General features: G+C 44.8%; 1 long non-coding RNA gene, 16 other non-coding genes and 3 pseudogenes across 17 annotated transcripts; 5 read left to right on the top strand and 15 right to left on the bottom strand.

The window, feature by feature from the left end:
• Window positions 1–1,169: 1,169 nt before the first annotated feature.
• Window positions 1,170–1,242, bottom strand: trnav-uac (transfer RNA valine (anticodon UAC)). Its single transcript has one exon. It is a non-coding gene; the product is annotated as a tRNA-Val (tRNA).
• A 24,638-nt stretch (window positions 1,243–25,880) lies between these two features.
• trnal-cag (transfer RNA leucine (anticodon CAG)) lies at window positions 25,881–25,962 on the bottom strand. Its single transcript has one exon. It is a non-coding gene; the product is annotated as a tRNA-Leu (tRNA).
• A 7,155-nt stretch (window positions 25,963–33,117) lies between these two features.
• trnal-uag (transfer RNA leucine (anticodon UAG)) lies at window positions 33,118–33,199 on the bottom strand. The gene has a single exon. It is a non-coding gene; the product is annotated as a tRNA-Leu (tRNA).
• Window positions 33,200–46,674: 13,475 nt separating this feature from the next.
• trnal-caa (transfer RNA leucine (anticodon CAA)) lies at window positions 46,675–46,781 on the top strand. The gene is made up of 2 exons: window positions 46,675–46,712; window positions 46,736–46,781. It is a non-coding gene; the product is annotated as a tRNA-Leu (tRNA).
• A 649-nt stretch (window positions 46,782–47,430) lies between these two features.
• On the top strand, window positions 47,431–47,537 carry trnal-caa (transfer RNA leucine (anticodon CAA)). The gene is made up of 2 exons: window positions 47,431–47,468; window positions 47,492–47,537. It is a non-coding gene; the product is annotated as a tRNA-Leu (tRNA).
• A 6,893-nt stretch (window positions 47,538–54,430) lies between these two features.
• Window positions 54,431–58,518, bottom strand: LOC133473816 (uncharacterized). Its single transcript, XR_009787250.1, has 4 exons — window positions 58,432–58,518; window positions 58,230–58,336; window positions 57,341–57,485; window positions 54,431–54,615 (listed from the first exon to the last, which is right to left on the bottom strand). It is a non-coding gene; the product is annotated as an uncharacterized LOC133473816 (long non-coding RNA).
• Window positions 58,519–58,715: 197 nt separating this feature from the next.
• Window positions 58,716–60,085, bottom strand: LOC133473817 (coatomer subunit beta'-like; annotated as a pseudogene).
• An 8,311-nt stretch (window positions 60,086–68,396) lies between these two features.
• Window positions 68,397–68,587, bottom strand: LOC133473824 (U2 spliceosomal RNA). Its single transcript, XR_009787256.1, has one exon. It is a non-coding gene; the product is annotated as a U2 spliceosomal RNA (small nuclear RNA).
• A 1,361-nt stretch (window positions 68,588–69,948) lies between these two features.
• On the top strand, window positions 69,949–70,127 carry LOC133473820 (U2 spliceosomal RNA; annotated as a pseudogene).
• A 6,891-nt stretch (window positions 70,128–77,018) lies between these two features.
• On the bottom strand, window positions 77,019–77,182 carry LOC133473818 (U1 spliceosomal RNA). Its single transcript, XR_009787251.1, has one exon. It is a non-coding gene; the product is annotated as a U1 spliceosomal RNA (small nuclear RNA).
• An 875-nt stretch (window positions 77,183–78,057) lies between these two features.
• Window positions 78,058–78,248, bottom strand: LOC133473823 (U2 spliceosomal RNA). The gene has a single exon (XR_009787255.1). It is a non-coding gene; the product is annotated as a U2 spliceosomal RNA (small nuclear RNA).
• A 1,674-nt stretch (window positions 78,249–79,922) lies between these two features.
• On the bottom strand, window positions 79,923–80,086 carry LOC133473821 (U1 spliceosomal RNA). Its single transcript, XR_009787253.1, has one exon. It is a non-coding gene; the product is annotated as a U1 spliceosomal RNA (small nuclear RNA).
• A 2,531-nt stretch (window positions 80,087–82,617) lies between these two features.
• On the bottom strand, window positions 82,618–82,783 carry LOC133473819 (U2 spliceosomal RNA; annotated as a pseudogene).
• Window positions 82,784–84,264: 1,481 nt separating this feature from the next.
• On the bottom strand, window positions 84,265–84,429 carry LOC133473822 (U1 spliceosomal RNA). The gene has a single exon (XR_009787254.1). It is a non-coding gene; the product is annotated as a U1 spliceosomal RNA (small nuclear RNA).
• Window positions 84,430–88,080: 3,651 nt separating this feature from the next.
• Window positions 88,081–88,162, bottom strand: trnal-cag (transfer RNA leucine (anticodon CAG)). Its single transcript has one exon. It is a non-coding gene; the product is annotated as a tRNA-Leu (tRNA).
• A 131-nt stretch (window positions 88,163–88,293) lies between these two features.
• On the top strand, window positions 88,294–88,364 carry trnag-gcc (transfer RNA glycine (anticodon GCC)). Its single transcript has one exon. It is a non-coding gene; the product is annotated as a tRNA-Gly (tRNA).
• Window positions 88,365–92,491: 4,127 nt separating this feature from the next.
• Window positions 92,492–92,573, bottom strand: trnal-aag (transfer RNA leucine (anticodon AAG)). The gene has a single exon. It is a non-coding gene; the product is annotated as a tRNA-Leu (tRNA).
• Window positions 92,574–101,858: 9,285 nt separating this feature from the next.
• Window positions 101,859–101,930, bottom strand: trnae-uuc (transfer RNA glutamic acid (anticodon UUC)). Its single transcript has one exon. It is a non-coding gene; the product is annotated as a tRNA-Glu (tRNA).
• Window positions 101,931–112,381: 10,451 nt separating this feature from the next.
• Window positions 112,382–112,453, top strand: trnah-gug (transfer RNA histidin (anticodon GUG)). The gene has a single exon. It is a non-coding gene; the product is annotated as a tRNA-His (tRNA).
• Window positions 112,454–117,789: 5,336 nt separating this feature from the next.
• Window positions 117,790–117,862, bottom strand: trnav-aac (transfer RNA valine (anticodon AAC)). Its single transcript has one exon. It is a non-coding gene; the product is annotated as a tRNA-Val (tRNA).
• Between the last annotated feature and the right edge of the window lie 25,924 nt (window positions 117,863–143,786).

Below are 143,786 nucleotides of genomic sequence, written 5' to 3'. Positions count from 1 at the left end.
AGCTTGATTTATAATGCTGAAACATAAAATCACGCTAAACCGGAAGTGACGCAGGAATCGCGTCAGGTTTAAAACCTGGATAATGGTCACTTCCTACAGTTGTTCTCTTAATTCCATCCCACTCACACAAACCAGCCAACTCATATAGAATAGATCAGGAACAGCAATAGACCTGACACGTTTGTCAGGTCTATTGCTGTTCCTGATCCTGTCCTCATGTTCATTTTTGTTCCTCTCCCAACATTCAAACACACCGAGTTTTTATCTCTATTATTTCCTCCACTACCACTCCGTTCTTATCATTATTGCCATCCCATAATGTACTATGCGCATTAAAATCCCCACACCATACCATCCTACCTGTCATATACATAACCAGTTCATCCAATATTTGAAGTGGAAGCTTCATACACGGATTATTATAATTTCTCATTTTTAAACCTTCTTTTGTAATTTTGTAATTCTATATTGTATATTTTGATTGAGAAAAATCGCTCGTCCACCTCCACTACTCTATCTCTTCTAATACTTTCATATCCATTAATTACAAAATCTTATGCTGGTTTAAGCCATGTTTCCTGGACACAGATAACATCAGGTTTCTTTTCTAATTATTTCGTGAATCCTTTAAACTCTTGTCCATTGGCTAATAAACCTCTTGCGTTCCATTATATTATTAGCATGATATTTGATCAATCTGGGTCCTCTGCCCAGATGCTCCTGTTCCACCTCCATTTTTGTGCCACATCCTTGCAGGCCTCATGCATGACAGGTTTTCTTCTCTGCTGCCTTAACACTAATTTCAATCCTTTCTGTTTTCTGTTTTACTGCAATTTCCACACAATTTATGACGTACGCCATACAGAGAATCACATTTTCTGTTGGCATGGCAATATTCTCACTCTGTTTTTTATTTTGGACCCTCTTCACTGAATTTATTGAATTTATTGACCACTTTAACCAGACTGATTACGTCTTTCTTACTTTGCATCCACACCCAAATGTCACCCTGTGTTCTCCTCCACATTTTGGACAACTCTGTCTCCCTTGTGTGCATATCGCTGACATTTGGAACATCTGAGAAGTCGTCCCGGAAAAATCATACTTTTGTGTCTGTTGAGACGTAAAACGGGGCCGGCAAACTACAGACAGCAGCTCGAAAGATAAGCTGTTTCCACCCGGTTTCGAACCGAGGACCTTTCGCGTGTAAGGCGAACGTGATAACCACTACACTATGGAAACTGCTGCTGCAGTTATGAAACAAGACGGACTGCGCCACCACATGCTAAGGGGAGCTGCCAGCCGGCAGCAAGTTTCACGTGACCCGATGGAAAAACCAAAACAAAAGTGCATTTCACTGTTTTGGACCATAAATCATAGTCGTATCAATAATCTAAAAAAAATAATCCTAAAACTAAAAATAGGAAACAAGGACAAAAAAAAAACAGAGTCACGACTACCATCTACACATCCAGGAGAAACAAGTCATCAGGGGCCTCATGTACAAAAACTTGGGTGGCTTTCCTTCTGAAACATGGCGTACGCTCAAATCCAGAAAACGTCTGCACAAAAACGTGGCGTACCTTTTTTCACGGCAAAGTTCAGATGTATCAAGTGAAATGAGCGTGCGGTGCCTCACGCCAACTTCATGGCTGGCATACACACGTTTCTGCAGCTGTTGGTGATGGTGGGAAGGGTTAGACACATGGGCCGGTGCGCTCGGAGGATGTGCCCAAAACCGCATTTTCTTCGCATGCCCTCTGGCCTGACGGGAGCGCCTCAGACTTTTCCAAGGCGAGTGAGGAGAAGCGGGACGGAAGATGAAAGAATGAATCAATGATTAGATTATTCCACGATTTATCGTCCAAAACATCAAATGCAGTTTTTTTTTTTCAGGGTTGCTGGCTGGCAGCTCCCAAAAGTACTGTTGGGGCGGTTAGACAAAGCAAACCAGCAATTTCCATCGTGTAGTGCTTATCATGTTTGCCTCACACGCAAAAGGTCACTTGTTTGAAACTGGGTGGAAACAAGGCTTGTTAGTTAATTCTTTTTCTTTTTATCTGCCATGAAAAACTATGTGTCAAAATCTTTGACACAAATATATCTGCGTGTTTTTCAAATCCGCAAACATATCTGCAATTTACACGTTTATTTTTATGTTGTCTGTGCATTTATCATAACTCATCATTTGTAAATATTCAATTCTGTTTGTGTATTGTTGATGGTGCGTTTGTAGATCAGCGGGCACACGCATTTATTTTTGAGACAAACGGAACGCAGTTGTCAAAATACACACGCACATCAATGGAATTCCCACGGCCATTTGTGCGTTTATTAGTGCCATCCTTGTCTTTTCGGACACTAACCTGTCTTTGTTTTACAACAGGGGTTGGGGTCTTCAAAGAAGTCTGTTTTGTGTTTTACGAGATAAGTGGACCATCTGTTCGGCTGCGTTAACTCCACGCTCAGATAATTCAACCTTAAGAACTGGCGTCCAGGAGTTTTGGGGAGTCTTTTTTGCTTTTGTAAGCAGCTGCTGTGACATTAAGGCTTGTTCAAGAAATCTAATTGGCCCAAAAGCCACGGTGTCTCAAAGTCTTCCTTCATTCCTGCATTCCGGTGTTCTCCCGGGGAACCGGCGGCTCAGAACCACAGGCGGGAAAAAAAAAAAAATCACCTCACATAATAAATGCAAACAACAAAACATATAAAACACGTGTAAATCGCGGATATATTTGTGGATTTGAAAAACATGTGTAAGTCAAGGATATCCATCCATCCATCCATTTTCCGAGCCACTTCTCCTCACTCGGGTCACGGGCGTGCTGGAGCCTATCCCAGCTATCATCGGGCAGGAGGCGGGGTTCACCCTGAACTGGTTGCCAGCCAATCGCAGGGCACAAGCAAACAAACAACAATTCGCACTCCCATTCACACCTGCGGGCAATTTAGAGTCTCCAATGAATGCATGTTTTTGGGATGTGGGAGGAAACCGGAGTGCCCGGAGAAAACCCACGCAGGCACGGGGAGAACATGCAAACTCCACACAGGCCGGGCCGGGGATTGAACGCCGGTACTCAGAACTGTGAGGCAGACGCGCTAACCAGAGCAGGTAAAAGGTTTCTCACCAGTGTGGGTTCTTGTGTGTCTATTTAAAACTCCCCTCTGAGAGAATCTTTGGCCACAATCTGAGCAGGAAAAGGGTTTTTCCCCTGTACGTGTTCTCACGTGTTGTTTAAAAGTGCTCTTCAGAATCAGAATCAGAATCTTCTTTATTTGCCAAGTTTGTCCAAAAACACACAAGGAATTTGTCTCCGGTAGTTGGAGCCGCTCTAGTACGACAACAGGCGGTCGATTGACAGAGAACACTTTTGAGACATAAAGACGTTGACAAAAAAAAACAGTCACTGAGCAGTAAAGGGTTGCAAGTTATCTGGTAATGCCGGTACAATTTTTGGTTTTTTTGTTTTCCCACATTGAGAACATTTCCATCGTTTGTTGTCAGGCTGAAATGTCATATCAGTTTCAGACTGTCCATCATCATCATGAGTCGAGTGCGACGTCATGTCATCACTGTTTGATAGTGGACCTAAGAGGCCGTCTGCTTGTGATCCTCCACAGTGGTCTCCATCAGCTTCTGTTGTCATGTGTTGACTTGAGGCTCCGCCCCTCTGCTCTCCTCACTGACCTTCATCTTCACTCTTCAAAGGGACACCAGTCGATGGCAACTTGCTGATATCCTCCTCCTTTTTCTGTCTGATGTGGGGGTCCAGTTCTTTCTCCATCCATCCATCCATTTTCTACCGCTTATCCGATGTCGCGGGGGCAGTTGCTTTAGCAAGGACGCCCAGACTTCCCTCTCCCCAGCCACTTCATCCAGCTCTCCCGGGGGAATCCCGAGGCGGTCCCAGGCAAGCCGAAGGATGTAGTCTCTCCAGCGTGTCCTGGGTCGTCCCCGGGGTCTCCTCCCATTGGGACGTGCCCAGAACACCTCACCAGGGAGGTGTCCGGCAGTTATCCGAATCAGATGCCCCAGCCAATCATCTGGCTCCTCTCAATCCGGAGGAGCAGCGACTCTACTCTGAGATCCTCCCGGATGACCGAGCTTCTCACCCTATCTATAAGGGAGAGCCCGGACACCCTGCGGAGGAAACTCATTTCGGCAGCTTGTATCCGGGATCTTGTTCTTTCAGTCAATACCCATAGCTCGTGACCATAGTTGAGGGTAGGAACGTAGATCGACCGGTAAATTGAGAGCTTCGCCTTCCGGCTTAGCTCCTTCTTTACCACAACAGATCGATACAAAGTCCGCATCACTGCAGACGCTGCACCGATCCGCCTGTCAATCTCCCGTTCCATTGTTCCCTCACTCGTGAACAAGATACTTGAACTCCTCCACTTGGGGCAGGATCTCATCCCCGACCTGGAGAGAGCCTGCCACGCTTTTCCGACTGAGGACCATGGTCTCAGATTTGGAGGTGCTGATTCTCATCCCAGCCGCTTCACACTCGGCTGCGAACTGCTCCAGTGAGAGTTGGAGGTCACGGCTTGATGAAGCCAACAGAGCCACATCATCTGCAAAAAGCAGTGATGCAATACTGAGGCCACTAAGCTGGACCCCCTCTGCGCCTCGGCTGCGCCTAGAAATTCTGTCCATAAAAGATATGAACAGAATCGGTGACAAAGGGCAGCCTTGGTGGAGTCCAACCCTCACCGGAAATGAGTCTGACTTACTCCCGGATATGCGGACCAAACTCTGACTCCGGTCGTACCGGGACCGAACAGCCCGTATCAGGGGGTTCGGTACCCCATACTCCCGAAGCACCCCTCACAGGACACCCCGAGGGACACAGTTGAACGCCTTCTCCAAGTCCACAAAACACATGCACCCTCGAGGACCCTGCTAAGAGTGTAGAGCTGGTCCACTGTTCCACGGCCAGGACGAAAACCACACTGCTCCTCCTGAATCTGAGATTCAACTTCCCGATGGACTCTCCTCTTCAGCACCCCTGAATAGACCTTACCAGGGAGGCTGAGGAGTATGATCCCCCTGTCTGCCAATACAGAGGCACTGTCCCCGATGTCCACGCGATGTTGCATAGGCGTGTTAACCAGGACAGCCCAACAACATCCAAAGCCTTGAGGAACTCCGGGCGAATCTCATTCAGCCCCGGGGCCCTGCCACCGATAAGGTTTTTAACCACCTCGGTGACATCAACCCGAGAGATAGGAGAGCCCGCCTCAGAGAACCCAGACTCTGCTCCCTCATGGGAAGGCGTGTCGGTGGAATTGAGGAGGTCTTCGAAATATTCTCCCCACCGGCTCACAACGTCCAGAGTCGAGGTCAGCAGCGCCCCATCCCCACTATACACAGTGTTGGTGGTGCACTGCTTCCCCCTCCTGAGATGCCGGATGGTGGACCAGAATTTCCTCGAAGCCGTCCGGAAGTCTTTCTCCATGGCCTCACCAAACTCCTCCCGTGCCCGAGTTTTTGCTTCAGCGACCACCAAAGCTACATTCCGCTTGGCCAGCCGGTACCCATCAGCTGCCTCAGGAGTCCCACAGGCCAAAAAGGCCCGATAGGACTCCTTCTTCAGCTTGATGGCATCCCCCACTGTTGGTGTCCACCAACGGGTTCGGGGATTGCCTCCACAACAGGCACCAACCACCTTACGGCCACAGCTCCGGTCGGCCACCTCAGCAATGGAGGTGCGGAACATGGTCCACTCTGACTCGATGTCCCCTGCCTCCCCCGGAACATGAGCAAAGTTCTGTCGGAGGTGGGAGTTGAAACTCCTTCTGACAGGGGATTCCGTCAGACGTTCCCAGCAGACCCTCAAAATACGTTTGGGCCTGCCATGTCGGACCGGCATCTTCCCCCACCATCGGAGCCAACTCACCACCAGGTGGTGATCAGTTGACAGCTCTGCCCCTCTCTTCACCCGAGTGTCCAAGACATGCGGTCGCAAGTCCGATGATACGACCACAAAGTCGATCATCGAACTGCGACCGAGGGTGTCCTTGTGCCAAGTGCAAGTGTGGACACCCTTATGCTTGAACATGGTGTTCGTTATGGACAAGCCGTGATGAGCACAGAAGTCCAATAACAGAACACTGCTCGGGTTCTGATCGGGGGGCCGTTCCTCCCAATCACGCCCTTCCAGGTCTCACTGTCATTGCCCACATGAGCATTAAAGTCCCCCAGCAGAACGATGGAGTCCCCAGCGGGAGCGCTCTCCAGCACCCCCTCCAAGGACTTCAAAAAGGGTGGGTACTCTGAACTGCTGTTTGGTGCATAGGCACAAACAACAGTCAGGACCCGTCCCCCCACCCAAAGGCGGAGGGAGGCTACCCTCTCGTCCACCGGGGTGAACCCCAACGTACAGGCGCCGAGCCGGGGAGCAATAAGTATACCCACACCTGCTCGGCGCCTCTCACCGTGGGCAACTCCAGAGAGTCCAACCTCTCTCGAGAGGACTGGTACCAGAGCCCAAGCTGTGCGTGGAGGCGAGTCCAACTATATCTAGTCGGAACTTCTCGACCTCACACACCAGCTCGGGCTCCTTCCCTGCCAGAGAGGTGACATTCCACGTCCCGAGAGCCAGCTTCTGTAGCCGGGGATTGGATTGCCAAGGTCCCCGCCTTCGGCCACCGCCCAGCTCGCACTGCACCCGACCCATATGGCCCTTCCCACAGGTGGTGAGCCCATGGGAAGGGGGACCCACATTACCCTTTCGGGCTGTGCCCGGCCGGGCCCCATGGGTGCAGGTGACCCGCGTCCGGGCAAAGGAAACATGAGTCCATATTGTCTTGGTCATAAGTGGTCTTTGAGCCGTGCTTTGTCTGGTCCCTCACCTAGGACCTGTTTGCCATGGGTGACTCTACTAGGGGCGTGAAGCCCCAGACATCTTAGCTCCTAGGATCATTGGGACACACAAACCCCAGGTCTTTCTCCTCTTTTTTAATTGAAATGGGCTCCTCTTCCTCTTTGATGTGGTGGACCTCTTCGTCCTTCACTTCCTCTTTAATAAGAGGGGGCTCTGGCTCCTGCCCCTCAGTACGAAGATCTTCAGCGATGTCTGCAAGATACAAAAAGACAAGCACGCATCGTTTGCGGAATCTTTTCAGATGTTGGGACTAATGTTGTGTATTATGCAGGGATCTCGTTTTATGTGTGTACCGCATCTCAGATGCACAAAAATTAGCAGTGGCGCATAAAGTACGATCAATCTGCGTCTTCGGACAGGCCTAAACACATTTCACATACTGAGAGAGAACAAGAGCAATGAATAACACAAAATATTGGACAAACAGTATAAAAAATAGGGTAAACACCTGTTATATGCAATATTGCGGGGCCATGTAGCAGGAACAATGACATTGCGCAGGATTACTGCATCTGTATTCCGTGATGAGTTCCAGGGACTCATTGTTTCCATGACATGTCCATCCCAGGACTCACATAGTCTCAAGTATAAAATTGTTTATATTCATAATTAGGGTTAATATGAAAGCAAGATGAGTTTGATATGTTGGAAATAATAAAATTGGGCAGGTAAACACAATGAAAAAGGGTAAAATAATAAAGTTCGTAAAAACACAAGTAACAATAAAGGTAATACAATAGACCCCTGCATATTCCCGGTTAGGCACTTTTGTGACAGTGGCCTCTTGTAAACATAATTTCGGCAACCGTGGCCAAGAAGTACCAAGAACCACCCACCCCCAACATTCCCCGGACCCACGGCTGTGGTGTCCTTGAGCAAGACACCAATACTCCGAACTGCTCCCTGGGCACTTAAAGGTCAGAGGAAAAATATTTTTAAATGTTTCTTGATAGGCGGAACGGTGGCCGACTGGTTAGAGCGTCAGCCTCACAGTTGTGAGGACCCGGGTTCAATCCCCGGCCCCGCCTGTGTGGAGTTTGCATGTTCTCCCCGTGCCTGCGTGGGTTTTCTCCGGGCACTCCGGTTTCCTCCCACATCCCAAAAACATGCATTATTTGGAGACTCTAAATTGCCCATAGGTGTGAATGTGAGTGCGGATGGTTGTTTGTTTCTATGTGCCCTGCGATTGGATGGCAACCAGTTCAGGGTGTACCCCGCCTCCTGCCCGATGACAGCTGGGATAGGCTCCAGCACGCCCGCAACCCAAGTGAGGAGAAGCGGCTCAGAAAATGGATGGATGGATGGATGTTTCTTGATAACTCTAGAAACCCTTTCCAAACGATGCACTAGGCAGTTGCAAAAAAAGACCCATGCAGTACTTTTCAGTACTGTTGTCTGTGCTTTTGCCTGTATGACAAGCCAACAGACACACGGCAAAGACTTTCTGTGCGGCGTGTTATAACGCAACTTGAACGAGGGGCACACAATATATAGGAATACTGCATCCTATGTAAACGCTTGTGACGTGTCACTGAAACATATATGAATATATAAAAGGTATTGTCGTGCTCAAAAATATTGGCAGCGTTGGGGTGGCATTATTTCAAGCCATGGGTGTCTAAAAAGACATGCTTTTGACATAGCGTCACATGGAGCAAGTGGCCACTCTCTTTTTCTGTTGTACAGCTGCTACTTGGCTGCTCGTCGTCGTCACTGTCTGATCGGCTTAAACATGTACGCTTTGACGATGCCAAGTACAGTTGGGTGCTCCTGGACGTCAAAATCCTTCTCCTCCACAAAGGCCAACACGTTGCTCGTCATTGCGTATAGTGTGTTTGGCAATTGTAACGTCACTTCTGGTAGCCCTTGGGGTGGATAGAGTAACCACACCCCGGTGTCTTGAGCATCGGGTATGTTCGGGGAGGACTCAATATGCGTCATAAAACCCTTGTTTTTAGCTAAACTATGGTTGAAAACTTGCTGTTACGTGCATGTATTACATAACATATAAACAATGCAAATATTAATTTTAACTGACCTCATAACATCTGGCCTTTAAGTTACCCTGTGCTCTAGCGTGTGCCACGAACAAGTGTGTATGTTTGCTGTATCCACACGTGATGGGTAAAATGCAGAGGAATTTTTTTTTTTTATATGGTCACGATTAATAAAGATTATGATTCAGATTTTTTTTTTGGTGGGGGTTTAATCCTTGGTCACTCACGGAAAGACTTGCCGATTCTTATTTTTCAGTTACGTGGCAAGAAATGTTCAGTGTTTTTTCAAAATATTTTCATGTCAAAATACAAAATGCGGTCTGTATACAATATGGAGCCTCTCTTAACCAAACTTCCAATGAAAGTCAGAAGGCTCTTTTCTGTGTGTTTGGTGCGGGAGCAGAAGTAAATACAAACACAGAAAAATTATTTTACAAAGCCTCACCGCATTCCTCCCAACATCATTCTTTCAAACGTTTGTGAGGGAGACTATACATGATCACTGCATTTGTTTATAGCTTGTATTCAACTTGTGCTTTGATGGAATATCACATAATGTAAATATGTAACTATATCACATTGTACAGTTTACTTTGCTTGTATTTGCTTTGGTTTACTCACTTTCAATCAGCCCCTGTGCATAATTTCAACTGACAAAATATTGACACCTTGTTCCTTTTGCTTACATTTTTGTTTAATTTATTCAATACCATGTCTTGGCACTTGTGTGATCTATTTTACTATCAAGTAATGACAGTTTTATTTAAAGAATGACAGGTTAGAAGAATATCAAGTTTCGTAATATGTTAACCGAGTTACTCAAGTAGAGTTCCAAGTCAACGAAAACCTGATGCTCCAAGTGAAATTATGATGTGGCTTCTCGCATAGATTCAGCCTGCATAATTTTACTTGGAGTGGGTTGCTGTCAGCAGCCTCAACAGCGTACAACATTTACGTCATAAATCTTGGGGTGTATCCCATCCATCCACCCATCCATTTTCTGAGTCGGTTCTCCTCACTAGGGTCGCGGGCGTGCTGGAGCCTATCCCAGCTATCATCGGGCAGGAGGCGGGCTACACCCTGAACTGGTTGCCAGCCAATCGCAGGTCACATACAAACAAACAACCATTCGCACTCAAATTCACACCTCCGGGCAATTTAGAGTTGTCAATTAACCTACAATGTATGTTTTTGGGATGTGGGAGGAAACCGGAGTGCCCGGAGAAAACCCACGCAGGCACGGGGAGAACATGCAAACTCCACACAGGCCGGGCCGGGGATTGAACCCCGGTCCTCAGAACTGTGAGGCAGACGGCCACCGGGCAGATTGTTAACCTGACATGCGCAAATAAATTGTGCAGTGCAGAACAATGGTTCAATCGATCTCAGTGGTTAAAACTCAAAACATTTGGGGTAAAAAGTAAGACTGTAGGGCTGGACGATATGACAAAAAAAAGCACTTACTGCTTTAAGAGCACAAGTGAGTGCTTATTTTTGAGTAATCTTGCTGACAAATTAGCACATTCATCTTGGTGGGTGTCAACATGTCGGATTACCTTGAAAAACTACTCAAGCCAGAAAACAGAAGCTTCCAAAAAAACACAATGTACAAACACAATTAAACAGTTTGTACATTTGAAGTGATCTCAGCAACGGCACCATGTACGCATATCAAGTTGATCTTGTCCGTATGACTGCCCCAACAATAAGCACTTACTGTTGTTCAAAGTCAAGGCAATGCCCAAGTTAGGTCAATGAAACAGACTTTTCTGGAAGGTCTTCCTTTTCTTGAATATTCCTGATTTGTCAACCTCATGACAAACTCCACTGGGGGGTGAGTTACGACAATTTCTCAATGGCCAGGACCAGATCTTGGCACAGCAACACGACCCCAACAAGTAGCACTTACTGCTTTAAGAACACCAGTCAGTGCTTATGTTTGAGTAATGTTGCTGACAAATTCGCCAATTCATCTTTGTTGCTGTCAAACACGACTGCACAGAAAAACGAAAGATCCTTTGAAACATGCCATTAAACACAACCCCAACAAAAAGCACTTACTGCAAGAAAAATTCAAGTCAGTGCGTTTGTTTGGGCTGTGTTCATGACAAATCTATAGTGAGAAAAGAATGCGACCACAAATAGATGCTGAAAATCTCATGCTGGAGGCAACTCAAAAGAGAAAAGCACGTAGAACAGTAAAATGATCAACGATTCTCTTTGAGGTGATCATAATTTGAGATCATTGACATTTACCAAACATAGAATGAAAGCCATAAGAACTACCCCAACAAGTAGCACTGACTGCTTTAAGAACACAAGTCAGTGCTTATGTTTGAGTAATCTTGCTGATAAATTAGCCTATTCATCTTGGTTGCTGCAGCACGGTGGGAGACTGGTTCGAGCGTCAGCCTCACAGTTCTGTGGACCCGGGTTCAATCACCGGCCCCGCCTGTCACGTACGTGGTTAGGGCGAAGGCGAGTAATGCAAGGCAAGAACATGGTGGACCCAATTGCAGGGAAGCAGGGAGGCAAGGCAGGAGTGCGGGAGTCTCAAAAAAAACAATATTTAATCTTCAAAAAGGGAAAACTGAACAAAGTCCCACAACAGATACCAATCAAATCAAAGTAACAAAGAAACAGTTGAATATCTAAAACTGGAAACAAACTATGACCTGTGAGTAAGACATTGAATAGATAGGGAAAATGACACCTGACAATGACATAACACAATGATAAAGACAACTGGCGACTATGACATGGCAAGACATGTGACAACGACAATGAACCGACAAGAAGTGAAAGGACAGGGAACTAAATACAAACAAATTGACGAGACACCTGGACAAGACACGAGTGGCTGGAGAGAGCTGATTGGTCGACACAAAGTAGACGAGAACAGGTGGACACAACAACCTAATGAGCACACGACAAACATGGAACACAGGAAAACATGGAACAAAACTAAACACAACCCAAACCAAAACACAGACCATGACAGCAATGACGAGCAACGTGTTGGCCTATGTGGAGGAGGAGGATTTTGACGTCCAGGAGCACCCAACTGTACTTGGCATCGTCAAAGCGTACATGTTTAAGCCGATCAGACAGTGACGACGACGAGCAGCCAAGTAGCAGCTGTACAACAGAAAAAGAGAGTGGCCACTTGCTCCATGTGACGCTATGTCAAAAGCATGTCTTTTTAGACACCCATGGCTTGAAATAATGCCACCCCAACGGTGCCAATATTTTTGAGCACGACAATACCTATTATATATTCATATATGTTTCAGTGACACGTCACAAGCGTTTACATAGGATACAGTATTCCTATATATTGGGTGCCCCTCGTTCAAGTTGCGTTATAACACGCCGCACAGAAAGTCTTTGCCGTGTGTCTGTTGGCTTGTCATACAGGCAAAAGCACAGACAACAGTACTGAAAAGTACTGCATGGGTCTTTTTTTGCAACTGCCTAGTGCATAGTTTGGAAAGGGTTTCTAGAGTTATCAAGAAACATTTAAAAATATTTTTCCTCTGACCTTTAAGTGCCCGGGGAGCAGTTCGGAGTATTGGTGTCATGCTCAAGGACACCACAGCTGTGGGTCCGGGGAATGTTGGGGGTGTGTTGTTCTTGGTACTTCTTGGCCACGTTTGCCGAAATTATCTTGACAAATGTTACAAAAGTGCCAAACCGGGAATATGCAGGGGTCCATTGTATTACCTTTATTGTTACTTGTGTTTTTACGAACTTTATTATTTTACACTTTTTCACATTGTTGTTGTTGTTGTTTACCTGCCCAATTTTATCATTTCCAACATCTCAAACTCATCTTGCTTTCATATTGACCTTAATTGTAAATATAAAAAATTTTATACTTGAGACTATGTGAGTCCTGGGATGGACGTCATGGAAACAATGAGTCCCTGGAACTCAGATGCAGTAAACCTGCGCTATATCACGGTTCCTGCTACACGGTCCCGCAATATTGCAGTTTTATAACAGGTGTTACCCTATTTTTTATACTTTGTCTCATATTTTTGTGTTATTCATTGCTCTTGTTCTCTCTCAGTATATTAAATGTGTTTCGGCTTGTCTGAAGACGCAGATTGATCGTACTATGCGCCACTGCTAATTTTTGTGCATCTGAGACGCGGTACGCACATTAAACGTGATCCCTGCATGTAAGCCTATCTCCTGCATCCTCCTCTCGAACACCAACTGCCCTCGTCTTCCCTCACGACATCCATCAACCTTCTCTTTGGTCTTCCTCTAACTCTCTTGCCTGGCAGCTCCATCCTCATCATCCTTCTACCAATATACTCACTATTTCTCCTCTGGACGTGTCCAAACCATCGAAGTCTGCTCTCTCTAACTTTGTCTCCAAAACATCGAATCTTGGCTGTCCCTCTGATGAGCTCATTTCTAATTTTATCCAACCGAGTCACACCGAGAGCGAACCTCAACATCTTCATTTCCGCCACCTCCAGGTCTGCTTCCTGTTGTCTCTTCAGTGCCACTGTCTCTAATCCGTACATCATGGCTGGCCTCACCACTGTTTTATAAACTTTGCCCTTCATCCTAGCATAGACTCTTCTCTCACATAACACACCTGACACCTTCCTCCACCCGATCCAACCTGCTTCACTTCCTGACCACACTCCCCATTGCACTGGATGGTTGACCCCAAGTATTTAAAGTCCTCCACCCTTGCTATCTCTTCTCCCTGTAGCCTCACTCTTCCCCCACCACCCCTCTCATTCATGCACGTATATTCTGTCTTACTTCGGCTAATCTTCATTCCTCTTCTTTCCAGTGCATGCTTCCATCATTCTAACTGTTCCTCCAGCTGCTCCCTGCTTTCATTGCAGATCACAATGTCATCTGCAAACATCATGGTCCACGGGGATTCCAGTCTAACCTCATCTGTCAGCCTATCCTTCACCACTGCAAACAGGAAGGGGGTCAGGGCTGATCCCTGATGCAGTCCCACCTCCACCTTAAATTCGTCTGTCACACCTACAGCACACCTCACCGCTGTTCTGCTGCCCTCGTACATGTCCCGTATTATTATAACATACTTCTCTGCCACTCCAGACTTCCGCATGCAGTACCACAGTTCCTCTCTGGGTACCCTGTCATACGCTTTCTCTAGCTCTACAAAGACACAATTTCATTCCTTGACCTTCTCTGTACTTTTCCATCTACATCCTCAAGGCAAATAATGCATCTGTGGTAATCTTTCTCGGCATGAAACCATACTGTTGCTCGCAAATACTCACTTCTGTCCTGAGTCTAGCCTCCACTCCTCTTTCCCATAACTTCATTGTGTGGCTCATCAACTTTATTCCTCTATAGTTCCCACAGCTCTGCACATCACCCTTGTTCTTAAAAAATGGGCACCAGCACACTTTTGCTCCATTCCTCAGGCATCTTCTCACACACTAGAATTCTATTGAACAAGCTGGTCAAAAACTCCACAGCCACCTCTCCTAGATGCTTCCATACCTCCACAGGAATGTCATCAGTACCCACTGCCTTTCCATTTTGCATCCTCTTTAATGCCTTTCTAACTTCCCCCTTACGAATCATTGCCACTTCCTGGTCCACCACACTGGCCTCTTCTACTCTCCCTTCTCTCTCATTTTCCTCATTCATCAACTCCTCGAAGTATTCTTTCCATCTAGCTAGCACACTGCTGGCACCAGTCAACATATTTCCATCTCTATCCTGAATAACCTTAACCTGCTGCACATCCTTCCCATCTCTATCCCTCTGTCTGGCCAGCCTGTATAGATCCATTTATCCTTCTTTAGTGTCCAACCTGCGATACATGTCATCATATGACTCTTGTTTGGCCTTTGGCACCACTACCTTTGCCCTGTGTCGCATCTCAATGTATTCCTTTCGCCTCTCCTCTGTCCTCTCAGTGTCCCACTTCTTCTTAGCTAACCTTTTTCCTTGTATGATTTCCTGTACTGTGAGGTTCCACCACCAAGTCTCCTTCTCTCCTTTCCTCCCAGAAGATACACCAAGTACTCTCCTGCCTGCCTCTCTGATCACCTTGGCTGCTATGGTCCAGTCTTCTGGAAGCTCCTCCTGTCCACCGAGAGCCTGTCTCACCTCTTCCCGAAAAGCTACACAACACTCGTACTGTCGCAGCTTCCACCACATGGTTCGCTGATCTGCCTTTGTCTTCCTAATCTTCCTCCCCACCACCAGAGTCATCTTACACACCACCATCCTATGCTGTCTAGCCACACTCTCCCCTCCCACTACCTTACAGTTTGTAACCGCCTTCAGATTACATCGTTGCAAAGTCTACGACCATCTGTGCCTCCAAGTTCCTTTCCTGGGTGCCGTACTTACCCATCACTTCTTCATCACTCCTATTTCCTTCACCAACATGGCCATTACAATCCGTACCAATTACGACTCTCTCTCTGTCTGGGACGCTCAGAACTACTTCGTCTAGCTCCTTCCAGAATTTCTCTTTCACCTCTAGGTCACATCCTACCTGTGGGGCATAGCCACTAATCACATTATAAATAACACCCTTAATTTCAGGTTTCAGCCTTATCACTCGATCTGATACTCTTTTCACCTCCAAGACATTCTGAGCCAACTCTTCTTTTAAAATAACCCCAACTCCATTTCTCTTCCCATCTACACCATGGTAAAATAATTTAAACCCTGGCCCTAAACTTCTAGCCTTACTGCCTTTCCACCTGGTCTCCTGGACACACAATATATCAACCTTTGTCCTCATCATCATGTCAACCAACTCCCGAGAATTTCCTGTCATAGTCCCAACATTCAAAGTCCCCACATTCAGTTCTAGGCTCTGTACTTTCCTCTTCTCTTTCTGCCGAAGAACCCGCTTTCCACCTCTTCTTCTTCTTCGACTGCTACAGTATATACAAAAGTAAATACAATGATAAATGATTAAAGAAGATAAAAGTGAACTTAAAAAAAAATAAAACCCACATAAAAGGGCATTCCTCTGTCTTATGCAAAGATTACACCATCACATTAAAAACGAAATAACGTGAGAAAAAACTGTTAGATAAATTGTAGAAGTTATCATTTATTTGCTTAGCTTGCATTAGTATAATGGACAATTTTAGATGTCTCGCCTTCAAAAAGAAGACTCAGCATCATCCGATGGAAGGGCGCCTGGACCAAGGACGTGATCGGATGTGGTCGGGTCGTGACAGGTGTTGGTTCAATATTATGTGTCGTGTCTTATTGTTTAGAATACTATGTCTGGGAAAAACCCTCTTATTATCAAATATTTTGTGTTGTGTCTTATTGCTTAGAACATTATGATTTGTAAATCCCTCCTATTTCAAATAAATACAGGAGCGAGGGGGGGGGGGGGATTGTTTAGAGCGTGTTGAGAGGCTGTGATCTGAACAATCTCCCATACGCCCTCCTCATGAGAAAAAGAAACCAGCGTCTTCATTCCTTTTGTGTCTATTATAATGTTGGGTAAGATAAATCCAACATTAAATTGGTCCTTCGAGCCGGATGTCAACACACCCGAGGATTCCAGTTGTGGAGCCGACTTCCAGTTAAGAGACCATGGCCACGGCAAGTAAGACCCTTTACGGGACTGGTCTTCGTTCTCCTCAACTGGGATCTGAAGGTTGCGACAATCCACAGGATTGAAGACGAGTGGTGAGTTAAATTTAAAAAAAAATTTTTAGGAAAAAAGGATTAAAGAGTGAGTGAATTGCGCGACGAAGAAGTCTGCGGCAGAACAAACCTTGTGTAATACTAGTCACTGGCAAGTGGTCAGATGGACGTCGGAGTCCGATAAATTCCGTGAGGACTGCGGGGTCCTGTACGTACTTAAATTCCGTATTTCTGTGTTTCTGTGTTTCCGTGTTTTCGTGTGTTTATAAAAACGTTATTAATATCGTGTGTATGTGTAAAAGTATGAATGTATAAGACGGGATTGTAAGTGACAACTGGGTTTGGAAGCAAAGGCAAGAATTCTCCGCCCCAATTAGGGTAGAAGCTTGAGAATTACCAAAACTCAGACATTTATTGTCACCCTGTCATTTTTGAATAAAGTCAGTATTTAGGTCACTCTAGGTGCAAATGAACTGACTTCCAAATTCACAAAAATGGGAATAAATAACAGTAAACTGGATCAAAAAATAGACCTAACGTGTAAAGATTGGCAATATGTTCAACTACAAAACCATTCCAAAATAGAACATTTAAACACATGGATAACCAAATACGGTTTCGCTGGCCAGCTAAATTCGCAAAAAATAGTTCAACTTCAAAACGAAATAAAGTGTCGACACAAAAATGATATATCACAAATACAAAAAGATGGATTTGACGACTTACTCTTCTGGTTAAACATGGCGTCAAAAAGAGAAAAAGGAAGGGAGAATAAGAAACACTTAACAAATGAACAAAAAGAGCAGGAAGGTAGGCATAAAAATATGTTGTTTCAAAGACAGGAAGATGACGAGACAGGACCAATAATAAGAATTAGCGAGAAAAAGATAATTGAAGAAAGTTGTAAAAAAAATAAGGAAACAAAAGCATCACCACCCTTGTACCCGGTTTTGCCACCTCATGAAAATCCTCCAACTCAAGAGGCACAAACACAACGAATTTTACGATCGGGAGGGGTACAAATGAATTGGTCTAGAACTATGGGAGAAACATTTTCTCCCACTCCCAAAATAACAAATATAACCTCAGACGAGGGAGATATGGATTTATTTCCGATGATTGAAGTAGCAAATCCAAATCTACAAGAAGATCGCAGAGAAACTCTTTTGGTCTATAGGACCTGGACTAATGAGGATGTGAAAAAGGCCGTAGCCGGCATCACACCTTACAAAGTAGACATTGTCCAGTTTGTTGAGGAAATAGAAAATCTTAGACAATCTTATCATTTAAATGGGACAGAGACTCAACAAGTTTGGATGACGGCAATGGGGCCTGATTGGCATCTTTGCCGAGGGGATTGGGACCCAAAGCACCATGGTGTTATAATGCCACATGATGACAAAGAATTACAATATAGAGTTAGGGGTTTGATAGAGAGAACCACAGCCAGGTTCCGCAAAAGAGCAAATTACACGGAAATTAATAGGGTGAAACAAAAGGATGACGAACTTTTTGAAGAATATAGAGTTAGAATGACTGCTTGTTTTAAAGCAAACAGCGGCTTGAATGAGGATGCCAATCCTCAGGGCCCTTATCAACAACAGTTAAAAAATGCTTTACATGCGAATTCAAAAGAACACATTAACAGATGGGTAGATAAACATTGGATAAACCTAGCAACTGGCCCACTGGAGGAATATGTTAATCATGCCCTCCACGCAGAGAGAGTGTTAGAGAAAAAGAAGAAAAAAAAAATTGATGTCTTCCTCGACGAAAGAGCAGAAATATACTATCAAGGCAGAGAAAGAGATAATTTTAGGGGACGCAGCAGAGGCCGTTGGAGAGTAAGAAATGATAGAAATCGAAATTATTGTGATAAGAACATCTGTTGGTGCTGTGGAAACAAAGGCCACATTGCGCGTGATTGCCCTAATAAAAATAAAAGAGAATACGGACAAACTACTGCATGACTAAGCCAGCCTGCTTCCCAACTCAACAAATCCTCCTGTGTAAAGATTACAGAGAATGAGGAGGTGGATTTCAATTTACAGGACATTCTGAGTTTGGACACTGAAAAACCTGAAATAACTTTATCAGTAAATGGTAAACAAATGACATTTCTTTGCGATACAGGGGCATGTAGGACTGCATGTCGGGAAAAGATTCCAGGTTCCAGATTATCGGGACATAAGGCACTAGTGAGATCTGCAAATGGACAAATTACTTTTGCCATGGAACTTGAGCCTGTGTAGATTAGAGACCCACAGGGAAAAACTTGTAGAATGCCCATTTTCGAAGTCCCGGAGTGCCCTGTGAATTTGTTGGGAAGAGATGGCTTATTCCAATTAGGACTTGTACTCATTCCATCATCAAATGGAAATATTGTAGTGAAACGAAAACATGAATTAAAGAGAGAGGACCTCTATTTAACACTGGAAAACAAAGAAAATACATTCTATTACACAATCGATATCACAAACAAACCACCGTTAAACATGGGGAAGGCCCTAGTGTCTGCAGCCTTGCAGCTTATCACAGAATTTGAAGATAAAAAACAATGTGATCAGCTGCATATAATTCTGTGGTACAATAACACACAAGGGCCAGACCTAGAATATGAAAACAAGTTACGACATGCGACACCTAATGAGATTACTGTAGATTATCTATACTCAGATAATGAAGCAAAAGTCGCGGCAGGAATTATTTTACCAGACAAATTAAAGGAACTGTATAAAAATACAAGTGTCCCACATGTTTCGTTGTGCAAAGATTATGAGTCACAATGGAAACATATGGGAACATTAGTAAAACAAGGACAAGAGATAGATGATTGGCAGCAAATAGAAAACAAACTGGAATACAGTGCATCAACTGGTCTAATTAGAAAGGCGGTGTTTTGGACAATACAGGTTGATGAAGGGAAACACATGCATCCTGTTTGATTAGACCAAATGATTCTCACTGAAATTGATGAAGAAACATTGAAAAAAGTCCCCAAAGAATTATGGTCCACGGGACCATTTGATATAGGCCTTATTAAAGGGGCTTTACCAGTACAAATTAAACCCAAAACAGAATATAGACCAGGGATTCGTCAATATCCGTTAAAACCAGATGCACATGAAGGAATCAAACCAGTAATTGAAGCACTAATTAAGGCAGGAGTTATAGTGGATTGTCCAGATTCACCATGTAACACACCCATTTTTCCAGTAAAAAAGGCCCCACCTTCAATTGGTTGGCGAATGGTGCAAGATTTACAGGCAGTAAATTCTGCAGTAATTCAGAGAGCAGCATGCGTACCAGATCCACACACATTGTTAAATTCATTGAAACCAAGCGCTAAAGTGTTTACAGTGGTAGACATAAGTAATGCTTTCTTTTCTATACCAGTAGAAAAGAAAAGTCAATTTTGGTTTGCATTCACATTTGAAGGGAAAAAATACACATTTACTAGATTGCCACAAGGTTACTGTGAAAGTCCAACCATTTATTCACAAATAATGAAAACAAGCATGTCTAAATTCACTCCCCCAGGAGGGAGGCAAATTTTACTTTATGTGGATGACGTGCTGCTGGCATCTCTAGATAAAGACACATGCATCAAAGATTCATTGGCCTTATTGCATCATCTAGCAGGAGAGGGACATAAAGTTAACAAAAATAAATTACAATGGTGTAAAAAACAAGTCAAATATCTAGGCCATAATTTAAGTGAAGGAGGAAGGACTATATTAGAAGACAGAAAAGCTATAGTTTTAAAAGCCCCTAAACCACAGACAAAGAAACATATGATGTCATTTTTAGGTCTGACAAATTATTGTAGAGCATGGATTCCAAACTATGCAGAAATTGTTGCACCATTGTCAAAATTGATGTATGAAACAAACCTTAAAATGACATCACCTATTCAATGGAATACAGAGGCAGAAAAGGCCTTCTGTGACATTAAACAACATTTGGTGTCCAGCACTGCACTGGCCCTTCCAAATTATGATAAACCATTCATTCAAATGGTAGATTGTAAAAACTATTACATGACCTCCGTACTTACACAACAATACGGTGATAAGCTAAGACCAATAGCTTATTTTTCGACTAAATTAGACAACGTGACATGTGCATTACCTCATTGTGTCAGAGCAGTTGTGGCAGCTTCAATGGCAATAGAAAGCAGTTCCATAATAGTGTTATTTCATCCATTAACTCTTAAAGTGCCGCATACAGTGTCTGCTCTACTATTGCAAACCAATATGGCATTTTTATCACCTGCAAGGCATTTATCTTGCATGGCCATTTTGCTGTCACAACCACATTTGACTGTTGAGCGATGCACAACCTTAAATCCAGCCACAGTTATACCCTTACCTGATGAAGGCACACAGCATGATTGTCAGGAATTGGCTGAACAAACTGCTAAATGTAGATGTGATTTGAAAGATCAACCATTAAGTAATGGACAGGTTCTATATGTAGATGGTTCTTCGAAAAAAGATGAACTAGGTAAGACAAAAACAGGATACGCGGTGGTAACTGATACCATTATACTAAAAGCTGAGTCACTACCATCACATTACTCTGCCCAAGCTGCTGAATTAGTAGCATTAACCGAAGCATGCAAACTAATGATAAATAAAGATGTTACAATCTATACTGATAGTGTTTGCGCAATATTGGGATAACAGAGGAATGATTACGTCAACAGGGAAGCCAGTAACACATGCTGAATTACTTAAACAATTATTACAGGCAGTGCAACATCCGCGAAAGGTGGCAATTTGTAAATGTGTTGCGCATACATCAGGCACAGACAAGGTTTCTAAAGGAAACGCATTCGCTGACAGAACCGCGAGAGAAGCAGCCTTTAAACCATTTTTAGGTTTAAAAGAACAGATTGAACAACAAACATTAGATGACCAAACATTAAAAGATATGCAACAACGAAGTCCACAACAAGAACGCAATAATTGGGAAAAACAAGGTGCAAAACTACAAAAGGAGATTTACATTAGCACAGAAGGGAAACAAATACTTCCAAAAAACCTATTTAAATGGGCTGCGATATTGAGCCATGGTATATCACATGTCTCAACTGGAGGGATGGTGGCACAGATAAATCGACACTTTACAACCTATGGTTTCAATTTATATTCAAAGAATTATTGTAGAGCATGCATGATCTGTGCACGACATAACCCGCAAGGGCAATTGCGACCTACTCGAGGTACATTCCCAGTGCCTACATACCCTTTTCAACGCATTCACATGGATTACATAGAATTAAGTCAAAGTGAAGGAAAGAAGTACTGCTTGGTTATCATAGATGCATTTTCTAAATGGATCGAATTATTCCCAACAAAATCACCTGATGCTCTGACGGTGGCAAAAGCACTATGTAAAGACATTATTCCAAGATATGGCATACCTGAAACCATTTACAGCGACAATGGGACTCATTTTGTAAACCAAATAATTAATAAAATAGGAACCATGTTCCACATCAATTTAAAAAACCATTGTGCTTACCACCCTCAGAGTGCAGGTCTAGTGGAAAGAATGAATGGGACAATAAAAAATAGACTGAAAAAATGTATGGAAGAGACAGGAAGGTCATGGACACAGTGTCTTGACCTCGTTAAAATGTACATCAACATTACAAGCACCACAGGTTTAACACCTTACGAAGCGTTGTTTGGAAGACCTTATAGACTTCCGTTATTTAAACAAAAATGGGAACTTGATGACGAAACAAACTTAGCTGATTACATGAGAAAGTTGTTAGAGAAACAAAATGTTTTAAAAGAATCTGCTAAAAGTAAATATGTTTCCCAGCAGGAAACCAAGTTGGTTGGACCGGGAGACTGGGTCCTAATTCGAAGCATCAAAAAGAAGCACTGGCATTCACCAAAGTGGGAAGGACCGTATCAAGTGTTATTGACAACACCAACAGCCCTAAAAATAGCAGAAAGAAATACGTGGGTTCATTTAACACACTGTAAAAGAGTCATTTCAGCTGAGTACTCAAATAGGGAAGGTGAGCTAAAGTCTGATAACGGAGCGGGAGCAGATGTGTAGATTCTGAAAACGCTTGCTGGTCAGTGAAGAAAAAAGACACCAACCCGTTTAGTGAGAACTCACCAGAATGGCACACCCACATTGGTTACGACATTTGATAAGTGGATACGTAGTAATTTCGGCTACTATGGTGTTGGTTTTGTTTTTGTGGTACATGGGACGTCCCACCCTAAATGATAGAACCCATTTTTTTGATGGAAAATCACCTACCAACTGGACCAATATGACAAACCCAATAATAAAAAAATTTGAATCATTAACTCGTGTCAAAAGGGGTACAACTGATGATCAAGATTGTGGGCATGGCCTCCAAACACGGCAAAAGGGTTTAATATTTTGTGCCCCCCAAAATCAAGCTGCTTTAATCATAATTCCATATGCGGCTCTCACAAATGACGCTCAAGAGAATGGGCAAAATTGGGGATATAGATATGACTGGTATGCAACTATAGGCTTTAAATGGGAAGACCTTATTGGTGAAACAGGTTATGATTGGTCCAGTTGGTCAAAAAGAACAGCAAAAGAACATAGAAAGAAATTTAACTTAAGCAAAACGGTCCATAGTTTAATATTGAAATACGAATCAAATCAACCAATGTGTTTGACGGTGAGCTTATGGGCATATACTGGCGGAAAAGATCCCCACTTCCAAGTAGCATTGTGTTATGGGAACCATGTCGAACCAGAAATGCCATCAGAAACTTCAAATAAAGGTGGATACATTTTAACGATTAACGAAATAACTACTGATGATTGGTTTCTTGTTGTCACAGGAGTTTCAGGACAAAATAACAATTGGTTATTATTGGTGGAACAAGCAGCAAATGTAACGAGAAAAGATTGTGTAGTTTGCATGGGTCCCAGGCCTTTGTTGCGCATAATTCCGGCACAATTATCACAAGATCGTATTATTCCATTAATGAACGCTACTGTACCAACTGAGAGGTGTAAATCATGGGATCCTATATATCCCGTAACAGAAGCAGATAAACACAAACCAATGTTTTCTACTTTAGTAGCACCAAATAATTTCACTTGTATAAACATGATTAATAAAGGAAAAAATTAGGACCACTGAACGACACACAGTGTAAAGTAATCTTAAAAGTCAAACCAAATTTTGTGCCAATATCACGGAGCGACATCTGGTGGTGGTGCGGAGATGATAGACTGTTTGATAGATTACCTAAAGATAAATCTGGATTATGCGCTATTATTACTTTGATATTGCATGTGTCAGTATACCCTATTCCTGTTCAAAATTTAATGGAAAGGACACCAATGTTTTTGTCCAATCTAGAACATAGACAAAAAAGAGATTTGTCCTGGCAGGGGCAAAATAATCCAACATACATAGACGCCATAGGAGTTCCTCGTGGGGTGCCAAATCAATACAAATTGGCTGACCAAGTTGCAGGAGGATTTGAGTCTTTCATATGCTGGTGGTGTACGATTAATAAAAATGTTGATAGGATAAACTACATCCACTTCAATGTACAGAGATTAGGTAATTGGACTCAGAGTGGGTTGGAAGCTGTGCATGAGCAGCTCAAGGCTACCTCTTTAATGGCGTTCCAGAACCGCATAGCTGTCGACATGCTCCTCGCAAGAGAGGGAGGTGTTTGCGGTATGTTTGGAGAACAATGTTGTACATACATTCCAAACAATACAGCTTCGGATGGGAGCTTGACCAGAGCCATCGATGGTCTACGGACCCTCAATCACAAAATGAAGAACCACTCTGGGGTGGACACTTCTTTGTGGGACAGCTGGATGGACGTTTTTGGTAGATATAAAACCCTAATTTCACCAATATTGATATCAATTGCTGTTTTTGCAGCCATTCTGACATTATGTGGATGTTGTTGTATCCCATGCATTCGGTCATTAATCAGTAAATTAATCACCACAGCCATAACCCCCATGGAGAACCGTATGGAGCTGATGTATCCATTACTGTATGATGATAATGATGATAATGATGATAATGATGATAATGATGATTATGATGATAATGATGATTTTGCTTTAACTGATTTGTTTCCTGATACAGATGATTACGATATTTAAACTACAACATTCATATATGACAAGTTTACTCTGAGTGTAAATGTATTTGTTTCATAAAAATGATTCTACAGTTAAAAATCGAAATGAAGTGACTGTAAGATGATATGAGAATTTGTGCAAATACATGATAAACAGGAGGGAAATGTTAAATATATTCTAGAAGTTATCATTTATTTGCTTAGCTTGCATTAGTATGATGGACAATTTTAGATGTTTCGACATCAAAAAGAAGACTCAGCATCATCCATGGAAGGGCGCTTGGACCAAGGACGTGATCGGATGTGGTCGGGTCGTGACAGGTGTTGGTCCAATATTTTGTGTTGTGTCTTATTACTTAGAATATTATCAAATATTATGTGTTGTGTCTTATTGCTTAGAATACTATGTCTGGGAAAAAAACCCTCTTATTATCAAATATTTTGTGTTGTGTCTTATTACTTAGAATATTATCAAATATTATGTGTTGTGTCTTATTGCTTAGAATACTATGTCTGGGAAAAAACCCTCTTATTATCAAATATTTTGTGTTGTGTCTTATTACTATCAAATATTCTGTGTTGTGTCTTATTGCTTAGAACATTATGATTGTAAATCCCTCCTATTTCAAATAAATGCAGGAGCGAGGGGGGGGGATTGTTTAGAGCGTGTTGAGAGACTGTGATCTGAACAATCTCCCATACGCCCTCCTCATGAGAAAAAGTAACAAGCGTCTTCATTCCTTTTGTGTCTATTATAATGTTGGGTAAGATTAATCCAACACCCTCAAAATACGTAATTCTCTTTCATGTTGAACTGACATCTGCCCCCAACATCGAAGCAAACACACCACCGAGTGGGAATCAGATTGCAGCTCCGCCCCTCTTTTGACCCCAGTGTCCAAGAAATGCTGCAGCATGTCCGATGACACGACCACAAAGTCGATCATCGAACTGCGTCCTTTGGTTGTCCTGGTGTCAAGTGCTCATCTAGAAACCCTTATGTGTGAAGATGGTGTTCATTATTGACAGTCTGTGACGAGCACATTATTCCTATAAGTTAGCACGACTCGCGCTTGGATCGGGGAGGGGTGAGGAGGCTTTCGCCTTTATCACGCCCTTCCGAGTCACATTGTCACTCGCCATGGGAGCACTGAATTCCCCCTCAGCAGAGGCGCACTCACAAAATGGAAATGAACAACAGAATGGACACATTCTCTTTATACACAAGACACTGTCAGGAGTGGGATTTGAACCCACGCCTCCATAGAGACTGCAACCTGAACGCAGCGCCTTGGACCGCTCGGCCATCCTGACAGGAGTACGTTGCATTGTTTAGAAGGAAGAAAGGGTACGGGTCTTTATTCACCGCAGGCGGTTTGCTCATCCGGTGGGCGACCCGTTCGAGAGCATTGGAATGTCGTCAAAGTGCAAGAGCCCCCATACCAAGCATTGGTGGTTCAGTGGTAGAATTCTCGCCTCCCATGCGGGAGACCCGGATCCGATTCCCCGACCGGTACTGGACGACCGAGGACAGGAACCAAGTGTTTGTTGGTCACATCTTGTCAGACGTGGGTCATATGCGTCGACTTTGCGAACGTAATTCACCAACTTGGCGTGCATGGCAATGAATGTAGATTACGCGAGGGACCTCTTCTGAATTTTTCTTAAACCCCAGTGTGAACACTGGACATTACTGCAGTGCTGTCATAACACTGCCCAATACAGGCAGTGTAATCAATGTTATATTTACTGAGAGTCTTTTATAATAGAAAAAAGGTGTGTCTAAACCATCATCTGGCGTGAAATGGAGAAATCCTTCCACGACATCATTTTTCACATTGTGCATGATGTTTGCCTGTGTACCGTACCCAATCCCCTACTACCCAGCACAACCTGACACTAGTACATGTCAGGTTGTGCTGAGTAGTAGGGAATTGGGTATGGTACACAGGCAAACATTATGTGTTCCGTGCTTGGTAAGATGGCTGTCCAAAATGGTTGTAGGTGAGAATTTCCCTCGGTTTCACTGTGCAGATTGATCTCCGTGCTGTTGTGATATCCTCATGTCCATTTTAATCTGACACATTATCACATTGTTTACCTGAAGTAGCCGTTTCCAAATCATTGTTTTCAACAGTAATAGTTTCATTGACATGCACCTATCTGTTTAATTCGCCTCGTTTTGGAGTGTTTATTGCCACGAAGAGAAGCCGGAAGTAAGGCGGAAGTAAGGCGGATATAAGCACGAAACGGCGTTCGCCTCGTAGTCACACAAAATCACATTACAAATCACGAAACGACACTTATTAACATGTTTAAGCACCATAGTTTGACAGCAGGAGTACACCTCCACGTTGATCTGCGCACTAAATGCACCTATCTGTTTAATTCGCCTCATTTTGGAGTGTTTATCGCCACGAAGAGAAGCCGGAAGTAAGGCGGATATTAGCACGCAACGACGTTCGGCTCGTAATCACACAAAATCACATTAAAAATCACGAAACGACACTTATTAACGTGTTTAAGCACCATAGTTCGACAGCAGGAGTACACCTACACGTTGATATGCGCACTATATGCACCTAGCTGTTTAATTCGCCTCGTTTTGGAGTGTTTTAGCACTACGAAGGCAACCCGGAAGTAGGCGCCGGCCACATGATCAAATGGAGTTTTGACAGCAGCCGCAGCCAGGTGGGGTTCAACTGAGGCACTTAGGAATGTGCCAGACGTCTGGAAATTGACACACACCAGCTGCTGGCACTGTTGATGCAGAATCTGAAGTTTCAGCCCCCTCGCTCGAAGCCTTGGGGAGATAGCAGCCAAAATGCAGTGCAGAGGGGCTCGCGTCGAGCCGCAGCTGAGGCACTTAGGATTGTGGCAGACGTCTGAAAATTCACACACACCAGCTGCAGGCACTGCTGATTCAGTATCTAAAATCCCAGCACCCTCGCTAGAAGCCTTGGGGAGATACTGGCCAAAATGCAGTGGAGTAGGCCTCGCGCTTAGCCGCAGCCTTTAGGGGGCAGCCAAGGCACTTAACAATGTGCCAGACGTCTGAAAATGGGCATGCGGGCTCAAAGTGAGCCCCCAAAGTCTCAAGTCCGTAGACACCTCAGAACGGAAGTTAGCTTCCTGGTGGTCTGAGCGAGACGGGACCAAGACGGACACGCAGAGGACGTCCCCCTGCGTGACAGGTCCCAAAACTGTAGCCTTGAAAAAGGGGGTTGGAGGCCAGGCGCCATACGCTTTTAGTCTGTCGAGTGGGAGAAGTATTAAAGTGCTTTCCCACAAAACGTCCCAAGGGTCTGAAATTTTAATATGTTGCTGGGGCCCCCCGGAGCACGCTCCACGCCAGCGGCGGCCTGACGGGAGCCACGCCCGCCACCGGGCGGCGCTCTGATGCAGTGGCAATTGGTTGATTCCTCTTTTTGACGACCCCAAAATGCAGCGGAGTGCCCCGGACTTCCCAGCCTGTAATGGAAGTGTACAAAATTTTGATTCCTCTAGTGGTGCCCTGAAAAGTGGAGGAGTGTCCCGGGAACTTGTCCCTGCAAAGCCCCTGGTATCTTCACGGGACAGACCCCCAAAAGTAACAAAAGTCCCAAAACGTAACAAAGTACCCCTTACGGAGCTCCGGAGGTCACACAGAGCATCTTGCACTAAGTCCCAGCAAAGTCCCAGCATGGATCCCAAAATGTGAAAAAGTACCCCTTACGGATCTCCGGAGTTCACCCAGAGCATGTCCCAGCAAAGTCCCAGCATGGATCCCAAAATGCCCCAGAATGGATCCCAAAATAGTCCCTTGAAGTGCCCCCGTTTAACCCCCGGAAGTGCCCCTTAAAGCCCCGGAAGTGCCCCCAAAAAGTACCCGGAGGGTGCCCCAAAGCGCGTCAGAGTGCCCCTGATTAAGCCCTCTGAAGCCCCCACGGCAGCGTGGAAAAGTATCCGGAAAAGCGGGTGGCTGTTAAAAGATGGTCTGCAGAGGTCTCTAGTGTCTCTAGTGGCCGGTACTGCACGAAACCATCCCGCCGCGGTTCCCCGAAGTGTCTTGTGCCCCAAAATGAGGGTTCCCCAGGGTGTCCCCAGGTGTCCCCAATTCAAATGTGTTCACTTGGGGCACCATGCCCCAAATTGGAGTCAAAAAGTAATACGAAAAACTCACAAAGTACGCCAAAATGTTGCCCCAAAATGTTCCGGTCCTTCTCGTGCACCGTGTGATCAAAAATCTTCTTCACCTCCATGGAAAAAGAAGAATATGACGCACAGACGGCTGACCGTTTCTCCCATTCCGCCGTGGCCCACGAGAGCGCTGACAGCCGATGAGGTAGGCAATTTTAGCGTTGTCGGTAGAATACGACTGTGGTTGCTGTTCAAACACAAGTGAACACTGGAACAAAAAGGCGCGACAAGACCCTAGATTTCGTCGTAAGGGGCTAGTGCGGGTATGTATGGTGTATGGTTCACGCATTACATGGGTGAGGGGGGAGCTGTGGATGCTGCAGCAGGCAGCTCTGCGCAAGGTTGGAGTGAGGCAAATTGATTTTGGAGGGATGTGAGAGCTTGTGAGAAGTCACGTAACTTTTGAGTCAGCAGGGTGAGGTCTTGGTCGTGTTGCTCCAAAAGCATGCTCTGTCCGGTAACTGTTTGGCGAAAGGGAGCCGTGTCACCTGGGTCCATGACGGGCCAGACTATGCTGTCAGGATTCAGGTTGCAAGTTGGACCCAGATGCAGAGAGGACAGGGAGGTGAGTTTGTGAATAACAGTTTATTGCAGCTTGGAAGCGAACAAAGGAACTCCGAGAACTAAATCCGGGATTGGCAGGGTTCCAACAAGGACCGTTCTGGCAGGGTAGGAGTCCGTGTTGTCGGTGGGCCGCAAGAGGTGAGCACTGGTTTGCAGGGAGCAAGGGCAGATGGCAGACTAGGTGTTAGAATAAATGTACATTTGTTATCCCATATTTACTCTTATAGTATTTTCAAAGCATGCATTTAGCAGTATAATGTTGATTGTATCATAAAAGTTGACGTTGACTGTGAAGAGGACTGTGCCCTCATCAAAAGATAGCGGCTGGAACATTTTGCGATCGAAGGTCAAAGGTTGCAGCAATCAACGCTGATGAAGAACACATCTGCATCTGCGCAATGAGTCATATATGTGATTGTTTTACGTCGCTGCTGTGTGTGCCCTTATCTCAAGATAGCAGCAACGTCTGTGTAACTAGGAACCGCCCTTAGGGAAAAAAAAGAGAGGGATCGACAGAGTGTGTTCAGAGCGGTAGGGGATTGTGACTGTGAACAACTCTAATCGTTCTCCTCGCGAGTATATAAACCATCTCTTGTCTTCCTTCCTTGTTTATTGTTTATTAAATGTTCCAGGTTGTTTGAACCTGAGATTAACCTGGTCCTTCGAGCCGGATGCCAAAATACCTAAGGATTCCAGCGGGTGTGGTGGACTCCAGAAAGACCGTGGCCACGGCAGGCTCCCTAGAGAGAGCCTAGAGATCCTTCTCCAGGACTGGACCTCGACCCACCAGCTGGGATCTGATGGTTGACGGCATTCCGATGGAGGGAAGACAACAGTGGTGAGTTAAACTTCCTTAAAGGGGGAAGTGAATGACTGGATGTCATTGTGTGTTAATGATTGGAGGTCATTGCCTGCTAGAAAACCCTGTGAATACTAGTAAATGGCAGGTAAATGAGGGACGGCGGAGTCAGATAAATTCCGTAGAAAAAGGACGGCGGAGTCCTGTGTATACTTAAATTCCTTGTGTGATTGAGAAGTGAATGAATGGAGATAAAATACCACTAGGTATTTATCTCATATAAAACAGTGGTATTGTAAACAGCAGACTGTTGTGGATGCAAAGGCTAGAATTCTCCACCTGAAAAGGTTGAAGTGAGAATTACCACAACAGAAAATTTTAGTTGCTGTCCTACTGATAAGAAACCAGTTTTTAGAACATCCTAGGTGTTGACAAACTGGACCAAATTCTCTAAAATGGGGAAAGGAAGTAGTAAAATAAAACCCAGGGATACACTTCAGTGTAAAGATTGGAAGTTCATTAAAAAAAAAGGACCACCCGAGGGACATGGTCGAACCCCTTCTCCAAGTCCACAAAACAGATGTCTACTGGTTGGGCGAACTCCCATGCACCCTCGAGGACCCTGCCAAGGGTGTAGAGCTGGTCCACTGTTCCACGGCCAGGATGAAAACCACACACCTCCTCCTGAATCTGCCATTCAACTTCCCGACGGACCCTCCTCTCCAGCACCCCTGAATAGACCAGGGAGGCTGAGGAGTGTGATCCCCCTGTAGTTGGAACACACCCTCCGGTCCCCCTTCTTAAAAAGGGGGACCACCACCCCAGTCTGCCAATCCAGAGGCACTGTCCCCGATGTCCACGTGATGTTGCAGAGGCGTGTCAACCAGGACAGCCCTACAACATCCAGAGCCTTGAGGAACTCCGGGCGAATCTCATCCACCCCCGGGGCCCTGCCACCGAGGAGCTTTTTAACCACCTCGGTTACCTCAACCCCAGAGATAGGAGAGCCCGCCTCAGAGAACCCAGACTCTGCTCCCTCATGGGAAGGCGTGTCGGTGGAATTGAGGAGGTCTTCGAAGTATTCTCCCCACTGGCTCACAACGTCCCGAGTCGAGGTCAGCAGCGCCCCATCCCCACTATACACAGTGTTGATGGTGCACTGCTTTCCCCTCCTGAGACGTTGGATGGTGGACAAGAATTTCCTCGACGCCGTCCGGAAGTCTTTCTCCATGGCCTCACCGAACTCCTCCCATGCCTGAGTTTTTGCTTCAGCGACCACCAAAGCTGCATTCCGCTTGGCCAGCCGGTACCCATCAGCTGCCTCAGGAGTCCCACAGGCCAAAAAGGCCCGATAGGACTCCTTCTTCAGCTTGACGGCATCCCTCACCATTGGTGTCCACCAGCGGGTTCGGGGATTGCCGCCACGACAGGCACCGACCACCTTACGGCTACAACTCCGGTCGGCCGCCTCAGCAATGGAGGCGCGGAACATGGTCCACTCAGACTCGATGTCCCCCGCCTCCCCCGGAACAAGAGCAAAGTTCTGTCAGAGGTGGGAGTTGAAACTCATTCTGACAGGGGATTCCGCCAGACGTTCCCAGCAGACCCTCACAATACGTTTGGGCCTGCCACGTTGGACCGGCATCTTCCCCCACCATCGGAGCCAACTCACCACCAGGTGGTGATCAGTTGACAGCTCCGCCCCTCTCTTTACCCGAGTGCCGCAAGTCCGATGACATGACCACAAAGTCGATCATCGAACTGCGACTTAGGGTGTCCTGGTGCCAAGTGCACCTGTGGACACCCTTATGCTTGAACATGGTGTTCGTTATGGACAAGCACAGAAGTCCAATAACAGAACACCGCTCGGGTTCTGATCGGGGGGGCCGTTCCTCCCAATCACGCCCTTCCAGGTCTCACTGTCATTGCCCACGTGAGCATTGAAGTCCCCCAGCAGAACGATGGTGTCCCCAGCGGGAGCGCTTTCCAGCACTCCCTCCAAGGACTCCAAAAAGAGTGGGTACTCTGAACTGGTGTTTGGTGCATAGGCACAAACAACAGTCAGGACCCGTCCCGCCACCCGAAGGCCGTGGGAGGCTACCCTCTCGTCCACCAGGGTGAACCCCAAAGTATAGGCGCCGAGCCGGGAAGCAATAAGTATACCCACAGCTGCTCGGCGCCTCTCACCGTGGGCAACTCCAGAGTGGAAGAGAGCCCAACCCCTCTCGATAGGACTGGTAGCAGAGCCTAAGCTGTGCGTGGAGGCGAGTCCGACTATATCTAGTTGGAATTTCTCGACCTCACACACCAGCTCGGGCTCCTTCCCTGCCAGAGAGGTGACATTCCATGTCCCTAGAGTCAGCTTCTGTAGTCGGGGATCGGATCGCCAAGGTCCCCGCCTTCGGCTACCGCCCAGCTCGCATTGCACCTGACCCCTATGGCCCCTCCCACAGGTGGTGAGCCCATGGGAAGGAGGACCCACGTTACCCTTTCGGGCTGTGCCCGGCCGGGCCCCATGGGTGCAGGCCCGCCACCAGCCGCTCGCCTTCGAGCCCCACCTCCAGGCCTGGCTCCAGAGGGGGACCCCGGTGACCCGCGTCCGAGCAAGGGAAAACATAATCCAATCATTTTTCTCATCATAGGGGTCTTTGGAGCCGTGCTTTGTCTGGTCCCTCACCTTGTACCTGTTTTCCATGGGTGACCCTGCCAGGGGCGTGAAGCCCCAGACAACTTAGCTCCTAAGATAATTGGGACACACAAACCCCTCCACCACGATAAGGTGACGGCTCAAGGAGGGGACAAGTAAAACAGTCCAAACAAAACGGCAAAGACCTTGACTTTCTTGTGGCCGAAAATATCTATTGTCCCAAATGCCTTGTCGCAGCCAATGACAAAATAGTAAGAGATTAACTATATTGACAAGGAAGTGGCAGTGGTGGGATTTGAACCCACGCCTCCTCAGAGACTGGAGCCTAAATCCAGCGCCTTGGACCACTCGGCCACACTACCTGAAAGCACCATCTTTGTAAGTGGAATATTTTGGCAAATGTAATTCCGACCGAACGGTAATTATGGTGTATTATGGGATCCCCGGCATTCCATATCATAGCCAACCTTGACATGAAAAATGTGGAAAGGAGAGCTCTGAAATCATTTAAGCCACTGGATGAGAGAATAATCTTCTCATGCCAAGATCAAACGAAATGATTTTAGCCCAGATTTTGGCCCGATTAGCTATCGCAGCAGATTTCCCAGATAGGGCCCGACATATCATGTCGGGAACGACAAAACCTCTTGTAGTGTCACAAGCCACGACCAACGATTTGGTCGTGGCTTGTGATAGATGTTTAGGGGCAAGGTTTAAATTATTTTACCATTGTGTAGATGGGAAGAGAAATGGACTTGGGGTTATTTTAAAACAAGAGTTGGCTAAGAATGTATTGGAGGTGAAAAGAGTATCAGATCGAGTGATGAGGCTGAAACTTGAAATTGAGGGTATTATGTATAATGTGATTAGTGGCTATGCCCCACAGGTGGGATGTGACCGAGAGGTGAAAGAGAAATTCTGGAAGGAGCTAGACGAAGTAGTTCTGAGCATCCCAGACAGAGAGAGAGTCATGATTGGTCCAGATTGTAATGGACATGTTGGTGAAGGAAATGAGGTTGATGAAGGAGTGATGGGTAAGTACGGCATCCAGGAAAGGAACTTGGAGGGACAGATGGTGGTAGACTTTGCAAAAAGGATGCAAACGGCTGTAGTGAACACTTTTTTCCAGAAGAGGCAGGAACATAGGGTGACCTACAAGGTCAAGGAAAGGAATACATTGAGATGTGACACAGGGCAAAGGTAGAGGTGGCAAAGGCCAAACTAGAGGCATATGATGACATGTGTAGCAGGTTGGACACTAAAGAAGGAGAAAAGGATCTACACAGGTTGGCCAGACAGAGGGATAGAGATGGTAAGGTTCGGGTGATTAAGGATAGAAATGGAAATATTTTGACAGGTGCCAGCAGTGTCCTATTTTGATGGAAAGAATACTTCGAGGAGTTGATGAATGAGGAAAATGAGAGAGAAGGGAGAGTAGAAGAGGCAAGTGTGGTGGACCAGGAAGTGGCAATGATTAGTAAGGGGGAAGTTAGAAAGGCATTAAAGAGAATGAAAAATGGAAAGGCAGTTGGTCCTGATGACATTCCTGTGGAGGTATGGAAGCATCTAGGAGAGGTGGCTGTGGAGTTTTTGACCAGCTTGTTCAATAGAATTCTAGTGCGTGAGAAGATGCCTGAGGAATGGAGGAAAAGTGTACTGGTGCCCATTTTTAAGAACAAAGGTGATGTGCAGAGCTGTGGGAACTATAGAGGAATAAAGTTGATGAGCCACACAATGAAGTTATGGGAAAGAGTAGTGGAGGCTAGACTCAGGACAGAAGTGAGTATTTGCGAGCAACAGTATGGTTTCATGCCTAGAAAGAGTACCACAGATGCATTATTTGCCTTGAGGATGTTGATGGAAAAGTACAGAGAAGGTCAGAAGGAGCTACATTGTGTGTAGATCTAGAGAAAGCCGATGACAAGAGTACCCAGAGAGGAACTGTGGTACTGCATGCGGAAGTCTGGAGTGGCAGAGAAGTATGTTAGAATAATACAGGACATGTACGAGGGCAGCAGAACAGCGGTGAGGTGTGCTGTAGGTGTGACAGAAGAGTCTCTGCTAGGATGAAGGGCAAAGTTTATAAAACAGTGGTGAGGCCAACCATGATTTATGGATTAGAGACAGTGGCACTGAAGAGACAACAGGAAGCAGAGCTGGAGGTTTGCTCTCGGAGTGACCAGGTTGAATAAAATTAAAAATGAGCTCATCAGAGGTACAGCCAATGTTCGATGTTTTGGAGACAAAGTTAGAGAGAGCAGACTTCGATGGTTTGGACACGTCCAGAGGAGAAATAGTGACTATATTGGTAGAAGGATGATGAGGATGGAGCTGCCAGGCAAGAGCGCGAGAGGAAGACCAAAGAGACTGTCAGGTTCAAGACACCTAAAACACTTGTAAAAAATCAAAACAGACACAGAGGTAGTTCAGTTTTCAGACTTGCCTGGAGAAAACGGCCAAGAGTGTACTTAGTTACAGTCTCCAACCATTTTTCTGAGTTCACTCTGCCGGGTTCTCTCTTTTTATTACTTTAGGGCAGTTCCCTTGTTACATATGAGTTACAACATCAAAAAGGTGGGGGCATACATGCTTGTTGATCAGCACATAACACTCTTTGTTGTGGTTGAGACAGTAGAAGAATTATATACTTCTTATCAAGACACAGGAAGACTCCAGCTCAAATTTGTCCTTGCACCTGCAAGCACATGACTCATCCTGTGGGAGAAAACTTTGCACTCAGTGATAAAACATTTCTCTAACTAGAAGTAAGCAGAAAAGCACAACACAGGATAACTTATGTTAAATATATTTTAGAAGTTATCATTTATTTGCTTAGCTTGCATTAGTATTATGGACGATTTTAGATGTCTCGCCTTCAAAAAGATGACTCAGCATCATCCGATGGAAGGGCGCCTGGACCAAGGACGTGATCGGATGTGGTCGGGGACGTGACAGGTGTTGGTCCAATGTTTTGTGTTGTGTCTTATTGTTTAGAACATTATGTCTGGGAAAAACCCTCCTATTTTCAAATAAATGCAGGAGCGACGGGAGAGATTGGTTAGAGCATGTTGAGAGACTGTGATCTGAACAATCTCCCATACGCCCTCCTCATGAGAAAAAGAAACCAGTGTCTTCATTCCTTTTGTGTCTATTTTTTATAATGTTGGGTAAGATAAATCCAACAGTTGGGCAAGCCCCTGTGGATTATTTTAACTGTCCCACATAAACCAGCACTAAAAAAAGTAACTGCAGGGCTTCATTCATGCCGTGACCTGGATTATAACCGGGGTTGCTGCAGCCACAACGCAGAGTACTAACCACTATACGATCACAGCTTGGGTTGGTGGAACCTGGCACGAAAGTTGTCTGTCTAAAACTGGAAAGGCTGGGGAAAACTTGCAGGATGCTGAGCCAGGACGACAGTGAATTAGGGCATGATAGGCATTAAACTGTCGATCAAGTGAATCATCTCAACATTTTACTGTATTGGTAAGAATATTAATCAACATTTAATACAGATTACCATTTCAACCGCTTTTATGCTCACATCTTGTGTGGTGATGAAATGTGACACTCATGTCATATTTTTTTATTTTATAAAATAAACATTGAAGCCATAATTTATTAACAATTAGACAGAATCATGATTATGTTTGCAATCTAACATTATGCAGAATAATTTTGATCCCATTATATAATAGACTTCAACAACTGTCCCTCGTAATGTTCTTGACAACATTTTTAAAATGTAGAAATTCAAATTGGGACAAATTGTTTTGGAATTTAAGTTTTATAAGTTGACAGCTTCCAACACCCGATTGGTTTGTATGCGATCCATCCAGGGACTACGAATTTAGATGGCGAGGACCCCGGTGAACACAACCGAAGAACAAATTTTGTTTGTCCTGCCTTGAAACAAAGCCCCGAATACTAACCAATGAGCGGTGACCGTGATTTCATAATTTTTGCTGTTTACACTGTATGAGTAATACAATTGCCTCCCCAGTACGGCAGCCTTACACACGGCATCTCTACCGGTCGAGTTATTGCTGCTTCCTGTTCCATTCTCTTCCTTCTCCCCCAATAAGAGCACCACATCTTCCTCCTCCTCCTTGTTCTCCAAGACAAGCACCACCTCTTCACTGCCACCATGGGGTCACCCAGTCCCTCAATAACCTCTCTGCTCGTGACCTCAACCCCTGATGCTGCTGCTTATCATAACAAAACAAGAATAGTCTTAGCAAGAGTGATGTTCTGAACACACAAAGACATTCCATGTAAGAATTACACACCGACACACACACACTTTGAGGGTTTACGCTTTCTTATATCAAAGTAAACCTGCTCATTTGTTCACATATCAAATAATATGTAAGTTTCCCTTAATTGCTGAAAGTGTAATTCACAAAGTCAGGTCAGAGAGACAACAAGAATCAACGATGCTTGCAATACATCCATCCATCCATTTTCTGGACCGCTTACCCTCACAAGGGTCACGGGCATGCTGGAGCCTATCCCAGCTATCTTCGAGCAGGAGGCAGGGTACACCCTGAACTGGTCGCCAGCCAATTGCAGTGCTGACATAAGGACTAGAGTTATTAACAATTTTCTGTACCAAATCATTTGCATAACAAATGCATGGTCTGCTCAGTGCAATATTTTGCCATTTTTCCCACAGTGCCCACCTGTAGTCGTGCTGCTGGTAAGTAAAAACTTGTTTAAAGTTTGCTGAACAACATTTGGACAATTAGTCTGGTTGGATGAGAGCAAACTTGAACTGTTAGATAATGCACACCGTGTTTGGAAGACAAATGGCACTGCACATCACCCTAAAAACACCATACCAACAGTTCGGAGGTGGGAACTTGATGGTGTGGGGATGCATTTCTGAAAATGGGACTGGTAAACGTCACATTATTGAAGGAAGGATGAATGGGTAAATGTGCCGAGACGTTCTCGACAAAAATCTGCTGCCATCTAGGAGGATGATGAAAAAGAAACATGGGTGGTCATTTCAACAGGATGATCCAAAACATACTGCCAAGAAACTCTCAATCGTTTTCAAAGAAAAACAACAGCTGTTCGGATGGCCCAGCCAATCACCTGACTTGAATCCAATCAAAGATGTATGGAAAAAACTGAAACTCAAGGTCCATCAAAGAAGCCCACGGAACACTTTGAGATTTGAGGACTGCTTGTGTAGAGGAATGGACCAAAATGACATCAGAGCAATGCATCCGACTAGTTTCTTCATACATGAGACGTCTTGAAGCTGTCATTGCAAACAGAGGCATTTGTACAAAGTAATAAATAAATACCAGTTGGTGTTTTCAATACTTTTTTCCCTCTGGCATTTCACATTATTACACTCAACTAAATTTCTGATCTTATTTGTTCTACTTTATTTGTATGTATGGATTACTTGGGTTGTTCCCAACATCTGGTGAAATTTTCACGTTAATAGCACCTTTGGAAATATATTAAATGAGAAAAATGGTGACGTGTTTTGGCAAATCTTTTACGGACAGAATAAGTCAGGAAGCAATCTTGTCTTTGTGGGTTTTTATTGCAAAAAAAAGAAAGAAAAGTATTTGCAGAGAGGTGGTGAGCCCATGGGAAGGCTGTGACCGGCCGGGCCCCATGGGTGCAGGCCCGGCCACCCTGCGCTCGCCTCCCAGCCCCACCTCCAGGCCTGGCTCCAGAGGAGGGCCCCGGTGACCCGCGTCCGGGCAAGGGAAACCTCGATCCATTTGTTTCTTTCTTCATTGGGTATTTTTTAGCCGTGCTTTGTCTGGTCCCTCACCTAGGACCTGTTTGCCATGGGTGACGCTACCAGGGGCGTGAAGGCCCAGACAACTTAGCTCCTAGGATTATTGGGACACACAAACCCCTCCACCACGATAAGGTGACGGCTTCCAGGAGGAGGAGGCCTATTTTTCCACACAAAATGAAGGACCCTTTTATCAAGCTCTCTCAGGATCTGTTTATCGACATGTAGAGCCTTTCCTTTGAGATTTCTTCTGATTTAATAAGATTCTTCCTCCTAGCGATAGATCTCGTAAGAGCCATTGGTTTAATTTTTAATTTATTTTATTTTTATATATTTTTTTTTCAACAATTGGGTTGACATTTGGGCGGCACGGTGAACGACGGGTTAGAGCGTCAGCCTCACAGTTCTGAGGACCCGGGTTCAATCCCCGGCCCCGCCTGTGTGGAATTTGCATGTTCTCCCCGTGCCTGCGTGGGTTTTCTTCGGGCACTCCGGTTTCCTCCCACATCCCAAAAACATGCATTAATTGGAGACTCTAAATTGCCCGTAGGTGTGACTGTGAGTGCGAATGGTTGTTTGTTTGTTTGTGCCCTGCGTTTGGCTGGCAACCAGTTCAGGGTGTACCCCGCCTCCTGCCCGATGATAGCTGGGATAGGCTCCAGCACGCCCGCGACCCTTGTGAGGAGAAGCAGCTCAGAAAATGGATGGATGGATGGGTTGACATTTGAACTGCATCTTGTGCTTTGATCCTTTGTTATTGAGATACCAAAGTATCGCACTTCCTTTTTTATTGTGCTATACAGTTCAGATTTTGCACAATCTTTAATAGCCATGAGTTCGCATTTGTTAATCCATCCATCCATCCATTTTCTGAGCCGCTTCTCCTCACTAGGGTCGCGGGCGTGCTGGAGCCTATCCCAGCTGTCATCGGGCAGGAGGCGGGGTACACCCTGAACTGGTTGCCAGCCAATCACAGGGCACATCGAAACAAACAACCATTCGCACTCACAGTCATCCCTACGGGCAATTTAGAGTCTCCAATTAATGCATGTTTTTGGGATGTGGGAGGAAACCGGAGTGCCCGGAGAAAACCCACGCAGGCACGGGGAGAACATGCAAACTCCACACAGGCGGGGACGGGGATTGAACCCCGCACCTCAGAACTGTGAGGCTGACGCTCTAACCAGTCGGCCACCGTGCCGCCGCATTTGTTAATATTCAAGCATAATCCAGAAACCCTTGAGAATTCCCAAATTACATTAAAGGCTGCAGAGATTTGGCTTTCATTTTTCCAAAAAAAGTGGTGAATCATCCGCAAGTTGAGTCAAGATGAAATTTTTACCAAGGAGAGAGATACCTTCAACAGCACTATTTTTAACATGATATGCCATGAGCTGTGCCACTGTCAAAAAAAGATATAGAGATGCAGGAAAACCCTGTCTAATACCTCTAGAAAGCTCAAATCTAGGGGATGTGCCACCTGATACTTTAATGGAGCTATTGCTGTTCTCATAGAGGGTTTTAATGGTGGAGCAAAAATAATTACTAAAGCCAAATTTATTTAATGACTGCAATATGAACTGATGCTCCACTGTATCATATCATAAAATTTAAGAATAAAATAAAGCCATTATCCTCCAAAATTTAAGAATAATCCAAAATGTCAATAACTACCGTATTTTCACGACCATAAGGCGCACTTAAAAGTCTTAACTTTTCTCCAAAATGGACGGGGCGCCTTATAATGAGGCGCACCTTATGTGTGCACCAAAATCTGTAAATGTTGTTGTGTGACTTTGATGAGCGCTCCGCTTGACTGACTGGGAGCATTTCCTGCCAACACGCTGCTTATATTAAGGAAAGGCGGACGTGACTGAGGACAGCATGCAGACGTTAAAGGGGGAAGGGTGCGCGTGAAAGAGGACGCTAAAGGCACGCCCCCAGTAGGTATATAGCGCCGGTATGTGCATTGTGCAAAATAACATCGGTTTGGCTAAGGACCCCCGAAAATGGCACCTACAAAGAGACACGCTTACGAAGCACAGTTTAAACTGCAAGCTCGTCAAACGGACTCAATCTCTGGACAAAACCCTTCCATATAGCCGGGACAGTGAGAAAGTTAGAGTAAGCACGTCATTAACAGTATTTATGAAAGTAACTTAATTGCAATAAAGTAATTTAATTACAGTAAGTTAGCACCCATTATTTCTGTCCTGTAATGTTGATTTGACCTAAACTTATGTCAGTGGCCAATCCTTGAATGCCCCCTAGAGGTCATTGGTGTTTTAACTTTTGTCTAAAATACAAGAGAATAATTTGAGCTGGGACGGCCCCAGCATGCCCGCAACCCTTGTGAGGATAAGCTGTATAGAAAATGGATGGATGGATAGAATACACAACATGAGAACAGATTTACCAAACTGTATGTTTGTCTTTTTGTGTCTTGCAGACATCACTGAAGATCTTCGTACTGAGTGGCAGGAGCCAGAGCCCCCTCACATTAAAGGAATTGGAGGACTAAGTGGTCCACCACATCAAAGAGGAAGAGAAATTGAAGCCCACTCCCATTAAAAAAGAGGATGCGGAAGAGCACCCCCATAGCAAACATGAAGTAGAGGAGGTCATCACCAAGTTTCTATCGACTGGTGTCCCTTTTGAAGACTAAAGATGAAGGCCAAAGTGAGGAGAGCAGAGGGGCGGAGCCTCCAAGCAGCAGCTAAAGTCAACACATGACAACATAATGTGATGGAGAACCCTGTGGAGGATAACAAGCAGACGGACTCTTTGCTCCACAATCAGATCTTGACTACATGATGTCGCACTCTACTCACAATGATGAAAGTGATGATGATGAACAGTCGGAAGGTGACATGACATTTCACACTGACAACAAACAATGGAAATGCTCTCAGTGTGGGAAAACATTTGCTTATAAGAGCATTTTGAAACGACACGAGTACACACACTGGAGAAAAACCTTTTGCCTGTTCAGTTTGTGGTCTAAGATTTTCTCGGATGGAAAGCTGAAAAAGACACACAAGAACCCAAACGAGTGATAAACCTTTTTCCTGCACAGTTTGTGGTAAAATATTCTCTGTGATGGGACACTTAAAAATACACAAAGGAACACACACTGGTGAGAAACCTTTTTCCTGCTCAGTGTGTGGACAAAGATTCTCTTATAAGTATCAGGCTAAGACACACAAGTGTGCTGGTGAGAATAGAAGTGATCAAGATGCTTTTAATGAAAATGTAATTGTAATTGCGCTAATGCAGCCCTATGGGGGGCACAAGTCAGTGCAAACTGTAGGCCGGTCCCAAGCCCGGATAAATGCAGAGGGTTGCGTCAGGAAGGGCATCCGGCTTAAAACCTTGCCAAACAAATATGAGCGTTCATCCAAAGAATTCCATACCGGATCGGTCGTGGCCCGGGTTAACAACGTCCGCCACCGGCGCCGTCAACCTGCAGGGCGCTGTTGGAAATTCAGCTACTGTGGGTCGAAGTTGAAGTCAAAGAAGAAGAAGAAGAAGAGGTGGAAAGCGGGTTCTTCGGCAGAAAGAGAAGAGGAAAACACAGAGCCTAGAACTGAATGTGGGGACTTTGAATGTTGGGACTATGACAGGAAAATCTCGGGAGTTGGTTGACATGATGATTAGGAGAAAGGTTGATATATTGTGTGTCCAGGAGACCAGGTGGAAAGGCAGTAAGGCTAGAAGTTTAGGGGCAGGGTTTAAATTATTTTACCATGGTGTAGATGGGAAGAAAAATGGAGTTGGGGTTATTTTAAAAGAAGAGTTGGCTAAGAATGTCTTGGAGGTGAAAAGAGTATCAGATCGAGTGATGAGGCTGAAATTTGAAATTGAGGGTGTTATGTGTAATGTGATTAGTGGCTATGCCCCACAGGTAGGATGTGACCTAGAGGTGAAAGAGAAATTCTGGAAGGAGCTAGATGATGTAGTCCTGAGCATCCCAGACAGAGAGAGAGTCGTAATTGGTGCAGATTGTAATGGACATGTTGGTGAAGGTAATAAGGGTGATGAAGAAGTGATGGGTAAGTACGGTATCCAGGAAAGGAACTTGGAGGGACAGATGGTGGTAGACTTTGCAACAAGGATGCAAATGGCTGTAGTGAACACTTTTTTCCAGAAGAGGCACGAACATAGGGTGACCTACAAGAGCGGAGGTAGAAGCACACAGGTGGATTACATCTTGTGCAGACGATGTAATCTGAAGGAGGTTACCAACTGTAAGGTAGTGGTAGGGGAGAGTGTGGCTAGACAGCATAGGATGGTGGGGTGTAAGATGACTCTGGTGGTGGGGAGGAAAATTAGGAAGACAAAGGCAGAGAAGAGAACCATGTGGTGGAAGCTGAGACAGGACGAGTGTTGTGCAGCTTTTCGGGAAGAGGTGATACAGGCTCTCGGTGGACGGGAAGAGCTTCCAGAAGACTGGACCACAGCAGCCAAGGTGATCAGAGAAGCAGGCAGGAGAGTACTTGGTGTATCTTCTGGCAGGAAAGGAGAGAAGGAGACTTGGTGGTGGAACATCACAGTACAGGAAATCATACAAGGAAAACGGTTAGCTAAGAAGAAGTGGGACACTGAGAGGACCGAGGAGAGGCGAAAGGAATACATTGAGATGCGACACAGGGCAAAGGTAGAGGTGGCAAAGGCAAAACAAGAGGCATATGATGACATGTATGGCAGGTTGGACACTAAAGAAGGAGAAAAGGATCTATACAGGCTGGCCAGACAGAGGGATAGAGATGGGAAGGATGTGCAGCAGGTTAGGGTGATTAAGGATAGAGATGGAAATATGTTGACTGGTGCCAGCAGTGTGCTAGGTAGATGGAAAGAATACTTCGAGGAGTTGATGAATGAGGAAAATGATAGAGAAGGGAGAGTAGAAGAGGCAAGTGTGGTGGACCAGGAAGTGGCAATGATTAGTAAGGGGGAAGTTAGAAAGGCATTAAAGAGAATGAAAAATGGAAAGGCAGTTGGTCCTGATGACATTCCTGTGGAGGTATGGAAGCATCTAGGAGAGGTGGCTGTGGAGTTTTTGACCAGCTTGTTCAATAGAATTCTAGTGCGTGAGAAGATGCCTGAGGAATGGAGGAAAAGTGTACTGGTGCCCATTTTTAAGAACAAAGGTGATGTGCAGAGCTGTGGCAACTATAGAGGAATAAAGTCGATGAGCCACACAATGAAGTTATGGGAAAGAGTAGTGGAGGCTAGACTCAGGACAGAAGTGAGTATTTGCGAGCAACAGTATGGTTTCATGCCTAGAAAGAGTACCACAGATGCATTATTTGCCTTGAGGATGTTGATGGAAAAGTACAGAGAAGGTCAGAAGGAGCTACATTGTGTCTTTGTAGATCTAGAGAAAGCCTATGACAGAGTACCCAGAGAGGAACTGTGGTACTGCATGCGGAAGTCTGGAGTGGCAGAGAAGTATGTTAGAATAATACAGGACATGTACGAGGGCAGCAGAACAGCGGCTGACAGATGAGGTTAGACTGGAATCCCCGTGGACCATGATGTTTGCAGATGACATTGTGATCTGCAGTGAAAGCAGGGAGCAGCTGGAGGAACAGTTAGAAAGATGGAGGCATGCACTGGAAAGAAGAGGAATGAAGATTAGCCGAAGTAAATCAGAATATATGTGCATGAATGAGAGGGGTGGTGGGGGAAGAATGAGGCTACAGGGAGAAGAGATGGCAAGGGTAGAGGACTTTAAATACTTGGGGTCAACCGTCCAGAGCAATGGTGAGTGTGGTCAGGAAGTGAAGAAACGGGTCCAAGCAGGTTGGAACGGGTGGAGGAAGGTGTCAGGTGTGTTATGTGACAGAAGAGTCTCTGCTAGGATGAAGGGCAAAGTTTATAAAACAGTGGTGAGGCCACAGCCATGATGTATGGATTAGAGACAGTGGCACTGAAGAGAAAACAGGAAGCAGAGCTGGAGGTGGCGGAAATGAAGATGTTGAGGTTCGCTCTCGGAGTGACCAGGTTGGATAAAATTAGAAATGAGCTCATCAGAGGGACAGCCAAGGTTCGATGTTTTGGAGACAAAGTTAGAGAGAGCAGACTTCAATGGTTTGGACACGTCCAGAGGAGAGATAGTGAGTATATTGGTAGAAGGATGATGACGATGGAGCTGCCAGGCAAGAGAGCTAGAGGAAGACCAAAGAGAAGGTTGATGGATGTCGTGAGGGAAGACATGATGGCAGTTGGTGTTCGAGAGGAGGATGCAGGAGATAGGCTCTCATGGAAAAGGATGACGCGCTGTGGCGACCCCTAACGGGACAAGCCGAAAGGAAAAGAAGAAGAAGAAGTAATTGTAATTGCGCTGGTAAAGTTGACACATCGACACAGACATCAAGGCCTACATTTGGAATAATTCCGCAGAGTTCATCAAATATCAAAACAGACATTTATCCTTGTTTAAACATCAAATGAGAGTTCACGGGTTGCAGTTCCTTTCGACGCCAGCGGGTGTCGCCTTGTTCCAGCATGTGTTCCTATTCAGAGACAGGTGGTCCGGTGGGGGCCTTTGATGCTTGGGAGTTCAGACTTTGAGGGTAGACGTCAATTAGTTTAGGGTCCATGAGGCGTCTCCATGGGGCAGTCTCACAGCAGGGCGGCTTCGAAGAATGCCGTTTATCGAGCCGTGGGGAGTCACTGTGTAACCTCAGTTTGCGGGAAGCATGTCCGCCACACACGTCATCCCACATGAAGTCATTGTTGCAGATTCATTTCCTTATACAGTACATCAGCTCAATTTCGAATTGATTGCACCACAGATGTATCGTATATGTGTGTGTATATATGTACATATAGATCACAAAGGCGTTTCTGTAGGTGGCATTTTGTGACAGACGTGGAGTTTGTCATAACATCGGCTGACGCATGACGAGGGTCTCCCGGCCGAACGCTTTACGTCGGTTAATATCTCAAAACTGCAGCTGATCTGATTTGATCTTGTAGTATATTTCAATAGTACTACAATCAGAGTTCCTTTGCAAGGGCAAAATGTTTGGAGATCTGTATTCAAGCCAACCATCTTTTCTTTGAAGTTCTACATCAAAGGACCGCCTTCAACCATTTGTACGTTTATTAGAGTTTTCATTCTCCGCCCAGACAGTAACATTTCTTGGGTTCACAACAGGCGTCCCAGTCTGCAAACAGGATTGTTTTGCATCTTATTAGATAAGGGAACCGGGTGTGAGCGTAGCTCGAAGGTGAAGCGCCAGCAGGCGGGTGTGATTCCAAATATGGTCATGAGGAACGGCCATTTCCCGGGGGCACCCAGGGAGGAGCTAATTCCACGCCCAGAGAATTAAACCTTGATAAACTGAGATTCAGGGGTTTTCCGGGGGCTTTTTCATTGTTCTGTCAATGTAAGCAGCTGTTATGACACTAAGGCTTGTTCAATAAATCGAATTAGCCCAAACGCCAAGTGTCTCGGAGTCTTCATTCATCCCATGCCGAACGGAAAGCCGCAGGTGACCTCCGACTCGGACCCACAGGCAAAAAAACCCACCTCAATCTCATCCATAAAATGTAAAAAAATGGACTGATTGTTGTCATATTTTCAGAGTAAAGATGTCCGCATGCAGTTTTTGGATATAATGCCCCTTCTATTGGGTTAATGCATGAGGCTTGCAAGGATGCGGCACTCTCCCGCTCTGTTTGTATCACTTTAATGATGACATCTTAATAAATCAGCAATTTTTCAGCACATTAAATTAGTGATGGAAGAATTTTGGAGTACTAACTGTTCTTCAAGTGATGCAATGATACAGTATATGACAGCAATATAAGATATATCCATCCATCCATTTTCTGAGCCGCTTCTCCTCACTCGGGTCGTGGGCGTGCTGGAGCCTATCCCAGCTAACATCGGGCAGGAGGCGGGGTACACCCTGAACTGGTTCCCAGCCAATCACAGGGCACATACAAACAAACAACCATTCGCACTCACATTCACACCTACGGGCAAGTCTCGAATGCGGTTTTGGGATGTGGGAGGAAACCGGAGTGCCCGGAGAAAACCCACATGATCAGTGTGTCAGGATGGCCGAGCGGTCTAAGGCGCCAGACTCAAGGATCAGCACCTTCTAACTGGGATTTCTGGTCTCTGAATGGAGGCGTGGGTTCAAATCCCACTTCTGACATCATTTTAAATGCTTTCATTTTGACAATTTGAATGCAAATTTACAGAAATGACCTTTTTTTTTTTTTAAATACTTTACAGTACTGTATTCTTTCGACACAAAATGGCTGGTGTCGCAAATTTTTTTTGTCACTAGTTTCATTGACAATGAGACAGTTAGACAAGAAAGATTTGAAACTTTCATACACGAAATTTCAAAAGCTGGCATATATTCATAATTATGTTGCAAAACATGCTGGTTTTCAGCATGTCATGATGGCCGAGCGGTCTAAGGTGCCAACCTCAATGTTCAGCACCATCTAAATGGGATTTCTCGTCTCCGAATAGAGGTGTGGGTTCAAATCCCACTCCTGACGTGATTTTAAATGCTTTCATTTTGACAATTTGAATGCAAATGTACAGAAATCCATCCATCCATTTTCCGAGCCGCTTCTCCTCACTTGCGTCGCGGGCATGCTGGAGGCTATCCCAGCTACCTTCGGGCAGGAGGCGGGGTACACCCTGAACTGGTTGCCAGCCAATCACAGGGCACATACAAACAAACAACCATTCGCACTCACATTCACACCTACGGGCAATTTAGTCTCGAATGCGGTTTTGGGATGTGGGAGGAAACTGGAGTGCCCGGAGAAAACCGATACGATCAGTGTGTCAGGATGGCCGAGCGGTCTAAGGCGCCAGACTCAAGGATCAGCACCTTCTAAATGGGATTTCTGGTCCCCGAATGGAGGCGTGGGTTCAAATCCCACTTCTGACATCATTTTAAATGCTTTCATTTTGACAATTTGAATGCAAATTTACAGAAATGAACTTTTTTTTTTTTTTAAATACTTTACAGTACTGTATTCTTTCGACACAAAATGGCTGGTGTCGCAAATTTTTTTTGTCACTAGTTTCATTGACAATGAGACAGTTAGACAAGAAAGATTTGAAACTTTCATACACGAAATTTCAAAAGCTGGCATATATTCATAATTATGTTGCAAAACATGCTGGTTATCAGCATGTCATGATGGCCGAGCGGTCTAAGGTGCCAAACTCAATGTTCAGCACCATCTAAATGGGATTTCTCGTCTCCGAATAGAGGTGTGGGTTCAAATCCCACTCCTGACGTGATTTTAAATGCTTTCATTTTGACAATTTGAATGCAAATGTACAGAAATCCATCCATCCATTTTCCGAGCCGCTTCTCCTCACTTGCGTCGCGGGCATGCTGGAGCCTATCCCAGCTATCTTCGGGCAGGAGGCGGGGTACACCCTGAACTGGTTGCCAGCCAATCGCAGGGCACATACAAACAAACAACCATTCGCACGCACAGTCACATCTACGGGCAATTTAGAGTCTTCAATTAATGCATGTTTTTGGGATGTGGGAGGACACCTGAGTGCCCGGAGAAAACCCACACAGGCACGGGGAGAACATGCAAACTCCACACAGGCGGGGCCGGGGATTGAACGCGGGACCTCAGAACTGTGAAGCAGATGCACTAACCAGTCTCCACCGTGCCGCTAAAATGAACTTGTTTGTGAAATATGGACCATGAGGACCCATACTTCGTCAAAGCAATGCATACATTTTGTCCAATGTTTTAGTGATGTCAATATCAAATAAGTGATTGATTGAAATAAGACTGGAAAGAAACTTTGACTTTTGGTGGTGTACTATAAAGTGTATTTGTAATCCTTCTTAAAATACACTCATTTAAACAGTGACGGTGACTGAATTTGCCTGTATATCAAATCCATTTCCCCCATTAAAAAGATTGGAAATGTCTTGAATCCATTGGAAACCCTCCAAAAACAAAATGCTCTAACTTAAAGCAAGAAATGGACTTGCTTGCTTGTGGACTCTTGGGATTTTTTTGGTCAAAAAAGGACATTTGAAAGCATTGTTCTTTGATTGCTTTGTAATTCCGATTGTCTTTGAATTGAATTTTGATATTGTTGTGAACTTTAAAGGGACATTTGTATGGTCGATTTGAAGTGTCACTACAGATTTCGCAATGTGATTTTGGTTAATTTCATAAACCTACAATTGCGCTTGAACCAGAAAATTAAGCAAACAATCGGTTTATTATCCAAAATTAGACTAAATGACCTGTCAATTAAATGAAACAGAAATAAAATGGGAAAAAGTGATTGAACTTAAAACCTTTTGTCCCACTCCTTAAGTCAACAATAAGGTGTAATATAACAGGAAAGGTTTTGTTAAGGTCCATCCATCCATTTTCTGAGCCGCTTCTCCTCACTAGGGTCGCGGGCGTGCTGGAGCCTATCCCAGCTGTCATCGGGCAGGAGGCGGGGTACACCCTGAACTGGTTGCCAGCCAATCGCAGGGAACATAGGAACAAACAACCATTCGCACTCACAGTCATGCCTACGGGCAATTTAGAGTCTCCAATTCATGCATGTTTTTGGGATGTGGGAGGAAACCGGAGTACCCGGAGAAAACCCACGCAGGCACGGGGAGAACATGCAAACTCCACACAGGCGGGGCCGGGGATTGAACGCGGGACCTCAGAACTGTGAAGCAGATGCACTAACCAGTCTCCACCGTGCCGCTAAAATGAACTTCCATCCATCCATTTTCTGAGCCGCTTCTCCTCACTAGGGTCGCGGGCGTGCTGGAGCCTATCCCAGCTGTCATCGGGCAGGAGGCGGGGTACACCCTGAACTGGTTGCCAGCCAATCGCAGGGCACATCGAAACAAACAACCATTCGCACTCACAGTCACGCCTACGGGCAATTTAGAGTCTCCAATTAATGCATGTTTTTGGGATGTGGGAGGAAACCGGAGTGCCCGGAGAAAACCCACGCAGGCACGGGGAGAACATGCAAACTCCACACAGGCGGGGACGGGGATTGAACCCCGCACCTCAGAACTGTGAGGCTGACGCTCTAACCAGTCGGCCACCGTGCCGCCTGTTTGGATAATATTTGTATCTATTACTTTTACTCTCAAGCAATATATTATGTGTTTAAATGAGTTTGTATAGTTTTAAAGGTGTTCTAAGGTTTTTCTTCTTCTTTAATTCTGTTTGCTCTAGTCGTTGGCAAGGGGAGTCCACTAATTACACTGGAAATGCAAATTTAAGAGCTGGATATCAAGTTCATTTAATGCCAAACACAAACATATACAGTAACTCAATATAATAAACAATTCTTCTTTTATTCTTCCTTCTTGAACGCCTGCAGACAAACGGCATCTTGACGCGTCAACTCCTATGAAGAGAGAGGTTTTTTTTTAAGAAGAATGATGAAATCAATGTGTGTAAAAATACATCCTGATCAGCTAACAAATCCTGATGACCAGCAATTAGAAAGCCACCAGGTCCATTTTGTGCCCTTCAATCAAGTGCTTCCATCCACGATCGGCTTTCTCCCCTTTCCAGATGCAAACAAGCTTGTCTGTCCACTTCCCAGTTCACCAGTCGAAATGATCATCATTGCATTATTGTCTTAATTACAACCACATTGTGGAGGACTTGTCTGCTCAGTTGTCCTGCCATCGACTGGCAACCAGTCCAGTGTGTACCCTGCCTCTTGCCTGATGTCAGCTGGGATCATCTCCAGCTCACCTGTGAACCCTCATGAGTAAGTGCTATAGAAAATGGATGGACTTTTCAATATAGAGGCATCTTTTCTTTCTTATGGGGCGAGATATGGCTCAAAATTATTTGCACGTGTTTTTCAGATCCACAAATATATCCTCGATAACCCTGGATTTTTAATGCGCATTTATCATTTGTGGCGGCACGGTGAGCGACTGGTTAGAGCGTCTGCCTCACAGTTCTGAGGATCGGGGTTCAATCCCCGGCCCCGCCTGTGTGGAGTTTGCGTGTTCTCCCCGTGCCTGCGTGGGTTTTATCCGGGCACTCCGGTTTCCTCCCACATCCCAAAAACATGCCCGAATTGGAGACTCTAAATTGCCCGTAGGTGTGAATGGGAGTGTTGAATGGTTGTTTGTTTATATGTGCCCTGCGATTGGCTGGCAACCAGTTTAGGGTGTACCCCGCCTCCTGCCCGATGATTGCTGGTATAGGCTCCAGCACGCCCGCGACCTTAGTGAGGAGAAGCGGCTCAGAAAATGGATGGATGGACGTAACGCAGGTTTCAACTTGAGAATATTCACACGTGTGGGAAGGCCCTCCCTCCTTCTGCTAGACGACAGTGTTGCTGTCTCCATTGATGACTTGACTACAAGATGTCAACTGACTGTGATGACATAGAATTGGCGCCAATTAAAAAGGTTACTGAAGCAATTATTCAGCCACTGACATACGTCTGTCATTCCAAACTGGTCAATGTTTTAATGTTGTGTATTGATAGCATACACTTTGCTGCTGACAAAACGGTAAGCCTCGTGAGTCACATTCTCATGCATTGCCTTTTATGGGAATGACGACCTCCCCAACATAGGCGCCACATAGGCACACGGGGGCGTACCCAAGAGAAGAGACGTAACCAAAAGGAGACCGACTTAATAAATGCGCAGGATACCACAAAAAATAAATACCACAAATTCAAACTACAGCGGGAAAGGAGAAGACTTGCCAATCAGAGACACCTCGCAAGAAGAAACTCATTCATTCAAACGTGTCACCCTGTGTGTGTTCTCAATCGCTCTGCCGAGGTCAAATGGCATGGAAGGGTTTGCTGACAAGTGGTGCCATGGGAGAACACTTTGTTGGCACCCAGAATAACGTACTACTGTTGTGATGTCATGGTGAATTGTATTATGAATGTACAGAGAGAATAAGCCCGTTTCAACTCAGTGATTATTGTTGGAAAAAAAAAATTGTTCCACGCTGCAGTGCGGTTACATACGAGTGACCCGACTTACGAAATTTTCAAGATACGAGCTGTCGTTGGGCTCTTTTAATACTTTGACTTGCGAGCAAAAAATTTATACGAGCGCTGTGTGGTGCCAGTGAACTCAACTCACTTCACAACAAGCAGCAGTTAGGCAGAGAGTGAACAATTCATGAAAAAAAAAATAACAGCTTTAAGCTGTTTACCGCCTCTTCGAGTTTAAGTTTACTGTCAACCTAAACAAAAAAAGTGACACATTGTAAAACCCCAATTCCAATGAAGTTGGGACGTTGTGTTAAACATAAATAAAAACAGAATACATGTATTTGCAAATCATCCATCCATCCATCCATTTTCTGAGCCGCTTCTCCTCACAAGGGTCGCAGGCGTGCTGGAGCCTATCCCAGCTATCATCGGGTAGGAGGCGGGGTACTCCCTGAACTGGTTGCCAGCCAATCGCAGGGCACAAACAACCATTCGCACTCACAGTCACACCTAGGGACAATTTAGAGTCTCCAATGAATGCATGTTTTTGGGATGTGGGAGGAAACCGGAGTGCCCGGAGAAAACCCACACAGGTACGGGGAGAACATGCAAACTCCAAACAGGCGGGGCCAGGGATTGAACCCAGGTCCTCAGAACTGTGAGGCTGACGCTCTAATCAGTCGTCACCGTGCCGCCATTTGCAAATCATGTTCAACCTACATTTAATTGAATACACTACAAAGACAAGATTTTATGTTCAAACTGATAAACGTGATTGTTTTTAGCAAATAATCATTAACTTAGAATTTTATGGCGGCAACACGTTCCAAAAAAGCTGGGACAGGTGGCAAAAAAGCCCTGTTTGGAAAATCCCACAGGTGAACAGGCGAATTGGGAACAGGTGGGTGCCATGATTGGGTATAAAAGGAGCTTCCCTGAATTGCTCAGTTATTCACAAGCAAAGCTGTGAACAAGTGCGTGAGAAAATAGTCGAACAATTTAAGGACAATGTTTATTCAACGTACAATTGCACGGAATTTAGGGATTTCATCATCTATGGTCCATAATATCATCACAAGGTTCAGAGAATCTGGAGAAATCACTGCATGTAAGCGGCAAGGCCAAAAACCAACATTGAATGCCCGTGACCGTCGATGTCCCTCAGGCGGCACTGCATCAAAAACTGACATCAATGTGTAAAGGATATCACTACGTGGGCTCAGGAACACTTCAGAAAGCCAATGTCAGTATATACAGTTCGGCGCTACATCCGTAAGTGCAACTTGCAACTCTACTATTCAAATTAAAGCCATTTATCAACAACACCCAGAAATGCCGCCGGCTTCTCTGGGCCCGAGTTCATCTAAGATGGACTCATGCAAAGTGGAAAAGTGTTCAGTGGTCCGACGAGTCCACATTTCAAAATGTTTTTGGAAATTATGGACGTCGTGTCCTCCGGGCCAAAGAGGAAAAGAACCATCCGGACTGGTATGGACGCAAAGTTCAAAAGCCAGCATCTGTGATGGTATGGGGCTGTGTTAGTGCCAATGGCATACACATCTGTGAAGGCACCATTAATGCTGAAAGGTACATACAGGTTTTGGAGAAACATATGCTGCCGTCCAAGCAACGTGTTTTTGATGGACGCCCCTGCTTATTTCAGCAAGGCAATGCCAAACCACATTCTGCACGTGTTACAACAGCGTGGCTTCGTAGTAAAAGCGTGCGGGTACTAGAGTGGCCTGCCTGCAGTCCAGACCTGTCTCCCATTGAAAATGTCTGGCGCATTATGAAGCGTAAAATACGACAACAGAGACCAGACTGTTGAACAGCTGAAGCTGTACATCAAGCAAGAATGGGAAAGAATTCCACCTACAAAGCTTCAACAAACTGTCCTCAGTTCCCAAATGTTTATTTAATGTTGTTAAAAGAAAAGGTGATGTAACTCAGTGGTAAACATGACCCTGTCCCAGCTTTTTTGGAACGTGTTGCAGCCATAATTATGATTATTTGCTAAAAACAATAAAGTTTATCAGTTTGAACATTAAATATCTTGTCTTTGTAGTGTATTCAATTAAATATAGGTTGAACATGATTTTCAAATCATTATATTCTGTTTTTATTTATGTTTAAAACAACGTCCCAACTTCATTGGAATTGGGGTTGTATATTTAAAATAACCACAGCTTGGCTTCAGATAAGTCACTTTAGCTTAATGCAAACAATGTACAATATTTGGAAACAATATGGTGGAGCAATAGATATAAACGGATAATATAACAATACTCACAGGCTTATATTCTTCATCCTCTGCAAAGCATGACTTATATTACTGCGGTTTATTGAGCTTTGAGTGTCTCCATGTACAGTATATCCATATGTCTGAATTATACTGCTCCCAGGTGGCCGTGGTGCAAACACCAGAAGCGGCAGAATGTCCATTAAATTGAAGCAAAAACTGTCAAAAATGATTTTAATGACAATTTTTTTTTTTGAGAGAGAGATTGGGATGGATTAATGGGATTTTCATGAATTTGTGGAAAGATGACTGAAGAGATGAAATATTATGTGAAGTTACGAGCATGGTCACTAAACTAATTGAACTCAAGGCACCACTGTCTTCTTAAAAAAGGACTCAAGTTACATCTGCTTCTACAGCCAGCTGGTAGGCAATTTTCAAGTCTCCCAGCTGCAAGGCCAGCTCAAACCTATGCTCAGGGTCTGTCGACAGCGCGAATGCCTGCTGCTTGAAACCCTGGAGAGCCGGAAGACAAAAATAAATATAAGCACAGAGGAAGCCATCAATCGGTCAAACAACTAGGAATCAATGAAATGATTCCAGGAAGTGGGCCACTCTTGTCCGTTGCGCTTTTGCAATTGTGGGAAGCTCCTTGTCGGCCACACCAAAGTCCCTCCTCATGACAGCAGTCTGGTACTTGAGGACTGAGACCAGCAGGGAGTAGCTGACGATGTTGAGGTCCCTGTTTCCCAGGTAGAGATGGTCATGTTTGGCTATGTAGCCCAGTAAATACAAGGTTCTGCACAGAGAGGGAACATCTTAAATGATGGCGCATTTCTGTGTTCTGCTATTACTATACATACAACCGGAACTGACTTGAAAAGAAGTTTAAGGTGATTTGAATGCAATCATAAATATCTGACCTGTCCAAGTGAGCAAGAGTGACAATCTCTCCCCCTACAAAGTAGCTGAGTCTGTTCAGAGAGCTGGTGTAAATGAAGCAGTCGCCAACCCAGAGTCCAGTCTTCACGATCTCCCGGACCTCTCCCTGGACCTGAACCAGGAGAAAATTAATGAACTTACAAATGTAATGTGGGATCATTGTGTGAGAGTTTACACCCCCTCCCCCCCATGTCATAGGTCACTGTTGGTGGCACCACTCCATCGTATAATTGTTTTCTGGTGCACCAACGTGCCAGGCAGCACTGAGGTCTACTGAAGGGATGGAGCGTAATTAAGAGCAAGCATAAGAGGCTGAGAACGTCCCCAACTAAGCTCTAGTAATAGTTGTTCCTACTGAGCAGAGAGAATATATGGCTACGAGCATTGTTGTATTGTTGCATGCTCTATCTATGTGTTGTGAAGGTGATATAGAGTTTCAGGGTGTGACAAGCATAACATGGAAATCAGATAAGGGTGTGGGATTTTATTGCAGGAAAGCTCCCACCAGGGTGCATGTGGAGGCCACAAAGAAGAGATGTCGGAGAAGACAATGGCTGCAGGGAGCCACTGTGGACATGAGATGCAAGACTGTGGAGACCGCGCCTGGAGCCAGCAGCAAATGGTCATCATTCTGTAGAGCAATGAGGACGTCAGTGGGCGTTGGACCAAACAGATGACAGCGATTCCATACTTCCTTTTTAAAACATTGTATAAGTCGGGGGCACGCACAGATAGCTTTGTTCAGTCTGTGCTGTCTCTGCTGAGGCTAGGATAAGCGTAGCTGCTGACCCAGAGCTCTGTAAAATGTACAGACTCCTCTGTCAGGAATAAATTGGTTGACTTTTAACACATCGTTATAATTGTAGTTCTTTCATGAAAACGAACACGCATGGAACTTCGAGAGTAATAGGTGATTATAAAATTCAGGTTCCTTCAGTTGCTGCTACATGTGTTCAAGTAGTACCGGTGAGTTTTTTTTAATTTATTTTTTTTAAGATTTATAGTTACGTTACATCAATGCAAATTTCCGTATGACAGCCTATGGTGTTTCACAGGATATGTTAGCATTAAACTAGGTGTCTTTTAATGCAGCCCTATGGGGGACACAAGCCAGTGCAAACTGTAGGCCGGTCCCAAGCGTCAGGAAGGGCATCCGGCTTAAAAAGTTGCCAAACAAATATGAGCGTTCATCTAAAGAATTCCATACCGGCTCGGTCATGGCCGGGTTCACAATGTCCGCCCCCAGCACAGTTAACCTGCAGGGCGACGGTGGAAATTCAGCTACTGTCTGTCGAAGACGAAGGAGAGGTGGAAAGCGAGTTCTTGGGCAGAAAGAAAAGAGGAAAGCACAGAGCCTAGAATTGAATGTGGGGACTTAGAATGTTGGGACTATGACAGGAAAAGTTTGCGAGTTGGTTGACAGGATGAGAAAGGTTGATCTATTGTGTGTCCAGGAGAGCAGGTAGTAAGGCAGTAAGGCTAGAGGTTTAGGGGCAGGGTTGAATTTATTTTCCCATGGTGTAGACGGGAAGAGAAATGGAGTAGGGATTATTTTAAAAGAAGAGTTAACTAAGAATGTCTTGGAGGTGAAAAGAGTATCAGATCGAGTGATGAGGCTGATACTTGAAATTGAGGGTGTTATGTATTATGTAATGTCCCAGATGATTCTGGTGGTAGGGAGGAAGACTCAGAAGACAAAGGCAGAGTAGAGAACCATGTGGTGGAAGCTGAGAAAGGAAGAATGTTGCGCGGCTTTTCGGGAAGAGCTGAGACAGGATCTCGGTGGACAGGAGGAGCTCCAGAAGACTGGACCACGACAGCCAAGGGGATCAGAGAGACAGGCAGGAGAGTACTTGGTGCATGTTCTGGCAGGAAAGGAGAGAAGGAAACTTGGTGGTGGAACCTCAAAGTACAGGAAATGATACAAGGAAAGAGGTCAGCTAAGAAGAAGTGAGACACTTGAGAGGACAGAGGAGAGGAGCAACGAATACGTTGAGATGCGACATAGGGCAAAGGTAGAGGTGGCAAAGGCCAAACAAGAGGCATATGAGGACATGTATGCCAGGTTGGACACTAAAGAAGGAGAAAAGGATTTCTACAGGTTGGCCAGACAGAGGGATTTGATGGAAGGATGTGTAGCAGGTTAGGGTGATTAAGGATAGAGATGGAAATGGGTTGACCGGTGCCAGTAGTGTGCTGGACAGATGGAACGAATACTTTGAAGAGTTGATGAATGAGGAAAATGAGCGAGAAGGAAGAATAGAAGAGGGTGGTGGATGAAGAAGTGGCAATGACTAGTAAGGGGGAAGTTAGAAAGGCATTCAAGGGGATGAAAAATGAAAAGGCAGTTGGTCCTGATGCATTATTTGCCTTGAGGATGTTGATGGAAAAGTACAGAGAAGGTCAGAAGTCGCTAAATTGTGGGACAACCAAGGTTAGATGTTTTGGAGACAAAGTTGGAGAGCGCAGACTTCGATGGTTTGAACACATCCAGAGGAGAGCTAGTGGGTATATTGGTAGAAGGGCGATGAGGATGAGGTACCATAATAAAAGGGCTCGTAACAATGGAAATACAAACAAACCTCAAAAGCATCCTCAATGCCGTCCTCCGTCACGACTTCGTTGTTCTCTTGTGAGGCAACTACTTTATCAGCCATTTTATCGAAGGAGGAAGAAAGACTCTTCAGTCGCGATGCAGACCAACTCGTCAGAGTCTGACCAGAAGATCTGCACACAGGACAAAAAAAAATAAAATGGAGTTATACAAAGGTAAGAAAGAGACTGCTTGTGTTGCTAGTAAACCACCTAACTAAACATTCATAAAAAAACACATAGACCTGAAAGTAGCCATGTGATAACTGGTTGGCATCTTTGTGGAATTTTCTAAAATACATGGAATGAGCACTTCAAACACCTCTAAAACCCTCCATAACAAGTACATTGATGAAAAAACACATACATTACATGATTACATTCGTTATTCTACTGCCCACGCTGTTCTTCTCACCAATAATGATCCATTTGTGTTATTTAAGTGCAGTTTTTAGGGCAAGTGACACCGTTGGAAATGTCACAGTCACTTTGACTTGCCGACGTAATTGCAGCCTGTACAAGCTTATTTTCAACAAAAAGTTGTTGGCCAACCGGAGAAGGGGTTCCCAAAGTAGCTGACGAAACGAAAGGGTCCAGGTCATATGTTGAGAAATAATAAAGTCATACTGTTTCACTCTAATTTGAAGGTGTTTTTGGCCAGCTTTTCTATTGGCCATATCACACAAAAACACTCCCCAAAGAGTCCATTTTTTGCAACACAAACTACATTTTTCCGGAACCCATCATCCCACTTTCAAAATTCTTGATTTCCTGTACTTAGGTTGAAGTGGCCATTCCAACCAAACTTGGCATTTAAGACTGTCATTTTTGGAAAACCTTGTCAAGTTTCCTATTGAAAGAGAAACGGACAAGTCTTACATGTTTAGGTTGGATCTCAATGCGGCGGATCAGTTCGGTGTTCTCCCAATCATAAAATCCCAGACCATTCACTGACCTCACCGCAAGCAAGAAACCTCCATAGATGCCTGCAGGGTCCAAAAAAAAGAACATATTGCTTGTTGTTTTTACCAGCAATAACCTGTTGAACCACAAGTTTGCTTTACGACAGCATTGCCATTACCCTCTGCTCCAAAGTCAGGCGTGAATGATTTCTTTACTTTGAAATTCTGCATTATTTTCACAACGCTTATGCTTTCTCTAATCGTATATCTGTTAAAAAAAAGAAGAGGCATTAACTATTACATATGCGCTTAAACATACTGTAAATAAGAAAGACAATTATATGACAGTAGGGATTGTCTGCTGCTGTCATTTTACACAAATACATAAGCACTGAATAGAACATTTGCTCATACTGTAGCAATTGAGCAGTAAAGCAACCCAGACAGACTTAAAAGTGAACACTTACTCAGATGAGTCATGTGCCCAAGCAAACTCCTGTGCTGAGCCAAAGATCTTGATTCTCAGAGATATGGCAGTACAGATGATGTACTCTCCATCGCCACACACTGCAACAAACCTATAAATGAGAGATCGACATGAGACCAGGTCACTCAGCAAGACATTGAAATTGTTTGCACATTCAGCGTACCTCCTGTTGGGGTTATGCTGGATAGTTTGAGGGTGTATCTAAAAAATTTCCAAGTCTTTCACCGCCAGTGGGAGCCTCTCTCCATCCTTAATCTCAGCATCACCCATTTGCATCAAGTTGGCCTGCTGTATTTGACGGTGCTGGGCCCAAATAATCTTCCCGCTGGTGTCCATTGACATGGCCGGCTCCTCGCGGCCCACCTGAAGAGAAAACAAACAACAGTTGAGATTGACAATAGTTTTTTTGTATGCATGAAAGCAATGTGAAGACTGCTTTTATATCCCCTGCACGATATTGAAGAGTACTTACACTATAGTAACAAGGTACAGTGCTATCTTGATGAGTGCCCCAAAAGTTTTTTGAGTTACAAAGTCATGCTTGATCAACTTTTTGCTTTTAAGGTATGGTAATGCCCTTGCAAGTGGGCAAGAAGAGCCACAATTGATGATGCACTTTCGGCTGTTAATTTAATATGAAAAACAGCAAAACACAAACACAAAATGAGAGCACCCAAAAGGAGCTGCTGTAGGCCCCAACTCACGCCTAGAGGATCACATGCAGAGTCACCTAACTACTAAGTCCACCCACATTCACCATCCTGACACCAGTCACGAGGCCACGCTCATGAAAGGCACACTTCCAACACATGAATGCTACAGTGCGTACAGTAATACACTTTATGAAACCAGTTTATTTCTTCACACTCTCTTTTTATTGTTTCATTATGTTTTTATATCTTATGTTTTTTGGGGGGGGGCCTGGAACGGATTCAATGGCAGTTCAATTAATTTAATTTGTGAAAAATTTAGTTATAAGCTTGGTCACGGAACAAATGAACCTTGTACGCCAAGGTATGACTGTAACTCACATTAAGAAAATTTTCCTTGCAGGAGCTGTGTGACTTCAATGATTAAAAATACTGTTCTTGTACTTACTTTGACGATGCTGCCTTCATCATAGCCCAGCGCTACATTGTTGGAGCCCCCGAGGACGCACGCACACCACACTCGCTCCATACCGTAGTTGAGGGTCCTCTTCAGGCGGTATGTGCTAGAGTGCCAAATACGTACCGTACCTTCAGTGAGAGATGATGTTGTGTGAAGCAAAGATTAATATAGCCGTTGGAAGAGAATGGAACGAGATATTGCAGCTCACCATCCTCTGACCCGGTGATTCTGAGCATGGCCCTCCAGTGTCTGAACACAGGTCTTGTTCTCGAACAGAAGTAAACTCCAGATAAATTGTTTGTAGCGATGTCCTCATCACATTTTTTGTCGGCCACCGCCCAGCTCGCGGCCGAAGGCAGGGACCTTGGCGATCCGACCCCCGGCTACAGTAGTTGGCTCTAGGGTACGTGGAATGTCGGTCCGACGTTGCAGGCCCAAACGTATTGTGATAGTCTGCTGGGTACGTCTGGCAGAATCCTCTGTCAGAAGCAATTCTCACCTCCGACAGAACTTTGCTCATGTTCCGGGCTAGGCGGGGGACATCGAGTACGAGCGGACCATGTTCCGCGCCTCCATTGCTGAGGCGGTCGACCGGAGCTTTGGCCATAAGTTGGTCGGTGCCTGAATAGAACATTTGCTCATACTGTAACAATTGAGCAGTAAAGCAACCCAGACAGACTTAAAAGTGAACACTTACTCAGATGAGTCATGTGCCCAAGCAAACTCCTGTGCTGAGCCAAAGATCTTGATTCTCAGAGATATGGCGGTACAGATGATGTACTCTCCATCGCCACACACTGCAACAAACCTATAAATGAGAGATCGACATGAGACCAGGTCACTCAGCAAGACATTGAAATTGTTTGTGCACATTCAGCGTACCTCCCGTTGGGGTTATGCTGGATAGTTTGACGGTGTATCTAAAAAATTTCCAAGTCTTTCACCGCCAGTGGGAGCCTCTCTCCATCCTTAATCTCAGCATCACCCATTTGCATCAAGTTGGCCTGCTGTATTTGATGGTGCTGGGCCCAAATAATCTTCCCGCTGGTGTCCATTGACATGGCCGGCTCCTCGCGGCCCACCTGAAGAGAAAACAAACAACAGTTTGAGACTCCTGAGGCAGCTGATGGGTACCGGCTGGCCAAGCGGAATGCAGCTTTGGTGGTCGCTGAAGCAAAAACTCCGGTATGGGAGGAGTTCGGTGAGGCCATGGAGAAAGACTTCCAGACGGCTTCGAGGAAATTCTGGTTCGGTGTCTCAGGCAGGGGAAGCTGTGCACCATCAAGTCTGTCTAGTGGGGATGTGGCGCTGCTGACCTCGACTCGGGACGTTGTGAGTCGGTTGGGAGAATACTTCGAAGTTCTCCTCAATTCCACCGACACGCCTTCCCATGAGGAAGCAGAGTCTGGTTCTCTGAGGCGGGCTCTCCTATCTCTGGGGTGTAGGTCAGCAAGGTGGTTAAAAAGCTCCTTGTTGGTAAGGCCCCGGGCCTGGATGAGATTCGCCCGGAGTTCCTAAAGGCTCTGGATGTTGTGGAGCTGTCCTGGTTGACATGCCTCTGCAAGATCGCGTGGACATCGGGTACAGTGCCTCTGGATTGGTAGACTGGGGTGATGGTCCCCCTTTTTAAGAAGGGGTACCGGAGGGTGTGTTCCAACTACAGGGGGATCACACTCCTCAGCCTCCGTGGTAAGGTCTATTCAGGGGTTGTCATGTGTGTGTGTTCCGGGTTTTGTCTTCCCCCCTGTTTCACACAGACCTGCTCATGTGAGCATCTTCACCACCTGTGCCTCGTTCACCCTAATTACCTATTGTATTTAACCTCGTGTCTCATTCCCTCTCATTGCCAGTTCGTTGTACCTTGTCGTCGCATTCCAGCATTCCTTGTTTCCACGTCACAGACTCACAGTAAGACTTGACCCTGTTCCGATTATCGACCTTGTCTCTTTGCCTCATGTTTTTGGATACTGTTGCCTTTCTTGGATTGCCTGCCTGTGTACCGACCTATGCCCGTCTATTAAACTTCTCTTTTTGGAAACTGTCCATTTGTTTTGGAGTCGTGCATTTTTGGGTCCTATCCTCTGTTCCATTCATGACAGAACGAACTGGCCATAACATGGACCCAGCAGACTCAGACCCGGTGCGCAAAGCCCTTCAAGCGCAGGGTCAACGCCTCTCGAAGCAGGATGAGCAGATTCCTGCCCTCCACCTTCATCTAGAGGGACTGTCAAGGCATCAGGACAATATGATGAGACAGGTGGCCTCGCAGTTTGAACTTCTTATGAAAATTATTCAAGAGAAGGAACCAGTTGGCACCACACCCAATACCGCCACGGTATTTCCATGTGAAGCAGTCACCATGCAGCCACCTGCCACCTCCGCTGCTGTCTGCCCACAGCTCTCTCGACCGAAGAGGTTCTCTGGAAATTCTGGAAACATTAAGCCGTTCATCACGCAGTGTGAACTCCACTTTGAGCTGCAGGCAGCTGCCTACCCCACCGAGCGGGCAAAAATCGCTTTCGTCATTTCCCACCTGACTGGTCGTGCGGAGGCGTGGGCTACTGCTGAATGGAGCCGCAATTCCGCCGCGTGTCATTCATGGGCTTTTTTCGTAAAGACCATGGAGCAAATTTTTAAATTTTCCACTCCAGATCGTGAGGCAGCTCGCTCCCTTGTCACCTTACAACAAGGCAAGCGTAGGGTGTCAGATTACACGATTGAGTTTCGCATTCTAGCAGCTGAGAGTCATTGGAATAATCAAGCACTACTCGATGCCTTTTTTCAAGGACTATCCCCCGCCGTCAAGGATCATTTAGTCCCTCTAGACCTGCCGACCGACTTGGACACTCTCATCGCTCTCGCCGTTAAAATCGACAAGAGGCTTTTGGATCGCGAGCTGGATGGAGATCGGCGGAGGGCTGCGTCACCGCGCACTTGGAGGACGAGCCTCTGTGACCAGCCAAACCAAGGCAGATCCCCTGGTTCCGGTCTCAAACCACTGGCTAGCGTCCCCACGGATGAACCCATGCAACTGGGCAGGTTCCGTCTCTCCCCTGAGGAATGTCAACGGCGGCTGAGGGAAGGGCGGTGCTTCTACTGCGGTCAGTTGGGTCATTCCGTGAGCAACTGTCACGTCAAAGTTGCCGGTGCCGGTAGCAAGGGCACGGGAGAGGTGAGTCTGAATTTCATTAAGGAAGACCCTACACGGGTTCTTCCTAGAGTGACACTATGCTCTCCTATCAAGAAATTCATACACCTGTATTAATTGACTCTGGTTCTGACGCAAACTAACTCAACTCCATCCTCGTTAGACGTATGCACCTTAGAACCTTTGAAATAAAACGCCACCGCAACACCTATGCTGCAGATGGCAGTTTTATGGGCAAGATCACTCACCGCACCCAAACACTCACATTGACATTTCCTGATTCTCACTCGGAACGCATTAGTTTTCATATTTTTGACACCATGAATCATGACCTTATCTTAGGGAACCCATGGTTGAAATTACATAACCCCCACATTGACTGGTCCTCTGGGCAGGTTATATCATGGGGCAGCAATTGCAGCCCGGAACTGTTTCAAGCCGCCATGTGATGTTCAGGGCTATGTTTCTAAGGACAATCCACAGACCCCATCTGGGGATCCTGATTTATCTCAAGTGCCCCACCTGTTACCAGGATATTAAAGACGTTTTTTCCAAGTCCAAGGCCAAATCCCTTCCACCCCACAGACCTTATGACTGTGCTGTTGACTTGCTGCCTGGAACCACACCCCCACGAGGGAGGTTGTTCTCTCTTTCAGGGCCGGAACACAAGGCCATGAAGGAGTACGTGGAAGAATAACTGGCAGCCGGGATCATTCGCCCATCTTCATCCCCTGCGGGAGCAGGATTTTTCTTTGTGGACAAGAAAGACAAGACCCTGCGACCCTGTATCGATTACCGGGGTCTCAACGAGATCACGGTAAAAAACTGGTACCCTCTTCCTCTCATCTCCACCGCCTTTGAGTTCCTGGAGGGAGCCAAGATTTTCACCAAACTGGACTTAAGAAATGCATATCATCGAGTCAGGATAAGAGAGGGGGATGAATGGAAAACAGCATTCAACACACCAACGGGACATTATGAATATTTGGTAATGCCTTTTGGGCTTACTAACGCTCCAGCTGTTTTCCAAAACCTTGTCAATGATGTCCTGCGTGACATGTTGAAAGATTATGTTTTTGTTTATTTGGATGACATTTTGATATTCTCCCCGGATGAGGAGACTCACATTATTCATGTCCGCTCTGTTTTGCAGCAGTTACTGCAGAATCAACTATATGTCAAGGCTGAGAAATGTGAGTTCCACAAGGCGTCCGTTTCTTTTCTGGGTTTCGTCCTGGCTCAAGGTGAAGTTAAAATGGACCCTTGCAAAGTCGATGCAGTTATTAATTGGCCTACTCCCACGTCACGCAAAGATGTACAAAGGTTCTTAGGGTTCGCAAACTTTTACAGAAAATTCATCAGAAATTTCAGTTCTATAGCCTCTCCTTTGCATGATCTTACCTCGCCACACAAACCTTTTGTATGGAACCCACTTTGTCAGGCAGCTTTTAAAAAACTTAAGTCGAGCTTTACCTCCGCTCCCATCCTTACTTTGCCAGATCTCAAACTGCAGTTTGTGGTAGAAGTCGATGTGTCTGATGCCGGAATAGAAGCAGTGCTCTCCCAGAAATCTCTCAAGGATGATAAATTACATCCTTGTGCTTTTCTCTCCAAAAAACTGACCCCAGCTGAGAAAAATTATGACATTGGTGACCGTGAACTGCTGGCAGTCAAGGTGGCTTTGATGGAGTGGAGGCACTGGCTAGAGGGGGCACAGACTCCGTTTTTAGTATGGACAGATCACAAGAACCTTGAGTATATTAAAACTGCTAAAAGATTAAATGCGAGGCAGGCTAGATGGGCTCTGTTCTTCACTAGATTTAATTTCACGTTATCCTACCGACCTGGTTCTAAAAATGGTAAGCCAGATGCTCTGTCACGTATTTTCTCCGAAGAGAATTCTTTGTCCGACCCTAAGACTATTTTGCCCAAGTCATGTTTCATTTCCGCTTTTGTTTGGGACATTGAAACTGCGGTTAAAGGGGCTCTGAAAAACACTCTAAGCCCTGAAGAGTGCCGTGAAAACAGGCTTTATGTGGTTCCGACCTTAAGGGGAAGAGTCATCCACTGGGCTCACACGAACCGAACTGTATGTCACCCAGGCATTGCCAAGACGCAATCAGTGGTCGAACAGCGCTTTTGGTGGCCTAATGTTAGGAGGGATGTTATCGATTACGTCAATGCTTGCCAGGTATGTGCTGCGAACAAGCCCTCTCGTCAACGTCCTTCTGGGGAGTTGCGACCCCTGCCAATACCACAACGTCCTTGGTCAGACATTTCCGTAGACTTTGTGACAGGATTACCGGCCTCTAAAGGCAATACCACAATTCTTACAGTTGTTGACAGGTTTTCTAAGATGGCACACTTCATTGCACTTCCAAAACTCCCCTCAGCTAAAGACACTGCCGAGCTGATGATTAATCAGGTTTTCAAGTTCCATGGTTTCCCCAAGAATGTGATGTCTGATAGGGGTCCCCAATTCATTTCGCAATTTTGGAAGGAGTTTTGCAATCTCAAAGGTGCTACTGTCAGTCTGTCATCTGGGTTTCATCCTGAAACCAACGGCCAAACCGAGAGGCTGAACCAGGACCTGGAGACTGTGCTCCGATGTCTCGCTTTACAGGAGCTGCGATCCTGGTCTCAGAAACTGGTTTGGGTCAAATTCTCCCACAATTCCCTCCCCTCTGCGTCCACTGGTCTATCGCCTTTTCACGTTGTGCATGGTTACCAAACATCTCTGTTTCCTGCCATAGCCCCACAGTCCACAGTTCGAGCTGCAATAACCTTGGTGAGACGCTGCAGGAGGACCTGGGAGCGTGCCCGCCAGATGCTGCTGCGCCAGGGACGGTCCTACAAAGCCGCTGCCGACCGTCGGAGGACACCGGCCCCGAACAACAAAGTGGGTCAGCGAGTTTGGCTCTCGACCAAACATATTCCACTCCGGGTGGAGTCCAAGAAGCTCGATCCCAGGTTCGTTGGGCCCTTCCCCATCACAAAGATCATCAACCCTGTCACCGTGAAGCTGAGGCTCCCAAGGTCAATGCGGGTCCACCCTGCTTTTCACCTCAGCCTACTCAAGCCAGCCCGGGAGTCCCCTCTGGTCCCGCCTTCCAGGCCCCCTCCTCCCCCCGGTTTGTGGATGGGGGCCCTGTCTTCTCTGTGAAGCGGCTGTTGTTGTCTCGTCGGAGGGGGAGGGGGTTTCAATATCTGGTGGACTGGGAGGGCTATGGGCCTGAGGAACGTTCATGGGTACCATCTGCGTTTATCATGGATGATAACGGCCTGGGGCCGGCCGTTATGGGGGGGGGCGGGTACTGTCATGTGTGTGTGTTCCGGGTTTTGTCTTCCCCCCTGTTTCACACACACCTGCTCCTGTGAGCATCTTCACCACCTGTGCCTCGTTCACCCTAATTATCTATTGTATTCAACCTTGTGTCTCATTCCCTCTCGTCGCCAGTTCGTTGTACCTTGTCGTCACGTTCCAGCATTCCTTGTTTCCACGTCACAGACTCACAGTAAGACTTGACCCTGTTCCGATTATCGACCTTGCCTCTTTGCCTCATGTTTTTGGATACTGTTGCCTTTCTTGGATTGCCTGCCTGTGGACCGACCTATGCCCGTCTATTAAACCTCTCTTTTTGGAAACTGTCCATTTGTTTTGGAGTCTTGCATTTTTGGGTCCTATCCTCTGTTCCGTTCATGAATGGGGTGCTGGAGAGGAGGGTCCGTCGGGAAGTCGAATCTCAGGTTCAGGAGGAGCAGTGTGGTTTTCGTCCTGGCCGTGGAACAGTGGACAAGCTCTACACCCTCGGCAGGGTCCTCGAGGGTGCATGGGAGTTCCCCCAACAAGTCTACATGTGTTCTGTGGACTTGGAGAAGCCGTTCGACCGTGTCCTTCGGGAAGTCATGTGGGGGGTGCTTCGGGAGTATGGGGTACCGAACCCCCTGATACGGGCTGTCGGGTCCCTGTACGACCGGAGTCAGAGTTTTATCCACATATCCGGCAGTAAGTCGGACTCGTTTCCGGTGAGGGTTGGACTCCGCCAAGGCTGCCCTTGAATCACCGATTCTGTTCATAACTTTTATGGACCGAATTTCAAGGCGCAGCCGAGGCATAGAAGGGGTCCGGTATTATCATTGCATCTCTGCTTTTTGCAGATGATGTGGTTCTGTTGGCTTCATCAAGCCGTGATCTCCAACTCTCACTGGAGCAGTTCGCAGTGGAGTGTGAAGCGGCTGGAATGAGAATCAGCACCTCCAAATCTGAGACCATGGTCCTCAGTCAGAAAAGGGTGGCGTGCCCTCTCCGGGTCGGAGATGAGATCCTGCCCCAAGTGGAGGAGTTCAAGTATCTTGGGGTCTTGTTCACGAGTGAGGGGAGAATGGAACGGGAGATCGACAAGTGGATCGGTGCAGCGTCTACAGTGATGCGGACATTGTATCGGTCCGTTGTGGTAAATAAGGAGCTAAGCCGAAAGGCGAAGCTCTCGATTTACCGGTCGATATACGTTCCTACCCTCACCTATGGTCAAGAGCTGTGGTTTGTGACTGAAAGAACAACATCCCGGATACAAGGGGCCAAAATGAGTTTCCTCCGCAGGGTGTCCAGGCTCTCCATTAGAAATAGGGCGAGAAGCTCGGTCATCCGGGACTGATCTCAGAGTAGAGCCGCTGCTCCTCCACATTGAGACGAGCCAGATGAGGTGGCCGGGGAATCTGATTCGGATGCCTCCCGGACGCCTCCCCGGTGAGGTGTTCCGGGCACGTCCCACCGGGAGGAGACCCCGGGGACGACCCAGGATACGCCGGAGAGACTACGTCTTTCGGCTGGCCTGTGAACGCCTCGGGATGCCCACGGAAGAGCTGGATGAAGTGGCTGGGGTGAGGGAAGCCTGGGCGTCCCTGCTAAAGCTACTGCCCCCGCAACCCGACCTCGGATAAGCGGTAGAAAATGGATGGATGGATGATGGCATTCATTCTACAGTGGTGAACTGTTGTCACCCGCACGTTCCAATGTTGCAAAGTCACGACCCACTTTAATATAAATTGAATATATTTTTTAAACAGCCTCTGAAAACATGGACAGTATATTATATTTTTAAATGCAGTTTCAAATGGGTTTGCTGTACCGCTAAAGTCATATTGCCTGCCATGACGTCCACCAGCCAGACTGGGTTGCTCTGTGTATTAGTTTACAGAGAACAAGGAATTAACATTCCTTGTCACTTTTCTCCTATGCTCCATGTCCAAACTTAATACGCCTCCGTACAATACTGAAAGTCAGAATAACAGACAGACCCCAGAGTTGAAAGTCACTTGTTTACCTTCTGTTCACTGCATTAAATATAGTTCAAGTCTTTGGATTGATGGCTCAATTGATATTTATTTTGACCAAAGTGTGGGGGTGCACTGTTCCTGGAGGTACTGCAATACCAGGTCAATGCATGGAGTGGACAGAGCAAGCCCCTATTCCATCTCCCAGCTCCAAAAATCAATTTAATATTTGGTGCCCAAATAAGGAACGTATCAGATATTAAACTGATAAGAACAGATACGACACTTGATCTTAGCCAAAAGGCCGAGAAGCGATGCCAGCATAATGCCAGAAAAGATGACCTCATTCTCCAGCCTACAAGCCAAAGTTATAGTGGCACATATCGACATGATAATCACAGATGAGTCACATATGGACACGGCAAACAACAATTATGAAACGAATGTCAACTGTGTTGTTTTTCAACGTTTATATTGAAAGAATGTTGTCAGATGCTCGTGTTCCTTGATCACGTGGTCCACGTCGTTCCAAAAGAATGCGGACATTAACGCATATTCTTAAGCCGTGTATTAAGACCGAAGAAAATAATGAGTTATTTGGAATACAAATCGGTTGTTGGTATAATGTTGTGGCCACGAGCTGAATAGCTGTTTGCTCAACATTTTGAAATGAACACACATTTTGAAATCAATGGCTCTGCCTCGGTCCAATACTTCCAGTTTCCTGCTTTGGGAACTGACAGTAGGACTCTAGCGCCATCGTCGCAGAGGAGGCGAATTACACCCCTTCCGCTAATTTAGTTACACAACGTTGCTGTTCCTCATGTCGTAAGCCTTAATAATCGAATAAAAACATGCCAGAAACGTCAAAATCCTTGAATATTTTCCATTAAACATTTCAACGTATACCCCAAAACAGTAAGCATGCCCTGCCCAAGAATTAATGCAAAAAACGACAGAGTGAAAGCAAAACCAACCACTTGTGAAGTACTTAACTATAATCAGCCATTATTATTTTACAACACACAACAATAGAAAAAGAAAATCCATATTCGTAAACAAATTTAGTTTGGTTGTCATATATAGTATGTAGTATAGTATAATAGTCTTAATGAAATGTATGGTCACGAGTAGGCCCCGTGTTTCGCAATTAGCTTTACCTATTGATGTGAAGTGACATATCCAATTTTGCTTTCTTAAAATCTTATGACTGGTCACTCAAAGGAGATTGACAACTTAGAGGAGTCTGTATTAACATTTTTTTTCAGTTGTTGATGGCGAAAATGCAATTTTGTCATCGAATTTGTTCATTTTACCTAACTTGACCGCTTGTATTCCAAAGTGATGCTTAGGTCACCTGGGAGATCTCAGCTTTCTTACGTAAAGGCGAAATAAGTGTTGCTATTGGACAATGACTTCCTTATAAAACGCTAAAAAGATGTATTTTTTGTGATTATTCATTGTTAATGAATTCATATTAAAATGTGCAAGTGGACATAATGTCAGAGAGCACTGAAGACTTTACCATTCAGAAATAAGTTACAAATTGCCCTGCGATTGGCTGGCAACCAGTTCAGGGTGTACCCCGCCTCCTGCCCGACGATAGCTGGGATAGGCTCCAGCATTCCCGCGCTACTTAAAGAGCTGATGTAATATTCTGTTGGCAGTAACAATGAAATTGCTCAAAAGGGAAAAGAAAGTGATCTGTTCTTATCAGTTTAATATACGATACGTCTCCTATCCGAGGACCATATATTAAATAGATTTTTGGAACTGGGAGATGGAATCGGGGCTTTCTCCGTCCACTCCACGCATCGACCTGGTATTGCAGTACCTCCAGGAACGGTGCACCCCCACAACTTGGTCAAAGTAATGAAATGCTTAACCTTGCACACCCAACAATCATATGACATGAAATGGAGAATGTAGTGTAAAACCAATGAATCTCATTTCGGGGGTTGGTCGCTCTCGGGATTCAACGGGTCGCAGACAACTATCAAAAACTTACGTGCATTGTTATTCTGATTTTCGGTACAGTACGCAGGCGTATTAAGTTCCCACATGGAGCATAGTTGAAAAGTGACAAGGAATGTTGCTTCCTTGTTCTCTCGGTAAACAAATACAGAGCAGCCCAATCTGGCTGGTGGACGTCTTGGCAGGCAATATGACTTTGGCGGTACAGCAAACTCATCTGAAAGGGCATTTACAAATATAATATACTGTACATGTACAAGTAAGTCGCGACTTTGCAACATTAGGAACATGCTCAGTTTATTGCTCAGTGACTGTTTTTTTTTGTCAATGTCTTTTATGTCTCAAAGTGTTCTCTGTCAATTGACTGTCTGTTGTCGTACGAGAGCGGCTCTAACTACCGGAGAAAAATTCCTTGTGTGTTTTTTGGACATACTTGGCAAATAAAGATGATTCTGATTCTGATTCAAGACCCCGACCGGAGCATCCACCAACATCCCCCAGACTCACGGCTGTGGTGTCCTTGAGCAAGACAGTGATACCCCAAATTGCTCCCATGGCGTTTCAGTTCCCCCCTGCTCCAGTGTGTTCCACTAACAAGTTTGTGTGTTCACTGTGATGGGTAAAATGCAGAGAACAAATTTTGTGCATGTTCATGACAATTAAGGTGATTCTTCTTCTTCTTTGCTTAATTTCCTCACTATTTGTAAAAAAAAATTCTGAATGTCTTCAGTGCTCTCTCTTTGACATTATGTGCACTTGCACATTTTAATATGAATTAATTAACAATGAAGACTCACAAAATATATATATTTTTTAAATAATTTAATAAGGAAGTCATTGTCCAATAGAAACACTCATTTAGCCCTTACATAAGAACACTGAGATGTCCCAGGTGACCTAAACATCACTTTTGAAAACGAGTGGTCAAGTTAGGTTAGCTTAACAAATTAGATGATAAAATTGCATTTTCGCCATCAACGACTGAAAGAAATTTTTAATACGGAAGAAAGACTCCTGTAAGTTGTCAACCTCCGAGTGACTCGTCAGAAGATTTTAAGGATGCTAAATTGGATATGATGTCACTTCACATCAATAGGTAAAGCTAATTGTGAAACACGGGGCCGACTCGTGACCATACATTTCCTTAAGATTATTATACTTAAGTATTATAACCAAACTACATTTGTTTACTTTTTGTATGTTTTCAGTAATAATGGTTAAAAATAGTTAAATATTTCACGAGTGGTTGGTTTTGCTTTCACTCTGTCGTTTTTTTTTGCATGAATTCTTGTGCAGAGCATGCTTACTGTTTTTGGATATAAGTTGAAATGTTTAATGGCAAATATTCATATATTTTGACGTTTCTGGCATGTCTTTAATCGATTATTAACACTTATCACATGACAAATTTGAACGTTGTGTAACCAAATTAGTGGAAGGGGTGTAATTCGCCTCCTCTGCGACGATGGCGCTAGAGTCCTACTGTCAGTTAGCAAAGAAAGAAACAGGAAGTAGTTGAGCGTTCGTAAAAATTAGAGCTCTTTTATAAATGTCTACTGTAATGGACATGAGGATGATTTGATAGTGTTAGCTCATAGCTAAATAGCTTTCAAGTTCTTTGTTTACATTCCATTTTCTGCCCCAAAACACAGTTCTTTGTGGGGTTATAAACATGCTGAATGTATTCTCTGAATAAAATAATGATAGATAGATAGATAGATAGATAGATAGATAGATAGATAGATAGATAGATAGATAGATAGATAGATAGATAGATAGATAGATAGATAGATAGATAGATAGATAGATAGATAGATAGATAGATAAGGTTATAACTATTTATTTCAACCTCTTTAATTGTGACACTATTGTATGAGGCAAAAGTGAGGCAAATTTTGTACCAAAGAATGGAAGAAAATTCAGTTCTGGAATTGTCAGATGAAGAAAATGCAAACAATGAGCTTGCTTAGGCTGGAGAAGAGCGAAAGCTCAGAAGAAGAGGCAGGAGACTCATCAGATGATCTGACAGAAACACATGAACAAGAAAAGCGTCGTCCTCTGTGGGCCAAGACCAGCACGTATGATAACTCGATAGATGGATACTTAAGATAAGTAATAGTAAGTAATAAGATAAGTAATAATAAGCCAAAAAATTACAAGGAACAGGTTCTTCAGGTTGAGAAACTCACTGAAGATTGTCAATAACCTGGATGTAACAGAGGAAAGACATTATTTGGAGAGTCAGGCCTCTTCTGGACAGAGTAAGGCGAGGCTGCCTTAGCTTCCCGAAACCAGGAAAAGTCTGCATCGATGAGCAAATGATCCCTTTCACAGGCCGCTGTCCCATCAGACAATTTGTTCCATGTAAGCCATACCCTACAGGCTTAAAGGTATTTGTCCTTGCTTCTCCTGATGTTCTGATGTTGGACCGTATATCAAGGGAAGAATACATTTGCTGGTCAAAGGTTGAGAATTGGGGCAGTGGCAGTACTACGCATGGTTGAAACTGTTCCCACAGGAGGTCCGTTGTACTTCGACCGCTACTTCATGTAAATTAACCACATGGATGAATTGCTGACCAAGGGCCTTCCGGCAATTGAGACCATAACAAAAAACGTGTCCCAAAGCCATGTCGGTTGACTGATGACAAAAAATTGAAAAGAGAAGGGACGGGATCATCAGTGATGATAGTCAGGAGAAGTCCAGAGTTGGCAATAACAAATTGGTTTGACAACAAGCCAGTTTTGATGGCTTCTACTGCACACGGGAAAAATCCTGAAGATGTCTGCATCAGATGGTCGAACAAAGACAAAGACCAGATCCAGGTCCAGGTGAGAAGACAAGGAGGGTCATCAGGGAGTACAGTGACAACATGGGTGGTGTGGACCTCTGTGACCGAATGCTGAGCTTTTATCGCATGGCAAGCAGAACCAAGAAATGGACCACGCGTGTGATTACTTATTTCTTTGATGTTGCCATCACAAATTCCTGGATCCAGTACAAGTCTGACATCAAAGTGCTTAACCAAGCCGAAAAAAAACTGAACAGTTCCTGGACTTGAAACTGCATCAGGCAAATGACCTGCTGAACTACCTAGATCCTGACAATGCTGACAAGAGGATAGAGGAGCGTGAGGTAAGTGAAGAAGAGAATTCCACAATGAGAATCATCGTTAAGAAAATATGGGGCCAGGTACTTGCCAGAAATGGAAGACTGCAACCATGCAGAGAGGTGCCGAAACCAAGGTTGCAAGGGCAAAACATACATGCGATGCATCAGTTGCAAGATGTTCCTCTGCCTTCCAAAGAAAAGAAACTTACGAGTTAGAACGTAGACCAGAATATTAATACTAACAATTAAATGAGATAAAAACAACAACGAGATGATCAGCTTTGTTTGTCTGAGGTAATGAAATAATATCCTGTAACACCTATTTTATGAATCCATTTGTAGAATCTCGACAATGTTCAAACACAAATTTTCTCTCCCTATGTCACAAATGAGCTGTTTTATTTATGTCTCATATTTCTTCCAATGCATCATTCCGTTCTCCTGTTTCCTCTTGTTGACTTTGGTGCTTAGCCATTTTAACCAACGTAGTGTTTAACCCACAGTGTCCAAATCGTAATCTCGATGTCATTGTTTCACATCTGATTTGCACTTGCTTTTCTCATCCCTCCAACGTAGAGCGGAAAGTGTTGCGATCGTCGTGTGAAAATGTGTGCAAGGACAGCAGAGTACGAGGAGGAAATTTGTGGCCCAAAAGAGGAGAAGGAGCCACGTCAACGACTGGACGCTGCGTTCAATCTGCAGCCTCGAATTGTGCTTTAAAGTTGCATTCATACGTTCAACGACTCCTTTCGTTCACTCCTAGTTCAATTACAGCCCATCCAGCCACTAGTTCCCCATTGTTTTTCCTGTAACAACAATCATCCATAAACAACTTTCTCCCTTCCTTCAACAGTTCCGACAATAAATCTGAACGACATGCTTTGTCTTTTCTAGCCTTCTCCTCACACCAATGCATTCCTTCAGTTACACCGTCAGCCATGTTAGTATTGACAGGTGTAAACTGATTCTGCGGTTGTTCTAACAATGATAATTTTTTTATTTTTTGCTTGTTTGAAAAGGTAAATAGTCGTGAGTTGATGAAAGCGGTTGTGGAGTGTGTGGTGTCTACGCAGAGCGGGTGCATAAGCACCACATGTGCGCATTTTTCGATAAGAGCCGCAGCTGCTGCTGCATACCTCTCGCAGTCAGATGCACGTGCTACTATTGGTTCTAACAAAACACTCGTGTGTCGTAGCACCTTTCTTTCGCCCCGTACTAGTTGGGACAATACAGCAGCGGTAGTATGAGTTTTGTTAGAGATGTCCAAATGAAACGGTAGTTTATAGTTAGGAAGTGCCAAAGCAATGGCTTGACTTAATTCTTGTTTAATTTGTATGAAGAGTTCTTTCTCATCCTGTGTCCAATTGAGTTTAGCCGACAGATTTCTTAATCCTTCTCGTTTAAGTGCCAATGAAATGTGAGGCGCGGAAAATGGCATTTTAAACCAATGCAATAAGTCCGATGTCAGGTGAACCACTGCCGCAACACCCTCTCGTCCCACCACTATTCTATCAGTTGGTAAAATACCATGAGTGTCTGATAGTTTTTCAAAAATTCTTATTGATAAATCAAATCATGTTCTCAAGGTACAATGTGGAGGGTCAGGGGGTGGCACGAATGGCCCCAAGGACACAATCCACGTCTTCCACTCCGCAAATGCCTGCAGCACGCTGTTATTTGACACATCGAGCAGTCCCCAATAGATGTCAACAACAGGAGTCACAGTTTTTTGTTGGACACATGCCAGCACATGTGTACGCAGGTCTCCTTTGGCCGGCAGCATGGTTCCATCTGGAAACACAATGTCAAGTCCGTGAACTACACAAACAATGGCAGCATTATATTTTTGTAAAATGTCTCTTTGGCTCATTTCTCCTGCCTTGTCCTGTTGTTTCACTGCGTCCTCTGGGCAGCAGGTTGGGACAACAGTTGGCAGTGTGTCCCTCTTGTCCACAGGTGTAACAACTGTAGTCACTCTGTGCTTCAGCAGGGCCTCGACAGACACGTGCGACGTGTCCAGTTTTTCCACATGCAAAGAATCTTATGGAGTTCGCGCCGCGGGAGTGACCCCTGAAACCTCCTCTGACCCCCCTCTCGTCTGCTGCTGTAGTAGCAAAGTGGCCCACGTCGGGTCCTGCGACAGTAGTTGAGGTGCCATGACAGGTAGTGCCTGTTTTTTTTTTTGATACATTTTCTCTGGCAGCGCCTCGTTGGAGTTTGAGCAAGGTTTTCTGCATTTGTTCTATCTCACTGTTTTCAGAAGTCTTTTTGTCTGTCCATCTTTTCATAAAGTGAAGTCCTGTTAGTTCTGGGACTCAGGAAGCAAAGGCTCAGTCTTTCTGATTTGTCCTTCTTCCTCTTTTTTATCAAACCACTTACTTATTTTCTCTCTTTCCTTTCTCTGTTTCTTCTCCCCTAAATACCTTAGTCCCGTATAGTGTAACAGTAACTTTGTGAATTGCCAACTATTCCATCCTTTTCCCCCTTCGTGACCTGAATCTCCCAATGCTGATTTTAAATCTACATTCTGTGTACCTTCCTAAAGGCTTCCTGTGAACAAATGTTGAAAATTCGCTCTCATGCTTAAACACTTGGAGCAATAATGTCCAATGTTTTTGTAATGTGCATATCAAACAAGCTAATGATTGATTGAAATAGACTGTGAGGAAACTTTGACTCTTTAGGGTAAAATGGAAAATATGTGATCCAGAATAAAATCGATGTATATTTTGCAATGTAATGTATTATGTAACTATATCACACTGTACAGTTTCTCCTCTATGTATTTGTATTTGCTTTTATTTTGCTTTGTTTTACTGTTGTCTGCTCCCAGGTCAGCCTTGGAAACTAGAATCTGTTCTCAGCTGTCTGTATAAATAAAGTTATATTCAAATAAAAATAATACTGGATACCTTTCAAAAAGAGATAGTAACGTAAGGAGCTTCATGGGGCCAGGCACTTGCCAGAAATGGAAGACTGCAACCATGCAGAGAGGTGCCTAAACCAAGGTTTCAAGGGCAAAACATACATGTGATGCATAAGTTGCAAGATGTTCCTCTGCCTTACAAAGAAGAGAAACTGCTTCCTGGAGTACCATAACTAAGAACTTATTCATGAAGAAAAGAGGAAGCTGAGGAGAAGCAAACACATTGAAACCTGTGCTCCTTAGGCCTCCTGACTTGAAAGGACAAACATGTTAAAGCTCAAGTCTGTATGATATAATAGCCTTTTTGTTTCACAGTTGAACAGAAACACAGGCCAAATGTGCTGTTTTTTTAAAAAAAAGATTGATATTTTTGATTTCATTTCAGCCTGTTATAATTTTGTTGTGTTATGGTAAAATCGTTCTGCTGTCAACTACAGTAGACATGCTATAAAATCAAAATTAAAAATGTTTTTTTTTAAATCTCTAAATTGTGAGTTGTTGTTTTTGCTCCAAGGAGTCAGGAAATCAAAATATAAATAAATTGAAAGATACTTTTTTTCCTTGATTCTCAGGAGGATATAGCGCATTTCATACACAAGCTAACTTAATGTGCTTTACATGACTAAAAGCATTTGAAAACAGGAACAAAACAGCTTATAAACATTTAAGCCATGTTAAATTACCCACAACTCCATCACTATGGAATACAGAGTGTTCATTTTCATTAACCAATGATCAGGGAAAAGCGCGAACGCAGTCCCCCACTACCAGAAATTATGCAGTCGAGATTCCCACATTTGGGGAATTCGCAGGGGTCAGTACAACCAGAGTGCAATGGTTGAGCCTCACCCTGGGTGAACCACCTTCTTGATCATGGTGTCTCCTCTGCCAGGTAAGTATGAGTTGGACTGGGCACGAGCACACAAGTCATTCACGCGCACGCTATCTCAAGCGACGGTGTCATCATGAGCATGTGAACAACCACACCCACAACGGAACATACGCTAGATGAAACGCTACTGTGTGCTAATACATGAAGAAATATGCTTCTTATTTGAGAATTTCAGTTTAAATTGAGACAGTAAATTGATACCCATAATGCACAGCGGCATCGAGAGACGATAAAATAACTTGAAAGTTGGGTCATTCACACCCAGAAACATATGAACCACCCATTCGGGGTACACCCTGAACTGGTTGCCAGCCAATCGCAGGGCACATGCAAACAAACAACCATTCGCACTCACATTCACACCACCGTGCTGCCATGATTTAACTAATTAAAGAAAATCGAAAACTGTAAACATAATTGGACTTGAAGAAAATAATGCATTCGTCCAGTCGAATGTCACACACTGATAACACTTTCGGGTACAACAGTTTGATGTGCGTATCAAAACGCTACTGCCACCTACTAATAAATTCTTTTGTTTAAAAATAGCCTCTGAAAACAGTATATTATATTTGTAAATGCCGTTTCAGATGAGTTTGCTGTACCACCAAAGGCATTTTGCTTGCCATGACATCCACCAGCCAGGCAGGTCTGTACTGTAGTTGTTTACAGAGAAAACTCGCGGCTCGAGAACAAGGAAGCAACATTTCTTGTCACTTTTCAACTATGCTCCACGTGGGAAACTAATACGCCACTGTACTGCACCCAAAATGGAAATAACAACACAACATACTGTATAGACTATTAACTTGCTTACCATCGAGTGCATTATGCAATTTCAAAGCATATGACTGAGAGATACACACTTGTTTCAACCATTTAGTGGGGGTGCACCGCTCCTGGAGGTACTGCAATATCAGGTCAATGCGTGGAGTGGACAGAGCAAGCCCCAATTCCATCTCCCAGTTCCAAAAATCAATTTAATATATGGTCCCCAAATAGGGGACATATCAGATATTAAACTGATAAGAACAGATACTACACTTGATCTTAGCCAAAAGGCCGAGAAGCGATGCCAACATAACGCCAGAAAAGACGACCTCATTCTCCAGCCTACAAGCCAAAGTTATGGTGGCACATATCACAGATAAGTGACATATGGACACGCCAAACAACAATTATGAAACGAATGTCAACTGTGTTGTTTTTCAACGTTTATATCGAAATAATGTTGTCAGATGCCCGTGTTCCTTGGTCACGTGGTCCACGTCAATCCAATAGAATGCGGAGATTAACGCATATATGTATATGCCGTGTATTAAGTCTTAAACATCCATCCATCCATCCATTTTCTGAGCCGCTTCTCCTCACTCGGGTCGCGGGCGTGCTGGAGCCTATCCCAGCTGTCATCGGGCAGGAGGCGAGGTACACCCTGAACTGGTTGCCAGCCAATCGCAGGGAACATAGGAACAAACAACCATTCGCACTCACAGTCATGCCTACGGGCAATTTAGAGTCTCCAATTCATGCATGTTTTTGGGATGTGGGAGGAAACCGGAGTGCCCGGAGAAAACCCACGCAGGCACGGGGAGAACATGCAAACTCCACACAGGCGGGGACGGGGATTGAACCCCGCACCTCAGAACTGTGAGGCTGACGCTCTAACCAGTCGGCCACCGTGCCGCTAAGTCTTAAACAACAAAAGAAATAATTAGTTATTTGTAATAACAATCGGTTGCTGGTATTATGTTGTGACCACAAGCTGAATAGCTGTTTGCTCAACATTTTGATGAAAAAACATCAATGGCCCTGCCTCGCTGAACTACTTCCTGTTTCCTGCTTCAGGAAGTGGTTCAGAATTTGGAACGATGGGTGACCCTTCGACACAGCAATAGAGACCCTGCCAAGCAGCTCCGTGAAAATTTGGGTTTATGGTTTGTCATTCTCCAAACGTGTGTTGACAAACACATTACACAAGCTGCCATCGTGGTACATCTCAATAAATTATAATAGTATCAAAAGCTTAATTTAGTGAAGTATTTCAATTCAAAAAGTGAAACTCATATTATAGAGATGCACCACACACACTGAAATATTTCATTTTTTTATCCATGAATAATTTGAGGATTGTAGCTTAAAGCTAATGATAGCTCCAAATTCACCACCTCTAGAATCTAGAAAATAATTGAATTTTTTTTAATGTAGAATTTAGGGAGGAATTTGCCCTCTGAAAAGTATTTTAACAAGTGTTTAAAGAATCTCTATGTATGAGTACTGAAATCAATTGAGTTTTCCATTTTTTTATTTATTTACCTGTATATGATTACTACCATTACCAGTTACACAGACAGAGTAAGTTGAAACAATATTTTATAATTTCATGTCGACACAATATTTGATCAAACATTTTTTTGCCATTCATAAGTCATTTCCAAGAGCCACAACAAACGCCATATTGCAACGCATCACACAATACGTGGCCGAAGATACAGTTGCCTGTGATTATACACATAGCCAGCAGGTGGTTTCGTGTGCACATGAAGCATCAAGACATGGACCATGACTCGAACCAATGACCGAAGCGTTACGATGTTATGAAGCTTAATCTCGTCATTACTAACTTGTTCTACTACTCAGGGCAAACCAATGTATGCTAGAAATTAGATCATACTGCAATACCATAGCGTCATATGATGCACACTACAGCCTTTACAATGAGCAACATCCTCATTATTTTCAACCAACGATCAGGGGAGAGCACGAACGCAGTCCCCCACTACCAGGAATTATGCAGTCGAGATTCCCACATTTGGGGAATTCGCAGGGGTCAGCACAATCTGAGTTCAATGGCTTAGACTCACCCTCGGTGAACCACCTTCTTGATCATGGTGTCTCTTCTACCAGGTAAGTATGAATTGGACTCGGCGCAAGCACGCAAGTCATTCACCCGCACGCTATGTCAAGCGACGGTGTCATCATGAGCATGTGAACAACCATACACACAACGGGCAAGCCGGAACATACGCTAGATGAAACGCTACTGTGTGCTAAGACATGAACAAATATGCTTCCTATTTGAGAATTTCAGTTTAAATTGAGACAGTAAATGGATACCAATAATGCACAGCGGCGTCGAGAGAGGATAAAATACGTTGAAAGTGAGGTCATTAACACCCAGAAACATATAAACCTCCCTCCATCCATCCATTGTCTTTACCGCTTCTCCTCACGAGGGTCGGGGGCTGCTCGAGCCTATCCCAGCTATCTTCGGGCGGGAGGCGGGATACACCCTGAACCGGTCGGCAGCCAAACGCAGGGCTCATAGAAACAAACAATCATTCCCACTCACATTCAAGTCTACGGGAAATTTAGAGTCCACCCATTCGGGTTTAAGAGAAATGATTGGACTAATTAAAAACCATTGAAAGTAAACATCATTAGAAGTAGTTCTTGACAAAAATAATGCATTCGTCTCGTCGAATGTCAGACACTAAAAAGACTTCCGGTTCCAACAGTTGGCTGCGCATCTCAAATTGCTACTGCCACCTACTCAGAGCTATTGCGCATTACAAACTTGGTGACGTTTTAGACAAAAAGCATTAATTCTACCTCCCATGGGCTCACCTACTGTGGGAGGGGCCATAGGCGTCGGGTGCAATGCGAGCTGGGCGGTGGCCGAAGGCAGGGACCTTGGCGATCCGACCCCCGGCTACAGTAGCTGACTCTAGGGTACGTGGAATGTCGGTCCGACGTGGCAGGCCCAAACGTATTGTGATAGTCTGCTGGGTACGTCTGGCAGAAACCTCTGTCAGAAGGAGTTTCAATTCCCACCTCCGACAGAACTTTGCTCATGTCCCGGGCTAGGCGGGGGACATCGAGGCCGAGCGGACCATGTTCCGCACCTCCATTGCTGAGGCGGTCGACCGGAGCTGTGGCCGTAAGGCGGTCGGTGCCTGTCGTCGCAATCCCCGAACCCGTTGGTGAGGGATGCCGTCAAGCTGAAGAAGGAGTCCTATCGGGCCTTTTTGGCCTGTGGGACTCCTGAGGCAGCTGATGGTGACCGGCTGGCCAAGCGGAATGCAGCTTTGGTGGTCGCTGAAGCAAAAACTCCGGTATGGGAGGAGTTCGGTGAGGCCATGGAGAAAGATCTCCGGACGGCTTCGAGGAAATTCTGGTCCGGCGTTCCTAAAGGCTCTGGATGTTGTGGGGGTGCCCTGGTTGACACACCTCTGCAAGATCGCGTGGACATCGGGTACAGCGCCTCTGGATTGGTAGACTGGGGTGATGGTCCCCCTTTTTAAGAAGGGGGACCCGAGGGTGTGTTCCAACAAGAGGGGGATCACACTCCTCAGCCTCCGTGGTAAGGTCTATTCAGGGGTGCTGGAGAGGAGGGTCTGTCGGGAAGTCGAATCTCAGGTTCAGGAGGAGCAGTGTGGTTTTCGTCCTGGCCGTGGAACAGTGGACCAGCTCTACACCCTCGGAAGGGTCCTCGAGGGTGCATGGGAGTTCGCCCAACAAGTCTTATTGTGTTCTGTGGACTTGGAGAAGCCGTTCGACCGTGTCCCTCGGGGAGTCCTGTTGGGGGTGCTTCGTGAGTATGGGGTACCGAACCCCCTGATATGGACTGTCGGGTCGCTGTACGACCGTAGTCAGAGTTTGATCCGCATATCCGGCAGTAAGTCGGACTCGTTTCCGCTGAGGGTTGGACTCCACCAAGTCTGCCATTTGTCACCGATTCTGCTCATAACTTTTATGGACCGAATTTCAAGGTCTTGTTCACGGAATGGAACAGGAGATTGACAGGCGGATCGGTGTTGCGTCTACAGTGATGCGGACTTTGTATCGGTCCATTGTGGTAAAGAAGAAGCTAAGACGAAAGGCGAAGCTCTCGATTTACCGGTCGATTTACGTTCCTACCCTCACCTATGGTCAAGAGCTGTGGGTCGTGACCGAAAGAACAAGATCCCGGATACAAGCGGCCGAAATGAGTTTCCTCCGCAGGGTGTCCGGGCTCTCCCTTAGAGATAGGGCGAGAAGCTCGGTCATTCGGGAGGATCTCAGAGGAGAGCCACTGCTCCTCCACATTGAGAGGAGCCGGATGAGGTGGCCACGGATTCTGATACGGATGCCTCCCGGACGCCTCCCCGGTGAGGTGTTACGGGCACGTCCCACCGGGAGAAGACACCGGACACTACGTCTTTTGGCTGGCCTGGGAACACCTCGGGATCCCCCCGGAAGAGCAGGATGAAGTGGCTGGGGAGAGGCATACAACATTCCTTGTCACTTTTCTCCTATGCTCCATACACCTCTGTACAGTAATGAAAGTGAGAGTAACAGACAAACCCCAGATTGAGCATCACTTGTTTACCTTCGGTTCAGTGCATGAAATATAGTTCAAATCATTGACTTGATTGCTCAATTGACATTCATTTTGACCAAGTTGTGGGGGTGCACCGCTCCTGGAGATACTGCAATACCAGGTCAATGCGTGGAGTGGAGAGAGCAAGCCCCTATTCCATCTCCCAGTCCCCAAATAGGGGACATATCAGATAATAAACTGATAAGAACAGATACTACACTTGATCTTAGCCAAAAGGCCGAGAAGCGATGCCAACACAACCCCAGAAAAGATGACCTCATTCTCCAGCCTACAAGCCAAAGTTATGGTGGCACATATCACAGGCCCCGCCTGTGTGGAGTTTGCATGTTTTCCCCGTGCCTGCATGGGTTTTCTCCGGGCACTCCGGTTTCCTCCCACATCCCAAAAACATGCATTAATTGGAGACTCTAAATTGCCCGTAGGTGTGACTGTGAGTGTGAATGGGTGTTTGTTTCTATGTGCCCTGCGATTGGCTGGCAACCAGTTCAGGGTGTACCTCGCCTCCTCCCCGATGACAGCTGGGATAGGCTCCAGCACGCCCGCGACCCTGGTGAGGAGAAGCGGCTCAGAAAATGGATGGATGGATAATATATATATAATATATATATATAATATAATAATATAATAATGCTATGGTATAATATATAATGTTGTGGCCACAAGCTGAATAGCTGTTTGCTTAACATTTTCATGAAAAAACATCAATGACTCTGCCTCGCTCAACCACTTCCTGTTTCTTTCTTTGCTAACTGACAGTAGGACTCTTGCGCCATCGTCGCAGAGGAGGCGAATTACACCCCTTCCACTAATTTGGTTACACAACATTCAAATTTGTGATAAGTGTTAATAATCGATTAAAGACATGCCAGAAATTTAATTCATGTATTCAGGACCTAAACCATTTAGTGATTTATAGACCAGTAACAGAACTTTAAAATCTATTCTACAGCTGACTGGGAGCCAGTGGAAATACTTTAGAATTGGAGTAATATGCTCATGCTAATATGATAATTATGAAGACTAGACACGTAAGCTCGCTGTAACAGCCCGGCGAACCAACGTGCCTACTTAGTGGCCATATTGGGGAGGTTGACGTTCCCATTTTTAGCTTTTTCTTCAATAATAACAATAATAATAATAACAGATCAAACCTATTGCGCTTTTCAAGACACTCAAAGACGCTTAACACTGATTAGATAACAATAACATTAAGGTGGGTAAACAGGAAGCACAGGTGCTGGTGTCAGCGATGCTGTCCACCGCGGTGGATGCAGAAAAGTCACACCGGGTGGCGAGAGCCTAGCTGGACGTCAGGGGACGCGGAAGGATGGTCGCTAGCTGAACTCGATGAACGCATGTTCACGAGTCACGACCGAAGCGGGTGTTCAGGAGGTTTCTGAGAGAGACATAGGTAGGTCATAATTTAGCCTTTTTGTTTTTGTAAATAAATAATGTCCCCGCCTTTCCCAGTTTACAATACATGACAACAACAACAACAACATAGTCCTTCGGTGAATGTGTTGGGTGAATGTGATCTTCGGGGATGGATCATTAACTGAATAAGAAAGCACTTGAATGAATGTGAAAAAGAACTGAATGTGAACAAATGTTTTTGAAGAAGAGCTTTGAATGATTCAGTACACTCAAACACTGATCCCTATTAGTAACATAGTACCATGCTTACTGTCTTCTTTTTTGTTAACCAATGATCAGGGGAGAGCGCTAACGCAGTCCCCCACTACCAGAAATTACGCAGGCGAGATTCCCACATCTGGGGAATTTGCAAGGGTCAATACAATCGGAGTGCAATGGCTGAGCCTCACCCTGTGTGAACCACCTTTCTTGATCATGGTGTCTACCCTGCAAGGTAAGTATGAGTGGGACTTCTTATTTGAGAATTTCAGTTTAAATTGAGACAGTAAATGGATACCCATAATGCACAGCGGCATCGAGACGTGATAAAATAACTTGAAAGTGGGGTCATTCACACCCAGAAACATAGAAACCACCCATTCGCGGTACAACCTGAACTGGCTGCCAGCCAATCGCAGGGCACATACAAACAAACAACCATTCACACTCACATTCACACCACCGTGCTGGCATGATTTAAGTAATTAAAGAAAATCTAAAAAATGTAAACATAATTAGAGGACTTGAAGAAAATAATGCATTCGTCTCGTCGAATGTCACACACTGATAACACTTTTGGGTACAACAGTTTGATGTGCATCTCAAAACGCTACTGCCACCTACTGTGACCTATTATGCATGACAACCTTGGCTCATAGTCAAGCAGGCGTGGTCTTAACAGTGGTTGTCAACTGTCACCCGCATGTTTCTAATGTTGTAAAGCCGGCAGCTGTGAACCAATGGTTAAGATCATCGCCTGCCACCGTTGGGGACCTAGATTCAAAACCCCGACTGGACCATCCGCCAACATCCCCCGGACTCACAGCTGTGGTGTCCTTGAGCAAGAGACTGATACCCCGAAATGCTCCACGGGCGCTTCAGTTCCCCCGTCCTCTTGTGTGTTCCACTAACATGTGTATGTGTTCACTGTGATGGGTTAAATGCAGAGAACAAATTTTGTGTGCATGCATGCATGTTCATCACAATAAAAGATGAAATTGAGACAGGAAATGGTTACATAATCGAGAGACAATCAAATAAGTTGAAAGTGAGGTCATTCACACCCAGAAACAAATAAACCACCCATTCGGGTTTAAGAGAGACCAATGATTTGACTAATTAAAGAAAATCGAATGTAAACATAATTGGAAGTAGTTCTTGACGAAATAACGCATTCATCTTATCCATCCATCCATTTTCTGAACAGCTTCTCCTCACTAGGGTCGCGGGCGTGCTGGAGCCTTTTCCAGCTAACATCGGGCAGGAGGCGGCGTACACCCTGAACCGGTTGCCAGCCAATCGCAGGGCACAGACAAACAAACAACCATTCACACTCACATTCACACCTACGGGCAATTTAGTCGTCAATTAACCGAGCATGCATGTTTTTGGGATGTGGGAGGAAACCGGAGTGCCTGGAGAAAACCCACGCAGGCACAGGGAGAACATGCAAACTCCACACAGGCGGGGCCGGGGATTGAACCCGGGTCCTCAGAACTGTGAGGCTGACGCTCTAACCAGTCGAGCCACCGTGCCACAGAATAATAATAATAATAATAATAATAATAATAATAATAAGAAGAAGAAGAAGAAGAAGAAGAAGAAGAAGAAGAAGAAGAAGAAGAAGAAGAAGAAGAAGAAGAATAAGAATAATAAGAATAATAATAATAATGCTATTTAATTCTGCACGCACATGCAAACATAAAGGAACGTAAACAACAATTTTCTACGCACAAATGAGGTATCAAAAGTTGCGTCTCGGCCACTCTTTCGTCAGACCTTTAATCAGATGATTTGGAGTGTTTGGAAAACAATTCAGTAAATATTTTGAAAACGGAAGGTTAAAAAGACACACAAAGACGCCGTCCGGAAGTCGTTCTCCATGGCCTCACCAAACTCCTCCCATGTCCGGGTTTTTGCCTCAGCGACCACCAAAGCCGCATTCCGCTTGGCCAGCCGGTACCCATCAGCTGCCTCACACAGTCCAAAAAGACCTGACAGGACTCCTTCAGCTTGACGGCATCCCTCACTGCTGGTTTCCACCAACGGGTTCGGGGATTGCCGCCACGACAGGCACCGTCTACCTTAGGGCCACAGCTCCGGTCGGCTGCCTCGGCAATAGAGGCGCTGAACATGGGCCACTCGGACTCAATTTCCCCCGCCTCCCCCAGGACGTGGGTGAAGTTCTGTCGGAGGTGGGAGTTGAAACTCCTTCTGACAGGGGATTACCAGCACACATTACCAGCACACCCTCACAATACGTAATTCTCTTTCATGTCGAACTGACATCTGCCCCCAACATCGAAGCAAACACACCACCCAATGGGAATCAGATTGCAGCTCCGCCCCTCTTTTGACCCCAGTGTACAAGAAATGCGGCAGCATTTCCGATGACACGACCACAAAGTCGATCATCGAACTGCGGCCTTAGGTTGTCCTGGTGTCAAGTGCTCATCTGGAAACCCTTATGTGTGAAGATGGTGTTCATTATTGACAGTCTGTGACGAGCACATTATTCCTATAAGTAAGCATGACTCGCGCTTAGATCGGGTAGGGGTGAGGAGGCTTTCGCCTTTATCACGCCCTTCCGAGTCACATTGTCACTCGCCATGTGAGCACTGAATTCCCCCTCAGCAGAGGCGCACTCAAAAAAAGGAAATGAATGCCTGAAGGGACACATTGTCTTTATACACTGTCAGGAATGGGATTCGACCCCACGCCTCCATAAAGACTGCAACCTGAACGAAGCACCTTGGACCGCTCGGCCATCCTGACAGTAGTACGTTTCGCTGTTTAGAAGGAACAAAGGGTCCGGGTCTTTATTCACCCCAGGCGGTCTGGCCAATGCAGCTTGACTGTTTTGTGTATATTCAGGTCTGTTTGAGGTAAATGAGTACAAACTCCTTCTGCTTGCAAAACACACATTTTCCCCTTCGGGTACTGGACGACCGAGGACAGGAACCAAGTGTTTGTTGGTCACATCTTGTCAGAAGTGGGTCATATGCAAAGAATTTGCGAACGAAGTTCACCAACTTGGCGCGCTGGGCCATCCTCACAAATATTCCTTGTGTTGTTTCGTGGCAGTGTAGGGCAGAAACAATGATACCACCCTAGTTGTACCAATTTTTGTTGGACTGGAAAGCCAAGGAGAGGAAACAGACAGTTTTTGTCAGTCTAATCACACAAGAAGCAGAATGTCAACCCGCATACCCGTAGATATTGCAACCTGAATGGAGTTGCTTGGACTGCTCAGCCACTCCGACAGACTTCGATTGTGTTGTTTTTCATTGCATTATAGTTTTCTGATGTTTATATGCATGCCAGTGCCTCTGACTTACTGACTCAATACGCATCTGAAATGTAGGAATCCAAGTCAAGAGCAGGAGAATGAAGACAAAGTCTGTTGACAGAACATGGGCCACTCGTACTTAATGTCCCCTGCTTCCCCCGGGACATGGACAAAGTTTTGCTGGAGGTGGGAGTTGAAGCTCCTTCTGACTGGGGACTCTGCCAGACATTACCAGCACACCCTCACAATACGTAATTCTCTTTCATGTCGAACTGACATCTGCCCCCAACATCGAAGCAAACACACCACCCAATGGGAATCAGATTGCAGCTCCGCCCCTCTTTTGACCCCAGTGTACAAGAAATGCAGCAGCATGTCCAATGACACGACCACAAAGTCGATCATCGAACTGAGGTTGCCCTGGTGTCAAGTGCTCATCTGGAAACCTTTATGTGTGAAGATTGTGTTCATTATTGACAGTCTGTGACGAGCACATTATTCCTATAAGTAAGCACGACTCACGCTTAGATGGGGTAGTGCTGAGGAGGCTTTCGCCTTTATCAATGAATGACAGAATGGACACATTGTCTTTATACACTAGATAGTGTCAGGAATGGGTTTTGACCCCACGCCTCCATAGAGACTGCAACCTGAATGCAGCGCCTTGGACCACTCGGCCATCCTGACAGTAGTACGTGCGTTGTTTAGAAGGAATAAAGGGTCCGGGTCTTTAATCTCGCCAGGCGTTCTGCTCATCCGGTGGCCGACCCGTTTGAGAGCATTGGAATGTAGTCAAAGTGCAAGAGGACCAATACCAAGCATTGGTGGTTCAGTGGTAGAATTCTTGCCTGCCACGCAGGAGGCCCGGGTCTGATTCCCGGCCAATGCAGATTCACCCTTTTGTGTATATTCAGCTCTGTTTGAGGTAAATGAGTACAAACTCCTTCTGCTTGCAAAACACACATTTTCGACGACCGAGGACAGGAACCAAGTGTTTGTTGGTCACATCTTGTCAGAAGTGGGTCATATGCAAAGAATTTGCGAACTTAGTTCACCAACTTGGCGCGCTGGACCATCCTCACAAATATTCCTTTTGTTGTTTCGTGGCAGTGTAGGGCAGAAACAATGATACCACAAAGTCGATCATCGAACTGCGACCTTAGGTTGTCCTGTTGTCAAGTGCTCATCTGGAAAATGTATGTGTGAATTATTGACAGTCTGTGACGAGCACATTATTCCTATAAGTAAGCACAACACGCGCTTAGATCGGGGAGGGGTGAGGAGGCTTTTGCCTTTATCACGCCCTTCCGAATGACATTGTCACTCGCCATGTGAGCAATGTATTCCCCCTCAGCAGAGGCGCAAGGTCAAAGGTTGAAGCAAGTCAAGTCATATATGTGATTGTTTTACGTTGCTGCTGTGTGTGCCCTTATATCAAGATAGCAGCAGCGTCTGTGTAACTAGGAACCGCCCTGAGAAAATAAAAAGAGAGGGATCGGCAGAGTGTGCTCAGAGCGGTAGGAGATTGTAACTGCGAACAACTCTAACCGTTCTCCTCGCGAATATATAAACCATCTCGTCTTCCTTCCTTGTTTATTGTTTATTAAATGTTTTAGGTTGTTTGACATTAACTGACATTAACTCACGACAAACGATTTGGCCCTATGACACCAAAATGATGTCTTGCAAATTAGATTTTTTTTAAATATCTTCCATGTAGTGTGACATGTCAACGACAACTCTCCGGCAGCGCAACTTGACGGAGCCCAGGATTGCGTATTGTGACCGGCGCATCACCTCCTTGGCTTGCCGTTGACAAAATACTTGTGCGCCGTTGTTAACATTGATACGCACAAACCAATGTTTACCGAAGCTTTCGGGCATGATTCAACGGAACGACGGCATCAGAATCAGAATCAGAATCATCTTTATTTGCCAAGTTTGTCGAAAACACACAAGGAATTTGTCTCCGGTAGTTGGAGCCGCTCTAGTACAACAGACAGTAAATTTACAGAACACTTTGGAGACAGAGACATTGACAAAAAACAATTGTGCAAAAAGATGCAGAGTCCTCTAGCACTTAGAGCAGTTCGAATGACTAATATTGCAATAGACCGGTGCAATGACCATTGTGCAAGGGGCGCTGACACTTCAAGGAGTGTATGCGGTTTAAAGTGACGAATAGTGCGATAATCTGGGACAATGTTGGTTGTGCAAATGTTACAGATACTCCTCAAACAGTGTGCAATGGAGCAGATGCTACTCTGGCATGAGTGGCCAGTATATGCAAATAGTGCAGCATGGCGAGACAACTACAGTGAGTGCACGAGTAATACATCATTGGCCCCACAGAAATGTGACAACGAACTCAAGTCAAAAAAATTGCCAGCTTGTTGTAATGGAATTATAGGTTAGGTGTTTAAGAAGTTGATCGCAAGAGGGAAGAAGCTGTTGGAATGTCTACTAGTTCTAGTTTGGATTGATCGGTAGCGCCTACCTGAGGGAAGGAGCTGGAAGAGCTGGTGAACGGGGTGCGGAGGGTCAGAGAGGATTTTGCACGCCCTTGTCTTAGTTCTGGCAGCATGCAAGTCCTCAATGGTGGGTAGGGGGGTACCGACAATCCCTTCAGCAGTTTTGATTGTCCGTTGCAGTCGGAGTTTGTCCTTTTTTGTAGCAGCACCAAACCAGACTGTGATGGAAGTACACAGGACTGATTCGACTACCGGTGTGTAGAACTGTCTCAGCAGCTCCGGTGGCAGGCCGTGCTTTCTCAGAAGCCGCAGGAAGTACATCCTCTGCTGTGTCTTTTTGAGGACGGAGTTGATATTAGTCGCCCACTTCAGGTCCTGAGAGATTGTAATTCCCAGGAACTTGAAGGTCTCGACGGTTGACACAAGGCGGCTGGACAACGTGAGGGGCAGCTGTGGCGAAGGATGCCTCCTGAAGTCCACGATCATCTCTACAGTCTTGAGCGTGTTCACCTCCAGGTTGTGTCAGCCGCACCACAGCTCCAGCCGCTCCACTTCCTGTCGATATGCAGACTCGTCACCGTCCTTGATGAGGCCGATGACAGTGGTGTCATCTGCAAACTTCAGGAGTTTGACAGTCGGGTTCGCTGAGGTGCAGTCGTTCGTGTAGAGAGAGAAGAGCAGCGGAGAGAGGACACAACCTTGGGGCACCCCAGTGCTGATGCTGCGTGTGGATGAGGTGGCCTCCACCAGCCTCACCTGCTGTGTCCTGCCCGTCAGAAAGCTGTAAACCCACTGGCAGATGGCAGGTGAGACGCTGAGCTGGAGAAGCTTGGATGAAAGGAGTTCAGGGATGATAGTGTTGAACGCTGAGCTGAAGTCCACGAACAGGATCCTCGCGTAGGTCCCTGCACTGTCGAGGTGTTCTAGGATGAAGTGCAGTCCCATGTTGACTGCATCATCCGCAGACCTGTTCGCTTGGTAGGCAAACTGCAGGGTGTCCAGCAGGGGACCTGTGACACTCTTGAGGTGGTCCAGCACGAGACGTTCAAAGGACTTCATGACCACAGATGTCAAAGCGACAGGCCTGTAGTCATTCAGACCCGAGATTGCAGGTTTCTTGGGGACTGGAATGATGGTTGAGCATTTGAAACAGGATGGAACTTCGCACAGTTCTTCGCACAGAGATCTATTGAAGATCTGAGTGAAGATTGGAGCGAGCTGGTCCGCGCAGACTTTGAGGCAGGATGGGGACACATGGTCCGGGCCTGCCGCTTTGTTAATCTTTTGTTGTTTGAAGATGCGTCTCACATCCTGTTCATGAATGGTTAACGCAGAAGTCAGAGGTGTGATTGTGGTCGCGGGTGCGGCCGGGTGGGTGTGTGGTGTGAAACTGTCCTTTTCAAATCTGCAGTAGAAGGTATTCAAGTCGTTGGCTAGTGTGCAATTGTTCTCAGCTTGGGGGGATCGTCGCTTGTAATTAGTCAGCGATTGGAATGCATGCCAGACTGATTTAGAGTCGTTTGCGCTAAACTGTTTTTCCAACTTTGCGGCATAGTTTCTTTTTGCAATGTTAATTTCTACAACCGTATGTGCTTGCGCTTGCTAGGGTACATAACATTTTGCTGCCTGCTTGCGAGCCGTATCGTATGAAAAGCACGTGAACATACCTCAAGCAATCCTTCAATGAACGTTCTCTCCCGAGCACCAGTGACAAACAGGTTTTTCCACATTTTGTCCCCCCACAGTCACTCACACGCACAGGCACACACAGAAACAAGACATTGACACGGCATATTGTTGTTGTCGTCACCATCGTAACGAGTGTGTCCCGTCGCGTTGACCGGTGACACGTTTTCTGCTTCCACCTCTCGGACAGTGTTTGATTTGACAAGAAAAAGCCCAGTGATGGGAAAAGACGGTATAGGGTGCTATCGGAATAAATTTCAAGTAGTGTCTGCCCGGGAAACGACAAGATTTGATGGCAGTGGTCTGACATAGTGTCATCGGGAAAGACCAAATGTGTCTTGTAGCCTGATCCAGCCATGAGACAACCCGAACAGCCCTGTTGCTTGCGGCTGCTTGATATTTGTCAGACAGTAAAAGAGTACATACCAACGACAATGACGAGAGAGCAGAGTGGCGCAGTGGAAGCGTGCTCCCCCTATAATCCTGAGGGTGATGGATTGAAGCCATCCTCTGCTATCTGAGTCTTGTGCTCTGTTATAGTATGTCTGCTCATAGGATGTTGTGGATCTGCTGTCATTTAACGTCTTACTCTTAGTGAGAAATATTGTGCAATTAAGACTTGTCAACTCATTGGCTGAGGCCCACGGGTATCGACCCTTTCCTCAATTCACTTCTTACTGAAAAAAAAAATCGTCATTTATTTACTGTTCTGTCAATTTAAAATCATTGTGTAAGTACCCATAAAGGTGGCACGACAGTTCAGCGTGAAAGACAAAGGTAATGACATAAAGACAAATACAAACGCCTTGTCGGAGCCAATGAAAAAACAGTTAAGACATTCACTATATTGACAAGGAACTGGCAGTAGTGGGATTTGAACCCACACCTCCTGAGAGACTGGAGCCTTAATCCAGCGCCTTGGACTGCTCGGCCACACGACCAGATAAGCCCGTTTTGCTAAGTGGAACTTTATTGGGAAATGTAAGCCCGACCAAGAAAGTATGGGATCCCCGGCATTACCTATCATAGCCAACCTTGACATGAAAAATGTGGAAAGCAGAGCTCTGAAATCATTAAAGCCAACAACTGCAATTCATTGGCTAAGAGAATAATCTTTTTATGCCTCGATCAAACAAAATGATTTTAGTCCCGATATTGGCCCGATTAGCTATCGCAGCCGATTTTCCAGGAACGACAAAACTTCTTGCAGTGTGACATAAGCCACGACAAATGATTTGGCCCGAAGATGGCAAATTTGATTTTTTTTTTTGTGATATCTTCCGTGTAGTGTGACATGTCAACGACAACTCTCTGGCAGCGCAACTTGACGGAGACCAGTAGGATTGCGTATTGTAACCAGCACTTCGCCTCCCGTGCTTGCTGTTGTCAACATACTTGCGCCCCGTTAACATTTATTTTCACGCACAAACCAATGTTTAGCGAAGCTTTAGGGCATGATTCGACGGAACGCCGGCATGTTTACGTACAACCGTATGTGCTTGCGGTTGCTAGGGTACATAAAAATGTTTTGCCTGCTTGCGAGCCGTATCGTATGGAAAGTATGTGAACATCCTTCAAGCAATCCTTCAATGAACGTTCTCTCCCGAGCACCAGTGACGAACACGTTTTTCCTCATTTTGTAACCCCACAGTCACTCACACGCACACGCACACACAGAAACAAGACACTGGTGCGGCGCATTGTTTTGTAGTCACCATCGTAACGATTGTGTGCCGTCGCGTTGACCGGTGACACGTTTTCTGTTTCCACCTCTCGGACAGTGTTTGATTTGACAAGATAAAGCCCAGTGATGGTATAAGACGGGATAGGGTGCTATCGGAATAAATGTCGAGTAGTGTTGCCACTCTCTGCCCGAGAAATGACAAGATTTGATGGCAGTAGTCTGACATAGTGCCATCAGAATCAGAATAAAAATCATCTTTATTTGCCAAGTATGTCAAAAAAACACACAAGGAAGTTGTCTTCGGTAGTTGGAGTCGCTCTACTACGACAACAGACAGTCAATTGACAGAGAACACTTTTGAGACATAAAGACATTGACTAAAAAGACAGTCACTGAGCAATAAAGGGCATGATTGGCCAGTATTGGTCAACAACAGATATGCAAATAGTGCAGCGTGGCGAGACTACTACAGTGAGTGCACGAGTAATATATAATTGGCCCCACAGAAATGTGACAACGAACAAAAAATTGCCAGCATGTTGCAATGGAATTGTAGGTTAGGTGTTTAAGAAGTGGATTGCAAGAGGGAAGAAGCTGTTGGAATGTCTGCTAGTTCTAGTTTGCATTGATCGGTAGCGCCTCCCTGAGGGAATAAGCTGGAAGAGCTGGTGACCGGGATGTGGAGGGTCCGAGAGGATTTTGCACGCTCTTGTCTTAGTTCTGGCAGCGTGCAAGTCCTCAAGGGTGGGTAGAGGGGTACCGACAATCCTTTCAGCAGTTTTGATTGTCCGTTGCAGTCGGAGTTTGTTCTTTTTGTAGCAGCACCAAACCAGACTGTGATGGAAGAACACAGGACTGATTTGATGACCGCTGTGTAGAACTGCCTCAGCAGCTCCTGTGGCAGGCCATGCTTTCTCAGAAGCCGCAGGAAGTACATCCTCTGCTGGGCTTTTTTGAGGACGGAGTTGATGTTGGTCGCCCACTTCAGGTCCCGAGAGATTCTAATTCCCAGGAACTTGAAGGTCTCGAAGGTTGACACAAGGCAGCTGGACAACGTGAGGGGCAGCTGTGGCGAAGGATGCCTCCTGAAGTCCACGATCATCTCTACAGTCTTGAGCGTGTTCAGTTCCAGGTTGTGTCGGCCGCACCACAGTTCCAGCCGCTCCGCTTCCTGTCGATATGCAGACTCGTCACCGTCCTTGATGAGGCCGATGACAGTGGTGTCATCTGCAAACTTCAGGAGTTTGACAGCCGGGTGCGCTGAGGTGCAGTCGTTCGTGTAGAGAGAGAAGAGCAGCGGAGAGAGGACACAACCTTGGGGCGCCCCAGTGCTGATGCTGCGTGTGGATGAAGTGGCCTCCCCCAGCTTCATCAGCTCCACTGGCTGATGGCAGGTGAGACGCTGAGCTGGAGAAGCTTGGAGGAAAGGAGTTCAGGGATGATTGTGTTGAACGCTGAGCTGAAGTCCACGAAAAGGATCCTCACGTAGGTCCCTGCACTGTCGAGGTGTTCTAGGATGAAATGCAGTCCCATGTTGACTGCATCATCCGCAGACCTGTTCGCTCGGTAGGCAAACCCTGGTCACCCTGGTCACCAGCTCTTCCAGCTCCTTCCCTCAGGTAGGCGCTACCGATCAATGCAAACTAGAACTAGTAGACATTCCAACAGCTTCTTCCCTCTTGCAATCAACTTCTTGAACAGCTAACTTACAATTCCATTACAACAAGCTGGCAATTTTTTGACTTGAGTTCGTTGTCACATTTCTGTATTATGTATTACTCGTGCACTCACTGTAGTTGTCTCGCCGTGCTGCACTATTTGCATATAGTGGCCACTCATGCCAGAGTAGCATCTGCTCCATTTGCACACTGATTGAGGAGTATCTGTAACATTTGCACAACCATTGTCCCAGATTATCGCAGTACTCGTCACTTTAAACCGCATACGCTCCTTGAAGTCTCAGTGCCCTTTGCACAATGGTCATTGCACCGGACTATTGCGATATTAGCCATTCGAACTGAGGACTCTGCATCTTTTTGCACAATTGTTGTTTGTTGTTGTTTTTTGTCAATGTCTTTATGTCTCCAAAGTGTTCTGTAAATTGACTGTCTGTTGTACTAGAGCGGCTCCAACTACCGGAGACAAATTCCTTGTGTGTTTTGGACATACTTGGCAAATAAAGATGATTCTGATTCTGATTCTGATGAGAGGAATGAGATTCTGCCTTGCATTATTGAACTGCAGGGGATCCAGCAGAGGACCTGTGACGCTCTTGAGGTGGTCCAGCACGAGACGTTCAAAGGACTTCATAACCACAGATGTCAAGGCGACAGGCCTGTAGTCATTTAGACCCGAGATTGCAGGTTTCTTGGGGACTTGAATGATGGTGGAGCGTTTGAAACAGGATGGTACTTCGCAGTTCCAGAGATCTATTGAAGATCTGAGTGAAGACTGGCGCGATCTGGTCCGTGCAGACTTTGAGGCAGGATGGGGACACATGGTCTGGGCTTTTGTTAATCTTTTGTTGTTTGAAGATGCGCAAAACTGTTTTTCCAACTTTGCTGCATAGTTGCTATTTGCAATGTTAATTTCTTTAGTCAGCTGGTTTCTAGCTCGATTATACAGGGCCCTGTCCCCGCTCTGATATGTGTCCTCCTTAGCTTGGCGAAGCTGCTTAAGTTTGGCAGTGAACCACGGCTTGTTGTTGTTGAAAGTGCGAAATGACTTTGATGGTACATTCTTCGCGCATTTAAGTTCTTGCCTGTACGTTGGTATTAAGTGAATTAAGCAGTGATCAGATGAGCCAAGGGCTGCACGAGGTATAGCATGGTATGCGTTTTTTAGCGTAGTATAGCAGTGGTCTAAAATGTTATTTTCCCTTGTAGGACAGTCGATGTGCTGCTTGTCTTTAGGGAGTTCGTGGTTGAGTTAAGCTTTGTTAAAGTCCCTGAGAATAATGAGGGGTGAGTCCGGGTGTTTTTTTTTTTCAATTTCGTTGACTTGTTCGGCGATCCAGCCATGAGACAACCCGAACAGCCCTGTTGCTTGCGGCTGCTTGATATTTGTCAGACAGTAAAAGAGTACATACCAACTATAATGACTAGAGAGCAGAGTGGCGCAGCGGAAGCGTGCTGGGCCCATAACCCAGAGGTCGATGGGTCGAAACCATCCTCTGCTATCTGGAGCTTGTTCTCTGCTATCGTATGTCTATTCATAGGATGTTGTGGAACTGCTATCATTTAACGTCTTACTTTTCGTGAGAAATATTGTGCAATTCAGACTTGTCAACTCATTGGCTGAGGCCCACGTGTCGTGACCCTTTCCTCAATTCACTTCGTACTGACAAAAAAAATTCGTCCGACATGCGAGGCGAGTACGCCGCTTCAGACCAGCTTTCACACACACACAAACAACTGAAAGGCTCTCATAAGGACTACTCAAACACTCGTGCACACAAGTCTTGCTCTCATTAACACTATTCAAATGCTCACATTGACTTCTCAAAAGCTCTCATTGATACTACTCAAATGCTCTCATTTACACTACTCAAATGCTCTCATTTACACTACTCAAATGCTCTCATTTACACTACTCAAATGCTCTCATTTATGCTCTCATTTAAACTACTCAAATGCTCTCATTTACACGACTCAAATGCTCTCATACACACGCGTCTTGTTCTCATCAACACTACTCAAATGCGTTCACGCGAGCATGTCAATCACATTCTCGCACACATCACTGGCATTCACGAGTTCATGTCAATCATGCTCACACATGAATAGTGTAAATCTTTTATTAGGTAGTTCAAATCAAAAAGTGAAATTATAGAGATGAACTGTACACTACACGCACTCAGAGTGAAGTATTTCATATTTAAAATATGTATTATTTGGATGATTGCAGCTCATAGCAAATAAAAAAAATTCGCCATATTGAGAAACTAAAATATAACATCAAACGAAATAGTGAATTCATTCAAGAAATAGTGATTTTTAATGTAGAAATTAGGCTGGAATTTGCCCTCTGAAAAGTACTTCAGCGTTTAATCACTATGAGAACTGAAGAAAAACTCTATTCTAATTTATTGAGAGGTACCTATATTTAATAAAGTCATGAAACATTTGACTCTGACTGGAGTGCATAGCTATGATACGAGTTTCACGACGACAATTAAATTCCTTCTTTCCCTTTGGACACATCATTAGGTACACCGGCGCAGGGGAGCTTAAACGCGACTATCCGGCCATCCTGCCTGCAACGAAACGTATACGTTTCAGATTGTAACGCAGCGATGTTGAAACTCTGCCTTGAGTAAACACGTCCACTGCGCTTTAGCCCGAAAGGCACATTTATTCGCCAGAATCCGCGACCGAATAATGGCGTCTCGCTCTTGATAGACGAGCCAGCCTGGTACTACGTCATACACGACACGGCTTCTGATTGGCCGACCATTACGTCATATCCTACAGCACTTACACATTAAAAGCACAATAATTGAAACACAATAATCAACAAGTATACGACATATATTCATTAAAAATATGTCTGTATGTACTATACAGTATAATGCTATGTAACGCTACTGCTTAAGTTAGGCTTACTATTGCACTTTATCGCTGTTGGTCAATGCCATATTTTATTTTGAAACCACTTTTCAACTCATAGATACATGCTCACATACACGCCTCAAATGTTTGCACACATACACCTCAAACACACTCACATGAACATGTCAGATCTATTCACATACCATCCTAAAATCCATTCATAAAATATACTCAAATCCTTTCACATTTCCATCTCAAATGCTCGCATACATACTTGTGGGAGATTTATTTTAAGATATATAGATGGATAGATAGATCGATAGATAGATAGATAGATAGATAGATAGATAGATAGATAGATAGATAGATAGATAGATAGATAGACAGACAGACAGACAGACAGACAGATAGATAGATAGATAGATAGATAGATAGATAGATAGATAGATAGATAGATAGATAGATAGATAGATAGATAGATAGATAGATAGATAGATAGATAGATAGATAGATAGATAGATAGATAGATAGATAGATGTGATCATGGTATGGAAAATATTCACGTTGCCCATTTTATGTTAGAGAAAAGAGGTTTGAACAGTGTTATTACATGTGTATCAGTGCACAACCAAAGGATTGAGAGACTATGGGCAGAGCTCAATCGAGTAGTATCCAGACACTTTATAAATCTCTTTAACTTCATGGAGGAGCATGGGGTACTGGATTCGCTGAATGAACGACATTTATTTAGCCTGCACTATGTGTATCTGCCAAGAATTGAAAGAGCAACAACTGAATTTGTCAATCAATGGAACAATCATGGCCTCTCTACACAAGGGGGTAAGACACCTCTTCAATTGTGGCATGCAGGTGTTATTAACAATGCAGGAATCCATCCAGCCATTAACAGTGTCTTTGATGCTAATAACTACTTTGGCGTTGCTCAAGAAGGCCCATTACCTGAACTGCAAATTAATAATAATGTGGTGATTCCAGAAATTAATACAAACATGGATGACATTACAATGAACATGATTCAACAAGTGAACCCACTCGAAAATGATGAGAACCATGGAATAGATATTTTCTGTTCACTTCTGTACTTTGTTCAGTGACTAAACATTGACTATACATCTGTTAAAGAAGACCAAGGGTTTTGTTTTTTTCCGCTCTCAAGTGTTTGTGATTATAGGTCAACTTCATGAAAATTGTCTTATTTTTGTTACAAAAATACTTAAAACATTTTTGTTACTTCTGTAGATTTCTTAGCCATGTGCTTTCACATTTGAGAATAACATGTTCATGCTCGGCCAAACACATATGTGTTCCCTAACGCAAAGTCGAACTTCTCCTTAAACAGTTCGTAAGAGGCATATAATGGCAACTTTATGCAATTAATGCACGCGTTGGCAAGAGGGAACAGAGAAAAAGCGTCATCATCTCCTTGATGAAGGAACTGGACAGAAGGAGTTGGAGTAAAGCCAATAGGTTGTACCACAGATGCTCCTGTTGTGAAGGCCAAGATTTTCTCAGGTTTGGATGGCCCCTCTTCTTCTGTTAGAACTAAACAGTCAGTTAAAGTACTTAAAAATAAATAAAATACACACACACACACACACACACACACAATAAGGGGAGTGTAATGAATGTGTGTATTTGACCACTAAAGCAAACCTTCTGCATGTTGGAGATAAAAACCACTATCTCCTCAGCAGCTCTCGTTGCTCCTTTCTGGGGAGAGACGAATGTTGAAAAGATCATCCATCTGGTCAGGAGTCAGTGTGGCTCAAAGCAGAACAGGGGACGAAAGCCGTCTGGATGTTGTTGAATTTGCTGAAGAACCCCAAGAGTTTTCAGTCCTTCACAAAATCTGCAAACAATTGCACAAAGCACAACTCTTGTGCAAAGTCAAATCACCCGTTGGTTTGATAGACTTTCATTATATTTTGTGACAGTCGTCTTAAACCGTGCTGACATACCCGATAGAGAAAAGTGTACAACAGCTATTACTGCATACCTCTGAAATGGGCCTTGAACCCTGTGAATGACCTGAAACATGACAATGTCACGACTGCATAGGCCTCAAACATCCTGCATTGGCCAAGTAGTCGAGCAAAGGATTTTTTTGACTTCTCGAGGTCATCAAGCGATGTGCTTTCAGATACTTAGCATCACAAGGAAAAGCAGACTGACTTATGGCAGCTTCATACAAGTCTTATTAAATTTTGACAACAGGGCTGGGTGATGTAGCCTTGAGTTTTAATTTTTTAACCCAAAATTCTCCAGACAGGGGGAGAAAGGCAAAGACATTCAAAACTCTGAAAGTTGCCCTTTAAACGCTACCCTGAAAATGTAAATACTGTGCACAAATTTTCAACATGAAATTAAATATTCCCTTAAGGATTAATATGTTACTGCAAAACTGTCATTGAATTTAACGAATAACGACTTTTGACAGGTCTCTCCTCTTTGTCTCATTTGCATGTTTAGGTTGCTGTATATTTTAACCAATGTGCCTTTTTATTTTGTAGTGTGTGTGACCTTTGGTATTGTTAGTGACCCCCCTTTTCCTCACTCTCACTCTGTAAGCTTCCCTGAATGAATCTGTGAAAGTGGGTATTCTCTGGCTGGGGCTGTCAGCCTTGTCAAAACAGACATTGTAAATAATTGGCAATAACAATTACGTTTTACTTTTCAAATAAACAGCTTGAAGCAAGCACGCTTTAGCTCTTATTTGGGGAACTATGCGAGCAAGAGTGAGGACAGGTGGTAACGAACATGTTAAAAAGTGTGTTTTAATAAGCTTAAATGTGCTTAAAGCATGTGAGAGGTGAAAACCTTTTTTTAATGATATGGTCTGTCGATATCGCTGATTTTCACCAATTAGGTCGGTCTGGAAAGTATGAGAGTGAGTGTTGCTCTCTGAGCATTCACACACTGAAGCCGAGAAACAACAAGTGACCATCAGGCTGCTGAACCCGTCTGAAGCTAAATGTGGACGTGAGTGACATCCTGACCTCGATGATGATGCAGCTGAACAAAGGCGATCTAAAGATGAGATCCACGTCTGCTTCACCTTCGCTAATTGACACGCACATGCTGCCCACTTGATTGCATTTGTGTGATACAGAGGAAATATGAGTGAACTCGACTGACTCCCTTCCGTTGATGGCGGCGTCCAAGATGTTCACCATGTTGACATAAATTATGGCGTAATCAATAACCTGAAAAACCGAAAACAAAAAACAGAGAGGACAAAAGGAACAGAGTAACGATTATTATCTACCATCCTGCAGACCTCAACCTCCACCGTCAGGCCCGGAACTAAGGAGAGTCATTTTAAAATAAAATTGCTTCCATTTCCACTTTCCATTTTACAGTCCTTAATGTACAGCACTGCATACTTCATTGACACACTTCTTTCAGTCCCGGGTTAAGCGTGTTATTCTTTTGTGTATAATTCACTGAATACTTTATTTAAAAAGTGAAAAACAGTAGATGAACTCTTCAGGATGAAACATATTTGAAGAAAAAAGATTCTGATGCTTATAAAAAACGAATAACAGGCGCGTCAAGATCAGAGTTCACCGTCATCCCGTATTGGTTAATTAGCAACAGAAAGCAACATGCATTAATTGGGGACTCTAAATTGCCCGTAGGTGTGAATGTGAGTGTGAATGTTGTTTGTTTGTATGTGCCCTGCGATTGGCTGGCAACCAGTTCAGGGTGTACCCCGCCTCCTGCCCAATGACAGCTGGGATAGGCTCCAGCACGCCCGCGACCTGAGTGAGGAGAAGCGGCTCAGAAAATGGATGGATGGATGGATGAATGTTGAAGCTAAATTGGTGGAATGCAGGGTAAAAAATTACTCTCATAATGGGAGTCACACTGGGATAAATATCCATGCCACACTACCAGAATCAACCAAATGTTGCCATACCAAGTGTTAATCAAAGTCCAAATTGGAGAGTTCAGGAGAGGATCAAGGAACATTCCCACACCGGGAGTCGAACCCAGGCCACCTGGGTGAAAACCAGGAATCCTGACCACTAGACCATATGGGACACATGATGCTGGGTCTTCAAATTATTTTTTGAAATTCTATACTTTCTTTCCAATGATACACTCAGGCCAAAACAAAATAATTCACGTTACATTCCCATATCGGGGGTAGGAGACCAATGAAAACCAGAAATCCTGACCGCCACACCATATGGGACACGTTGGTCTGCCAGTTTTTCGAAGCACAAAATATTTGAAATTTTCTGCATGATCAAAGCCCAAATAGTGGAATACATTATTCCCAAACATTCTCAAACCAGGAGTCAAACTCAGGCCTCCTGGGTGAGAACCAAGCAACCTGACAGCTTCACCATATGGGAAAATCCTTTGTTTGTTTTTTGTTTTTTTCCAAAATATTGAACATTTCCCCAAACTGGAATTTTTCGACATGATGTTAAAGCCCAAATGGTGGAATTCAGAGAGCGTTCCCATACCCAGAGTCAAACCCAGCCCTCATGGGTGAAAACCAAGAATCCTGGCCGCTTGGCCATCTGCGAAACACCTTTGTTGTGTTTTCTTCCCCAAGCTCAATCGGAAGTTTTCTGGATGAACAGCCAAATTGGTGGGTGAAGAAATGCTCTCATACTGGGAGTTGGACATGGTTCCCTGGGTAAAGATCCATGCCATAATACTGGAACTGAGGTAATGTAACCATACGAGGTGACAAAGTCTAAATGGGAGAGTTCAGAAGCAATTCAAGGAACATTCCCAAAACGGTAGTCAAACCCAGGATGCCGGGGTGAAAACCAGGAATCCTGACCACTAGACCAGATAATGGTGTCACTTCCATCCATCCATCCATTTTCAACACGCTGGAGCCTATCCCAGCTGACTTCGGGCAAAAGGCGGACTACACCCTGAACTGGTCAGCTGAAGGGCACATATTGACACGGACAACCATTCGCACTCACATTCACACCGTCACTGAGTGGGAACTGAACCCACGCTGCCTGCACCAAAGTCAGGCGAGTGTACCACTACACCATCAGTGGTGTCACTTCAACTTTCTTAAAAAATCTTCACTTACTTTCAAGCCTAATTTTTCAAAACAACCAGGCCAAAACAAAAGAATTCAGGTTACATTCCCATACCGGGAGTAGGAGACCAGTGAAAACCACTAATCCTGATTGCCAGATCATATGGGACACCTGTTGGTGTCTCTAACACTGATTCTTTCCAAAATTATTAATTAATTTTTTCAAGTGCAAAATATTGGTAATTTTTTGCATGAAGATCAAAGCCCTTCTTCTTCTTTCGGCTTGTCCCTTTAGGGGTCGCCACAGCGCGTCATCCTTTTCCATGTAAGCCTATCTCCTGCATTCTCCTCTCGAACACCAACTGCCCTCATGTCTTCCCTCACGACATCCATCAACCTTCTCTTTGGTCTTCCTCTAGCTCTCTTGCCTGGCAGCTCCATCCTCATCATCCTTCTACCAATATACTCACTATTTATCCTCTGGACGTGTCCAAACCATCGAAGTCTGCTCTCTCTAACTTTTTCTCCAAAACATCGAACCTTGGCTGTCCATCTGATGAGCTCATTTCTAATTTTATCCAACCTGGTCACTCCGAGAGCGAACCTCAACGTCTTCATTTCCGCCACCTCCAACTCTGCTTTCTGTTGTTTCTTCAGTGCCACTATCTCTAATCCGTACATCATGGCTGGCCTCACCACTGTTTTATAAACTTTGCCCTTCATCCTAGCAGAGACTATTCTGTCACATAACACACCTGACACCTTCCTCCACCCGTTACAACCTGCTTGGACCCGTTTCTTCACTTCCTGACCACACTCACCATTGCTCTGGACGGTTGACCCCAAGTATTTAAAGTCCTCCACCCTTGCTATCTCTTCTCCCTGTAGCCTCACTCTTCCCTCACCACTCCCTCTCATTCATGCACATATATTCTGTCTTACTTCGGCTAATCTTCATTCCTCTGCTTTCCAGTGCATGCCTCCATTTCTAACTGTTCCTCCACCTGCTCCCTGCTTTCATTGCAGATCACAATGTCATCTGCAAAAATCATGGTCCACGGGGATTCCAGTCTAACCTCATCTGTCAGCCGATCCATCACCACTGCAAACAGGAAGGGGCTCAGGGCTGATCCCTGATGCAGTCCCACCTCCACCTTAAATTCGTCTGTCACACCTACAGCACACCTTACCGCTGTTCTGCTGCCCTCGTACATGTCCTGTATTATTCTAACATACTTCTCTGCCACTGCAGACTTCCGCATGCAGTACCACAGTTCCTCTCTGGGTACTCTGTCATAGGCTTTCTCTAGATCTACAAAGACACAATGTAGTTCCTTCTGACCCTCTCTGTAGTTTTCCATCAACATCCTCAAGCCAAATAATGCATCTGTGGGACTCTTTCTAGGCATGAAACCATACTGTTGCTCGAAAATACTCACTTCTGTCCTGAGTCTAGCCTCCACTACTCTTTCCCATAACTTCATTGTCAGGCTCTTCAACTTTATTTCTCTGTAGTTCCCACAGCTCTGCACATCACCCTTGTTCTTAAAAATGGGCACCAGCACACTTTTCCTCCATTCCTCAGGCATCTTCTCACGCGCTAGAATTCTATTGAACAAGCTGGTCAAAAACTCCATAGCCACCTCTCCTAGATGCTTCCATACCTCCACAGGAATGTCATCAGGACCAAGTGCCTTTCCATATTTCATCCTCATTAATGCCTTTCTAACTTCCCCCTTAGTAATCATTGCCACTTCCTGGTCCACCACACTTGCCTCTTCTACTCTCCCTTTGCTCTCATTTTCCTCATTCATCAACTCCTCGAAGTATTCTTTCCATCTAGCTAGCACACTGCTGGCACCAGTCAACATAGTTCCATCTATGTCCTTAATCACCCTAACCTGCTGCACATCCTTCCCATCTCTATCCCACTGTCTGGCCAGCCTGTATAGATCCTTTTCTCCTTCTTTAGTGTCCAACCTGCCATATATGTCATCATATGCCTCTTGTTTGGCCTTTGCCACCTCTACCTTTGCCCTGTGTCGCATCTCAATATATTCCTTTCCCCTCTTCTCGGTCTTCTCAGTGTCCCACTTCTTCTTCGCTAACCTTTTTCCTTTTTCCTGTACTGTGAGGTTCCACCACCAAGTCTCCTTCTCTCCTTTCCTGCCAGAAGATACACCAAGTACTCTCCTGCCTGCCTCTCTGATCACCTTGGCTGGCTTGGCACATGCACACAACTAAGCTATGGTAACTTTCACTGCAGAACATCATCAGCACACCACGTACAACAGCTGCCTGACAAGCAAGAAAAGCTGTTTTCACCTGGTCTTGAACCGTGGAACTTTCGAGTTTTAGGCGAACGTGATAACCACTACACTATGGAAACTGTGGTGGCTGTTGTGCCCAAAAGCGGACATGGATTAATTGACAGACCAGCCCACCAAATAACCAACTCACAAGCAGAATTTAATATTTACAAATGATAAGTCATAATGGAATTTATTTAAGCATTACTGAAGTCAGAATTCTTTGGAGTGGACCAAGTGTTTTGAGCAGTTATCGAGCCAAACATCTTTTCTTCTTATTTCTACATCAATGGAATTCCTACGGTCGTTTGTGATTTGAAGAAAGGAAACAAGGAAACAAACAAAGTGAACATATGCAATGCAGCACTCTGAATTGGGTTTAACACAATATGCAAAGCTGTACACGAGTTAGCCAGGAGTTGATACTAGAATCTTCTGATCCAAAGTCAGATGTATTATCCATTGCACCATTAGCCCCAGGAAGGTTTGAGCCCTCTACAAGTCCCTGTGGAGGATTTTCACTGTCCAAGCAGCACTGCGCAAAAAGCAACTGCAGGAGTTCGCTCTTGCCGTGACCCGGATTTGAACCGAGCTTGTTGCGGCCACAACGCAGAGTACTAACCACTATACAATCACGGCTTGGGTTGGTGGAAGAGTATTTTCTGTCATTTTGATGCGTAATGGGGACCAATTAAAACCACTAAAACCACATGTGAATAACCCAACACAGCTACAAATGGAAAATGTGCTCTAATGTGAGGATCATTTGAGTGTTTGCACCTCATTCAGCTGTTAAATGTGTAACTACAGTATTTGTGCAGACGACCTCAAGTTTCTTCCTCTCTCCTCCTTTGTTGGGGCTGCCACGTGGGAGTTAGAACAAGTGGTCAAAAGGGCTCAGAGAACCCAACCGGATCCCAAGACTGGACTTCCAGACTGGCTTTTCGTCCCCAATTTCACACGCTCTGAAGTACTTCAGTGGGCCCACAACTCCAACTACATTTGGAAGGACGTCAGGGCTCGGTTGCTCCCCTACGCCTGTATACAAGGTGGGTCAGATGGTTTGGCGCTCCTCCCGTGACCTTTCTCTCCAGACCAAATCACGGAAGCTCACGCCACGCTACATTGGTACTTTTCCGATCACTAAAGTCTTAAATCCCACCTCTATTCAGTTGAAGCTCCCTCATTCTCTCAAAATCCACCCGACATTTTATGTGTCTCTGCTCAAGCCTGTCACCACCAGTACCCTTAGCCCTCCGGCCTTACCCCCCTCCGCCCCACATAATCAACAAACATCCTGCGTTCACGGTGTCACGCATCCCTTTCGGGGGGGTGGGGGGGGGGGGGGGGCTGTCATGATCTGTGCCCTGCAGTTCCTTTTTGGAACTTGGGTGGCACGTTGTGCCTCCCTTTAGCCTCTCTAACTCTCCATCAATCATCACCTCCTCGCCCACGTACCTGTTCTCAATCAGCACTAATCACTGCCTCCATATACAGTAAGCCTGCCAGATCCAGGAATCCAGCACCAGTAGTATCATCCGTGGTACTCTTGTGATTCGTTCTCTTGTGTTTGATTGATTACTTGGCTACCCGCATTTGTACTGACTCTCTTGTGTTCTCCTCCACCTCCAGTGTTCCTTACGCGTGTTTGGCAAACATAACAACTACTACATTACTGCAACTGTTGCTCTCGTGCTATCAGTTAGCAGGACCAGCAAACCGGCTCGCTGGTGCATTAACGTGTGCTCGACACTCAATGAATGTAGGTCAAAAGGCTCCTCGTTATTATAGTGGACAGTATCTCCGCATGTCACGTGGAAGACCGAGGTTTGATTCCCTCACGGGGAGTTAACTTCAACTGGACTTTAGCTTTTCGTGGGGCTCTTCTTTGTAGGAAAACAAGAAAACCCATCAGCCTCGTTTCCAAACAGGGACCTTACGCCTGTTTGGTGAACATAACAACCACTACACGACTGAAACTGTCGCTCTTGTCCTATCCGTTAGCAGGACCAGCAAACCGCCTCGCTAGCTGGCATTGCTGATGCGTTCAGGTGAATTGACGTGGTCGACACAAGGTGAATGCAGTACAAAAGGACTCCTCGTTAGTATCGAGGGAATTCACTCATGTCCCATTCCCACTGGAACACGCACCCTCATTGAAGTGCCACTCGGACTGAGTGGAAAAACATGCCTGCGTTCAACACATTCTTTAGGAGTTCCTTAGGAAATTAAAACATTTGACCCATCCATCCATCAATTTTCTGAGCCCCTTATCCTCACTAGGGTCGCAGGCGTGCTGGAGCCTATCCCAGCTATCATCGAGCAGGAGGCGGGGTACACCCTGAACTGGTTGCCAGCCAATCGCAGGGCACATACAAACAAACAACATTCGCACTCACATTCACACCTACGGGCAATTTAGAGTCCCCAATTAATGCATGTTTTTGGGATGTGGGAGGAAACCGGAGTGCCCGGAGCAAACCCACGCAGGCACGGGGAGAACATGCAAACTACACACAGGCGGGACCAGGGATTGAACCCCGCTCCTCAGAACTGTGAGGTTGACGCTGTAACCAGTTGTCCACCGTGCTGCCAACATTTGTCCCATCACTTCTAAATTTAAGTTTCAAAAGGTAATTAAATACCAAAAAAATAAGTTTGCATACTGTTCAATGACGCACCAGAGAGAAGAGAGTACTTTTTCCCCCCATTGTTATTTGTGTGTCTCATTGCTGAAATGCAAAACAAACATTTCTGTCGAAAAGTAAATCTGACAATTATCAAAGTATATTAAACTTAATGAGGAATCGGAGAGCTTTCTGTTGCTAATTAACCAATACGGGATGACGGTGAACTCTGATCTTGACGCGCCTGTTATTCGTTTTTTATAAGCATCAGAATCTTTTTTCTTCAAATATGTTTCATCCTGAAGAGTTCATCTACTGTTTTTCACTTTTTAAATAAAGTATTCAGTTAATTATACACAAAAGAATAACACGCTTAACCCGGGACTGAAAGAAGTGTGTCAATGAAGTATGCAGTGCTGTACATTAAGGACTGTAAAACGGAAAGTGGAAATGGAAGCAATTTTATTTTAAAATGATTCTCCTTAGTTCCGGGCCTGACGGTGGAGGTTGAGGTCTGCAGGATGGTAGATAATAATCGTTACTCTGTTCCTTTTGTCCTCTCTGTTTTTTGTTTTAGGTTTTTCAGGTTATTGATTACGCCATGATTTATGTTCCAAAACGTCAAATGCAGTTTTTTTTCATCGGGTAACTTGGCTGGCAGTGCCCTTTAGTGCACGGTGGACTGGTCTGGACAGAATAACACAGCAGTTTCCATAGTGTAGTGGTTATCATGTTTTCCTTGCACGTGAAAGGTCCCTGGTTTGAAATTGGCTGCCTCTATTTTTTCATCTGCCATGATTAACTATGGGTAGAGATTTGTCTCAAATTGATTTCCACAAATATATCCATGATTTACACACATTTCTTAAATGTTTTGTGTGCATTTATCACAACTTGACATGATGATGATGAATATTTACAAGATATCATTTGTCAATATTAATTTCTGCTTGTCGATTGTTGAAGGTGCGTTTGTGGATCAGCGGGCAAGCGTGTTTATTTTTTATACAAACGTAATGCAGTTTTCAAGATATTCTCACACATGCACACACACACTATAAAATAGATGATTGAGAGCTAGCCACTTTTTATTTGAACACTGTAATAATAAGCTGGTTTTTGGATCTTGCTGACAGATGAGGAAGGCAATTTCTTTTAATTTTCCTTACTAATGACGGGGCTGCCTGTTTTCCACCTGGTTCAGTGGAAAATCAGAGGATGTCAATATTGATTGGATCAAAGGCTTTTGACAAGTCCAAAACAGGTGGGCTGCCATAGTTTTACAGGTAGTGGGTCACTTAGTGGAGGGTCTCTCCTCTTTGTCTCATTTGCATGTTTAGGTTGCTGTATATTTTTATCCTGTGTGCCTTTTCATTTTGTAGTGTGTGTGACCTGTCGTTCCCCGCACCCTGAAAGAATCTCCGAAAGTGGGTATTCTCTGACTGGAGCCTTGTCAAAACGGGCATTGTAAATAATTGGCAATAACAATAATTTTTTACTTTTCAAATAAACAGCATACACTCGCCTGACTTTGGTGCAAGCAGCGTGGGTTCAGTTCCCACTCAGTGACGGTGTGAATGTGAGTGCGAATGGTTGTCGGTGCCCTGCGACTGACTGGTGACCAGTTCAGGGTGTAGTCCGCCTATCGCCCGAAGTCAGCTGGGATAGGCTCCAGCGTCCCGCGACCCTAACCAGGATAAGCGGTGTTGAAAATGGATGGATGGATGGATGGATAAACAGCTTGAAGCAAGCACGCTTGGGACTTATTTGGAAAACTATGCAAGTGAGAGTGAGAACAGGTAGTAACAAACACATTAATAAGCGTGTTTTAATAAGTTTAAATGTGCTTATAGCATGTGAGATGTGAAAACATTTTTTAACTATATGGTCTGTCTAAATTGCTGATTTTCATTCTCAATTGTCTTCATTTCTCATTTACTTCTCATTTTCACTGATTAGGTCTGTCTGGAACGTATCCCCTGCGATAAGTAGGAGCGATTACAGTTGATACCGCAGCAGTGCAATGTAACAATTTGTCAAAGGAAATTCAAAAAAGTGATTGCTTGACTATCTTTAAAAGAGGCTAAAAAACGTCGCTTAATTTACACAATTTTAGTCATGTCTTTATTTTTATGATCTAAATTTGGCTTATCAGCTCTATTTCCCTGCTGCTGCCATTACCCTGATTCTCAGGTTCATGCACCTTAAAAGAAAAAGGAATATGTGATCATGAATATGTATTAATGTACATAGCTTTCAGTCCTCAGGCGTTATTGTGTTTTTATCCTCTGTGGCGACGCTTTACTGTATGTCAGGAAGTGCTAATGTGCTCTTTTTTGTGCTATCACCAGATAAAAACAATCAGAGCTGCAGGTGAAGGGGAATCAAGCCAGAGAGGCTCAAGCCTAAAAGTGTACATATGATTTGCTTGTTCCAAAAAAAAATATTGTTTTTTTTTTTTTTTTATAAAAGGCCAATACATTTTTAAAAAACATCCATCCATCCATTGTCTTCCGCTTATCCGAGGTCGGGTCGCAGGGGCAGCAGCCGCAGCAGGGAAGCCCAGACTTCCCCAGCCACTTCATCCAGCTCTTCCGGGGGGATCCCGAGGTGTTCCCAAGCAAGACGAGAGATGTAGTATCTCCAGCATGTCCTGGGTCGTCCCCGGGGTCTCCTCCCGGTGGTATGTACGAGGAACACAGGCGTCCTGTCCTAAACAGATGCCCGAGCCACCTCATCTGGCTCCTCTCAATGCGGAGGAGCAGTGGCTCTACTCTGAGCCCCTCCCGGATGACTGAGCTTCTCACCCTATCTGCAAGGGAGAGCACGGAAACCCTGTGGAGGAAACTCATTACGGCCGCTTGTGTCCGGAATCTTGTTCTTTCGGTCACGACCCACGGCTTGTGACCATAGGTGAGGGTAGGAATGTAGATCGACCGGTAAATCGAGAGCTTCGCCTTTCGACTTAGCTCCTTTTTCACCACAACGGATCGATACATAGTCGCATCACTGCAGACGCTGTGCCGATCCGCCTGTCGATCTCCCGTTCCATTCTTCCCTCACTCGTGAACAAGACCCCAAGATATTTGAACTCCTCCTCTTGGGGAAGGATCTCATCCCCGACCTGGAGAGTACACTCCACCCTTTTCTGACTGAGGACCATGATCTCAGATTTGGAGGTGCTGATTCTCATCAGAATCAGAATCAGAATCAGAATCATCTTTATTTGCCAAGTATGTCCAAAACACACAAAACTGACAATTTTCAAAGTATATTAAACTTAATGAGGAATCGCAGAGCTTTCTGTTGCTAATTCCATTCATTCCAGCAGCTTCACACTCTGCTGCGAACCGCTCCAGTGAGTGTTGGAGATCACGGCCTGATGAAGCCAACAGAACTACATCATCTGCAAAAGCAGAGATGCAAGACTGAAGCCACCGAACCGGACCTCCTCGACACCTAAAAATTCTGTCCATAAAAGTTATGAACAGAATCGGTGACAAAGGGCAGCCTTGGCGGAGTCCAACCCTCACCGGAAACGACTCAGACTTACTGCCGGCAATGCAGACCAAACTGACAGCGGTCGTACAGGGATCGAACAGCCCGTATCAGAGGGTTCGGTACCCCATACTTCCTAAGCACCCCCCACAGGACTCCCCGAGGGACATGATCTGCTCTGGGTCCTTTTCCTTGTCCTTTAAGTATCAATGTACGTGTTTTATTTATTTTTATTTTGTTCAACTGTACCTATTCTTCCTGTGTGCTTTTGTCTTGCCCCTTTTTAATGTATGAGACCTGTCAAAGACAAATTTCTGTCATCTCTGGTGTCAGCCGAATAAAGTTTCGATTCAAATCTTTTCTATTTTACTGAATATTTTCCATATGACTCATTCTCAAACAGAATATTTGTATTTATATTGTCTTGTCAAAGTGTTTTGATGAGATGGTCTTCTTTTCCTTTGGGCTTGTCCCTTTAGGGGTCGCCACAGCGCGTCATCCTTTTCCATGTAAGCCTATCTCCTGCATCCTCCTCTCGAACATCAACTGCCCTCATGTCTTCCCTCACGACATCCATCAACCTTCTCTTTGGTCTTCCTCTCGCTCTCTTGCCTGGCAGCTCCATCCTCATCATCCTACCAATACTATTTCTCCTCTGGACGTGTCCAAACCATCAAAGTTTGCTCTCTCTAAATTTGTCTCCAAAACATCGAACCTCGGCTGTCCCTCTGATGAGCTCATCATTTATAATCTAAAAAAATATGACAAAGTGGAGAGTGACATGAGTGGCACATTTCATCACCACACAAGATGTGATCATAAAAGCCTGTTGAAATGGTAATCTGTATGAAATGTTGATTAATATTCTTATCAATACAGTAAAATGTTGAGATGTTTCACTTGATCGACAGTTTAATGCCTATCATGCCCTTCACATTAATTCACTGTCGTCCTGGCTCAGCATCATGCAGGGTTTCCTTTCAGCCTTGGTACAGCCAACAGTTTTAGACAGACAACTTTTGTGCCAAGTTCTACCTACCCAAGCCGTGATCGTATAGTGGTTAGTACTCTGCGTTGTGGCCGCAGCAACCCCGGTTCAAATCCGGGTCACGGCAGAAATGAACCCCTGCGATGACTTTTTTTAGTGCTGCCGTTTGGTTTGTGGGACAGTAAAAATCATCCACAGGGGCTTGCAGAGGGCCCAATACTTTTGTGGGGCTAGTGGCGCAATGGATAATGCGTCTGACTATGGATCAGAAGATTCTAAGTTCAACTCCTGGCGAGCTCGTGTGCAGTTTTGCATGTGGTATTAAACCCAATTCAGAATGCTGTATTTGTTACGTTCACCTGAAATGTCTGCGTCACGCTAACTCATGCAACACTGTCAACGCAAACCGTGTGGAGGAAACTAATTTCGGCCGCTTCTATCCGGGATCTTGTTCTTTCGGTCACGACCCACAGCTCGTGACCATAGGTGAGGGTAGGAACATAGATCGACCACCTTCGGCTTAGCGCCTTCTTTTGTCACGTTCGTGGTTAGGGCGAAGGCGCGGAACGCAACATTGAGGACCCAAGTGCAGGGAAGCAGAGAGGCAAGGCAGGAGTGCGGGAGTCTCAAAAAATATTATTTAATCTTCAAAAATGGCAAACAAGGATATTGGATAAAGCAAAACTAAACAAAGTCCCACAACAGATAACAACAAAACCAAAGTAACAAAGACACACTCTAAAACTGGAAACAAACTATGACCTGTGAGTAAGACGTGGAACATGGTGAATAACTAGGACAAGTGGGGGGCACAGATGAAAAGGACAGAAAAGACTTAACGATAGGGCTTACTGGAGGAGGGTAGGTATGGTTGGCAGGCTGAGGACGGTGGGAGGCAGTTTGGTGGTGTCCAGGGTGACACCATGTTCTTCCCGCTGGGTCCTGTTCTGGTCACTGTGCCAGATGATCCTGTTCTTTCAAAAACTGACTCCAGCCGATAGAAATTATGACATAGGTGATCGTGAACTGCTGGCGGTCAAGGTGGCTTTGGTGGAGTGGAAGCACTGGCTAGAGGGGGCACAGACTTCGTTTTTAGTATGGACAGATCACAAGAACCTTGAGTATATTAAATCTGCTAAAAGATTAAATGCGAGGCAGGCAAGATGGGCTCTGTTCTTCACTAGATTTAATTTCATGTTATCCTACCGACCTGGTTCTAAGAATGGTAAACCAGATGCTTTATTACGTATTTTCTGTGAAGAGAATTCATTGTCCGACCCTAAGACTATTTTGCCCAAGTCCTGTTTCATTTCTGCTTTTGTTTGGGACGTTGAAACTGCGGTTAAAGAGGCTCTGAAGAACACTCTTAGCCTTGAAGATTGCCCTTAAAACAGGCTTTATGTGGTTCCGATCTTAAGGGGAAGAGTCATCCACTGGGCTCACACTAACCATCCCGTATGTCACTCAGGCATTGCCAAAACGCAATCTGTGGTCGAACAGCGCTTTTGGTGGCCTAATGTTAGGAGGGATGTTATCGATTACGTCAATGCTTGTCAGGTATGTGCTGCTAAAAGGCCCTCCCGTCAACGTCCTTCTGGGGAGTTGCGACCCCTGCCAATACCACAACGTCCTTGGTCAGACATTTCCATAGACTTTGTGACACGATTACCGGTCTCTAAAGGTAATACCACCATTCTCACAGATTTTAAAATATAATTTTTTTAGAATCATCTTTTATTGTCATGAACATGCATGCATGCATGCACACGAAATTTGTTCTCTGCATTTAACCCATCACAGTGAACACATACACATGTTAGTGGAACACACTGGAGCAGGGGGAAGCTGAAGCGCCCAGGGAGCATTTCGGGGTATCAGTGTCTTGCTCAAGGACACCACAGCCGTGAATCAGGGGGATGTTGGCAGATAGTCCAGTCGGGGTCTTGAACCTAGGTCCCCCACGGTGGCAGGTAAGGATCTTAACTATTGGGCCACAGCTGCCCAATTCTCTAAGATGGCACACTTCATTGCACTTCCGAAACTCCCCTCAGCTAAAGTGCCGAGTTGATGATTAACCAGGTATTCAAGTTTCATGGTTTTCCCAAGAATCTGGTATCTGATAGGGGCCCCCAATTCATTTCACGATTTTGGAAAGAGTTTTGCAGTGTAATGGGTGCTACCGTCAGTCTGTCATCTGGGTTTCATCCTGAAACCAACGGACAAACCAAGAGGCTGAACCAGGACCTGGAGACTGGGCTCCGATGTCTCGCTTCACAGGAGCCAAAAATCCTGGTCTCAGAAGCTGGTTTGGGTCGAGTTCTCTCACAATTCCCTCCCCTCTGCATCCACTGGTCTATTGCCTTTTCACGTTGTGCATGGTTACCAACCATCTCTATTTCCTGCTACAGCCCCAGAGTCCACAGTTCCAGTGGCATTGACATTGGTGAGACGCTGCAGGAGGACCTGGGAGCGAGCCCGCCAGATGCTGCTGCGCCAGGGACGGTCCTACAAGACCCCAGCTGACCGTAGGAGGACATCGGCCCCGAACTACAAAGTGTGTAAGCGAATTTGGCTCTCCACCAAGCATATTCCACTCCGGGTGGAGTCCCGGAAGCTCGCTCCCAGGTTCATTGGGCCCTTCCCCATCACAAAGATAATCAACCCTAAGTCGATGCGGGTCCACCCTACTTTTCACGTCAGCCTGCTCAAGCCCGCCCGGGAGTCCCCTCTGGTCCCGCCTTCGAGGCCCCCTCCTCACCCCCGGTTTGTGGATGGAGGCCCTGTCTTCTCTATGAGGCGGCTGTTGTCGTCTCGTCGGAGGGAGAGGGGGTTTCAATATCTGGTGGACTAGGAGGGCTACGGGTCTGAGGAACGTTCGTGGGTGCCGTGTGCGTTTATCGTGGATGACTCGCTTATTCGGGACTTCCATGTTGCGCATCCAGGGGTTCCGGGGCCGTCTGGGGCCGCCAGTTAAGGATGGGTACTGTCATGGGTGTGTGTTCCGGTTTTTGTCTTCCCCCTGTTTCACACACACCTGCTCCTGAGAGCATCTTCACCACCTGTGCCTCGTTCACCCGAATTACCTGTTGGATTTATCTTACCCAACATTATAAAAAATAGACACAAAAGAAATGAAGACGCTGGTTTATTTTTCTCATGAGGAGGGCGCATGGGAGATTGTTCAGATCACAGCCTCTCAACACGCTCTAAACAATCCCCCCCCTCGCTCCTGCTTTTATTTGAAATAGGAGGGATTTACAAATCATAATGTTCTAAGCAATAAGACACAACACAAAATATTTGATAATAAGAGGGTTTTTCCAAGACATAGTATTCTAAACAATAAGACACAACACATAATATTTGATAATAAGAGGGTTTTTCCCAGACATAGTATTCTAAGCAATAAGACACAACACAAAATATTGGACCAACACTTGTCCCGACCCGACCACATCCGATCACGTCCTTGGTCCAGGCGCCCTTCCATCGGATGATGCTGAGTCATCTTTTCGAAGGTGAGACATCTAAAATCGTCCATAATACTAATTCAAGCTAAGCAAATAAATGATAACTTCTAGAATATATTTAACATTACCCATTGCATTTAACCTCGTGTCTCATTCTTTTTCGTCGCCAGTTCGTTGTACCTTGTCGTCACGTTCCAGCATTCCTTCTTTCCACGTCAAAGATTCACAGTAAGACTAGACCCTGTTCCGATTATCGACCTCGCCTTTGTGCCTCATGTTTTTAGATACTGTAGCCTTTTTTGGATTGCCTGCCTGTGTACCGACCTCTGCCTGTATATTAAACCTCTTTTTTTTAAACTATCCATTTTTTTAGGAGTCGTGCATTTTTGGGTCCTATGGTTTGTTCCGTTCATGACATCTTTACCACAACGGATCGATACAAAGTCCGCATCACTGCAGAGGCTGCACCGATCCGCCTGTCGAGCTCAAGTTCCATTCTTCCCTCACTCGTGAACAAGACGCCAAGATACTTGAACTTCTCCACTTGGGGAAGGATCTCATCCCCGACCCGGAGAGAGGACGCCACCCTTTTCCGACTGAGGACCATGGTCTCAGATTTGGAGGTGCTGATTCTCATCCCAGCCGCTTCACACTCAGCTGCGAACCGCTCCAGTGAGAGTTGGAGATCACGGCTTGATGAAGCCAACAGAACCACATCATCTGCAAAAAGCAGAGATGCAATACTGAGGCCACCAAACCGGACCCCCTCTACGGGTCCGCTGCACTGAGAAATTCTGTCCATAAAAGTTATGAACAGAATCAGTGACAAAGGGCAGCCTTGGCGGAGTCCAACCCTCACCGGAAACGAGTCCGACTTACTGCCGGATATGCGGACCAAACTCTGACTCTGGTCATACAGGGACCGAACAGCCCGTATCAGGGCCAGGGAAGAATGGAACGGGAGATCGACAGGTGGATCTGTGCAGCGTCTGCAGTGATGCGGACTTTGTATCGATCCATTGTGGTAAAGCAGGAGCTAAGCCGAAAGGCGAAGCTCTCGATTTACCGGTCGATCTACGTTTCTACCCTCACCTATGGTCACGAGCTGTGGGTCGTGACCGAAAGAACAAGATTCCTGATACAAGCGGCCGTAATGAGTTTCCTCCACAGGGTATCCGGGCTCTCCCATAGAGATAGGGTGAGATAGAGTAGAGCCGCTGCTCCTCCACATCGAGAGGAGCCAGATGAAGTGGCTGGGGCATCTGATTCGGATGCCTCGCGGACGCCTCCCTGGTGAGGTTTTGGGAGTATGGGGTACTGAGTATACGGGCTGTTCGGTCCCTGAGATGTTCCGGGCATGTCCCACCGGGAGGAGACCCAGGGGACGACCAAGGACACCCTGGAGAGAGTACATCCTTCGGCTGGCCTGGCAACGAGCTGGATGAAGTGGCTGGGGAGAAGAAAGTCTGGGCGTCCCTGCTAAAGCTACTGCCCCCGCGACCTGACCTCGGATAAGCGGTAGAAAATGGATGGATGGCTGGATGGATGGTGTGCATTTATCATAACTTAGCATTTATAAATATTCATTTGTGCTGTGCATTGTTGATGGTGCGTTTGTAGATCAGCGCATTTATTTTTTAGACAAACGGAACGCAGTTTTCAAGATACACACACACACACGCACACACACACACACACACACACACACACAAAAGTTGAGAATCTTCACACGCAGCCTTTTGATCCTGATTCTCACTTCACTGGAAGAACTATTCACGGTGTCCGAGCAGGGGAGAAGGTTTTTATCGAAGCTGTTTTTCAAGGCAAATTAATTTTAAAAATAATAATAACAATAACCAGTCCTTGCTCATACTAGGATTTGAACAAGGAACCTTTCACACATGAGGTGCACATGCACACCACTAAGCTATGGTAAAATTCACTGCATCACCAGCACACCACGTACAACAGCTGCCTGACAAGCAAGAAAAGCTGTTTCCACCCGGTCTCGAACCAGGGACCTTTCGCGTGTTAGGCGAACGTGATAACCACTACACTATGGAAACTGTGGTGGGTGTTGTGCCCAATAGCAGACATGCAGTTTTTGACAGACCAGCCCACCAAGTAACTCACAAGCAGAATTGAATTTTTACAAATGATAAGTCATAATGGAATTTATTTAAGCATTACTGAAGTAAGAATTCTTTTGAGAGGACCAAGTGTTTTGAGCAGTTATCAAGCCAACCATCTTTTCTTTGTATTTCTACATCAATGGAATTCCTACAGCCATTTGTGATTTGACGGGGCTACCGGTTTTCCACCTGGTTCAGCCACGGTCGGCTTACCGGGGATTTCGGCAGGGTCGGACCATCGACTGTTGGATTCCCATAAAAAGGACTCGCAGTCAAGTCATCATCCTGATAGGAAACTGCAGCACTGTGGCATCAGAGGATGTCAATATTGATTGGATCAAAGGCTTTTGACAAGTCTAAAACAGGTGGGCTGCCATAAGTTTACAGGTGGTGGGTCACTGAAAGGAGGGTTTCTCCTCTTTGTCTGATTTGCGTGTTTAGGTTGCTGTATATTTTTACCCTGTGTGCCTTTTCATTTTGTAGTGTGTGTGACCTGTCGTCCCCCGCACGCTGAATGAATCTCCGAAAGTGGATATTCTCTAGCTGGAGCTGTCGGCCTTGTCACAACGGGCATTGTAAATAATTGGCAATAACAATTATGTTTTACTTTTCAAATAGCTTGAAGCATGCACACTTATCTCTTATTTGGTGAGAGTGAGAACAGGCGGTAACGCACACATTGATAAGTGTGTTTTAATAAGTTTAAATGTGCTGAAAGCATGTGAGATGTGAAAACCTTTATTTTAACTACAACCCCAACGTTGTGTTAAACAGATAAAAGCAGAATACAATAATTTGCAAATCATGTTCAACCTATATTTAATTGAATACTCTACAAAGACAAGATATTTAATGTTCAAACTGATCAGGTGTATTGTTTTTCGCAAATAATCATTTACTTTGAATTTTATACAACACATTCCAAAAAAGCTGGGACAGGGTCATGTTTACCACTGTGTTACATCACCTTTTCTTTTAACAACATTCAATAAACGTTTGGGAACTGAGGCTTTGTAGGGGGAATTCTTTCCCATTCTTGCTTGATGTACAGCTTCAGCTGTTCAACAGTCTGGGGTCTCCTTTGTCATATTTTACGCTTCATAATGCGCCACACATTTTCAATGGGAGACAGGTCTGGACTACAGGCAGGCCAGTCTAGTACCCGCACTCTTTTACTACAAAGCCACGCTGTTGTAACACGTGCAGAATGTGGTTTGGCATTGTCTTGCTGAAATAAGCAGGGGCGTCCATGAAAAAGATGTTGCTTGGATGGCAGCATATGTTTCTCCAAAACCTCTATGTACCTTTCAGCATTAATGGTGCCTTCACAGATGTGTAAGTTACCCATGCCATTGGCACTAACACAGCCCCATACCATCACAGATGCTGGCTTTTGAACTTTGCGTCCATGACAGTCCGGATGGTTCTTTTCCTCTGGCGTCCATAATTTCCAAAAACAATTTCAAATGTGGACTCGTCGGACCACAGAACACTTTTCCACTTTGCATCAGTCCATCTTAGATGAGCTTGGGCCCAGAGAAGCCGGCGGCGTTTCTGGGTGTTGTTGATAAATGGCTTTTGCTTTGCATAGTAGTTTTAAGTTGCACTTACGGATGTAGCGCCAAACTGTATTTACTGACATTGTTTTTTTTTAAGTGTTCTTGAGGCCATGTGGTGATATCCTTTACACATTGATGTTGGTTTTTGATGCAGTACCGCCTGAGGGATCGGGCATTCAATGTTGGTTTTCGGCATTGCCGCTTACATGCAGTGATTACTCCAGATTCTTTGAACATTTTGATGATAATATGGACCGTAGATGATGACATTCCTAAATTTCTTGCCATTGTACATTGAGGAACATTGTCCTTAAACTGTTCGACTATTTTCTCATGCACTTGTTCACAAAGAGGTGAACCTCGCCCCATCTTTGCTTGTGAACGACTGAGCAAATCAGGGAAGCTCCTTTTATACCCAATCATCAGAATCAGAATCAGAATCATCTTTATTTGCTAAGTATGTCCAAAAACACACAAGGAATTTGTCTCCGGTAGTTGGAGCCGTTCTAGTACGACAACAGACAGTCAATTTACAGAACACTTTGGAGACAGAAAGACATTGACAAAAAAAACAGTCACTGAGCAGTAAAGGGTTGCTTGTTATCTGGTAATGCCGGTACTTTTTTTTTTTGACAATTGTGCAAAAAGATGCAGAGTCCTCTAGCACTTAGAGCAGTTTGAATGACTAATATTGCAATAGTCCGGTGCAATGACCATTGTGTAAGGGGCGCCGAGACTTCAAGGAGTGTATGTGGTTTAAAGTGACGAGTAGTGCGATAATCTGGGACAATGTTGGTTGTGCAAATGTTGCAGATGCTCCTCAATCAGTGTGCAAATGGAGCAGATGCTACTCTGGCATGAGTGGCCAGTATATGCAAATAGTGCAGCATGGCGAGACAACTACAGTGAGTGCACGAGTAATACATAATACAGAAATGTGACAACGAACTCAAGTCAAAAAATTGCCAGCTTGTTGGAATGGAATTATAAATTAGCTGTTTAAGAAGTTGATTGCAAGAGGGAAGAAGATGTTGGAATGTCTACTAGTTCTAGTTTGCATTGATCGGTAGCGCCTACCTGAGGGAAGGAGCTGGAAGAGCTGGTGACCGGGGTGCGGAGGGTCCGAGAGGATTTTGCAAGCACTTGTCTTAGTTCTGGCAGCATGCAAGTCCTCAAGGGTGGGTAGGGGGGTACCGACAATCCTTTCAGCAGTTTTGATTGTCCGTTGCAGTCGGAGTTTGTCCTTTTTTTTAGCAGCACCAAACCAGACTGTGATGGAAGAACACAGGACTGATTCGATGACCGCTGTGTAGAACTGTCTCAGCAGCTCCGGTGGCAGGCCGTGCTTTCTCAGAAGCCGCAGGAAGTACATCCTCTGATGGGCCTTTTTGAGGACGGAGTTGATGTTGGTCGCCCACTTCAGGTCCTGAGAGATTGTAATTCCCAGTAACTGGAAGGTCTCGACGGTTGACACAAGGCAGCTGGACAACGTGAGGGGCAGCTGTGGCGAACGATGCCTCCTGAAGTCCATGATCATCTCTACAGTCTTGAGCGTTTTCAGCTCCAGGTTGTGTCGGCCGCACCACAGCTCCAGCCGCTCCGCTTCCTGTCGATATGCGTACTCGTCACCATCCTTGATGAGGCCGATGACAGTGGTGTCATCTGCAAACTTCAGGGGTTTGACAGTCGGGTTCGCTGAGGTGCAGTCATTTGTGTAGAAAGAGAAGAGCAGCGGAGAGAGGACACAACCTTGGGGCGCCCCAGTGCTGATGCTGCGTGTGGATGAGGTGGCCTCCCCCAGCCTGACCTGCTGTGTCCTGCCCATCAGAAAGCTGTAAATCCACTGGCAGATGGCAGGTGAGACGCTGAGGTGGAGAAGCTTGGATGAAAGGAGTTCAGGGATGATGGTGTTGAACGCTGAGCTGAAGTCCACGAACAGGATCCTCGCGTAGGTCCCTGCACTGTCGAGGTGTTCTAGGATGAAGTGCAGTCCCATGTTGACTGCATCATCCGCAGACCTGTTCGCTTGGTAGGCAAACTGCAGGGGGTCCAGCAGGGGACCTGTGACACTCTTGAGGTGGTCCAGCACGAGACGTTCAAAGGACTTCATGACCACAGATGTCAAAGCGACAGGCCTGTAGTCATTCAGACCCGAGATTGCAGGTTTCTTGGGGACTGGAATGATGGTGGAGCGTTTGAAACAGGATGGAACTTCGCACATTTCCAGAGATCTATTGAAGATCTGAGTGAAGACTGGAGCGAGCTGGTCTGCCCAGACTTTGAGGCAGGATGGGGACACATGGTCCGGGCCTGCCGCTTTGTTAATCTTTTGTTGTTTGAAGATGCGTCTCACATCCTGTTCATGGATGGTTAACGCAGAAGTCAGAGGTGTGATTGTGGTTGCTGGTGCGGCCGGGTGGGTGTGTGGTGTGAAACTGTCCTTTTCAAATCTGCAGTAGAAGGTATTCAAGTCGTTGGCTAGTGTGCTATTGTTCTCAGCTTGGGGGGATCGTTGCTTGTAATTAGTCAGCGATTGGAATTTATGCCAGACTGATTTAGAGTCGTTTGCGCAAAACTGATTTTCCAACTTTGCTGCATAGATCCTCTTTGCAATGTTAATTTCTTTAGTCAGCTGGTTTCGAGCTCGATTATACAGGGCCCTCTCCCCGCTCTGATATGCTTCCTCCTTAGCTTGGCGAAGCTGCTTCAGCCTGGCAGTGAACAACTTGTTGTTGTTGAATGTGCGAAATGATTTTGTTGGTAAACAAACCTCTTCACAGAAACTGATATAGGATGTGACAGTGTCCGTATATTCATCCAGGCTGCCAGCTGAATTTTCAAAGACACTCCAGTCTGTGCAGTCTAAACAGCTTTGAAGTTCCATCTTTGCTTCATTGGTCCACTTTTTCACTGTTTTCACTGTAGGCTTCGCGCATTTAAATTCTTGCCTGTACCTCGGTATTCAGTGAATTAAGCAGTGATCAGACGAGCCCAGGGCTGCACGAGGTATAGCACGGTATGCGTTTTTTACCGTAGTGTAGCAGTGGTCTAAAGTATTATTTTCCCTGGTAGGACAGTCGATGTGCTGCTTGTATTTAGGGAGTTCGTGGTTGAGTTTAGCTTTGTTAAAGTCACCGAGAATAATGAGGGGTGAGTCCGGGTGTTTTTTTTCCGTTTCGTTGACTTGTTCGGCGAGCGTAAGCAATGCGGCGTTGGTGTTAGCTTGAGGCGGTATGTAGACTCCAGCCAGTATCAACGATGCGAACTCACGTGGCGAGTAGAATGGTTTACAGTTTAAGAATAGCGACTCCAAATGCGGGCTGCAGTGTGTGCTGAGCACCGTGACGTCTGTACACCATTTTTCGTTGATATAGAGGCATATCCCGCCGCCCTGTTTTCCCCGATGATTCCATGTCGCGGTACGCTCGATGAATGTGGAAGCCGGGAAGCATGACGGCACCATCGGGTACAGCGTCGCAAAGCCAGTTCTCCATGAAGCACATGGCCGCGGAACATCCGAAGTCTTTACTGGTCTTTAACAGAAGATGAAGCTCGTCCATTTTGTTGGGTAGGGAGCGTACATTCGCGAGGTGGATCGACGGGAACGCCAATCTGTGTACTCTCTTGCGGAGTTTCACCTGAATGCCGGCCCGTTTCCCTCTGTGGCGCCGCTTCCGTCTCCATGCGCCGAAAACCGCGGACGCCGCTCCGGTGAGTAACTCGGGGAAAAACTGAGCGGATTTGCGAAAGTTGGTGACAGAAAGTCCGGAGTAGCCTCCTTGATGGTTAGCAGGTCTCCCCTTGTGTAAGTGAGTCGTGTAAGGTCTCCAAAGACGGACGAAAAACACAAAAACAAAAACAATACTCGAGAGCGCGTTACCTTGGCGACCACACTGGAACCACACTGATCTGTTGAAGATCTGAGTGAAGACTGGAGCGAGCTAGTCCGCGCAGACTTTGAGGCAGGATGGGGACACATGGTCCGGGCCTGCCGCTTTGTTAATCTTTTGTTGTTTGAAGATGCGTCTCACATCCTGTTCATGGATGGTTAACGCAGAGGTGTGATTGTGGTCGCGGGTGCGGCCGGGTGGGTGTTTGGTGTGAAACTGTCCTTTTCAAATCTGCAGTAGAAGGTATTCAAGTCGTTTCGTGTGCACATGAAGCATCAAGACATGGACCATGACTCGAACCAATGACCGAAGCGTTACGATGTTATGAAGCTTCATCTTGTCATTACTAACTGGTTCTACTAATCAGAGCAAACCCATGTATGCTTGAAATTACATCATACTGCAGTACCATAGCGTCATATGATGCACACTCCAGCTTTAACAATGAGCAACATTCTCATTATTTTGAAAGAATGACCAGGAGAGTGCGCGAACGCAGTCCCCCACTACCAGAAATTATGCATGAGGATGGAGCTGCCAGGCAAGAGAGATAGAGGAAGATCAAAGCGAAGGATGATGGATGTTGTGAGGGAAGACCAGGGCAGTTGGTGTTCGAGAGGAGGATGCAGGAGATAGGCTTACATGGAAAAGGATGACGCGCTGTGGCAACCCCTAAAGGGACAAGCCCAAAGGAAAAGAAGAAGAAGAAGAAAAGAAGAATTCTTCTTTTCTTCTTCTTTTCTCGTGTTTTTGGTCAAGTGATCCACATCGATACAATAGAATGCGGAAATAAACGTATATATTTTTAGCCGTGTTTGAACAGTCTTAAACATCCAATGAAAGATGAGTTATTTGTAATAACAATCGGTTGTTGGTAACATTTTGTGGCCACAAGGAGAATAGCTGTTTACTCCCTTGCCTCGCTCAACTACTTCCTGTTTCCTGCTTTCGTAACTAACAGTAGGACTCTAGCGCCATCGTCGTAGAGGAGGCAAATTACAACCCTTCCACTAATTTGGTTACACAACGTTCCAGTTCGTCGTGTGGTGTGTTTATAATCGAAAAAAAACATGCCATCAAAAGACATGCATCTTCTTCTTCTTTTCCTTTGGGCTTGTCCCGTTAGGGGTCCACACAGCGCGTCATCCTTTTCCATGTAAGCCTATCTCCTGCATCCTCCTCTCGAACACCAACTGCCATCATGTTTTCCCTCACAACATCCATCAACCTTCTCTTTGGTCTTCCTCTAGCTCTCTTGCCTGGCAGCTCCATCCTCATCATCCTTCTACCAATATACTCACTATTTCTCCTCTGGACGTGTCCAAACCATTGAAGTTTTCTCTCTCTAACTTTGTCTCCAAAACATCGAACCTTGGCTGTCCCTCTGATGAGCTCATTTCTAATTTTATCCAACCGAGTCACACCGAGAGCGAACCTCAAAATCTTCATTTCCGCCACCTCCAGCTCTGCTTCCTGTTGTCTCTTCAGTGCCACTGTCTCTAATCCGTACAACATGGCTGGCCTCACCACTGTTTTATAAACTTTGCCCTTCATCCTAGCAGAGACTCTTCTGTCACATAACACACCTGACACCTTCCTCCACTCGTTCCAACCTGCTTGGACCCGTTTCTTCACTTCCTGACCACACTCACCATTGCTCTGGACGGTTGACCCCAAGTATTTAAAGTCCTCCACCCTTGCTATCTCTTCTCCCTGTAGCCTCATTCTTCCCCCACCACTCCTCTCATTCATGCACATATATTCTGTTTTACTTTGGCTAATCTTCATTCCTCTTCTTTCCAGTGCATGCCTCCATCTTTCTAACTGTTCCTCCAGCTGCTCCCTGCTTTCACTGCACATCACAATGTCATCTGCAAACATCATGGTCCACGGGGATTCCAGTCTAACCTCATCTGTCAGCCTATCCATCACCACTGCAAAAAGGAAGGGGCTCAGGGCTGAACCCAGTCCCACGTCCACCTTAAATTTGCATCATTGTTGCAAAGTCTACCACCATCTGTCCCTCCAAGTTCCTTTCCTGGATACCGTACTTACCCATCACTTCTTCATCACCCTTATTACCTTCACCAACATGTCCATTACAATCTGCAGCAATTACGACTCTCTCTCTGTCTGGGATGCTCAGAACTACATCATCTAGCTCCTTCCAGAATTTCTCTTTCACCTCTAGGTCACATCCTACCTGTGGGGCAAAGCCACTAATCACATTACACATATCACCCTCAATTTCAAATTTCAGCCTCATCACTCGATCTGATACTCGTTCCACCTCCAAGACATTCTTAGCCAACTCTTCTTTTAAAATAACCCCGACTCCATTTCTCTTCCCATCTACACCATGGTAAAATAATTTAAACCCTGCCCCTAAACTTCTAGCCTTACTGCCTTTCCACCTGGTCTCCTGGACACACAATATATCAACCATTCTCCTAATCATCATGTCAACCAACTCCCGAGATTTTCCTTTCATAGTCCCAACATTCAAAGTCCCCACATTCAGTTCTAGTCTCTGTGTTTTCCTCTTCTCTTTCTGCCGAAGAACCCGCTTTCCACCTCTTCTTCTTCTTTGACTTCGACCCACAGTAGCTGAATTTCCAACGGCGCCCCGCAGGTTAACGCCGCCGGTGGCGGACGTCGTTATCCCGGGCCACGACCGATCCGGTATGGAATTCTTTGGATGAACGCTCATATTTGTTTGGCAAGGTTTTAAGCCGGATGCCCTTCCTGACGCAACCCTCTGCATTTTATCCGGGCTTGGGACCGGCCTACAGTTTGCACTGACTTGTGCCCTCGTAGGGCTGCATTATCAAAAGCCATGCATATTGGCCATTAAATGTTTCAAAGTATATCCAAAAAAAGTTTGCATGCCCTGCCCAAGAATTAATGCCAGTGAAAGCTAAGCCAACCACTCGTGAAATACTTAATTGTCAGCCATTATTACTGACAACACACAACAATAGAAAAAAAAGTTCCATATTTGTAAAGAAATGTATTTTGGTTATTGTTAAATATATTGTAGAAGTTATCATTTATTTGCTAAGCTTGCATTAGTATAATGGACGATTTTGAGAAAGGAAGATGTCTCGCCTTCAAGAAGATGACTCAGCAGGAATCATCAGAGAGAAGGGCGGCTTGACCAAGGACGTGGCCGGGGACGTGGCAGGTGTTGGTCTCATGTCTTCACCTTGAAACCCTCCACTTAGTGTGTTGTGTCTTATAAGCGTAGTATGTTATGTCTTGTAAAACCTCCCTATTTCAAAAAAATACAGGAGCGACGGGAGAATTTGTTTAGAGCATGATGAGAGGCTGTAATCTGAACAATCTCCCATACGCCCTCCTCATGAGAAAAGAAACCAGCCCCTTCATTCCTTTTGTGCATTTTTATAGGTGTTGGGTGAGATAGATCCAACATTAAATTGGTCCTTCGAGCCGGATGTCAATACACCCGAGGATTCCAGTTGTGGAGCGGACTTCCAGTTAAGAGACCGCGGCCATGGCAAGTAAGACCCTTTACGGGACTGGTCTTCGTTCTCCTCAACTGGGATCTGAAGGTTGACGACAATCCATAGGAATGAAGACGACTTCGGTGAGTTAAATTAAAAAAAAAAAAAAAAAAAAAAAAAAAGCCTTATTAAAGAGTGAGTGAATTGCGCAACAAAAAAGTCTGCGGCAGAATAAACCTAGTGCAATACTAGTCACTGGCAAGTAAAAGAGGGACGACGGAGTCCGACAAATTCCGCGAGGACGGCGGAGTTCTGTACGTACTTAAATTCCGTGTTTCCGTGTTTTCGTGTGTTTGTAAAAATGTTACTTGTATCGTGTGAATGTGTAAAAGTATGAATCTATAAGACAGGATTGTAAGTGACAACTGGGTTGGAAACAGATGCAAGAATCCTCCGCCCCGTGTGGGTAGAAGCTTGAGGATTACCAAAACCCAGACATTCATTGTCACCCCGTCATTTTGAATAAAGTCAGTATTTAGGTCACTCTAGGTGCAAATAAACTGACTTCCAAATTCACAAAATGGGAAAAAATAACAGTAAAACGGATCCAAAAGAACGCTTAACGTGTAAAGGCTGGAAATATGTTCAACTCCAAAACCCTTCCAAAATAAAACATTTAAACACGTGGATAACCAAATACGGTTTCGCTGGACAGCTAAATTCGCAAAAATTGGTTCAACTTCGAGACGAAATAAAATGTCGACACAAAAATAATATATAAAAAATAGAAAAAGAGGGATATGACGACTTATTCTTCTGGCTAAACAGGGTGTCTAAAAGAGAAAAAGGAAGTAAGAAAAAGAAGGACTTAGCAAGTGAACAGAAAAGACAGGCAGGTAGGGATAAAGAAATGTTGTTTCAAAGACAGAAAGATGACGAGAGAGGACCAGTGGTAAGAGTAAGTGAGGAAAAAGATGGTTGAGAATAAAGTGTGAAAAGAATGATTGAGGTGGCAAATCCAAACGTCCAAGAGGACCAAAAAAGATACTATTTTGGTCTATCTGAGCTGGACTAATGAGGATGTGAAAAAGGCCGTAGCTGGCATCACACCCTACAAAGTAGACATTGATATGAGAAAAGGTTACGACATGCAACACCTGCTAAAATTACTATAGATTATCTGTACTCAGAGAATGAAGCAAAAGTCGCGGCAGGAATCATTTTACCAGTACAAATTAGACCCAAAACAGAATATAGACCAGTGATTCATCAATATCCATGAAAACCAGATGCACGTGAAGGGATCAAACCGGTAATTGTAAAATAATAAAATAATAAAATAATTAAATAACTGTTAAATATATTTTAGAAGTTATCATTTATTTGCTTAGCTTGCATTAGTATTATGGACGATTTTAGATGTCTCGCCTTCAAAAAGATGACTCAGCATCATCCGATGGAAGGGCGCCTGGACCAAGGACGTGATCGGATGTGGTCGGGGACGTGACAGGTGTTGGTCCAATGTTTTGTGTTGTGTCTTGTAGCTTAGTACGTTATGTCTTGTAAACTTAGAAACCTCCCTATTTTCAAATAAATGCAGGAGCGACGGGAGAGATTGTTTAGAGCGTGTTGAGAGGCTGTGATCTGAACAATCTCCCATACGCCCTCCTCATGAGAAAAAGAAACCAGCGTCTTCATTCCTTTTGTGTCTATTTTTTATAATGTTGGGTAAGATAAATCCAACAAATAACGACATCTATTCCATACTGCAAAGCTGTCTCGCCTCCTTCTAATTTGTGGCTTTGCCACTACACATGAAAAATCACTGGCATTTTTTTTTTAATCCCACTGGTGGAAAATGGCTTCTCCCAGTCAAAATAAATAAATAAATAAAAAATCACTGTTAAATATATAGAAGTTATCATTTATTTGCTTAGCTTGCATTAGTATGATGGACAATATTAGATGTTTCGCCTTCAAAAAGAAGACTCAGCATCATCCATGGAAGGGCGCTTGGACCAAGGACGTGATCGGATGTGGTCGGGTCGTGACAGGTGTTGGTCCAATATTTTGTGTTGTGTCTTATTACTTAGAATATTATCAAATATTATGTGTTGTGTCTTATTGCTTAGAATACTATGTCTGGGAAAAAACCCTCTTATTATCAAATATTTTGTGTTGTGTCTTATTACTATCAAATATTCTGTGTTGTGTCTTATTGCTTAGAACAATATGATTGTAAATCCCTCCTATTTCAAATAAATGCAGGAGCGAGGGTGGGGGATTGTTTAGAGCGTGTTGAGAGACTGTGATCTGAACAATCTCCCATACGCCCTCCTCATGAGAAAAAGTAACAAGCGTCTTCATTCCTTTTGTGTCTATTATAATGTTGGGTAAGATTAATCTAACATAAATTGGTCCTTCGAGCCGGATGTCAACACACCCGAAGATTCCAGTTGTGGAGCCGACATCCAGTTAAGAGACCATGGCCATGGCATTTGAGACCCTTTCCGGGACTGGTCTTCGGACTTCTCAACTGGGAGCTGGAGGTTGACGACAATCCACAGGATTGAAGACGACTTTGGTGAGTTAAATTTAAAATTTTTTTTTAGGAAAAAGGAATAAAAGAGTGAATGAATTGCGCGACGAAGAAGTCTGCGGCAGAATAAACCTTGTGTAATACTAGTCACTGGCAAGTGGTCAAGATGGACAACGGAATCCGATAAAATCCGTGGGGACGGCGGAGTCCTGTACGTACTTAAATTCCGTATTTCTATGTTTCTGTGTTTCCGTGTTTTCGTGTGTTTATAAAAACGTTATTAATATCGTGTGTATGTGTAAAAGTATGAATGTATAAGACGGGATTGTAAGTGACAACTGAGTTTGGAAGCAAAGGCAAGAATTCTCCGCCCCAATTAGGGTAGAAGCTTGAGAATTGCCAAAACTCAGACATTAATTGTAACCCTGTCATTTTTGAATAAAGTCAGTATTTAGGTCACTCTAGGTGCAAATGAACTGACTTCCAAATTCACAAAAATGGGAAATAACAACAATAAACCGGATCCAAAAATAGGCCTAACATGTAAAGATTGGAAATATGTTCAACTCCAAAACCCTTCCAAAATAGAACATTTAAACAAGTGGATAACCAAATACGGTTTCGCTGGCCAGCTAAATTCGCAAAAAATAGTTCAACTTCAAAACGAAATAAAGTGTCGACACAAAAATTATATATCACAAATACAAAAAGATGGGTTTAACGACTTACTCTTCTGGTTAAACATGGCGTCGAAAAGAGAAAAAGGAAGGGAGAATAAGAAACACTTAACAAATGAACAAAAAGAGCAGGAAGGTAGACATACAAATATGTTGTTTCAAAGACAGGAAGATGACGAGACAGGACCAATAATAAGAACTAGCGAGAAAAAGATAATTGAAGAAAGTTGTAAAAAAAGTAAGGAAACAAAAGCATCAGCACCATTGTACCCGGTTTTGCCACCTCATGAAAATCCTCCAACTCAAGAGGCACAAACACAACGAATTTTACGATCGGGAGGGGTACAAATGAATTGGTCTAGAACTATGGGAGAAACATTTTCTCCCACTCCCAAAATAACAAATATAACCTCAGACGAGGGAGATATGGATTTATTTCCGATGATTGAAGTAGCAAATCCAAATGTACAAGAAGATCGCAGAGAAACTCTTTTGGTCTATAGGACCTGGAGTAATGAGGATGTGAAAAAGGCCGTAGCCGGCATCACACCTTACAAAGTAGACATTGTCCAGTTTGTTGAGGAAATAGAAAATCTTAGACAATCTTATCATTTAAATGGGACAGAGACTCAACAAGTTTGAATGACGGCAATGGGGCCTGATTGGCATCTTTGCCGAGGGGATTGGGACCCAAAGCACCATGGTGTTATAATGCCACATGATGACAGAGAATTACAACATAGAGTTAGGGGTTTGATAGAGAGAACCACAACTTTCCTCGACGAAAGAGCAGAAATTTACTATCAAGGCAGAGAGAGAGATAATTTTAGAGGACGCGGCAGAGGCCGTTGGAGAGTAAGATATGATAGAAATCGAAATTATTATGATAATACCATCTGTTGGTGCTGTGGAAACAAAGGCCACATTGCGCGTGATTGCCCTAATAAAAATAAAAGAGAATACGGACAAACTACTGCATGACTAAGCCAGCCTGCTTCCCAACTCAACAAATCCTTTTGTGTAAACATTACAGATAATGAGGAGGTGGATTTTAATTTACAGGACATTCTGAGTTTGGACACTGAAAAACCTGAAATAACTTTATCAGTAAATGGTAAAAAAATGACATTTCTTTGCGATACAGGAGCATGTAGGACTGCATGTCAGGAAAAGATTCCAGGTTCCAGACTATCAGGACATAAGGCAATAGTGAGATCTGCAAATGGACAAATTACTTTTGCCATGGAATTTGAGCCTGTGTGGATTAGAGACCCACAGGGAAAAACTTGTACAATGCCCATTTTCGAAGTCCGGGAGTGCCCTGTGAATTTGTTGGGAAGAGATGGCTTATTCCAATTAGGACTTGTACTCATTCCATCATCAAATGGAAATATTGTAGTGAAACAAAAACATGAATTAAAGAGAGAAGACCTCTATTTAACACTGGAGAGCAAAGAAAGTACATTCTATTACACAATCGATATCCCAGACAAACCACCGTTAAACATGGGGAAGGCCCTAGTGTCTGCAGCCATGCAGCTTATCACAGAATTAGAAGATAAAAAACAATGTTATCAGCTGCATATAATTCTGTGGTACAAAAACACACAAGGGTCTGACCTAGAATATGAAAACAAGTTACGACATGCAACACCTAATGAGATTACTGTAGATTATCTGTACTCAGACAACGAAGCAAAAGTCGCGGCAGGAATTATTTTACTAGACAAATTAAAGGAACTGTATAAAAATACAAGTGTCCCACATGTTTCATTGTGCAAAGATTATGAGTCACAGTGGAAACATATGGGAACATTAGTAAAACAAGGACAAGAGACAGATGATTGGCAGCAAATAGAAATAGAAAACAAACTGGAATACAGTGCATCAACTGGTCTAATTAGAAAGGCGGTGTTTTGGACAATACATGTTGATGAAGGGAAACACATGCAACCTGTTTGATTAGACCAAATGATCCTCACTGAAATTGATGAAGAAATATTGAAAAAAGTTCCTAAAAAATTATGGTCCACAGGACCATTTGATATAGGCCTTATTAAAGGGGCTTTACCAGTACAAATGAGACCCAAAACAGAATATAGACCAGGGATTCGTCAATATCCGTTAAAACCAGATGCACATGAAGGAATCAAACCAGTAATTGAAGCACTAATTAAGGCAGGAGTTATAGTGGATTGTCCAGATTCACCATGTAACACATCCATTTTTCCCGTAAAAAAGGCCCCACCTTCAATTGGTTGGCGAATGGTGCAAGATTTACAGGCAGTAAATTCTGCAGTAATACAGAGAGCAGCATGCGTACCAGATCCACACACATTGTTAAATTCATTGAAACCAAGCGCTAAAGTGTTTACAGTGGTAGACATAAGTAATGCTTTCTTTTCTATACCAGTAGAAAAGAACAGTCAATTTTGGTTTGCATTTACATTTGAAGGAAAAAAATATACATTTACTAGATTGCCACAAGGTTACTGTGAAAGTCCAACCATTTATTCACAAATAATGAAAACAAGCATGTCTAAATTCACTCCCCCAGGAGGGAGCCAAATTTTACTTTATGTAGATGATGTGCTGCTGGCATCTCTAGATAAAGAGACATCCATCACAGATTCATTGGCCTTACTGCATCATCTAGCAGAAGAGGGACATAAAGTTAACAAAAATAAATTACAATGGTGTAAAAAACAAGTTAAATATCTAGGCCATAATTTAAGTGTAGGAGGAAGGACTATATTAGAAGACAGAAAAGCTATAGTCTTAAAAGCCCCTAAACCACAGACAAAGAAACATATGATGTCATTTTTAGGTCTGACAAATTATTGTAGAGCATGGATTCCAAACTATGGAGAAATTGTTGCACCATTGTCAAAATTGATGTATGAAACAAACCTTAAATTACATCACCTATTCAATGGAATACAGAGGCAGAAAAGGCCTTCTGTGACATTAAACAACACTTGGTGTCCAGCACTGCACTGGCCCTTCCAAATTATGATAAACCATTCATTCAAATGGTAGATTGTAAAAACTATTACATGACCTCCGTACTTACACAACAATACGGTGATAAGCTAAGACCAATAGCTTATTTTTCGACTAAATTAGACAACGTGACATGTGCATTACCTCATTGTGTCAGAGCAGTCGTGGCAGCCTCGATGGCAATAGAGAGCAGTTCCATAAAAGTGTTATTTCATCCATTAACTCTTAAAGTGCCGCATACAGTGTCTGCTCTCCTATTGCAAACCAATATGGCATTTTTATCACCTGCAAGACATTTATCTTGCATGGCCATCTTGCTGTCACAACCACATTTGACTGTTGAGCGATGCACAACCTTAAATCCAGCCACACTAATACCCTTCCCTAATGAAGGCACACATCATGATTGCCAGGAATTGGCTGAGCAAACTGCTAAATGTAGATGTGATTTGAAAGATCAACCATTAAGTGATGGACAGGTTCTATATGTAGATGGTTCTTCGAAAAAAGATGAACTAGGTAAGACAAAAACAGGATACGCGGTGGTAACTGATACTATTGTACTAAAAGCTGAGTCACTACCATCACATTACTCTGCCCAAGCTGCTGAATTAGTAGCATTAACCGAAGCATGCAAACTAATGATAAATAAAGATGTTACAATCTATACTGATAGCCAATATGCTTATTCCACAGTTCATGTGTTTGCGCAATATTGGGATAACAGAGGAATGATTACGTCAAATGCAGCCCTATGGGGGGCACAAGTCAGTGCAAACTGTAGGCCGGTCCCAAGCCCGGATAAATGCAGAGGGTTGCGTCAGGAAGGGCATCCGGCTTAAAACCTTGCCAAACAAATATGAGCGTTCATCCAAAGAATTCCATACCGGATCGGTCGTGGCCCGGGTTAACAACGTCCGCCACCGGCGCCGTCAACCTGCAGGGCGCTGTTGGAAATTCAGCTACTGTGGGTCGAAGTCAAAGAAGAAGAAGAAGAAGAGGTGGAAAGCGGGTTCTTCGGCAGAAAGAGAAGAGGAAAACACAGAGCCTAGAACTGAATGTGGGGACTTTGAATGTTGGGACTATGACAGGAAAATCTCGGGAGTTGGTTGACATGATGATTAGGAGAAAGGTTGATATATTGTGTGTCCAGGAGACCAGGTGGAAAGGCAGTAAGGCTAGAAGTTTAGGGGCAGGGTTTAAATTATTTTACCATGGTGTAGATGGGAAGAGAAATGGAGTCGGGGTTATTTTAAAAGAAGAGTTGGCTAAGAATGTCTTGGAGGTGAAAAGAGTATCAGATCGAGTGATGAGGCTGAAATTTGAAATTGAGGGTGTTATGTGTAATGTGATTAGTGGCTATGCCCCACAGGTAGGATGTGACCTAGAGGTGAAAGAGAAATTCTGGAAGGAGCTAGATGATGTAGTTCTGAGCATCCCAGACAGAGAGAGAGTCGTAATTGGTGCAGATTGTAATGGACATGTTGGTGAAGGTAATAAGGGTGATGAAGAAGTGATGGGTAAGTACGGTATCCAGGAAAGGAACTTGGAGGGACAGATGGTGGTAGACTTTGCAACAAGGATGCAAATGGCTGTAGTGAACACTTTTTTTCAGAAGAGGCACGAACATAGGGTGACCTACAAGAGCGGAGGTAGAAGCACACAGGTGGATTACATCTTGTGCAGACGATGTAATCTGAAGGAGGTTACCAACTGTAAGGTAGTGGTAGGGGAGAGTGTGGCTAGACAGCATAGGATGGTGGTGTGTAAGATGACTCTGGTGGTGGGGAGGAAAATTAGGAAGACAAAGGCAGAGAAGTGAACCATGTGGTGGAAGCTGAGACAGGACGAGTGTTGTGCAGCTTTTCGGGAAGAGGTGATACAGGCTCTCGGTGGACGGGAAGAGCTTCCACAAGACTGGACCACTGCAGCCAAGGTGATCAGAGAAGCAGGCAGGAGAGTATTTGGTGTATCTTCTGGCAGGAAAGGAGAGAAGGAGACTTGGTGGTGGAACCTCACAGTACAGGAAATCATACAAGGAAAACGGTTAGCTAAGAAGAAGTGGGACACTGAGAGGACCGAGGAGAGGCGAAAGGAATACATTGAGATGCGACACAGGGCAAAGGTAGAGGTGGCAAAGGCAAAACAAGAGGCATATGATGACATGTATGGCAGGTTGGACACTAAAGAAGGAGAAAAGGATCTATACAGGCTGGCCAGACAGAGGGATAGAGATGGGAAGGATGTGCAGCAGGTTAGGGTGATTAAGGATAGAGATGGAAATATGTTGACTGGTGCCAGCAGTGTGCTAGGTAGATGGAAAGAATACTTCGAGGAGTTGATGAATGAGGAAAATGATAGAGAAGGGAGAGTAGAAGAGGCAAGTGTGGTGGACCAGGAAGTGGCAATGATTAGTAAGGGGGAAGTTAAAAAGGCATTAAAGAGAATGAAAAATGGAAAGGCAGTTGGTCCTGATGACATTCCTGTGGAGGTATGGAAGCATCTAGGAGAGGTGGCTGTGGAGTTTTTGACCAGCTTGTTCAATAGAATTCTAGTGCGTGAGAAGATGCCTGAGGAATGGAGGAAAAGTGTACTGGTGCCCATTTTTAAGAACAAAGGTGATGTGCAGAGCTGTGGCAACTATAGAGGAATAAAGTTGATGAGCCACACAATGAAGTTATGGGAAAGAGTAGTGGAGGCTAGACTCAGGACAGAAGTGAGTATTTGCGAGCAACAGTATGGTTTCATGCCTAGAAAGAGTACCACAGATGCATTATTTGCCTTGAGGATGTTGATGGAAAAGTACAGAGAAGGTCAGAAGGAGCTACATTGTGTCTTTGTAGATCTAGAGAAAGCCGATGACAGAGTACCCAGAGAGGAACTGTGGTACTGCATGCGGAAGTCTGGAGTGGCAGAGAAGTATGTTAGAATAATACAGGACATGTACGAGGGCAGCAGAACAGCGGTGAGGTGTGCTGTCGGTGTGACAGAAGAATTTAAGGTGGACGTGGGACTGCATCAGGGATCAGCCCTGAGCCCCTTCCTTTTTGCAGGGGTGATGGATAGGCTGACAGATGAGGTTAGACTGGAATCCCCGTGGACCATGATGTTTGCAGATGACATTGTGATCTGCAGTGAAAGCAGGGAGCAGCTGGAGGAACAGTTAGAAAGATGGAGGCATGCACTGGAAAGAAGAGGAATGAAGATTAGCCGAAGTAAAACAGAATATATGTGCATGAATGAGAGGGGTGGTGGGGGAAGAATGAGGCTACAGGGAGAAGAGATGGCAAGGGTAGAGGACTTTAAATACTTGGGGTCAACCGTCCAGAGCAATGGTGAGTGTGGTCAGGAAGTGAAGAAACGGGTCCAAGCAGGTTGGAACGGGTGGAGGAAGGTGTCAGGTGTGTTATGTGACAGAAGAGTCTCTGCTAGGATGAAGGGCAAAGTTTTTAAAACAGTGGTGAGGCCAGCCATGATGTACGGATTAGAGACAGTGGCACTGAAGAGAAAACAGGAAGCAGAGCTGGAGGTGGCGGAAATGAAGATGTTGAGGTTCGCTCTCGGAGTGACCAGGTTGGATAAAATTAGAAATGAGCTCATCAGAGGGACAGCCAAGGTTCGATGTTTTGGAGACAAAGTTAGAGAGAGCAGACTTCAATGGTTTGGACACGTCCAGAGGAGAGAGAGTGAGTATATTGGTAGAAGGATGATGAGGATGGAGCTGCCAGGCAACAGAGCTAGAGGAAGACCAAAGAGAAGGTTGATGGATGTCGTGAGGGAAGACATGATGGCAGTTGGTGTTCGAGAGGAGGATGCAGGAGATAGGCTCTCATGGAAAAGGATGACGCGTTGTGGCGACCCCTAACGGGACAAGCCGAAAGGAAAAGAAGAAGAAGAAGAAGAGGAATGATTACGTCAACAGGGAAGCCAGTAACACATGCTGAATTACTTAAACAATTATTACAGGCAGTGCAACATCCGCGAAAGGTGGCAATTTGTAAATGTGTTGCGCATACATCAGGCACTGACAAGGTTTCTAAAGGAAACGCATTTGCTGACAGAGCCGCGAGAGAAGCAGCTTATAAACCATTTTTAGGTTTAAAAGAACAAATTGAACAACAAACATGACCAAACACTAAAAGATATGCAACAACAAAGTCCACAACAAGAACGCAATAATTGGGAAAAACAAGGTGCAAAACTACAAAATGAGATTTACATTAGCACAGAAGGGAAACAAATACTTCCAAAAAACCTATTTAAATGGGCTGCTATATTGAGCCATGGTGTATCACATGTCTCAACTGGAGGGATGGTGGCACAGATAAATCGACACTTTACAACCTATGGTTTCAATTTATATTCAAAGAATTATTGTAGAGCATGCATGATCTGTGCACGACATAACCCGCAAGGGCAATTGCGACCTACTCGAGGTACATTCCCAGTCCCTACATACCCTTTCCAACGCATTCACATGGATTACATAGAATTAAGTCAAAGTGAAGGAAAGAAGTACTGTTTGGTTATCATAGATGCATTTTCGAAATGGATCGAATTATTCCCAACAAAATCACCTGATGCTCTGACGGTGGCAAAAGCACTATGTAAAGACATCATTCCAAGATATGGCATACCTGAAACCATTTACAGCGATAATGGGACTCATTTTGTAAACCAAATAATTAATAAAATAGGAACCATGTTCCACATCAATTTAAAAAACCATTGTGCTTACCACCCTCAGAGTGCAGGTCTAGTGGAAAGAATGAATGGGGCAATAAAAAATAGACTGAAAAAATGTATGGAAGAGACAGGAAGGTCATGGACACAGTGTCTTGACCTCGTTAAAATGTACATCAACATTACAAGCACCACAGGTTTAACACCTTACGAAACATTGTTTGGAAGACCTTATAGACTTCCGTTGTTTAAACAAAAATGGGAACTTGATGACGAAATGAACTTAGCTGATTACATGAGAAAGTTGTTAGAGAAACAAAATGATTTAAAAGAATCTGCTAAAAGTAAACATGTTTCCCAGCAGGAAACCAAGTTGGTTGGACCGGGAGACTGGGTCCTAATTCGAAGCATCAAAAAGAAGCACTGGCATTCACCAAAGAGGGAAGGACCGTATCAAGTGTTATTGACAACACCAACAGCCCTAAAAATAGCAGAAAGAAATACGTGGGTTCATTTAACACACTGTAAAAGAGTAATTTCAGCTGAGTACTCAAACAGGGAAGGTGAGCAAAAGTCTGATAACGGAGCGGGAGCAGATGTGTAGATTCTGAAAACGCTTGCTGGTCAGTGAAGAAAAAAGACACCAACCCGTTTAGTGAGAACTCAGCAGAATGGCACACCCACGTTGGTTACGACATTCGATAAGTGGTTACGTAGCAACTTTGGCTACTATAGTGTTGATTTTGTTTTTGTGGTACATGGGACGTCCCACCCTAAATGATACAACCCATTTTTTTGATAGAAAATCACCTACCAACTGGACCAATATGACAAACCCAATAATAAAAAATTTTGAATCATTAACTCGTGTCAAAAGGAGTACAGCTGATGATCACAATTGTGGGCATGGCCTCCAAACGCGGCAAAAAGGTTTAATATTTTGTGCCCCCCAAAATCAAGCTGCTTTAATCATAATTCCATATGCGGCTCTCACCAATGATGCTCAAGAGAATGGGCAGAATTGGGGATTTAGATATGACTGGTATGCAACTATAGGTTTTGAATGGGAACACCTTATTGGTGAAACAGGTTATGATTGGTCCAGTTGGTCAAAAAGAACAGCAAAAGAACATAGAAAGAAATTTAACCTAAGCAAAACGGTCCATAGTTTAATATTAAAATACGAATCAAATCACCCAATGTGTTTGATTGTGAGCTTGTGGGCATATTCTGGCGGAAAAGATCCCCACTTCCAAGTAGCATTGTGTAATGGGAACCATGTTAAACCAAAAATGGCATTAAAAACTTTAAATAAAGGTGGATACATTTTAACGGTTAACAAAATAACTACTGATGATTGGTTCCTTGTTGTCACAGGAGTTTCAGGACAAAATAATAATTGGTTACTATTGGTGGAACAAGCAGCAAATGTAACGAGAAAAGATTGTGTAGTTTGCATGGGTCCCAGGCCTTTGTTGCGCATAGTTCCGGCACAATTATCACAAGATTGTATTATTCCATTAATGAACGCTACTGTACCAACTAAGAGGTGTAAATCATGGGATCCTATATATCCCGTAACAGAAGCAGATAAACAAACCAATTTTTTCTACTTTAGTAGCACAAAATAATTTCACTTGTATAAACATGATTAGTAAAGGGAAAAAATTAGGACCACTGAAAGACACACAGTGTAAAGTAATCTTAAAAGTCGGACCAAATTTTGTGCCATTATCACGGAGCGACATCTGGTGGTGGTGCGGAGATGATAGACTGTTTGATAGATTACCTAAAAATATATCTGGATTATGCGCTATTATTACTTTGATATTGCATGTGTCAGTATACCCTATGCCTGTTCAATATTTAATGGAAAGGGCACCAATGTTTTTGTCCAATCTAGAAAATAGACAAAAAAGAGAATTGTCCTGGCAAGGGCAAAATAATCCAACATACATCGACGCTATAGGTGTTCCTCGTGGGGTGCCGAATCAATACAAATTGGCTGACCAAGTTGCAGGAGGATTTGAGTCTTTCATATGCTGGTGGTGTACGATTAATAAAAATGTTGATAGGATAAACTACATCCACTTCAATGTACAGAGATTAGGAAATTGGACTCAGAGTGGGTTGGAAGCTGTGCATGAGGAGCTCAAGGCTACCTCTTTAATGACGTTCCAGAACCGCATAGCTGTCGACATGCTCCTCGCAAGAGGGAGGTGTTTGCGGTATGTTTGGAGAACTGTACATACATTCCAAACAATACTGCTTCGGATGGCAGCTTGACCAGAGCCATCGATGGTCTACGGACCCTCAATCACAAGATGAAGAACCACTCTGGGGTGGACACCTCCTTGTGGGACAGCTGGATGGACGTTTTTGGTAAATATAAAACCCTAATTTCACCAATATTGATATCAATTGCTGTTTTTGCAGCCATTCTGACATTATGTGGATGTTGTTGTATCCCATGCATTCGGGCATTAATCAGTAAATTAATCACCACAGCCATAACCCCCATGGAGAACCGTATGGAGCTGATGTATCCATTACTGTATGATGATAATGATGATAATGATGATAATGATAATGATGATTTTGCTTTAACTGATTTGTTTCCTGATACAGATGATTACGATGTTTAAACTACAACATTCATATATGACAAGTTTACTCTGAGTGTAAATGTATTTGTTTCATAAAAATGATTCTACAGTTAAAAATCGAAATGAAGTGACTGTAAGATGATATGAGAATTTGTGCAAATACATGATAAACAGGAGGGAAATGTTAAATATATTATAGAAGTTATCATTTATTTGCTTAGCTTGCATTAGTATAATGGACAATTTTAGATGTCTCGCCTTCAAAAAGAAGACTCAGCATCATCCATGGAAGGGCGCCTGGACCAAGGACGTGATCGGATGTGGTCGGGTCGTGACAGGTGTTGGTCCAATATTATGTGCTGTGTCTTATTACTTATATGTCTGGGAAAAACCCTCTTATTATCAAATATTTTGTGTTGTGTCTTATTACTTAGAATACTATGTCTGGGAAAAACCCTCTTATTATCAAATATTTTGTGTTGTGTCTTATTGTTTAGAACATTATGATTTGTAAATAAATAAATACAGGAGCGAGGGGGGGGGATTGTTTAGAGCGTGTTGAGAGACTGTGATCTGAACAATCTCCCATACGCCCTCCTCATGAGAAAAAGAAACTGTCTTCATTCCTTTTGTGTCTATTATAATGTTGGGTAAGATAAATCTAACAGAAGCTAAGCAGGGGCCGGCCTGGTTAGTACTTGGATGGGAGACAGCCTGGGAATACCAGGTGCTGTAAGCGTTTTCACTTTAGATTCTCGTGGAATCGTTTTCTTATCGGTCTTCTTCTTCTTCTTTTCCTTTCGGCTTGTCCCGTTAGGGGTCGCCACAGCGCGTCATCCTTTTCCATGAGAGCCTATCTCCTGCATCCTCCTCTCGAACACCAACTGCCATCATGTCTTCCCTCACGACATCCATCAACCTTCTCTTTGGTCTTCCTCTAGCTCTCTTGCCTGGCAGCTCCATCCTCATCATCCTTCTACCAATATACTCACTCTCTCTCCTCTGGACGTGTCCAAACCATTGAAGTCTGCTCTCTCTAACTTTGTCTCCAAAACATCGAACCTTGGCTGTCCCTCTGATGAGCTCATTTCTAATTTTATCCAACCTGGTCACTCCGAGAGCGAACCTCAACATCTTCATTTCCGCCACCTCCAGCTCTGCTTCCTGTTTTCTCTTCAGTGCCACTGTCTCTAATCCATACATCATGGCTGGCCTCACCACTGTTTTATAAACTTTGCCCTTCATCCTAGCAGAGACTCTTCTGTCACATAACACACCTGACACCTTCCTCCACCCGTTCCAACCTGCTTGGACCCGTTTCTTCACTTCCTGACCACACTCACCATTGCTCTGGACGGTTGAGCCCCAAGTATTTAAAGTCCTCTACCCTTGCCATCTCTTCTCCCTGTAGCCTCATTCTTCCCCCACCACCCCTCTCATTCATGCACATATATTCTGTTTTACTTCGGCTAATCTTCATTCCTCTTCTTTCCAGTGCATGCCTCCATCTTTCTAACTGTTCCTCCAGCTGCTCCCTGCTTTCACTGCAGATCACAATGTCATCTGCAAACATCATGGTCCACGGGGATTCCAGTCTAACCTCATCTGTCAGCCTATCCATCACCACTGCAAAAAGGAAGGGGCTCAGGGCTGATCCCTGATGCAGTCCCACGTCCACCTTAAATTCTTCTGTCACCCCGACAGCACACCTAACCGCTGTTCTGCTGCCCTCGTACATGTCCTGTATTATTCTAACATACTTCTCTGCCACTCCAGACTTCCGCATGCAGTACCACAGTTCCTCTCTGGGTACTCTGTCATAGGCTTTCTCTAGATCTACAAAGACACAATGTAGCTCCTTCTGACCTTCTCTGTACTTTTCCATCAACATCCTCAAGGCAAATAATGCATCTGTGGTACTCTTTCTAGGCATGAAACCATACTGTTGCTCGCAAATACTCACTTCTGTCCTGAGTCTAGCCTCCACTACTCTTTCCCATAACTTCATTATGTGGCTCATCAACTTTATTCCTCTATAGTTGCCACAGCTCTGCACATCACCTTTGTTCTTAAAAATGGGCACCAGTACACTTTTCCTCCATTCCTCAGGCATCTTCTCACGCACTAGAATTCTAGTCTCCTTCTCTCCTTTCCTGCCAGAAGATACACCAAGTACTCTCCTGCCTGCTTCTCTGATCACCTTGGCTGCAGTGGTCCAGTCTTGTGGAAGCTCTTCCCGTCCACCGAGAGCCTGTATCACCTCTTCCCGAAAAGCTGCACAACACTCGTCCTGTCTCAGCTTCCACCACATGGTTCTCTTCTCTGCCTTTGTCTTCCTAATTTTCCTCCCCACCACCAGAGTCATCTTACACACCACCATCCTATGCTGTCTAGCCACACTCTCCCCTACCACTACCTTACAGTTGGTAACCTCCTTCAGATTACATCGTCTGCACAAGATGTAATCCACCTGTGTGCTTCTACCTCCGCTCTTGTAGGTCACCCTATGTTCGTGCCTCTTCTGGAAAAAAGTGTTCACTACAGCCATTTGCATCCTTGTTGCAAAGTCTACCACCATCTGTCCCTCCAAGTTCCTTTCCTGGATACCGTACTTACCCATCACTTCTTCATCACCCTTATTACCTTCACCAACATGTCCATTACAATCTGCACCAATTACGACTCTCTCTCTGTCTGGGATGCTCAGAACTACATCATCTAGCTCCTTCCAGAATTTCTCTTTCACCTCTAGGTCACATCCTACCTGTGGGGCATAGCCACTAATCACATTACACATAACACCCTCAATTTCAAATTTCAGCCTCATCACTCGATCTGATATTCTTTTCACCTCCAAGACATTCTTAGCCAACTCTTCTTTTAAAATAACCCCGACTCCATTTCTCTTCCCATCTACACCATGGTAAAATAATTTAAACCCTGCCCCTAAACTTCTAGCCTTACTGCCTTTCCACCTGGTCTCCTGGACACACAATATATCAACCTTTCTCCTAATCATCATGTCAACCAACTCCCGAGATTTTCCCGTCATAGTCCCAACATTCAAAGTCCCCACATTCAGTTCGAGGCTCTGTGTTTTCCTCTTCTCTTTCTGCCGAAGAACCCGCTTTCCACCTCTTCTTCTTCCTCTTCGACTTCGACCCACAGTAGCTGAATTTCCAACAGCGCCCTGCAGGTTGACGGCGCCGGTGGCGGACGTTGTTAACCCGGGCCACGACCGATCAGGTATGGAATTCTTTGGATGAACGCTCATATTTGTTTGGCAAGGTTTTAAGCCGGATGCCCTTCCTGACGCAACCCTCTGCATTTATCCGGGCTTGGGACCGGCCTACAGTTTGCACTGACTTATAATGCAGTCATTCTCTCTCTTATGACTTACCATCTCTTTATTAGGAGACAGAATCTTCACGTACCTT

Source organism: Phyllopteryx taeniolatus, unplaced genomic scaffold, assembly GCF_024500385.1.
Source record: "Phyllopteryx taeniolatus isolate TA_2022b unplaced genomic scaffold, UOR_Ptae_1.2 contig_53, whole genome shotgun sequence".
Taxonomy (NCBI): domain Eukaryota; kingdom Metazoa; phylum Chordata; class Actinopteri; order Syngnathiformes; family Syngnathidae; genus Phyllopteryx; species Phyllopteryx taeniolatus.
This window is presented reverse-complemented; position numbering and strand designations above follow the sequence as displayed.